Source organism: Pristiophorus japonicus, chromosome 21 (assembly GCF_044704955.1).
Source record: "Pristiophorus japonicus isolate sPriJap1 chromosome 21, sPriJap1.hap1, whole genome shotgun sequence".
Lineage (NCBI taxonomy): Eukaryota > Metazoa > Chordata > Chondrichthyes > Pristiophoridae > Pristiophorus > Pristiophorus japonicus.
Genome location: NC_091997.1, coordinates 91,553,602 through 91,677,756, shown reverse-complemented (window position 1 = coordinate 91,677,756; position 124,155 = coordinate 91,553,602). Strand labels below are relative to the sequence as shown.

Genomic DNA, 124,155 nt, shown 5'->3' with positions numbered 1-124,155 from the left:
GGAGGCGGGGGAATGAGGGGGGGGAGGAGGCGGGGGAATGAGGGGGGGGGAGGAGGCGGGGGAATGAGGGGGGGGAGGAGGCGGGGGAATGAGGGGGGGGAGGAGGCGGGGGAATGAGGGGGGGAGGAGGCGGGGGAATGAGGGGGGGGAGGAGGCGGGGGAATGAGGGGGGGGAGGCGGGGGAATGAGGGGGGAGGAGGCGGGGGAATGAGGGGGGGAGGAGGCGGGGGAATGAGGGGGGAGGAGGCGGGGGAATGAGGGGGGAGGAGGCGGGGGAATGAGGGGGGAGGAGGCGGGGGAATGAGGGGGGAGGAGGCGGGGGAATGAGGGGGGAGGAGGCGGGGGAATGAGGGGGGGAGGAGGCGGGGGAATGAGGGGGGGAGGAGGCGGGGGAATGAGGGGGGGAGGAGGCGGGGGAATGAGGGGGGAGGAGGCGGGGGAATGAGGGGGGAGGAGGCGGGGGAATGAGGGGGGAGGAGGCGGGGGAATGAGGGGGGAGGAGGCGGGGGAATGAGGGGGGAGGAGGCGGGGGAATGAGGGGGGAGGAGGCGGGGGAATGAGGGGGGAGGAGGCGGGGGAATGAGGGGGGAGGAGGCGGGGGAATGAGGGGGGAGGAGGCGGGGGAATGAGGGGGGAGGAGGCGGGGGAATGAGGGGGGAGGAGGCGGGGGAATGAGGGGGGAGGAGGCGGGGGAATGAGGGGGGAGGAGGCGGGGGAATGAGGGGGGAGGAGGCGGGGGAATGAGGGGGGAGGAGGCGGGGGAATGAGGGGGGAGGAGGCGGGGGAATGAGGGGGGAGGAGGCGGGGGAATGAGGGGGGAGGAGGCGGGGGAATGAGGGGGGAGGAGGCGGGGGAATGAGGGGGGAGGAGGCGGGGGAATGAGGGGGGAGGAGGCGGGGGAATGAGGGGGGAGGAGGCGGGGGAATGAGGGGGGAGGAGGCGGGGGAATGAGGGGGGAGGAGGCGGGGGAATGAGGGGGGAGGAGGCGGGGGAATGAGGGGGGAGGAGGCGGGGGAATGAGGGGGGAGGAGGCGGGGGAATGAGGGGGGAGGAGGCGGGGGAATGAGGGGGGAGGAGGCGGGGGAATGAGGGGGGAGGAGGCGGGGGAATGAGGGGGGAGGAGGCGGGGGAATGAGGGGGGAGGAGGCGGGGGAATGAGGGGGAGGAGGCGGGGGAATGAGGGGGGAGGAGGCGGGGGAATGAGGGGGGAGGAGGCGGGGGAATGAGGGGGGAGGAGGCGGGGGAATGAGGGGGGAGGAGGCGGGGGAATGAGGGGGGAGGAGGCGGGGGAATGAGGGGGGAGGAGGCGGGGGAATGAGGGGGGAGGAGGCGGGGGAATGAGGGGGGAGGAGGCGGGGGAATGAGGGGGGAGGAGGCGGGGGAATGAGGGGGGAGGAGGCGGGGGAATGAGGGGGGAGGAGGCGGGGGAATGAGGGGGGAGGAGGCGGGGGAATGAGGGGGGAGGAGGCGGGGGAATGAGGGGGGAGGAGGCGGGGGAATGAGGGGGGAGGAGGCGGGGGAATGAGGGGGGAGGAGGCGGGGGAATGAGGGGGGAGGAGGCGGGGGAATGAGGGGGGAGGAGGCGGGGGAATGAGGGGGGAGGAGGCGGGGGAATGAGGGGGGAGGAGGCGGGGGAATGAGGGGGGAGGAGGCGGGGGAATGAGGGGGGAGGAGGCGGGGGAATGAGGGGGGAGGAGGCGGGGGAATGAGGGGGGAGGAGGCGGGGGAATGAGGGGGGAGGAGGCGGGGGAATGAGGGGGAGGAGGCGGGGGAATGAGGGGGAGGAGGCGGGGGAATGAGGGGGAGGAGGCGGGGGAATGAGGGGGAGAGTGGGGCAGGAGGGAATGAGGGGGAGAGTGGGGCAGGAGGGAATGAGGGGGAGAGGTGGGCAGGAGGGAATGAGGGGGAGAGGGGGGCAGGAGGGAATGAGGGGGAGAGGGGGGCAGGAGGGAATTAGAGGGTGGAGGGAATGAGGGGGCGAAGGGGGGGGAGGGAATGAGGGGGAGAAAGGGGGGAGGGAATGAGGGGGAGAAAGGGGGGGAGGGAATGAGGGGGAGAAAGGGGGGGAGGGAATGAGGGGGAAAGGGGGGGAGGGAATGAGGGGGAGAAAGGGGGGGGAATGAGGGGGAGAGGGGGGAGGGAATGAGGGGGAGAAGGGGGAGGGAATGAGGGGGAGAAGGCGGGGGAATGAGGGGGGGAAAGGGGGATGGAGGGAATGAGGGGGAGAAAGGGGGATGGAGGGAATGAGGGGGAGAAAGGGGGATGGAGGGAATGAGGGGGAGAAAGGGGGATGGAGGGAATGAGGGGGAGAAAGGGGGGGAGGGAATGAGGGGGAGAAAGGGGGGGAGGGAATGAGGGGGAGAAAGGAGGGGAGAAGGAATGAGGGGGGCTTTACAACCAATGAAGTCGAGAAATGTGGAGACCCTGGTATGTGGGAGGACACAGCAGAGTTGGGCAGAGGGGTGAACACCACGAGGAGCGTGTACTGCAACGTTCTGGTGCAACCTTGCCAAGTCAGCACTATTTACAGGCACTCTGGACACTATTTACAGGCACTCTGGACACTATTTACAGGCACTCTGGACACTATTTACAGGTTTCTCAGCATTTCAAACTCATTCTAAAAAGACAAACTGGCAGTTTTTGAAATATTTACATACCATTTTCCTGTTGAGCTTTGTCATGATATCTCGTGCAAGTGTAATAAACGCCTGCAAAGTAAAGAATAATGACTATGGCACGAGTAACTGCTGTTCAATGCACCTGCAATTCAGGAAATGGAGTCATGTTGCTAAATGCTGCATTTAGCACCACAACCCCAAAAAAGATACGGTACAGTTTCCTGACAGTTTATCAAGTATTACGATGAGAGTTATATACTTTCCACCCAGTTAAAGTGAGTGAGAGGAGAGTCCGCAGTGTGCTTTTCCAATACAGGACACATCCATGAAAGCTGCATGCTACCTGCACGTACCACGAAACAAATGGGTAATTTCACACACACTATCATAATCTCTACCCCCATTTTTCCACATGGCATCTATTGATAATTCTGCCATTTCCATTTACACCTATTGTAGACCCATCTGTTGCTTCTTTACTTGTCCCATTCGCATCTCCTTTTGCTTTGTACTATTATCCCTTTTGTCATTTAATCTCTCCCAACTACCATTCTACGATAGACTTTCCTTCCCTCCCTCTGCACTTGCTTAAAATCTGTTACATCTTAAACATTTTCCAGTTCTGTTGAAAGGTTATCTCGGTTTCTCTCTCCACAGATGCTGCCTGACCAGCAGAGTATTTTCAGCATTTTCTGTTTTTAATTTCAGTCTTGTGTGTGATGTTATACAAGTGTTCCAATCGATGTGCATGGCATAACTCCACAGGCTTCCTGCTCCAAGCCGGGGTTAACACCTGCACAACAGCAGCATTTCCCTACAAGTTTAGTTTTCCCCTTGTAAAACATTTTAAAACTTTACCGGACAGGAAACATTTGCCTGAAATGTTTATAACAGTAAGGGAGTAAAGGGCTATTGGGAGCGGCTGAGCCCATGATCAGATCAGCCATGATCTTATTGAATGGCGGAGCAGGATCGAAGGGCCAAATGGCCTACTCCTGTTCCTATTATGTTCTTTATAACATGCAAACAATTTACAGGTACATTTGGAATATTTTCATACATAATTTGTGTTTCAAAGTTAAAAGTGGTAGTGGTTTTGGAAACAATACAGTCCCAGTCTTTCACCCTTGACTTTACCAATGGTTTACATTTGTTTCCGTCAAAGATTGCTAAACACTAGCAATTCGAGAGGGAAATTCGGTGAGTTCCATAGACAGAGTAGTTTGATCTTGGCAGGTCATTAGCCACACAGTTTAATATCTAATCTTGCTGAGACATTGTTGGTGGTATCTCTCCAGCGATTTGAGGGATCTACTGTATATGGTCCACGTGTCAGCCATACAGGAGGGCGGGTATCACTACAGCCCTGTAGACCAAAAGCTTGGTACCAGATTTGAGGGCCTGATCTTCGAACACTCTTTTCCTCAAGCAGTCAAAGGCTGCGCTGGTGCACTGGAAGCGGTGTTGAACCTAGTCGTTGATGTCTGCCCTTGCCTTTAATAGGCTCCCAAGCTATGGAAAGTGGTCCACATTGTCCAGGGCCGCACCGTGGATCTCGATGACTGGGGGGCAGTGCTGTGTGGCGGGCCACATTGTTCACATGCCTGACACAAGACTCCCAAAGCCAGCGCTCTACTTCGAACTCCTACATGGCAAGGCAAGCAAGCCCAAGGTGGGCAGAGGAAACGTTTGAAGGACACCCTCAAAGCCTCCCTGATAAAATGCAACATCCCCACTGATATCTGGGAGTCCCTGGCCAAAGACCGCTCTAAGTGGAAGAGGTGCATCCGGGAGGGCGCTGAGCACCTCGAGTCTCGTCGCCGAGAGCATGCAGAAATCAAGTGCAGGCAGCGGAAAGAGCGTGCGGCAAACCAGTCCCACGCACCCTTTCCTTCAACGACTATCTGTCCCACCTGTGACAGAGACTGGACCGTATTGGACTGTTCAGTCACCTAAGAACTCCCTTTTAGAGTGGAAGCAAGTCTTCCTCGATTTCGAGAGACTGCCTATGATGATTAATATCTAAATCTTCCAGTTGCAAATGAATGGTAACTTTAAAAAAAACTAAGACCAGCAACCGGAGGGTTGGAACAAATCTGCCCTCTAATCCTCTGCTAACATCAGTGTGACTGACTGCCTCCTCGTTAATGCACGGTGCTTATTCTGACCCAGAGTAGTGGTTAGCCTACTTGGTGGTGAGTGTCTCGATGAAACCAAATTGTAGAAAGGGATTTATCTTAAGCTTTGGTAAGACATTGTGCTTGATGTTCAAGGAGCTGAGTGGTACGTTTGAAGTTTATCATATGCGTAGACATGATCTCATCCCATTTCAGCCAATCAACAAACTGCACCGTTGACACCTAATTTAGAAATATTAATCTCGTCAACTTCAGTGGAATATAACAGGTAATGCATTTATTATGCAAAACAAGCTTCCTGGACAGGGCAGTGTGGATACTAAGCCAGTGGGGGCAGGGGGCAAAGGAGGGCGGTAGCGGGGCAAAATCTGACTATTATTATTATAGAAGATACTCAGCTGTCAGAGTAAAGGGGGGGGGGGGGGGGAAAAAGAAAGATTTATTTACAGGAGGCTCGTTAGAAACCATTCCATAAAACCACCAAATGTATCACTGCTAACAGAATTATCTATTTATAATATTAAAAATCTGTACGCAGTTAATTTTTCATTATAAATGTCCATATTTATAATGTAAAATGTCCATATTGTAAACTTGTCACGATGTAATTACACTTCAGAATTTGAGGAACTGCTTTATGTTCAATATAAACTAGCTGGTTAGTTCAGACTGTGCAACAAGCAAATGCATTGGTTAGTGTGCTAATCAGTACATCAATGCTTCCCCAGGTTTCTTACCTCTTCAACATTTATGCTGGATTTTGCACTGGTCTCCAAGAACTTTATCCCATAATCTATCGCTAACTGTGGAAAAGCAACAATAATGATTGTAGGCATCAAGTCAATAAGGCCAATTTATGCCCGAGCCACAATACTCCGCGTCAAATAAATGGTGCACAATTTCTGGCAGCCTCACCTTCTCTCCTCGTTCTTTTGACACCTGCCTTTTCTCATTCATATCACACTTGTTGCCCAGAATCATCCTTTCCACGTCTGAAGATGCATGCTAAGAAGGTATAAAGACAGTTTGCTCTTAATAGCAATTTATCTAGATCAATTTTAAATCTTCAATCTGTTGGAATTCAGACACCAAAGTGGATAACAAGGCTACATGTTGGCAACTCGCCTCACAATAAGCAGCATTCCATTACAGAAATCACGCAATTCAAAAGCACTGTTTTGTTTTTATATGAAGGTACCTCCTTCCTCTGCCTCCGCCCAGGCAGAGAGGAGTAGTACCTCAGCTGGTGCTGCTACCCTTGCATAAAACACAAAGCAGCTGAGGAAATGGCTCGTCCAACTACTGCAAATCAGAATCGCCACCAGAGAATAAGCTTGCATCGATACACAGGCTGTTGAAAAAAGTAGTGTTTTACATTTTTATATAAAGATATTTCATGGCATTGCCCTCTCAATGTCACTTCATTATGACTTGAGAAAAATTTGAGCTTTAAACCAGACAATTGCTCAGTAACAAACTCAACCAATGCATCACTATTCATGCTGCACTTTGTCATCATTCGAGCTCAAACATTGGTTCCTTAAAATAGAATCTCCCCTTCCACCAATCAAGACAAAAGAAAAAGGATGCTGATTTATGAAAGTGTCTGTTTTGTTGCTGGTAAGCAGCAGAAAGGTTAGCAACGTGAGGTATAAATACTTTTTACTGCCCTATTAAACTTCGAATTTCACAGGTTACACAAGTAACCAACACATGGTAAACCAGTTTGGGAGATCAATAATAATAATAATAAAAAACAACAACTTTTATTTATATAGCGCCTTCAACATAGTAAAACGTCCCAAGGCGCTTCACAGGAGAGTTACGAGACAAAACAGATAAATGTGACACCAAGCCACAAAAGAAGAAATTAAAGCAGATGATCAAAAATTTGTTTAAAGAGGTAGGTTTTAAAGGAGAGTCTTAAAGGAGGAAAGAAAGATAGAGAGGCGCAGAGGTTTAGGGAGGGTGTTTTAGAGCTTAGGACCCAGGCAGCTGAAAGCTCGTCCACCGATGGTTGAGCAGTTATAATGAGGGATGTTCAAAAGGGCAGAATTTGAGGAGCACAGGCATCTTGTGGGCTTGTGAGGCTGAAAAAGCTGAGAGATAGGGAGGGGCGAGGCCATGGAATGATTTGTAAACAAGGATGACAATTTTGAAATCAAGGCGTTTAACTGGGAGCCAATGTTGATCAGAAAGCACAAGGGGTGGTGATGGGTGATCGGGACTCGGTGCGAGTTAGGACACGTGCTGCTGAGTTTTGGATGACCTCAAGTTTTTGTAGTGTAGAATGTGGGAGGCCAGCCAGAAGTGAGTTGGAGTAGTCAAGTCTAGAGGGTTTCAGCAGAAGAGCTGAGGCAGGGGCGGAGGCGGGCGATGTTACGGAGGTAGAAAAAGGCAGTTTTAAGTTATGCTGCAGATATGTGGCCGGAAACTCATTTCGGGGTCAAATATGACATCTAGGTTGCGAACAGTCTTGTTCATTCTCAGATTGATGTTAGGGAGAGGGATGGAATCAGTGGTTAGGGAACGCAGTTTGTGGTAGGGACAAAAGATAATGGCTTCGGTCTTCCCAATATTTAATTGGAGAAAATTTTATTCTCATCCAATATTGGATGTCGGACAAGCAATCAGACAATTTAGATACCAAGCACGGGTCGATAGAAGTGATAGAGAGCTGGGTGTCGTCAGCGTACATGTGGAAACTGACTGTGTTTCTGGATGATAATCGCCAAGGGGCAACATATAGATGAGAAATAGGAGGGGGCCAAGGAGAGATCCTTGGGGAACACCAGAGGTAACGATGCAGGAGTGGGAAGAGAAGCCGTTGCAGGAGATTTTCTGGCTACGATTAGATAGATAAGAATGGAACCAGGCGAGTGCAGTCCCACCCAGCTGGATGGTGGTGGAGAGGCGTTGGAGGAGGATGGAGAGGTCACCTGTGTCAAAGGCTGCAGACAGGTCCAGAAGGACGAGGAGGGATAGTTTACCTTTGTCACTGTCACAAAGGATGTCATTTGTGACTTTGATGAGAGCCGTTTTGGTACTGTGGCAGGGGCGAAAACCAGATTGAAGGGATTAAAACACTGAATTCAGGGAAAGATGGCCACTGATTTGGGAGCCGACAACACAAACAAGTATTTTGGAGAGGAAAGGGAGGTTGGGAAATGGGGCGATAGCTAGCAAGCAAAGTGGGGTCAAGGGTTGTTTTTTTTTTGAGAAGAGGGGTGATGACAGCAGATTTGAAGGAGAGAGGAGGGAGAACAATGTCAGCTAACATGGGAGCCAAAAAAGGAAGTTGGGTGGTCAGCAGTTTAGTGGGAATAGGGTCAAGGGAGCAGGAAGTGGGTCTCATGGACAGGATGAGCTCGGAGAGATCAAGAGGGGAGATCAAAGAGAAACTAGAGAATGATGCGAGTTTAGGGCTAGAGCAGGTGGGAGCCTCAGATGAAGTTTGGCCTGGTGGGCAAGATGAAGGAAGGCAACTCAGGCAGCTGATTGGATGGTCTCAATCTGAGACACAAAAGTCCAGGAGCTCCTCATTGTTGTTGGAGTCGAGTGCGGTGGAGACGGTTAGCAGTAGAGAATTGTAGCCGGGGGTTATTTTCACATTCCAGAATGATCCTGGAATAGTGAGCAGTTTTTGTAGACAAGAGTAGGAACCGATAATGTTGTGTATTCGAGCCAGATCTGGCAGTGAATGGCTAAACCAATTGTCCGCCACATCCATTCAAGTCTGTGCCCTTTTGACTTGAGGGGGCAAAGATGAGGGCTATACCAGATGGAACGGCCAGCGTGGGAGAGAGTAATCTTTTTAATAGGGACATGGGCATCAAAGGTGGTGAGGAGGATATGGTCGAGCAGAGCGGTGGCTGCAGAAATGTCATTGTTAAAAGGGGGCCAAAGGCAGGACAGTTTTGAGTTGATAAGTGCAGTTGTAAGAGAGTTTGGAGAGAATTTTTTTCCGGGGCGGAAGTAGGTCTGGGTGGGGGATTGGGGGGGGGGGGGGGGGGGGGGAAGAAGGGGGATATGGGTCGAGAGCGATACGAGGAAATGGTCAGAGATGGCTTTATCTTTAATTGACACGATTAGAATAGCGAGGCCACGAGAGGTTGCAAGGTCAAGGGGGTGGCCGTGAATAAAGGTCGAGGAATTTACATGGAGGAGAGATTAAGGGAGGGCATGACAGTAGTGAAAGAGGAGAGAGAGCATGATGAATTGAGATGGAGGTTGAAGTCACCGAGGATGAGAAGTCGCTTGGTGCAGAAGTTGAGGGAGGATAGCAGTGAGGATATATCCGTGATAAAATTTTTAAATCATACTTGGATGTGCGGTAGAGAACAAGAATGTTGACAGAGAGGCGACAGGGGTAGAATAAAGCAAGATGTTCAAAGGAGGAGAAAGTGTCGGAGGAGTAGGGGGGGGACAGACCAAGGTATGATTTGTTGACGAGAGCCACCACGGCGGGGCAAGTGGTGGAAGGTATAACCAGGAGGGGAGGCTTCGATTAAAGGTAGTGTGTCATTATCCCTCAGCCAAGTTTCCGTTAGTGCCATAATGTCGATGCAGTCATCCACGATAAGGTCATGGATGGCAAGGGCCTTGTTTGCAAGTGAACAGACATTCTGCAAGGAAATTTAGAGAGGCTCCGTGATGGTGATCTACTGCCAGCATCCACATGGTCATACTTGGAGAGATGAGTTGGACATGGAGGAGATTTGCAAGATTAGCCCTTCCTGGGCAGCAAGTTCGGTGAGCGAGTAGAATGGGGCAGTTGGGGTAGGTTGAATGTAGGTTCGATTCATCTATTCACTTCAAAATTTTGAATACTGGACTTGATTACTCTAAAGAAAGGATATTGGAGCCATCAATCGCAAGCTTTTCAACGCTCCTCAGTTTGGGTGCCTTTTTCTGCACTACCTCCCATATCCTTGCTGTAATACGGTGACCAGAATTGCACACTATTCCAGGTGTGGCCTCCTGGGATTTGGGCTCCGGGCTCCATCCCTCTGGCAAAGGTCCCAAGATCTGGTTATCTGTTATACACTGCGCTGTTGAGTTTCAGTGAGCTATCACCCCCAGATCCCTCTCCTATAGCCCATGGCCATTTGGTTCATATTCCTACTATATGTTTCAGGACTACAAATACAGGAAAGATGGGAATACAAGATGGTTGATACAAAACAGATTTAAGCCTATAACTAAAGAAAAGAGAGATTGAGGAGCAGGTTCGAGGGGCTGAATGGTCTACTCCTGTTCTTATGTTTCTACGAGTGCAGCAAGCAGGGAAGACTGAGCATTGCTGCCATCAATATTTACAAAACCTATGTGGATGCACAGGATATATGAAGCATTGAAAAGAATAATTTTTGCAAATCGTTGTGTCTTGTAAATACATTTAGTAAAAAGGAGTCTAAGTGATATCGCAAGGATCCTAATGTGATGTTAAATGTTAAGTTTGCTCAGGATTAGGTATTTTTGGGCAGTCAGCCCAGTGCAATAGGTCTGTGCCAAGCTAGACTTAGAAACACAAAATAATAACCAACTGCAACACAATGTGCTAAAACTTCTGGATATATACATCAGACAAACGAATAATCATTGAGGCAAGAGAAAAGTGGTCAAAATAGTGCTGGCTTTCATTTAAAAAGGTAGTGTAAAATTTGCAAGAGGAGCAGAAGTCCTGGACCACTGATTCTGCTACATGTGGAGTTTACGCTGTGCTGCACAACAACAACCTGCATTTATATAGCACCTTTAACGTAGTAAAACGGCCCAAGGCACATCACAGGAGTGTTATGAAACAAAATTTGACACCGAGCCGCATAAGGAGAAACTACGGCAGATGACCAAAAGCTTGGTCAAAGGCGCACGTTTTAAGGAGCATCTTAAAGGAAGAAAGAAAGAGGCGGAGAGGTTTGGGGAGGGAATTCCAGAGCTTGGGGCCCAGGCAGATGAAGGCAGGGCCACCGATGGTGGAGCGATTATAAGCAAGGATGCTCAAGAGGGCAGAATTAGAGGAGCGCAGATACCTTGGGGGGGGGGGGAGAACTGGAGGAGATTAGAGATAGGGTGGGACGGGGCCATAGAACATTTCAATTTTTTTTTAAATAAAAGAGTCACTCAAGTTTCCTGAAACTTGAAGACAGCAAAGTTAGACAATAAAATAAAAGCTCGAAACAAACCATCACAATCTCCACAGGGTAAATGCTCAGAATGTCCAAAGTCAGTTACTAAACTGGGGCAGTGGGGCAGGGAGGGGAAGAAATTATTATATATATGAAATGTGATCTTTATTTCTCTCCCCGTTTCTATCTATATATATATATGGTTTATGGTGACTGAATAAATCAAATTCCATTTTTATTACATGGAATTCTTATTGGCATTTGGGGATAGCATTGTACAATTCTCTATAATTAGAGCCATGGCTTATAGTAATAGAATGAAATGCAACTTTTTGTTAATCCCAATCGGATAATGCCAACCCCACTGGACTGCAGGATGCAGAGCTGCGCCTGTATTCCCCGCACACTCGGGATTGGCAGAGTGCTGTGATGTAGGTACAAGCTTGCAGCCTGCCGACCCAATGCACTGACAGTCAGTCTGGCATCAGCAAAAACTGGTACGACAAACTCACACAGTGGCTCTGAAGTACTCTGACCAGTATATACATGGAATTTGGCCTTTTTTTTTTAAACCAGTGTTTTGGAGATCACATTCTGCAATTCTATCCATTTTTCCATCAAAATCAGAGAGCAGAAGCATGGTGAAGCTCCTTCTACTCTGCCCCTCAGCCCCAAACCAGCACTGGGAACGTTTCATGCCAGCTGCCCTTGCAGTGAATGAGAATGGCAATTTGTGAGCCCATTTTATGCCATGGATTCTCAAACACAAGCAAATGATTTTCATCAAAGACCTGATGCATCATCCAGTCAGTCAGTATGGGCTCGGTTCAAACCCAAGACTCAAAGCTGTGCGTGATAACATGCTCCTCACGGTGCCCATCGGTCCATTGCAACTTGAAAATAATGCTCACTCCATGCATAAAACCATTTCTCTATGCATTGACAATGATCATTTCTGCAGCATTACAAATGATTCAACAGTTAAAAGCAAAATGCGTAGCAACTAACTACAAGCCATTATTGCAGCACTAAGTGGCCTGGAAACTTAAGAGTGCATTTACGGCCTGGTTACTGCTGACAGCTAGCAGCCTTTAGCAAAGCACGTCACTCACCTCTTCAATATTCCTTATCCAGTTCCTGATGTTGTCAAAAGACTTCTCATTTGTGATGTCATAAACCAACATTATCCCCTAGAAACACGACAAATCAAGTGGAACAGATTATATTTCTGCACTGCTTTTTCCATCAAAATCAGATGGCAAGACAACAACTTGCATTTATATAACACCTGTGAGGTAGTGAACCGTTTCCAAGGCACTTCACAATACCGAGCCACAGGAAGAAATTAGGACAGGTGACCTAGGTTTTAAGGAGCGTCTTAAAGGGAGGAAAGAGAGAGACAGAGAGGTGGAGAGGTGGAGAGGTTTATATAGCTGTGTACCTAGCAACATCACCTTGCTTTGCCTTGAAACATTGGTGGCTACAGTCTGTAGATTACCAGTATACAGTCTATGAAGTAAATTCATGGGAAATGTTTGTTTGGAAAGATTGCAGTTTACATTCAGCCCCTCTGAAGTACAGTCATTTCAGTAACAAAGGTTTCTGAACATGCTGTGAAAAAACACAATCAAAAATGTGATTATGCACAATTTTTACTGAAACGAAAGTCTGCCAGTTGAAAAACCTGGCAGACAGCCCATTTCTAGGCTTTTGCAAATTCCATTCAATAACTAGCTGCGACTGAAGGCCACAAGAGAGTGCTCTCCTTACTGGTTAATGGGCCTCCATTAGACGGCCAGCAGTGACTGGCTGAGTGCAACGTGACGGTACCCAGCCAGTCCAATACACTGCCCAACTAGGCTGGCCTAAGGCTGCACCCAGCCAATCCAATGCACTGCCCACTGATTAGGCACAGAAACATAGAAAATAGGTGCAGGAGTAGGCCATTCGGCCCGTCGAGCCTGCACCACCATTCAATAAGATCATGGCTGATCATTCCCTCAGTACCCCTTTCCTGCTTTCTCTCCATACCCCTTGATCCCTTTAGCCGTAAGGGCCACATCTAACTCCCTTTTGAATATATCCAACGACCTGGCATCAAAAACTCTCTGCGGTAGAGAATTCCACAGGTTAACAACTCTGAGTGAAGAAGTTTTTCCTCATCTCAGTCCTAAATGGCTTACCCGTTATCCTTAGACTATGTCCCCCGGTTCTGGACTTCCCCAACATCGGGAACATTATTGCTGCATCTAACCTGTCCAGTCCAGTCAGAATTTTATCCCCTCTCATCCTTCTAAACTCCAATGAATACAGGCCCAGTCAATCCAGTCTCTCCTCATATGTCAGTCCTGCCATCCCGGAAATCAGTTTGGTTAACTTTCGCTGCACTCCCTCAATAGCAAGAGCGTCCTTCCTCAGAATAAGAGACCAAAACTGAACACAATATTCCAGGTGAGGCCCTGAACAACTGCATTAAGACCTCCCTGCCCCTATACTCAAATCCCCTAGCTATGAAGGCCAACATACCATTTGCCTTCTTCACAGCCTGCTGTACCTGCATGCCAACTTTCAATGACTGATGCACCATTACACCCCAGGTCTCGTTGCACCTCCCATTTTCCTAATCTGCCACCATTCAGATAATATTCTGCCTTCGTTTTTTTGCCAACAAAGTGGATAACCTCACATTTATCCACATTATACTGCATCTGCCATTCGTTTGCCCACTCACCTAACCTGTCCAAGTCACCCTGCAGCCTCTTAGCGTCCTCCTCACAGTTCACACCGCCACCCAGCTTAGTGTCATCTGCAAACTTGGAGATATTACACAATTCCTTCATCTAAATCACTGATGTATATTGTAAATAGCTGGGGTCCCAGCATTGAGCCCTGCAGCACCCCACTAGTCGCTGCCTGCCATTCTGAAAAGGACCTGTTTATCCCGACTCAGTTTCCTGTCTGCTAACCAGTTCTCTATCCACATCAGTACATTACCACCAGGTGCCTTAATTTTGCACGACAATCTCGTGTGGGACCTTGTCAAAAGCCTTTTGAAACCAAATACACCACATCCACTGGTTCTCCCTTGTCCACTCTACTAGTTACATCCTCAAAAAATTCCAGAAGACTTGTCAAGCATGATTTCTCCTTCATAAATCCATGCTAACTTGGACCGATCCTGTCACTGCTTTCCAAATGCGCTGCTATTTCATCTTTAATAAATTGATTCCAACATTTGCCCCACTACTGATGTCGGGCTAACCGGTCTATAATTACCCGTTTTCTCTCTCCCTCCTTTCTTAAAAAGTGGTGTTACATTAGCTACCCTGCCAGCCCAATCCATTCCCCATTAGACAGGCATCAACTGAATTTTTTCCACAGATGTGTCCATTCTGAATTGGGCCTGCCCTCCTCCTCTCCCCCAGGCACAGCCTGCATTAGGAGAGGGTAAATACGTGAGGCCCAAATTTAAAATGGACACATTTAAGAACATAATAGGAGCCGGTTTAGGCTATTTGGCCCCTCGAGCCTGCACCATTTAGTCTGATCATGGCTGATCTGATCATGGACTCAGCTCCACTTCCCTGCCCGCTCCCCATAACCATTTATTCCCTTATCATTCGAAAATCTGGGTATCTCCGCCTTAAATATATTCAATGTTCCAGCCTCCACAGCTCTCTGAGGCAGAGAATTCCATAGATTTACAACTCTGAAGAAATTTCTCCTCATCTCAGTTTTAAATGGGCAGCCCCTTATTCTGAGACTATGTCACCTAGTTTTAGTTTCCCCTATGAGTGGAAATATCCTCTCTGCATCCACCTTGTCGAGCCCCTTCATTATCTTATAAGTTTCAATAAGATCACCTCTCATTCTTCTGAACTCCAATGAGTATAGCTCCAAACTACTCAACCTATCTTCATAAGTCAACCCCCTCATCTCCGGAATCAACCTAGTGAACCTTCCCTGAACAGCCTCCAATGCAAGTATATCCTTCCTTAAAGAGAGACCAAAACTGTATACAGTACTCTAGGTGTGGCCTCACCAATACCCTGTTGCAGCAGGACTTCTCTGCTTTTATACTCTATCCCCCTTGCAATAAAGGCCAACATTCCATTTGCCTTCCTGATTACTTGCTGTACCTGCAGACTAACTTTTTGTGTTTCATGCACAAGGACCCCCAGATCCCTCTGTACTGTAGCACTTGGCAATTTTTCTCCATTTAAGTTATAATTTGCTTTTCTATTTTTCCTGCCAAAGTGGATAACCTCACATTTTCCCATATTATACGCCATCTGCCAAATTTTTGCCCACTCACTTAGCCTGTCTATATATCCCTTTGCAGATTTTTTGTGTCCTCCTCACAATTTGCTTTCCCACCCATCTTTGTATCATCAGCAAACTTGGCTACATTACACTTGGTCCCTTCATCCAAGTCATTAATATAGATTGTAAATAGTTGAGGCCCCTGCACCAATCCTTGCGGCATCCCACTAGTTGCTGTTTGCCAACCAGAAAATGACCCATTTATCCCGACTCTGTTTTCTGTTAGTTAGCCAATCCTCTATCCATGCTAATATATTACCCCCAACCCAGTGAGCTTTTATCTTGTGCAGTAGCCTTTTATGTGGCACCTTATCAAGTACCTTCTGGAAATCCAAATATACCACATCCGCAGGTTCCCCCTTATCCACCGGTTCCCCCTTATCCACCCTGCTCATTACATCCTCAAAGAACTCCAGCAAATTTGTCAAACATGATTTCCCTTTCATAAAACCTTGCTGACTCTGCTTGATTGAATTATGCTTTTCCAAATGTCCTGCTACTGCTTCCTTAATAATGGACTCCAGCATTTTCCCAATGACAGATGTTCAGCTAACTGGTCTATAATTTCCTGCTTTTTGTCTGCCTCTTTTTAAAAAAAAAAGAGGCATTACATTTGCGGTTTTCCAATCCGCTGGGAATGCCCCAGAATCCAGGGAATTTTGGTAGATTACAACCAATGCATCCACTATCTCTGCATCTCTAGGATGTAAGCAATCAGGTCCAGGAGACTTGTGCGCCTTTAGTCCCATTATTTTACCGAGTACTACTATTTTAGTGATAGTATTAAGTTCCTCTCTCCCTATAGGCCATTGATTTCCACTATTGGGATGTCTTTAGTGTCTTTTACAGTGAAGACCAATACAAAATATTTGTTCAACATCTGTCATTTCCCTGTTCTGCATTATTAATTCCCCAGTCTCATCCTCTAGGGGGACCAACATTTACTTTACCCACTCTTTTCTTTATGTACCTGTAGAAACTCTTACTGTTTTTATATTTCGTGCTAGTTTAATTTCATAATCTATCTTCCCTATCATTTTTTTTAAGTCGTTCTTTGCTGGCTTTTAAAAAGTTTCCCAATCCTCTGGCCTCCCACGAATCTTGGCCACATTGTATGCCCTTCATTTCAATTTGATACCATCCCTTATTTCCTTAGTTAGCCACAGATGGTTATCCCTTCTCGGAGTCTTCTCATTGAGATAATTTTTGTTGAGTGTTATAAAATATCTCCTTAAATGTCTGCCAATGCTCATCAACCGTCCCATACTTTAATCTATTTTCAGTCCACTTTAGCCAACTTTGCCTTCATACGTTTGTAGTCTCCTTTATTTAAGCTTAGGTCACTGGTTTGAGATCCAACTGAATTTGAAATTCAACCATGTTATGGTCACTCATTCCTAGAGGATCCTTTACTAGGAGATCATTTATTAATCCTGTCTCATCACACATCATTGGCGGTCCCTCGAACGAGGATGACTTGCTTCCACGAGTTCACAGGTGTTTCGATGAAGGACCCGATGTTCCAGTCCTGATCTCCAATTGAGGGTAGCCTGTGTGCAATTTTTTTAAATTATTTTTTTTTTTTTTTTTAACGTGTGGTGACCATTGCACACGGGATGGACAGAGTTAGGTCTTGGTCCAGTGGCAAGGATTAACCAAGACGATTGGAGACCAGCTCTGCTGCATGGACCTAGCACGCACACATATCGCAGTGTGGGCTGGCCTGTGCTGCCCCCTGGGCCCTCTATTCTTCTGGGCCCCGTATCTGTCACACCTCCGCCACGATCTCACTGCTCCTCCACCATAAACAAACATTCACCGGATCTCGCCACAAACACTCGCCGCTCATCCGCCCCGACCTTCTCACTCCTCTGTACCGGATCGAAGATAGCCTGCTCCCTGATTGGTTCCGCAACATACTGTTCAAGGAAACTATCCCGGATACACTATGAACTCTTCCTCAAGGCTACTCTGGCCAATTTGCTTTGTCCAATCAATATGAAGGTTAAAATTGTCCATAATTATTGCCGTTCTTTTTTTACAAGCCTCCATTATTTCTTGATTTATACTCCATCCAACAGTGTAGCTACTGTTAGGGGGCCTATAGACTACACCCACCAGTGACTTTTTCCCCTTATTATTCCTTACTCAAACTGATTCAACATCTTGATCTTGAGTCAATATCGTTTCTCACTAATGCACTGATCCCATCCTTTATTAACAGTGCTAACCCACCTCCTTTTCCTTTTTGTCTGTCCTTCCGAATTGTCAAATACCCCTGAATATTTAGTTCCACACCTCTGTAATGGCTATCAGATCATACCCATTTGTATCTATTTGTGCAGTCAACTCATCTATTTTGTTACGAATGCTGCGTGCATTCAGATAAAGAGCTTTTAAATTTGTGTTTTTACTATTTTTTCCTGCTTTAACCCCACTTTCTGATTCATCTTTATGTTTATACATTGTCTCTTCCTGACATGCTCTGCTTTTCATTTCCCCCAGGGCTAGCCTGCTCTGTTACCTTCTCATTCTTTGACTTTTTAAAATTTTAACTCACCTGAATCCTACCAAGCCCTTGCAACAGGCACTAGGACTGGGTTTTCTTTCCTTGCATTAAGCCTCCTGCCCAGGAGTCTTGCCAGAAAGAGATGAGTTTCATCACATGCAAAACAACTCCCTGCATCAGGCAGAGAAACTGGAGTTTTCCTCAGGGATGTTGCGGACTATCTTAATCGCTGCTCAAGCTGGACTGGACACTCCAAATGGGATAGGTAACATTTCTAAAAATAACTGGGCTGTGGAAAGTAGTTTAATGTTGGCTATTAGTCTAAAAATCAAAATTAATTGCAAATATGAACATGTAGTTGTGTGGGGAGAAGGTAACTTAGAATAGGCAGGCTGCATATGCTTACCATAGCTCCTCTGTAGTACGCTGTTGTGATGGTACGGAATCTTTCTTGACCTGCTGTGTCCCTGAAATGAGAAAGTGGATAAAACACAAGAGTTATCAACCATTACAGAAAGAATGGAACCTCAATTTCCTGTGCTCTCACCATCCATGCTTGATTATCCAGGAGAATGTTGCTGCTAATACAAGCACAGTGGAACTCAGCGGTCCCAGTGAGCAGCTCTCACAACTCACCTTCCAGCCTGGAACATCCTTATCTACCCATCCGTGACCCCAGCCGCTGGGTCCTGCGCTCAACACCGTCCACATTATTGTGCCTGTGCTGTACTCAACACGTGCCCCTCTCACTGTCCTGGCAGAACAGACAGCCTCAGAAGCTGATTACAGCTAGAGTCTGCCAGCAGGTTTGGCAGAGACAATTGCAAACTGCCTCTCCTCACTTCTGTAACCAGCGAGGTGGGAAAGACCCTTTGGTAATATCAGGGGGAATGTTAAGCTAGCATGTTGCGTCTATGGTAGGTCTAGTGGCTGGAGACATGAAAGGCAGCAATGAATCAATGGATCTGGGCCTCACCCCTCCCCATCTCTGTAACTTCCTCCAGCCCCACCACCCTCAAATCTCTGCGTTCCTCCAATTCTGCCTCTTACGCATCCCCAATTTTAATCACTCCACCACTGACGGCTGTGCCTTCAGTTGCCTTGGCCCTAAGCTCTGGAATTCCCTCTCTACCTAGATCTGTTCCTTTAAGACACTCCTTAAAACCTCTCTCTTTGATCAAGCCTTTGGTCATTTGCCTAATATCTCACGTGGCTCGGTGTCAAATTTTGTTTGCTAACGCCCCTGTGAAGCACCTTGGGCCATTTTACTACATTAAAGGTACTATATAAATGCAAGTTGTTGTTGATCTAACACACAGGAAGAGAGCAGAGAACTGCCATGGGGAAAAAAAGAGCCGTGTAATCTGGAGCTCAATGATCCACCAATCTGCCCCATCTGCCACTGGATCTCCTCTATATAAGCAAAGATCAAGGCTCTGCTATATAACTCTCGACTTGTACTTTTCCTTTACTGTTCTGGCTCAATGTGGTCACTCGCCAAATTGGCACTAATGTGCCTCATATGCTAATCCTCCGTGATACTGTTGTTTCGTCATCTCAAATTGCTCTTCCAACCTGTGACTAGGACTGTAACCAATGGTCAAGAGAGTTATATAGAAACATAGAAAATAAGTGCAGGAGTAGGCCATTCGGCCCTTCGAGCCTGCACCACCATTCAATAAGATCATGGCTGATCATTCACCTCAGTACCCCTTGATCCCTTTAACAGTAAGGTCCATATCTAACTCCCTCTTGAATATATCTAACGAACCGGCATCAACAACTCTCTGCGGTAGAGAATTCCACAGGTTAACAACTCAGTGAAGAAGTTTCTTCTCATCTCGGTCTTAAATGGCTTACCCCTTATCCTTAGACTGTGATCCCTGGTTCTGGACCTCCCCAACATCGGAACATTCTTCCTAACCTGTCCAGTCCCATCAGAATTTTATGTTTCTATGAGATCCCCTCTCATCCTTCTAAACTCCAGTGAATACAGGCCCAGTTGATCCAGTCGCTCCTCATGTCAGTCCTACCATCCTGGGAATCAGTCTGGTGAACCTTCGCTGCACTCCCTAAATAGCAAGAATGTCCTTCCTCAGATTAGACCACCAAAACTGAACACAATATTCCAGGTGAAGCCTCACCAAGGCCCTGTACAACTGCAGAAAGACCTCCCTGCTCCTATACTCAAAAGTCCCTAGCTGAAAACACTTGTGACCAGTTTGGATAGACATAAACTGTTGGGCAAAATGCAGTTAGTGAACATGCCTCCATGCCCATCTTTTAATAAAATCCCAGTGACAACACTGTAGGCACTATACGCCTAACCCAAGTAGATCAAAATTGCACCAGTTAGATCTTCAGATTATCAAAATGCAGCAAGTGTAATTGGGGAACTTCACAGATAGAAAAAAAATGGATTCCAATCATTAGTTCATAACAGCAATGTGCAACTGAACCACAGACAGAAGGTCCCAAGGTCCCACATACAGTTACTGGGTCTGTGCTGTGCCAGATCACCATGCAGATGACGAGAGAGAGTGCCACAACCGGCCTCCGCACCCAGGGATTTGAAGGGGTGGAGTGGGGAGGTGGGGGTAGCAAATCAGTCAGGGCTCCCATTCCTGACATCTGCTAAAATGTGCACGGGTTGACAGGATTGGGCTACGATGCTGCCTATAGTTCAATAGCCTCACACATGAAAAAGATAGCATCCAACAGCCGAGGAAATGCACGTAGGCGGCGGCGGAGGAGGAAGAGATGGAGAACAGGCTGACACTCTATTCCAAGGACGCTGCAGCAGTGTGTTCTCTGGATTGGATGTTAAACTCAGACCCCTAAGTTGCCCATTTCAGTGCTTTCACTATTCGAGAAGCAGGGAAGTCTCCCAGTATCCTGGCCAACATTCCTTCCTCACCCAACACCAAAACTAGATTAACTGGCCATGCACCCAGTTTGCGCGATCGTGCTGTGTGCAAAATGATTGGCTATGCAACAGAAGCTGTATTTCAAAGTCATTTCTTGTTTCTCAGATGTGATGAGGCGCTATATAAGTCAACGTGGCCAAGCTTTTAGACTCAGGACACAGCAGAGGAGCCAGATATTGTCTTCAGCCAAAATCCACAAGGCTCGCTGGGAAACTGGATGGCTCGATTGGAGGCTGAGTACTCATCCTTAATCCTGGCACGCTGAGGCCCACAGCAGCCAGATCCCAGAGATCAGCTGATTGAGCACATTCCACACCCTGGGTCCTCTTGATCTGTAACCACTGATTGCTCCAGGCGGAAGTGTGGCTCTCCATAGTTGCTTCTTAGACATATATGCCTGACACATGGGCCAGCTCACAGTGCAGTCTATTGCACAAGGAAAATTTTGCCAGATGAAGAAGCTTAAGTGAAAATGTAGGTTAGTCATCTGCAAGAGGTGCAACCCTCAACCACAACCTGTGGCTGAATCAGCCGGTAAGGTAAATCCCATCAGTGATGGTCAACCTCCGTTTGGAACTAGAGAAATGATGAACAATCTGGGCTCCATTTTTGGGAGCTGGCTCCATACAAATCCTAAATCTATAGCTGGCTATAAAATGCTCAGGCCCGTGTCAGGAAAAACTCAAAAGAAACCATATGATCTGACACTCAATGACTCGTGATAGACAATGTTGGGGAACAGCAATACTAGAGACCATCAATACAAGATAGTCACCAAGAAATTAAATAGGGAATTCAGAAGAAACTTCTTTACCCAGAGAGTGGCGAGAATGTGGAACTCTCTGCCACAGGGAGCAGTTGAGGGGAATAATATAGATTCATTTAAGGGGAGGGTAGACAAGCATATGAGGGAGAAGGGAATAGAGGGTTATGCGGATAGATTTCGATGAGGAAAGACAGGAGAAGGCTGGAGTGGAGCATGGACTGGTTGGGCTGAAAGAGCATACAGCACAGAAACAGGCCAATGTAATTCTATACACACAGTGTTGCGATCTGCTTGCCAAAGAGGAGCGACACTATTGAATTTGGCCCAAGATAAGTTTCTCAACACCACAAGCTTCATTTTCTAGTGGCACATATACAAAGGAGAGCTTCTTTAAATGTGAAATGGCCCAAGTTACAGATTTGTGTTAAACAATCCGCCACAGTTTAATTATCAGTAATTCAACGATGGTGCTGGCATTCTCACACAATGCTACATCAGCATAGCAAATGGATAGGACTAGAGGGATAAAGACATTTGAAATACAGCCAAATCTGTGGAACATATTTTCATGTGAATTAGACGCATTCATACCACTGCCCTCCAGAAGTAATTCACTGCAAGGTATTTCAATAAATGGGTGAAACACAGTTGCTGGAAGCAGCAAAGTGTACAGATTCATGCAAAAGTCGCCCTTTGAAAGGAAGTGGCTTTATTTTTCCCATTTCAATTCTGCACAATTTTGACAATTACTGCCTATACTCATTGGTGTTGTGTTTAGAAGAGCAAGAGGTGATCTTATTGAAACTTAAGATTCTGAGGGGGCTTGACAGGGTAGATGCAAAGAGGATGTTTCCCCTCGTGGGGGAATCTAGAACTAGGGGACATAGTTTCAGAATAAGGGGTCGCCCATTTAAAACGAAGATGAGGAGGAATTTCTTCTCAGAGGGCCATGAATCTTTGGAATTCCCCACCCCAGAGCTGTGGCAGATGGGTCATTGAATATATTCAAGGTGGAGAGAGACAGATTTTTGAACGATAAGGGAGTCAAGGGTTATGGGGAGTGGGCAGGGAAATGAAGTTGAGGCCAAGATCAGATCAGCCATGATCTTATTAAATGGCAGAGCAGGCTAGAGGGGCCAAATGGCCTACTCCTGCTCCTATTTCTTATGTTATGAAAGATATGGTGGGTGGTGTTACATAGGAGTCTATGTTGGGGCCCTTCTTACTAACCAAACACCGAGATTGAGATGAGAGGGTGGTGAATCTTTGGAATTCTCTGCCCCAAAGGGCTGTGGATGCTGAATCGCTGAGTATATTCAAGGCTGAGATCAATAGATTTTTGTACTGGAGGGGAATCAAGAAATATGGGGATCAAGCAAAAAAAAGTGTTGAGGTTGAAAATCAGCCATGACCATATGGCCTATTCCTGCTCGATCAATGTTTATGCTATGTCATAAGAACATAACATAAGAAATAGGAGCAGGAGTAGGCCATACGGCCCCTCGAGCCTGCTCCGCCATTTTATACGATCTTGGCTGATCCGATCATGGATTGGGTCCTCTTCCCTGCACGCTCTCCATAACCCCTTATCGGTTAAGAAACTGTCTGTCTCGGTCTTAAATCTATTCAATATCCCAGCTTCCACAGTTCTAAGGCAGCAAATTCCACAGATTTACAACGCTCAGAAAAGAAATTTCTCCTCGTCTCAGTTTTAAATGGGCGGCCCCTTATTCTAAGACTATGCCCCCTAGTTCTAGTCTCCCCCATCAGTGGAAACATTTTCTCTGCATCCACCTCGTCAAGCTCCCTCATAATCTTATATGTTTCGATAAGATCACCTCTCATTCTTCAATGAGTAGAGGCCCAACCTACTCAACCTTTCCTCATAGGTCAAACCCCTTATCTCTGGAATCAACCTAGTGAACCTTCTTTGAACTGCCTCAAAATTATATCCTTTCATAAATATGGAAACCAAAACTGTACACAGTATTCTAGGTGTGGTCTCACCAATATCCTATATAACTGTAGCAAGACTTTCCTGCTTTTATACCCCATCCCCTTTGCAATAAAGGCCAAGATTCAATTGGCCTTTCTGATCACTTGCTGTACCTGCATACTAACCTTTTGTGTTTCATGCACAAGGACCCCCCCCGCCCCCCCAGGTCCCGCTGTATTGCAGCACTTTGCAATATTACTCAATTTAAATGATAACATGCGCTGTGTCAAATACATACATGTTCTTAACTTGGAGCTTGAGGGGAATGGAAGATTGTTAAAGACTGCAGGAGAAAGAGATTGGAGAGAAAGCACGGGCCGATATGTGGCAGCTGCAGTCCAATGTGTAATTTGGTGAAGTAATGTATATGTGAAGGAAAACATACTTGAAATGGAAGGTCTTAAATCGCTTGAAGGAGCAGAGGTAATTGGGTGTACAGATACATAGATCATTAAAAGGGAGCAGTACAAGTAGATCAGGCCATATAAAAGGCAACTGGAAGCTTTGGTTTTGTATCTAGAAGCACTGAATACAAAAGCAAAGTAACATTGAACTTGTACATAATCTTAGCTTGAATTTTATGAGTATTGTGATAAGCTTTGCTGTTATCGAAAGGATATTAAAGCAATAGAAAAGGTGGAGTGTAGATACTTCGTGATATCGCTCGGGATGAGGGATAATCGTTAGAGATTCCTACCCCAGCACCAAATAAAACTGAGAAAAAGAATAAATAAGACTTGCATTTATATAGCGTCTTTCACGACCTCAGGATATCCCAAAGTGTTTTACAGCCAATGAAATAGATTTTGAAGTGTAGTCACTGATGTAATGTAAGAAACACGGCAACCAATTTGTGCACAGCAAGCTCCCACAAACAGCAATGTGATAATGACCAGAAAGTCTGTTTTAGTGATGTTGATTAAGGGATAAATATTGTCCAGGACACTGGGGATAACTCCCCTGCTCTTCAAAATAGTGCCATGGGATCTCTTCCATCCACCTGAGCGAGCAGATTTGGTTTAACTTCAAAGAAGGTTAAGAGGGATTCTGATCGAAGTCATCTGTATTATGAAAGGCTATGATAAAGTAGTGACAGCTCACTAACAGTGGTCACCAACACAGCAGACTTTTAAGATAACCGCAACAAGAATTATAAAGAGGTTAACATTGAAAAAAAAATAAACACAGGGTGGTTAAAATGTGGAATTCCCCCACCATAATATGGTGATATAGCAGAGCCCATTAAATATTTTAAAAGGGAATTATAGTTGGTTGAAAAAGTGCATTAAAAATAAATTGGATTAGACTAACTGGCGCATGTGTGGGGGACAGGAGAAAAATAAAGACATGACGGGCTGAACGGTCTGTTTCTGTGCTGTAACATTCGGTGATCCTGTCCGGAGGACTCAATTTGACAACAGTGCTTCTGTAATACAAGAGCTAAACATGCTCAAAAATCCTGTGCGAGATTAATCGGGCTCTTAGGAAACCTGGGTAGCTACTTCTTTTGAACAAAACTACAAGGGTGTACAAGATCGAGAGGAGTCTTACGGTGGCACCAGTACAAGAGTTGTATATTGTGCACGCAATGTGGAACTATACTGCCTACCAAAACCAGTCCAACCTGAGAAAACAAGGCTCTGGGCAGGTGTTCACGCATTCCCCACAAGCCCACACATGAAGGAAAATTCCCAGGCTGAGAAAACATAGAAAATAGGTGTAGGAGTAGGCCATTTGACCCTTCGAGCCTGCACCACCATTCAATAAGATCATGGCTGATCATTCACCCCAGTACCCCTTTCCTGCTTTCTCTCCATACCCCTTGATCCCTTTAGCCATAAGTTTCACATCTAACTCCCTTTTGAATACATCTAACGAACTGGCCTCAACATTCTGTGGTAGAGAATTCCACAGGTCCACAATTCTCTGAGTGAAGAAGTTTCTCCTCATCTCGGTCCTAAATGGCTTACCCCTTATCCTTGGACTTTGACCCCTGGTTCTGGACTTCAACATCGGGAACATTCTTCCTACATCTAACCTGTCCAATCCCATCAGAATTTTATGCTTCTGAGATCCCCTCTCATTCTTCTAAATTCCAGTGAATATAAGCCTAGTCGATCCAGTCTTTCTTCATATGTCAGTCCTGCCAGCCCAGGAATCAGTCTGATGAACCTTTGCTGCACTCCCTCAATAGCAAGAATGTCCCTCCTCCGATTAGGAGACCAAAACTGCACACAATATTCAAGGTGTGGCCTCACCAAGGACCTGTACAACTGCAGTAAGACCTCCCTGCTCCTATACTCAAATCCTCTTGCTATAAAGGCCAACATGCCATTTGCCTTCTTCACCACCTGTTGTACCTGCATGCCAACTTTCAATGACTGACATACCATGACCCCCAGGTCTCATTGCACCTCCCTTTTTACTAATCTGTCACCATTCAGATAATATTCTACCTCTGTTTTTGCCACCAAAGTGGATAACCTCACATTTATCTACATTATACTGCATCTGCCATGCATTTGCCCACTCACCTAACCTGTCCAAGTCACCCTGCAGCCTCTCTGCATCCTCCTCATAGCTCACACTGCCACCCAGCTTAGTGTCATCTGCAAACTTGGAGATATTACATTCAATTCCTTCGTCTAAATCATTAATGTATATTGTAAATAGCTGGGTTCCCAGCACTGAATCTTGCGGTACCCTACTAATCACTGCCTGCCATTCTGAAAAGGACCAGTTTATTCCTACTCTTTGCTTCCTGTCTGGCAACCAGTTCTCTATCCACGTCAATACATTACCCCCAATACCATATGCTTTAATTTTGCACACTAATCTCTTGTGTGGGACCTTGTCAAAAGCCTTTTGAAAGTTCAAATACACCACATCCACTGGTTCTCCCTTGTCCACTCTACTAGTTACATCTTCAAAAAATTCTAGAAGATTTGTCAAGCATGATTTCCCTTTCATAAATCCATGCTGACTTGGACCGATCCTGTCACTGCTTTCCAAATGCGCTGCTATTACATCTTCAATAACTGATTCCAACATTTTCCCCACTACCGATGTCAGGCTAATTCCCTGTTTTCTCTCTCCTTTTTTAAAAAGTGGGGTTACATTAGCTACCCTCCAATCCATAGGAACTGATCCAGAGGCTATAAAATGTCGGAAAATGACCACCAATGCATCCACTATTCCTTAAGTACTCTGGGATGCAGACTATCAGTCCCTGGGGATTTATTGGCCTTCAATCCCATCAATTTCCCCAACACAATTTCCTGACTGATAAGGATTTCCTTCAGTTCCTCGGTCCCTATTATTTTCGGGTGGTTATTCGTGTCTTCCTTTGGTGAGGACAGAACCAAAGTATTTGTTCGATTGGTCTGCCATTTCTTTGCTCCCGATTATGAATTCACCTGATTCTGACTGCAAGGAACCTACATTGGTCTTCACTAATCTTTTTCTCTTCACATATCTATGGAAACTTCTGTGGTCAGTTTTTATGTTCCCTGCAAGCTTACTCTCGTACTCTATTTTCCCCCTTCTAATAAAACCCTTAGTCCTCCTCTGCTGGATTCTAAATTTCTCCTCAGGTTCGATGTGTTTTCTGGCCAATTTATATGTCTCTTCCTTGGTTTTAACACTATCCCTAATTTCCCTTGTTAGCCACGGTTGAGCCATCTTCCCTTTTTAATTTTGACAGAGAATTCAAGCTCTGCAGCCTGGCTGCAGTTTTGAAAAAACACAGACCACATTGCATTAAGTCATCAATCAACTTGACATTTTAGGACCTTGGGTAGCGAGCCAATTAAAGGTTAACAGACTATCAAATGAGCCAATAAAGGTCAAAGAAGGCAAGTTCTTTTCTGTAAATTGAACCAGGTATAAGTAGCCATTTTGGCCATGTGGTCTCAGAAGGACAAAGGCCTGGCTTAAAGGCCTGGCTTAAAGCCAGAAGCTTGTTGCTGCTGCCAGAATAAAGTTACATTAAAACTACAACCGGAGTTCGTATTTCATTGGAAATTAAGAGATCTAACTATTTTGGCATCACGAACACGATCGCTGAGGGAAAAAACTGAATTTTGGATATCGGACCTACATACTGAGGTAAGGACTCCTCTTTATAAAAGTCCTCGGTCAAAAGTCTAAATTCCCCTCTCCTTCTACGCGATTCTGAAAGCCTCCGGTTTGCGAACCCTCCGGTTGGTAGTCAGCTCGAGGTCCCATAGTCGTCTAACTTCGGCGGTGTGTTAGTTAATTAATCACCGACCCAGTGATCGGCTGGAAAGCCTACGACTCGAGACCCCAGCAAAGAAATCAGTATTATGGCAGCAGGAGATAAGAGCAAAGAATTGCCTACAACTGTAAAAGGTGGGCATGCACCACCTGAGGTTTCGATAGATGAAATCCTCGAACAGTTGAAAGAATACATAAAGCAACAATTCAACTTATCTAAAACCTGTATTAAGATCGAACAAAAATACGGTACCTCCAAAGGACAATGGTCCTTGGACGAGATTAAAAGGGTCTGGGGAAAAACAATCCGTATGAAAATTAAAGAGCGAACTAGATGGTCCCTAGCCATTATGGGACAGATCCGAAAGCGGAATGAAATTATAATGCGTTCCCAACATGATCGAGAACTGACCAGTACACAGTTTGTGCACAGCTGCGACAGAAAAGACTTGAACTTGAAAAGTCGGAAGCGGAAGTTAAAGATCTTAAAGGTGAAATTCAAGAATGGAAAAAAATCATTTGGTAAAAAGACAGTAATCGGAAAAGGAAAGTGTATCGGTCAATTCCTAGGGTACCCATGTTTGGATAAATTAAAAGCGCAAACCCGAAGACACGACCGAGGAATAGATACGGATTCTGAATCCTCAGACGATACACTTTGCCCAGTTTAAAAAGACGAGTTGTAGTCAAATCAGAAGAGACTGCGGATGAGGGCGGAACCAAAAAAACGAGGAAAAGGGTGTATGCAGAATACTTATTTCATGATCTGGCAGACCCAGAGAAAATTGATAAATGGTCCAAGGAATTGCCCAATCCAAAGAAAGGGGGAGTGAAAACATGGGACCAATTGGACTGCTGAAGAAATATATATCAACTTCATCCCTGGGACGGAGTGCAAATTTTTTCCATAATGGTGCCAAAAACACAGAAGAAAATTGCACGACAAGGTAGAAGCAGCTTTGGGGCAGGATGAACAAGAATTAAACGCAGGGTGGGAGGCGATTAAACACTGGCTGCAAGCCTTCAGTCCAGCTAAGACAGACTGGGGAAAAATTGCAGCCTGCCAACAGAAAGGAAGAGAGGAGGTCCTGGAGTATGACGAGCGGTTTAGATGCACGTGGCTAGAACATTCGGGTATGAATAATACGGATGAGGAAATGGATGAACAAGTGTTTGGACCCCTGAAAGCAGCTTTCGTGGCAGGTCTAAAGCCAGAACTGTCCAAAATGCTTAAGGTAGTGTTACCGGACTGGGATGGTAGAGGAACTATCTTTGCAGCAGTGGTGGATCGATGTAACCAATTAGATCGGGATATGGGAGCTAAAGTTCGAGCCCGAAGGCTGTGGGATGAAAATCCCAGCATTCCGATAAACAGTCATTAGGAAAATTACCCGGAAAATGTCATTATTGTGGGAAAGAAGGTCATTATGCTAAGACGTGCAGGGCAAAACAGCAAGGTCGTGGCCAGGGAAGAGCACGCAGCCAGGGATACAATTCAGCCAACAAACCAGACTTGTCACAAGATAACGACCTCATAGAAGCATTTAAGCGACTGACAATACAACAGAAGGAGTTACTTGGGATAGCAAAAAACGATTAGAGCCCACCCTGGCCCCATTCCGCGCACTAATACAACAGAGGGCAGATGGGATATATATAACTGAGGGTGGGCGATAAGGATGTGAACTGTCTTTTAGACACAGGGGCGGAATTTACATGCTTACCCCAACAATATGGAGACTTTTTGTCATTGGATGGTAGGGCACTTACAGCCTATGGAGTCGGGGGCCATAAAATGGAAATTAAAAGGACAACACCGGTACTTATAGGGCTGGGTCCACATGAACTAACCACGCCGGTCTGGATAGGCCCAGTAGATCAACCCCTTTTGGGAATGGACGTTCTAATCCAAGTAGATTCATCGTTGCATTTCGAGGATGGTCGGGTGACATGGTCAATTCGAACTTTGAAGAAAGAAGAATTGAAGGAACACCTGATATGGGCTAAAAATAAGAATTATTTTTATTTTTACTTTTATGGCCTACTCCAGATGGAGCCTGCGTCATTTATCGGGACCAAGCCTCCATGCACTAAACAGTATCCCATCAGTCCAACTGCCATCGCGGGAATCTTACCGGTTATTCAGCAATTGGGTGCTTATTAAAACACATAGCTCCTCCAATAGCCCCGTGTGGCCGATACAGAAATCTAATGAGACTTTGCGTTTGACTGTCGATTATAGGAAAGCTAACCAGTGTATTGATCAAAAAGCTCCTTTGGTTGCAGATCCCTTCACCATTTTTAATGCCCTCAAACCGGAACATAAATATTTCTCGGTTATAGATATGGCCAACGGATTTTGGTCGGTGCCTCTGATACCGGAGATTCGACAGTGGTTTGCTTTCACAGTCCAGGGACAACAGTATACTTGGACCCGGTTACCGCAGGGTTTCCACAACAGCCCTACGGTATTCCACATGGCTTTACAAAGCCATTTGCGAGAATTACCACCCGTCATCCAAAATGTAGACTATATCCTGCTAGCTTCAAACACGGAAGAACAGTATGAACAAGATTTATGAGCTTTGCTGGACCACCTTTGGCTGAAAGGACAAAGCCAGCATTGACAAAGCACAAATATCCCAAGAAGAGGTTGTATACCTGGGACAAAAGATTTCACAAGGAAAGAGAGAACTTACCCAGAATAGAACTGCAGCCATTCGGGCTGCTAAAAAACCCACCACTATTCAGGAACTAAGGTCTTTTTTGGGATTGTGTAACTTTAACAGAAATTGGATTGACTCCTTCTCACAGCTTGCTCAGCCACTGAATGATATCTTAAAGGGGAAACGTGCCTCTAAAGAAGCCATCACCCTCACTAAGGAACAGCAAGAGGCCTTCCTGAGTTTGAAAAAGGCTTTGTGTTCGGCACCGGCTCTGGAAATCCCTGACAGTGGTAAGCCATTTACCCTGTTTGTCCATGAGAAAGAAGGATACATGACAGCTATACTGACACAAGAACATGGGGATCGGCAAAGACCTATTGGCTATTATTCGGCAAAGCTGGATGTGGTAGCCCTCGGACGGGGAAGTTGCCTAAGGGCCATGGAAGCTACATGTCGAGCGGTAATGATCACTGCGGGTCTAGTCCTCGACCAAAAGCTGATTGTCAAGTGTCCCCACACCGTATACGCTTTGCTGTCTATGAATAGAATGTCTCAGATGACAGCAGCTAGATGGACCCACTGGACAGCAGTTTTGGAAGCTCCTAATCTCCATATTGTCCGGGTCGGCCTGGTTAATCCCGCAACTATGCTCCCAATGTCAGAATCGAGGGAGTAAGAGGGGGGGAGAATGTGAAGAGCATGACTGCATGGAGATTTTAAAAGAAAAAGCAGCCTTAGCAGCAGAGGAGCCTCTGCACAACCCAAACCTCATTCTGTTTACAGATGGTTCCTCCTTTGTTGACAATGGCACCAGAAAAACAGGATGGGCAGTTACAACCTTATATGAGGTAGTAGCAAAAGGATGTTTACCCTCAGGAACGTCAGCACAACAGGCCGAGTTACGGGCCCTGTCAGAAGCATGTCGAATAGCAGAAGGACAGACAACTAATGTCTACACAGATTCGCGTTATGCTTTTGGAGTCGCTCACGACTTTGGTCTGTTATGGTGGAAAAGGGGATTCCTCACTGCTGCTGGTACACCTATCCGAAATGGAAAAGAAGTCCGAGACTTACTAGAGTCCATACAATTACCTCAGGAAGTGTCCATCCTGAAGTGTAAGGCCCATACCAAGGAAAATACCACAGAAGCACAGGGAAATGCCCTAACCGACCAGGCAGCTAAAGATGCCGCCTCACAGGGCGTTCCCCCAGAAGAACCAACACAGATGTGCAGATTGAAAGCACTCAGGACTCTGACACGAGACCTTCAAACAATGCAAGGTGAGTGCTCCAGAGAGGAAAAATGGACATAGATTGAGGCAGGAATTAAGCTATGCGAAGATGGTGTCTGGAGACAAAGAGTTACCGACAAGCCAGTCGCGCCACAAGCGCTTATGCCTTTTTTAGCCCAACAGATCCACTCGTGGGGACATTTGGCCTCACAACAGAGGGCGACACGGTTTCAGAAAAGCTGGTGGGGTCGGGGATTTAAAAAATATGCCCAGCTGGTAGCAGACCGCTGTGTAGTCTGCCAGAAAAATAATTCTGGACCCGTCACGGTAATGCCCTCTGCCCCTGTCGGACCATTCCAACATCTGCAGGTTGATTATATATCTCTTCCTTCATGCCAAGGATACACTAACATTCTTGTCATGGTCGACAGATTCTCTAGATGGGTAGAAGCTGTCCCAACTAAAAGAGCCACAGCCAATCACACTACAAAGGTCTTGTGTAAGGATTACATTCCCCGATGGGGAGTCCCGAGTAGTATTGACTCCGATCAGGGAACACACTTCACAGGTGCTGTCTGCCAAGAAGTCTGTAGGTTACTGAACATTACATGGGATTTACACTGCCCTTATCATCCACAATCATTAGGACAAGTAGAGCGAATGAATCGAACTCTGAAACAACAGCTTGCCAAATATTACCAAGAAGGAACACCATGGCCCCAGGCACTACCAATAGCGCTATGTAGCATTAGGGCAACCCCGAACAGAACTACAGGTCTAAGCCCATTTGAAATTATAACAGAAAGACCCATGTCGTTGCCAGGAACTATTGATTTAAGGAAAGCTGATGTTCACTTAATGAGCGACACTTTGTTATCATACTGTCAGAACCTAACCAATGCTATTAGTTCTGTTTCCCGACAGGTATCGGCAGCTTGGGGTAATTCACCCGAAGTAGGACACGACATCATCCCGGGAGTCTGGGTGTATGTGAAAAAGTTGCATAAAGAACCTTTGGGTGCCAAGTGGGAGGGACCTTATCAAGTGTTATTGACCACCCAGGCAGCTGTTAAAGTCCAACGAAAGAAAGCCTAGATCCACGCTTCACACGTTAAACGAGCATCCGTAACTGAAGCTGAAATCTAATAAGGACAATTACTTTTTGCCAAAATGTATAAATTTACTTTATTACTGACACTAGGTATTCTAGGCATAGACCTACTTCTTAATAGCTGACCCGCTGCACCAAAGGGAAATAGTAGAGTACCAAGGGAATTACATGTAAATACCTTTTTATATACGTCATACATTTATGCCAAACAAGGTAACATTTCTAGTTGTTGGGTGTGTGCGCATATTCCTATTCACTCAAAGGGAGGGATTCCCTTGAGGCCAGTTCCCTTGAATATCTCGGAAATAGCTGAGTGGATAATTAATCAAAACAAAACAGGAAAGGCGATACGGAAAACTGGGCACGTAAATGGAAGTCAGCAGGTTACAATCTGACTACCTTTGAAGGGGGATACCAACCATGCTGCAATAATTCCAAACGGCTCCCATTTTTTATCACCACTAATACAACGGGAATAGGAAGACCGGGGGGAAATCGGTCTGTCTGATTAGAAACATCAAAGGAGGCCAAAATATGGGGTATAGTAACTGCTCCCGGAATTATAATATAATCAAGCCACAGAACCGTCCAAACTGGGCCGATGTGGGAATTTTTAACTTAACGGGGATTCTGAATAAAACAGATGGAAAAGCCTGGACAGGCCCCGGAGTGTTGCTGACAAACAGCTAACATTCATTGCCTATAATGGCACCTATTGGGTGTGTGGCCACAAGGCCTACCCTTTACTGCCCCAGAATTTGATGGGATCCTGCTACTTAGCCTACATTGTGCCTTATATGTATCATATAAAGTCACTGTCGGAACATTTACACCGTCCTAAGAGAGCTATCACAGAAACAGAGAGGTTCTTTGCCATTCTGATTCCCAGGTATGGGACCGCCAGACTGGCAAGGGAGTCCATTAACATGGCATCCGTTGTGGAACAGGTAGCCAATGATACCTCAGAGGCTCTAGTTAAAATCAATGCAGAAATGGTAGCAATTGCACAGTAGCCATACAGAATAGACTGGCCCTTGATTACATCCTGGCTGAAAAGGGAGGTACTTGTGCCCTACTCAGAACTGAGTGTTGCACATATATCCCAGATAGCGCCGAAGAAATTACCCACTTAGCGGAGCATATCAAAAAGGAGGTAGAAAAACTTAAGCAACCCCCAACATTCAGTTTGTGGAGCGGAGCCACTGAATGGCTAGGTTCAATAGGAACTTCAATGGTGGAAGGTTTAATTCTAGTCGTTGTAATTATTTTACTTTTATATTATTTGTTTATGTTGATTAAATGTTGTTGCAACCAGGCAGCTGTAGCTGCTGTCCCGCAGGTGAGACACCTTGCAGGTCCCAGCAGACCGTCTGTACGTGGCACAGGGGTATGTTATGCTTAAGGGAAGATTGTTTACTGGTTGAATTAAGATATTGATTTGGATTAAATTGGAATAAGGTTAATTAACCTACTAAAACCAGACTTCTATTGTGGCCACGATGGAACTCGGGTTGGTATAAATTTGTGTGGAAGCTACTCGTCCGGGCATGTGGCGAAACACATCAACAAATTTTAGAAGAAAACTATTAACATGTATGAAATTATTTTTCAGAATGTTTAACCAGTGATACCTGATGTTTTATGATTCAGTTTGTGAAAGAATCAAAGGGGAGATTGATAGAGAATTCAAGCTCTGCAGCCTGTCTGCAGTTTTGAAAAAAACAAATAGACCACATTGCATTAAGTCATCAACTTGACGTTTTAGGACCTTGGGTAGCGAACCAATTAAAGGTTAACAGACTATCAAATGAGCCAATAAGGTCAAAGGCGGCAAGTTCTTTCCTGTAAATTGAACCAGGTATAAGTACAGTCATTTTGGCCATGTGGTCTCAGAAGGACAAAGGCCTGGCTTAAAGCCAGAAGCTTGTTGCTGCTGCCAGAATAAAGTTACATTAAAACTACAACCGGAGTTCGTATTTCATTGGAAAATAAGAGATCTAACAACACCAGACAGGGATGTACAATTGTTGTAGTTCATCCATGTGATCTTTAAAATGTCTGCCATTGCCTATCCACCGTCAACCCTTCAAGTATCATTCGCCAGTCTATCCAATCCAATTCACGTCTCATACCATCGAAGTTACCTTTCTTTAAGTTCAGGACCCTAGTCTCTGAATTAACTGTGTCACTCTCCATCTTAAACGAAGAATTCTACCATATTATGGTCACTCTTTCATACTTGCTCAAATAAAAGCACAGATCATCAGTGGTGATGCTTACCCAGCCTGTGTCAATAAAAAGGAACATGGCAGAAACAAGCAAAACAGAGATGGACAGGACAGGAAAACACACATGGTCCTAAAACAATAAAACCTTTACACACAAATATTACAGCCAATCAGATTAGTTACTCTGGCTAAACATATGTAGTGTTAAAATTGTCATGACTTTGTAGTCAGTTAACATGTGATGACTTTGTTACATACAGCCAGATTATAACAATTCAACATCATTCTCGTCAGAATCCTAGGATAACTGAAAAATCCCAGTTCAGATATAATCTCACTGTTACTTTTAACTAGCAACAGCGAATCTCAATGATGAATGGTCATCATCCTGAAACGATAACTCTGCTTCTCTCTTCACAGATGTTGCCTGACCTGCTGAGCAGTCTCTGTTTTTACATCGAAGATTGTACAGCCTAGTTACATACGCATGTTTAGATCAGTAAATCCTGCAGTTGTGGTTCCAGGCAAATGTGGCCAATTGAAAATTATGCGCATTGTGAACTATTGCTTACCATATCTGCAGCTTGATTTTCTTCCCATCTAGTTCTACTGTTCGTATTTTGAAATCAATTCCTGTAAAAGAAAAGAATTGTCATGAGTATGTAAAATATTTTATGTTGGAAAAACCTTTATATATTTCTTAAAACATTAACAATACGCTTTCCTGTTGCTCAAACAGAATCTCTCCACATGTCGTCTTGTAAATGAACAGATCCCCAGAGTGATCTGGCAATATGACCCATTTCACAGCACATAAATCTCAGTGCTATTTCTGTAGTTATTGAGCGAGTGAAACCCCCCACTGGTCTACTTTTAATAACCAGTAATAAGTCAGCATTCAGAGTTCACATCACAAAATCATTGGTTCATAAAAGAGCGGCTGCGTAAAGCACGGTGGAATTACTGAGAAATTATGAAATGGTTGCTTTTAATTTGAGATGGCTCAAATGTGATAACAGCAACAAGGCAATGCCTAACACAGCTCACAGGCAGCTGGTACATTACTGGTAGACCACTTTCCCTCCACAGTCAGCACCCACAGCACAGCTGCTGCACCCAACCAGGAGTATTTAAGGGCAGGACTCCCTTTTCCTTTCTTCTCATTTCTTGGTCTCACTACACCAAGTAGTATTCCTGGGAAAAGGGAGGCAGCAACTTGCACCATGACTGTTGTCAAGAGATACAAACGTGAGAGTTTGACTCAGAACTTCCCTTCTTGGCTCTCCCCTGTGCCCTGGCCAATATTGATCCCTCAACCAACATCACGAAAACACACTGCCGTTTGTGGGAGCTTGTTGTGTGCTAATTGGCTGCCTCGTCTCCTATATCACAACAGCAACTACACTTCAAGAAGTACTTCATTGGCTGTAAAGCCCTTTGAGACATCTGGTGATTGTGAAAGGAAAGTCTTTCTTTCTTGTGATTTCTGTCCGTTACTTGACACTTTCTCATAAAAGCTTTGCTTTGATCAGCAATGTTGTGCGAAGCGTTGCGCGCACAATCTCAGTGGACTCACAAAGCTGTGAAAATATACTGCACTGTGGAATTGTGTTTCCCAGACTAGGAAAAGTCCCAGCGTTATCCCTCGTCTGTGCAGAGTAAACTGATCTTAACTAGAGCAACACTGCAGTTTGGTTTTGGGGGGGTGGGGGGGGGGGGGGGCAGAGTTGGGAGATCATATTCAAGTAATGGACAGAAGCACTGAGGCTTTATAGAGGCAAAAGGTGTGAAAATGGCCAAGAAAGGGACAGCTTGAGTTCAGACGAAAGGTGGTCATCCTGAAACATTCCTCGCTCCATAGATGTTGCCTGACCTGCTGAGTATACCCAGCATTTTCTGTTTTTATTTTCGAGGGAGCCTGGTGAAATGAGAACATAGGATAGATGAAAACTTTGGAACACCCTAGAGTGAGGTAATAAAGAGGTGGACAGGCATGATGTCAGGTATGCAATTAAAACAGGTTTGAAGATGAGGATAGAGCTGAAGTTATTGGGAGTCAAGGGAAGAGAAGTGGAGTTGAGCCCAAGATCAGATCAGCCGTGAATGGGAGAGCAGGCTCGAGGTGCCAAATGGCCTACTCCCGCTCCTATTTCCTATGTTCTTATGTACTGAAGTCAATGCTCACACCGGGGGGAGTGGTGTTACAGGGCACGTACCAGAAAGGCGAGATAGGGTTCTTGCAGTTTACATTGAACTTTGCTATAATAGGATACAAGACCAATGATAAAGACATCAGAGTGAGACTGAAATGGGAGGTTAAAGTGTGAGCCATAGGTAGCACGGGTCACACTCCTCAGACAGAACAGAGGCATTTGACCGATCTGGATAGGTGATCAGTTACATTATCACTCATGACTGCTCTCTGGATATGTCTATTTTTTAAAAAATATATGTATATTATTTATCTTCCCGTTTTGCTGATTGTGTTAATATGTCTGCCCTTCAGCTTTCAAGGACCCAGGCGTGAAACACTGACACGTCTACTCTCTCCACAGATGTTGCCTGACCTGCTCGGTTTCTCCAGCATTTGATTTGTGTTGCAGGATTGCAGTATCTGCAGTATTTTGCTTTTCAAATCATGCTGCAAAATCTCTCCACTTATCACACCGAGCTTTCTCCTCCCCTTAAGGCATTGACTTCTTGGGGGATAATTCCATCAGCACCTCGTGCCCTCCACTGGATGGGTCAAGCCCAGGACATTAACAGCTGAGCTGCATCATTACCAGGCGCCCAAACATGTACACTTCTGACAGGCCGCTGGATAGTGCTGCAGGACAGGAACCATAGATGGTTCCACTCCCCTTCAACCTCATGAGGACCGAGACCAATTGTAACATCCTGACAATTACAATCAGCCAACGTTGCACAAACTGGGGATCTTCTTCATCTCTGCATCAGCTACTCACAGCATTAACCCAATCACTGCAGCAGACGGCTCTTTAACTTTTCCATTTTATTAATTCCCTCAATTCAGTTTACTTAAAAGAAAAATAGGGAAATATGAATACTATGCCTGGATGTGTATCCCATGGGTACTCTCAAATTTTAATGAAGCTTGTTGCATTAAATTGTGATGGGCTTTGGGTTTACAAGGCCCCAACACTGCAAAGTGGTTCTAAAATAACCTTTCATCGATTGCATTTAAAATTAATACAGGTTGAACCTCTATCAGGCACCCTCAGGACCTGGCCTGTGTTGGATAAGGGATTTTTCTGGACGAGGGGAGGTCACGTTAAATTGGATAGTACATGTACTGAGCAAGGGGATATCAGGGCTGGCTGGCTTGGGGCTGGGATTGCGGCAGCGAGATCGTGGGGGGGGGGGGGGGGGGCAGGGACGGTGGATCACGGAGTCAGGCCAGCGAGTGCAGGAGTCGGCTGCGAAGGAGGACTTCAATTTGTCCGTCAGAGCGGCCGGGAATGGTGTCAGATGAGGGGTGGTGCCGGATAAAGGAGTCCCGGATAAGGGAGGTGCAACCTGTAACATGAAGTGGCTGTGGACATATTCCCTTTTACATTACTGAGCTGCTTCCAATGAGGGGGCTCAGTAATAAGTGCTAATTTCTGTTTCTGCCTCATTTACTGAGTGCAGCTGATTCAGCAGCAACACCACTTGCACAAGGCTCACACAAGTGCTGTTTCTGCAACATCGTGCATATGACTGCCGATCCCCAAAAGCATGCAGAAATCAAAAGCAGGCAGCGGAAAGAGCGTACGGCAAACCAGTCCCACCCATCCCTTCCCTCAAAGACTATCTGTCCCACCTGTGACAGAGACTGTGGTTCTCGTACTGGACTGTTCAGCCACTTAAGAACTCGTTAAGAGTGGAAGCAAGTCTTCTTCGGTTCCAAGGGACTGCCTACAGAGTCTGGTCAGGAGCTATCCCAGTGGAAACAACAACGAATTGCATTTATATACTGCCTATAAAATAGTAAAAATATCCCAAGGCGCTTCATGGAGATTTATCAAACAAAATTTGACACCGAGCCACAGAGATATTAGGACAGGTGGCCAAAACCTTGGTCAAAGGGTTAGGCTTTAAGGAGCATCATAAAAAGAGGCACGCGAAGAGGTTTGCGAGATAATTCCAGAGCTTAGGGCCCAGGCTGTTGAAGGCAAAGCCGCCAATGGTGGAACGATTAAAATGTCAGGGCAAGATCTGTGCAATTCCAAAAATGTACTGTTGACCTGCATGTATGATGCCCTGTAGTATAATGGGGCGATGGTTTATAACAAGAATTAGCAGGCTTTGACTGTACAGTCCCTTGAGCCTGCTCCACCATTCAATAAGATCATGGTTGATCTTTGACCTCAAATCCACTTTCCTGCCCGATCCCCATATCCCGCGATTCCCTTAGTCCATAAATGTATCTATCTTGGCCTTCAAAATAAACGGCTGAGCATCCACAGCCCTTTGTAGTGGAGAATTCCAAAAATTTACAATCCTCTGAAGAAATTCCTCCTCGTCTCAGTCTTAGATAGCTGACCCGTTATCCTGAGACTGTGCCCCCTAGTTCTAGATTCTCCAGCAGGGGAAACAATCTCCCAGCATCTACCCTGTCAATCCCATGCTTATTTTAGCTTAAGTGGATTATACCATTTTATTGTGCATCTACACTGCATGGCACGAGCATGGCTCGACCTTCAACCCTCCTGTGTCAGTGTGGCATTTCCCACAGTGAGCTGATTAGAATTGGCAATTGCAGCTGACTTCTGGGTAGCTGTGTGCTGGAGTTGCAGAGAGAAACATAGAAATTTACAGCACAGAAGGAGGCCATTTCAGCCCATCATGTCCACGCCGGGTAGAGGAGCCTTTTACCTCACCAGTCTGGGCTGGTTTCAAACAGAGGTACTGGAGGTGAAAGGGCAGTGCGCATTCATGTATTGTGGACCCTAATCTTCCCTTCCACCTCACTTTTTTCATGTACAGACTGCAAAACAAAGACAGTTGAAATTAGTAGCTGCTTAGGCTGAACGAGTGAAATAATGAAATCGTAAAGAGATTTGAATATTGCACCGCACATTAAATTAAAAAGATACTCTTTGACGTTGCTTTTCATAGCAGCAATTCAGTGAGGTCACCCACATTTTAAATTAGTTATGATAAAGGTTGTTCTATTGCTGTTAATATAATTCAATAGAATGGCTCTTTTTTTCTTGAAACGCATATGCTCTTTATATAGTGAATTGTTGACAAGCTATTTCGCAGCATTCCCACACTGCTGACGACCAAAACCAATGCAAGTCACAAAGGTCGAGCACAATGATTTACAGATCTGATGGCCGCTGCACAAAGGACAAGATGCAGAGCTATTCCTGTAACAAATGCTTACAAAGAGCCTGTTAGAACAAAGTCTCCAGTAATCTTGTGACTGTCAGCTGTTCTGGAATGAGAAGCCACTCTGTGCTCTTGAGTCTTTCACAACCCAAACTGATCAGCTGCAGCATGTCATAGCGACTGCCACATCATTTCCCCGCAAGGAAAGGTCACGGTCCAGCGCGTCTTGCTGCTTCAGCGGCCGGTTTCTCCTTCACCATGAAGCGACACTTCCGCATGCACAACTCAAACCACAGCTCATTTATAGGTTTCATTCTTTTTTGTAAATAAAGCGTGGAAAAAATGGATTGCATTCTCTTGCGATGTTATTTCGGTAATGGGAACGCACCCAGTCACGTGATGCAAGTTATTGTACAACGTAGAACAGAATGAGGTTTAGAATGATAGGCCTTCAGAAATAAGGAAACTCCAACTACTCAACAGTTTTCAATGTGTTACAAACACTGGGTGACATTAATCTGGTGCTGCCACGTATTTATATCATGCCTTTCCCATCTTCAGGATGTTCCAAAGTGCTTTACAGGCAATAAATTACTTTTGAGGTGCAGTAACTGGGCCAAACCAACCATTACTGGCAGGCAACTGAACGTAAAAGAAAGAAAAAAAAAGACTTGGATTTATATCGCACCTTTTACGACTAACAGACATCTCAAAGCGTTTTACAGTCAATGAAGAACTTTTGAAGTGTAGCCACTGTTGTAATGTGGGAAACGCGGCAACCAATTTGCGCACAGCAAGCTCTCACAAACAGCAATGTGATAAACTGTTTTGGTTATGTTGATTGAGGGATAAATATTGGCCAGGACGACAGGGATAACTCCCCTGCTCTTCTTCGATGGGATCTTTCACGTCCACCTGAGGGGGCAATTGGGCCCTCGGTTTAACAGCTCATCCGAAAGACAGTGCAGTGCACTCCCTCAGCACTGCATTGGAGTGTCAGCCTAGATTTGTGTGTTCAAGTCCCTGGAGTGGACTTGAACACACTGGAGTGCTGTATGATTCAATGAAATTAGATCAATTGTGATTACTAACTGTGATTATCAGAAATGGCATGTTTCACATTAAAGATTACCCACATATTTAATTATTTTTATTACACGGTCAGCATGTAACATCTCCTTCCATTAATTTCGGACAATTGGTCAAAGCTGCTGAGACACAGCAACTCCAAGGTCTCAATAATAAACTGCAGCCAAACACAACGCTGCTTATATGCAGTCTATTTCACGGGCACGTCACCTACAGATTTAGAGCATTAATGAATCGGAAACACATTAATTTAACATTTTGTGCTCAAGGTAAAAACGAGCGTTGGGGAAAGGAAACGTTCCCATTTCAGGCACACACCACCAGCAACGCTAAGCGCTCCCCGATCAGGTTAAAAGGTGAAAAATAAAACTCCCTCAACTACCCTGACACTGTTACCTCGCCCCAAATTCAGAAGTGCCTGTTGCGTCGGTGCGATACTTTTCCATTGCCTACACCAGTCATTCTTCGGCCTTTGAGTAAGACTGGCAATTTAGTACCAATTCTGAACTGGGACTTGAACTGCAAATATGTACATCTTTAAGTATTCCAAACAGGAAACAATTTCAGAAAGACACTTCGAAATGTGGTGCTTGCAGAGTAAACAAAGAATGCAATATTAAAATCAACAAGTGAATGAGCTTTATAAACTAAATTCGCAATATGAAATACTGGATAAATAAAATACTCCTTTAAAAAAAGCTTTTAGAAAACAACGGAACAGCAAAACTGTCAAGTGGTGGCTGAATGCAGCCAGACTGCTGGATTGAAGGACAAAGCAGCTAATCTTCCTATTACCATCACAATGTTCCCAACCAATTTAATGTATGTAAACCCAAAGGACATTCATGAGCCGAACTGAAGTAGCTCCATCCTCCTCCACACCCGCGCCCCCCCCACCCCCCACATACCGACACACTCGAGCTGTTCATGATGAATCACGCAGTCCACTGCCCTTAGACACTGCTGAAATTCCATTTTAAATCTCGACAATTGTATGTGTCAATGTTTTGTGATCAGGATACTGAGGTCAACGACATACGTATTGCAATAAAAAGGGAGACTCCACCCCTATTTGATAATAGGGAGAGACAAGGAATATCAGAATGCAAAGCATTTTTAGATCCGTTTGCTTCAGAACACCATTTGAATGCTAAGAAACCCTAGGTTCCATTGCAACCCTTATTTTATTCAATAGCATGCTGAACAATGCAACACAAATGCAAAATTCTGCAGTTGCTGGAATCTGAAAGATAAACAGAAAATGCTGGAAATCTCAGGTCAGGCAGCATCCTTAACGTTTCAGGTCTGTGACCCTTCGTCAGAACAGTATATTCTGCTTTTGCTGTTCTGATATACATTACTACTTGGTTACATTAAAAGGTATGTCAATGGATAAGCAATTGACAGCATTTAAAGAATGAATACACAGGAAAAGTGGTCCAACGGTGGCTAATGAGAAGTTTAAAAATAATTAGATCAAATTATAATATTGCCAATGTTGTAGGCTGTAACTAGTGGGGAGCCGCAAGTATCAGTGCTTGGGCCCCAGCTATTCACAATCTGTAATCAATGATTTGGATGAGGGGACCAAGTGCAACATATCCAAGTTTGCTGATGATACAAAGCTAGGTGGGAATGTAAGTTGTGAGGTGTTTACAAAGAGGCTTCAAGGGGATATAGACAGGCTAAGTGAGTGGGCAAGAACATGGCAAATGGAATATAGGCCCCAAGTTTCAACATGATTTGCTCCTGAGTTTTAGGGGGGGAGGAGAAGGCCATTGGGGGGGAGGAGAAGGCCATTGGGGGGGAGGAGAAGGCCATTGGGGGGGAGGAGAAGGCCATTGGGGGGGAGGGAGGAGAAGGCCATTGGGGGGGAGGAGGAGAAGGCCATTGGGGGGGAGGAGGAGAAGGCCATTGGGGGGGAGGAGGAGAAGGCCATTGGGGGGGAGGAGGAGAAGGCCATTGGGGGGGAGGAGGAGAAGGCCATTGGGGGGGAGGAGGAGAAGGCCATTGGGGGGGAGGAGGAGAAGGCCATTGGGGGGAAGGGAGGAGAAGGCCATTGGGGGGGAGGAGGAGAAGGCCATTGGGGGGGAGGAGGAGAAGGCCATTGGGGGGGAGGAGGAGAAGGCCATTGGGGGGGAGGAGGAGAAGGCCATTGGGGGGGAGGAGGAGAAGGAGATTGGGGGGGGGGAAAGGAGATTGGGGGGGGGGGGGAAAGGAGATTGGGGGGGGGAGAAGGAGATTGGGGGGGGGGAGAAAGGGAGATTGGGGGGGGGAAAGGAGATTGGGAAAGGAGATTGGGGGGGGAGAAAGGAGATTGGGGGGGGGAGAAAGGAGATTGGGGGGGGGAGAAAGGAGATTGGGAAAGGAGATTGGGGGGGGAGAAAGGAGATTGGGGGGGGAGAAAGGAGATTGGGGGGGGGAGAAAGGAGATTGGGGGGGGGAGAAAGGAGATTGGGGGGGGAGAAAGGAGATTGGGGGGGGGGGAAAGGAGATTGGGAAAGGAGATTGGGAAAGGAGATTGGGGGGGAGAAAGGAGATTGGGGGGGGGGAGAAAGGAGATTGGGGGGGGAGAAAGGAGATTGGGGGGGGGGGGGGGGAGAAAGGTGATTGGGGGGGGGAGAAAGGTGATTGGGGGGGGGAGGAGAGAAAAGGAGATTGGGGGGGGGAGAAAGGAGATTGGGGGGGGAGAAAGGAGATTGGGGGGGGGAGAAAGGAGATTGGGGGGGGGAGAAAGGAGATTGGGGGGGGGAGAAAGGAGATTGGGGGGGGAGAAAGGAGATTGGGGGGGAGAAAGGAGATTGGGGGGGGAGAAAGGGATTGGGGGGGGAGAAAGGAGATTGGGGGGGGGGAGAAAGGAGATTGGGGGGGGAGAAAGGAGATTGGGGGGGGGGGAGAAAGGAGATTGGGGGGGGGAGAAAGGAGATTGGGGGGGGGGGAGAAGGGATTGGGGGGGGAGAAAGGAGATTGGGGGGGGAGAAAGGAGATTGGGGGGGAGAAAGGAGATTGGGGGGGAGAAAGGAGATTGGGGGGGGAGAAAGGAGATTGGGGGGGAGAAAGGGATTGGGGGGGAGAAAGGAGATTGGGGGGGGAGAAGGAGATTGGGGGGGGAGAAAGGAGATTGGGGGGGGAGAAAGGAGATTGGGGGGGAGAAAGGAGATTGGGGGGGAGAAAGGAGATTGGGGGGGGAGAAAGGAGAATGGGGGGGGGGAGAAAGGAGATTGGGGGGGGAGAAAGGAGATTGGGGGGGGAGAAAGGAGATTGGGGGGGGAGAAAGGAGATTGGGGGGGAGAAGAAAGGAGATAGGGGGGGGGAAGGAGATTGGGGGGGGAGGAGAAAGGAGATTGGGGGGGGAGAAAGGAGATTGGGGGGGGAGAAAGGAGATTGGGGGGAGGGAGGAGGATTGGGGGGGAGAAGGGTTTGGGGGGAAAGGAGATTGGGGGGGGAGAAGGAGAATGGGGGGGGAGAAAGGAGAATGGGGGGGGAGAAAGGAGATGGGGGGGGAGAAGGAGATTGGGGGGGAGAAAGGAGATTGGGGGGGAGAAAGGAGCTTGGGGGGGGAGAAAGGAGATTGGGGGGGAGAGAAAGGAGATTGGGGGGGGAGAAAGAGGAGATTGGGGGGGAGAAAGGAGATTGGGGGAGAGAAAGGAGTGGGGGGGGAAAGGAGATTGGGGGGGGAGAAAGAAAAGGAGATGGGGGGGAGAAAGGAGATTGGGGGGGGAGGAAGGAGATTGGGGGGGGAGAAAGGAGATTGGGGGGGGGAAAAGGAGATTGGGGGGGAGAGAAAGGAGATTGGGGGAGAAAGGAGATTGGGGGGGGAGAAAGGAGATTGGGGGGGAGAAAGGAGATGGGGGAGAAAGATTGGGGGGGAGAAAGGAGATTGGGGGGGGAGAAAGGAGATTGGGGGGGAGAGCAGGAGATTGGGGGGGAGAAAGGAGATTGGGGGGGGAGAAAGGAGATTGGGGGGGGAGAAAGGAGATTGGGGGGGGAGAAAGGAGATTGGGGAGGAGAAAGGAGATTGGGGGGGAGAAAGGAGATTGGGGGGGGAGAAAGGAGATTGGGGGGGGAGAAAGGAGATTGGGGGGGGAGAAAGGAGATTGGGGGGGAGAAAGGAGATTGGGGGGGGAGAAAGGAGATTGGGGGGGGGGGAAGAAAGGAGATTGGGGGGGGGAGAAAGGAGATTGGGGGGGGGGAGAAAGGAGATTGGGGGGGGGAGAAAGGAGATTGGGGGGGGGGGGAGAAAGGAGATTGCGGGGGGAGAAAGGAGATTGGGGGGGGGGGGAGAAAGGAGATTGGGGGGGGGGAGAAAGGAGATTGGGGGGGGAAGAAAGGAGATTGGGGGGGGAGTAGGAGATTGGGGGGGGGAGTAGGAGATTGGGGGGGGGGGGGAGTAGGAGATTGGGGGGGGGGGGAGTAGGAGATTGGGGGGGAGTAGGAGATTGGGGGGGAGTAGGAGCTGGGGGGGAGTAGGAGATTGGGGGGGAGTAGGAGATTGGGGGGGAGTAGGAGATTGGGGGGGAGTAGGAGATTGGGGGGGAGTAGGAGATTGGGGGGGAGTAGGAGATTGGGGGGGAGTAGGAGATTGGGGGGGAGTAGGAGATTGGGGGGGAGTAGGAGATTGGGGGGGAGTAGGAGATTGGGGGGGAGTAGGAGATTGGGGGGGAGTAGGAGATTGGGGGGGAGTAGGAGATTGGGGGGGAGTAGGAGATTGGGGGGGGGGAGTAGGAGATTGGGGGGGGGAGTAGGAGATTGGGGGGGGAGTAGGAGATTGGGGGGGGGGGAGTAGGAGATTGGGGGGGGGGGATTAGGAGATTGGGGGGGGGGTTAGGAGATTGGGGGGAGGGATTAGGAGATTGGGGGGGGGGATTAGGAGATTGGGGGGGGGATTAGGAGATTGGGGGGGGATTAGGAGATTGGGGGGGGATTAGGAGATTGGGGGGGGATTAGGAGATTGGGGGGGGGATTAGGAGATTGGGGGGGGGATTAGGAGATTGGGGGGGGGGATTAGGAGATTGGGGGGGGGGATTAGGAGATTGGGGGGGGGGATTAGGAGATTGGGGGGGGGGAGGAGGAGATTGGGGGGGGGGGAGGAGGAGATTGGGGGGGGAGGAGGAGATTGGGGGGGGGGGGGGAGATTGAGGGGGCGGGGGGGGGGGGAGAAGGAGATTGGGGGGGGGGGAGAAGAAGATTGGGGAGGGAGGCTGAATGGGCCGGGCCCGAGACTTCGGGCAGGGCCCGTCCCCAGCACCAGATTTACAGGTAGGTGGCGTTGGGTCAGGTCGGGGGGAGTGGTGGGAGGGAGGTCGGTTCGGTGCGGGTCGGGGGGGAGGGAGGGAGAGCGAGGTCAGGTCGGGGGGAGGTCGAGCGGGAGTCGGGTCAGGTCCGGAGGCGGGGCGGAAGTCGGGTCGGGTCCAGGGGCGGGGGCGGGGGGGAGGGGGGTGGGAGCCGGTCGGTGTCGGGTCCGGTCCGGAGGCGGGGAGCGGGAGTCATGTCGGTGTCGGGTCCGGTCCGGAGGCGGGGGCGGAAAGCGGGAGTCGAGTTGGGTCGGGTCCGGTCGGGAGGAAGCAGGAGCTGGCCGTGGGACGAGCCTCATTCACGCAGCCCCAGTGAGGCCATTCGGCCGGGGCTAGGGGCTGCGTGCTTCGGCCCCTCCCACAGTTTTGGGCGCCTGGAGCTACTGCACATGCGCGCCCACTGTAGCGTGCATGTGCAGAGGTCCTGGCACTGTTTTCAGCGCAGGGACCTGGCTCCGCCCCCTACAGCTCCTGCTGCGCTGCGCCGAGCTGCAGACGACGTGCAGGGAGCTGGAGAATCTGGAAGTTTTTTTTAGGTGCACTTTGTGGCGCGAAAAACGGGCATCCAGATCGGGACTGCGCCATTCTAGGCGCGGCTCGAAACTTGGGCCCATAATGTGGAGAAATGTGAAGTTATCCACTTAGGTAGGAAAAATAGAAAAGCAGGATATTTTTTAAATGATGAGAGATTGGGAAATGTTGGTGTTCAGAGGGACCTGGGTGTCCTTGTACACCAATCACAAAGTTAACCGGCAGGTACAGAAAGATAAAGTAAATGGTATGTTGGCACTTATTACAAAAGTATGTGAGTATAAGAGTAAAGACGTCTTACTGCAATTATATAGGACCCTGGTGCCTGGTGAGACCGCACCTGGAGTATTGTGCACAGTTTGGGTCTCCTTACCTAAGTAAGGATATACTTGCCATAGTGGGAGTGCAACGAAGGTTCACCAGACTGATTCCTGGGCTGGGGGGAATGGCCCAAGAGGAGAGATTGAGTAGACTAGACCTATATTCTCTCGAGTTTAGAAGAATGAGAAGTGATCTCATTGAAACATACAAAATTCTTACAGGGCTTGACAGGGTAGGTGCAGGGAGGATGTTTCCCCTCGCTGGGGTGTCTAGAACCAGGGGTCACAGTCTCAGAATAAGGGGTCGGCCATTTAGGACTGAGATGAGGAGAAATTTCTTCACTCAGGTGATTGTGAAACTTTACAATTTTCTATTCGAGAGACCTGTGGATGCTCAATTGTTGAGTATATCAAGACAGAGAGCGACAGATTTTTAGATATTAAGGGAATCAAGGGATATGGGGGCAGTGCAGGCACGTGAAGTTGAGGTAGATCAGCCATGATCTTATTGAATGGGGGAGCAGGCTCGAGGGTCCACATGGCCTACTTCTATTTCTTATGTTCTTATGATTGGGTTCAGTCACAGAAACAGCTCGTCTAGTTACTGCCACTTTAAAAAGATGGCGACAATGCGGGACAGGAAAGCTCACCTTTTGGGACTTTTCAAATCACAGCCGAGACAGAAATAGGAAAGCCCATTTGTGCAGACCGCAGGAAAGTGACTAGTGACAACATAACCATTTTAATTACAGCTGCCAATTTTAACCACATTTTTAAATCCTGGCAAGTGGTGATGGCATTACAATAGTATTTTAAAATGTTTAAGGGCTATTAACCCAACCACTGCGATTTGATGCAGTCATTCATTAATCTGTGTGAGCACACCAAGAAATTGGGCGAGGAACTTGTGTGAATCGAGGTTGTGCTGCTCCAAACAGAACCTTCACATTGGGCCCAAGTTCCCACATAATTTGCGCCTGATTTTTAGGAGCAACTGGTGGAGAACGGACTATCTTAGAAATCGCAATTCTCCACATTTTTTTTTCTGCAGTTCTAGTCAGGTAGAACAGTTCCACTTTGGAACAGAATTTTTTCTTCAAAAGGGGGCGTGTCCGGCCACTGACGCCTAATTTCAAAGTTTCCAGTGAAAACGTACTCCAAACTAACTTAGAATGGAGCAAGTGAAGATTTTTGTAGAACTGAAAAAACCTGTTCGACACATTAAAAAAATCAGGCGCAGGTTACAAATTAGGCGTCCAGAACGGGGAGGGGGGGGGGGGGAGGGGGAAGGGAAGTCATTAAATTCTATAATAAATCCTTATTTATACTTATACAAATATTATACAAATAAATCCAACCTGAATAAACATTTATAACCAAAGAAATTAAATAAACCATCTTCCTACCTGTGTGAAAGTGCTTCAGGCAGGCCTTTCGGGACCGAAGGCTGAACGGGCCGGATGGAGACTTCGGGCAGGGCCCGTCCCCAGCACCAGATTTACAGGTAGATGGCGTTGGGTCGGGTCGGGAAGGCTCGGTTCAGGTCGGGGGGAGGGAGGGAGAGAGGGGGAGGGAAGGGGAGGGGGGGAAGGGAGGGAGAGAGAGGGAGGGAGGGGGAGGGGGGGAAGGGAGGGAGAGAGAGGGAGGGAGGGGGAGGGGGGAAAAGAGCGGGAGCAGGAGTCGGGTCCAGTCGGAGGGGAAAAGAGAGCGGGAGCCGGGTCGGGAGGCGGGTGTCGGGTCTGGTCGGGGGGGGGGGGAAAGAAAGCAGGAGCTGGGCATGGGAGGAGCCTTATTCACGTAACCCCCGTGAGGCCATTCGGCCAAGGCTAGGGGCTGCGTGCTTCGGGCCCCTCCCACACAGTTCGCCACCTGGAGCTACTGCACTTGCGTGCCCACTGTAGCGCGCATGTGCAGAGGTCCCGGCACTGTTTGCAGCGCAGGGACCTGGCTCTGCCCCCACAGCTCCTGCTGCGCTGTGCCGAGGGCCAGAGGACCTGCAGAGAGGTGGAGAATACGGAGGATTTTTTTAGGCGCACTTTGTGGCGCGAAAAACGGGCGTCCAGGTCGGGACTGCGCCGTTCTAGGCGCGTGTGGAAACTTGGGCCCATTAATTCTCTACAGCTGTGCCCCCAATTAGAACTTCACATGTAAATCATCAATTTTGATGCAGCATTTTATATTAATTTCAATGGAAATGTGTTAGGAGATGGGGCATACATATTGAACAACAAAATACCCATGAGGGAGTCAACGGTTATGGGGAGCGGGCAGGGAAGTGGAATTGAGGCCAAGATCAGATCAGCGATGAACTCATTGAATGGCGGAGCAGGCTCGAGGGGCCAAATGGCCTTCTCCTATTTCTTATCTTCTTATGTATTAACACCTGTCGGTTAAGCAAAATTTTGGTGCTGTTCAATGTTTAATCCCCTGAACAGGAATTTATAGTGACATTTCCCGTAGCCGAATTTGATTGCAGTTCAACTTTCTGCAGATAGCTGCATCTGTCAGAATGAAAACTTGGTGAATATGCAACATGGTTACAGCATTAATTTAAAAAGAGCACAGAGCTGGGTTAGTTGACAGGATATAGTATGGTGGTAGGGGTGCAGATAACGGTAAATTGTCAAACTTTACTCTGGACACAAGTGCAACTCACCACTTCCTGTAGATGCAGCTTATGGCACTTTTACATTTCCAACTCCTTACCTCTGCAAATCTAAAAGCACATCTTGCACGAGGGCAATGAATGCACAGTGTATTGCTACACAAAAGAATGCTTAAAAACGTGCTGCAGTTAAATTGTAAAAACTATACATCAGCAATTCTTAAAGTGCGAGGTTTGTTCCCCGTGCAGGCAGGGGCTGGAAAAACCAAAACCTGATCTGTATAAGTTTAAACTTGAATGATGCTAATGCCTGAATGTTGCTGCAGTTGTTCTTCCCGATTGGCTGATGTCCTTGACAATCAAACCAATCTCTTCCCCTCGGCACATATCAATTATTTCTTTGCGTTCCACTGCTGATTTCTGGAATTCTTACAGCCACTCCTGGTACCACCCAACCTCCCTCCCTCGCTGGGCTTCCCCCACCCGCACCCTCTCCCAGCAACCGGCCCATGCAGGAGTGGAGGTGCACTGGAACTTTGCAGAGATGAGCAGGAAACAAAAAGTGGAACAGAAAGACAAGGGGAGAAGTAAAAGCAAAACTGAGAATTAGCCAGAAACAGAAGTGAAGGAGAGTCTCGTTCTTGGCTTTTTGGTACTAATTTCATTCGGTAAAGAAGCACAGCATGGAAAAACTTCTGGTGGGCCCAGTCAAAAACAGACTAAAATTTAAAGACCGTTCTTTGCACACTTCACTGTTAACTCCATACTATGTAGTGCATCAAAACAGTCATCACACTGCAATCTAACAACCTTAAATCCAAGAACAATTATTTGAAAAGCCATGAATTTACACTGAGCTCACACTATCCCAAGGCTTGTCCAGGGTTTGGAGAGATGCAGCTGCATTACAGTTTCTTCACCACTTCAGTCAGTCAATCCTTGCAATAAAACATAGAATGTACATTCGCCCCAAATAGCCTATGCCGGTGTTTATGCTGCACATGGACCTCCTGCCTCCCTTCTTCATCTAATCTCATTACCACAACCTTCTATTCCTTTCTCACTCGTGTTTATCTTGCTTCCTGGCATCTATACTAGTCGCCTCAAATACTCCACGTGGTAGTGCGTTCCATATTCCAACCACTCTCTGGGTACAGATGTTTCTCCTGAATTCCTTATGGATTTATTTTAGATGAATCACATGACATTGCAATAATCGAGTAAATGCAATTCATTCCCAAATTCAAAAAAAAGTTCAGAATTCTAGCCTTTCCATAAAAAAGGAGCACACTGGTCAGAGAAACAGGATTAGTTAACAACCCATTGCAGACCAGGTCCCACCACAGACACGAGGGCCCCTCCCTGTGCTTTCATTTTTAAACAATTCCATCCTTGCGTATTTTTCCCATTAAAATAGATGCTTGGACCCTTGATATCAATGTTAGAGAGAGACTGCAGTTTCAAGTATAGGTACTTAACATAAGAAATTGGAGCAGGAGTAGGCCATCCGACCCCTCAAGCCTGATCATGATCAATCAGATCATGGCTGATCATCGACCTCAACTCCACTTTCCCGCCCGATCTCCATATACCTAGAAACCAAAAATCTATTGAGCTCAGCCTTGAATATACTCAGATTCCATCCACAGCCCTCTGGGGCAGAGAATTCCAAAGATTCGCAACCCTCAGTTCTTTTTAAAAACAAACTTAATATAATTTTATTACCTTTTCTAATGTAGCATTTACATGAGCACAGATACATGATTGTGCCACCTACAAAACTGAAAATCAATGTAGTAATCAGAGGACAAGATTTTGCTGAAAGTAGCGCACAGCGTGTGAATGACGCACGGCGTTATTAATGCACAGATCATCCAACAACTTGTGGCGAGGAAGCGACAGCCCGTGAATTGCGAATAGTCGCAAGGTGCTGGACGTTGCCCTTAACCTCATGATTTTCATGAAATAGCTACATTCGCACATTAATTACCGATTAAACTCGCCTCAGAAAGTTACATCTAGTAACCAACAGCGCAAGTACCCGATTAATGATATGATAATTGTTAATGATTGCCAATCAACCTTGCTTGCCCAGAAAGTGAACAATTTTAAGTATGGAATCTCAAACCTTCAGGTTGTGAATTGTTGTTGGAGATTTAAAAATGTCAAATTTTAACATTTTAATTTATAGCTTAGTTTACCTTTGGCTCTTTCTTTCTCTCTCAAGCCAATCTTTCTTTCCCTCCCTTTATTTCTCTTTCTGTACGTGATTTGACATCAAATTCACCCTCCTTCTCAGTCCTTCCTGTTTATTTCTCAATCGAATTAATTTGATTGGTTAAGGAGATGCACTGTTTGTCGTGTTGTTCACCGAGGTCCCAGATGCCCTCGCTGTGCCGCTAACAGCTCACACTGCCAGCAACTTTGTGGGCAAACATTTTTAAAGCCTACATGTGCAGGAACAGATCTAACTAACAAAACACATTGCGCAATGTCCCGCTCCAGCAAAATCTGGGTCAATATTATTTCATGCAGTTAAACAGGAACTGTTTCTTCTCTGCAAAACAGGTTGCCATGCTGCACTAGTTGCTCGGCACCTCTAAGGGCTTCATCGGCAGAATTGAAATGTAAGGTTCAAAATTGCCCAGGAGTTGCTCAGTTTCTTTTGGAGCAACTTGATTTTTCTGGAGTATCTTAAAAATCCCCGTTTTGCACATTCAATTTGCGCCAGTGTAACTAAGTTAGTTAGGATTTCTTTAGTTTAATTGTTTTTTTCAAAAGGGAGCATTACCAGCCACCTACGCTCTTTTTGGCCATTTAGGCCACTTTGGACAGTTAATAGTTACTCCAAACTAACTTAGGCCAGCGTATGTGGCCACTTGTGGCCGCACAGAAAACCCGCGGAGAGTTAAGAAATCAGCGCAGGTAGATACATCGGAGGCCAGCAGAACTTAATGACTGGACGAAATGTGAATAGGATCAAACAGGACATCATATGACAAACTTAGCAAAGTTAAATTAATATACAACAGAAGCATTCATGGAAGTTTAAACTACAGAAATAATAGTAAAGGGACAAAACATATTTACATAATTTTTTCAAAATATCCAAATAAAAAAATAGAAGTACCTCCTGCTTGTAATTCTTATGTAGAAAAGTATTTTCATCAGCAGGGTTAAGTAAAGTCTTAAGCTCATAAAAATTACTGACTACACAGTTATCCACCCTCACCCCCATCCCCAGGATCAAACCAACCCACCCCCCCCCCCGCCGGATCAAAACTCTCCCCGCACCAACCTGTTTGTTGTAGCCTTAGCCCAGGAAGGTAGCGGGCCGGCCTGTGCGGCAGACCAATTGGTTTGGGATAGGGGTGGGACGCATCGGGTCCCACGCTGCAGCACGCACACAGAGGCTAGGGGCAGGAGCTACTGCGCATGCGTGCACATTCCAACACGCATGTGCAGAGCTGCTGGCACTGTTTCTGGCGCAGGGCCCTAGCTCCGCCCCCCCCCCCATTCGACTGACCACGCCGCACCAACCCCGGGAGAAGCAACACAGCGGCCAGAATCGGGGAAGACTTTTTAGGCGCCGTTTTCAGCCCACAAAGTCGGTGCATCTCTGGTGAGTGCGCCAAAAAAAGGGGTGAGCCAAATTTGAGCCTGTAGAGTGCGACACTTTCGCCTCTGGAAAAGAAGAGCAGCACCACCTCGAGTGCAGCAAACATAAACTCTGCTGTCAATGACTTGGATTGTGAGAGACAATGCAAATCGGTTAAATTTGCAGATGATACCAAACTGGGAGGGGCAGTGGCATCGAAGGAGGTGGCCCAGAAACTACAGCACAAGCTGAACAATGGCAAATGAAATTCAATGCAGACAAGCATCCCACATAGCAAGGAAAAATAGGCAACGGCTAAGGGTTAAGTTCAAAGAGTTAGTAGACGATGCTCAACATGTCCAAGCATTTTGTCACACGAAGGGTACTGGAAATCTGGAACTCTCTCCTCCAAAAAACAGTTGGGGCTAGGTCAATTGAAAATTTTAAAACGGAGATAGATTTTTGTTAGGCAAAGGTATTAAAGGATATGGCGAGGTAAATGGAGTTAAGATACAGATCAGCCATGGTCCAACTGAATGGCGGAATAGGCTCGAGGGGCTCGATGTTCTTAAAGCCAATAGAATGTGAACTGCAGAGCCAAAATAACAGACGAAAGTCAGACGAAGGAGTGATCAAACTGTCAGACTGCAGCTTGAGTTCTGGTCACCAACACACAGGAGAGCGACAAGAATACATAAGAACATAAGAAATAGGAGCAGGAATAGGCCATACGGCCCCTCGTGCCTGCTCCGCCATTAAATATCATGGACTCTTCATTTCCCTGCCCGCTCCCCATAACCTCTTATTCCTTTATTGGTTAAGAAACTGTGTATCTCTGTCTTAAATTTATTCAATGTCCCAGCTTCCACAGCTCAGAGACAGTAAATTCCACAGATCCACAACCCTCAAAGAAATTCCTCCTCATCTCAGTTTTAAATGGGCGGCCCCTTATTCCAAAATTATGCCCCCTAGTTCTAGTCTCCCCCATCAGTGGAAACATCCTCTCTACATCCACCTTGTCAAGTCCCCTCAATCTTATACGTTTCGATAAGATCACCTCTCATTCTTCTGAATTCCAATGAGTAGAGGTTCAACCTACTTAACCTTTCCTCATAAGTCAACTCCCTCACCTCTGGATGAACCCTCGTGTCAGTATTTTGCACAATGAGGAAATACTGGAGAGAGTAGGGCTTCTCAGCCTGGAAAGAGATGATCTTAAAGGTATACAAGATAGTAATTGATATGGTAAAGGTTAATCTGGAATACTACTTTAAAATGTAAGTAGAACAAGGGGACTCACGTTCAAACTTGTAAAAACTGATGGATTTTTTTTAAAAATACAGAGCACAATCAATACTTGGAATTAACTCCAGGCAGAATAGTGGAGACAAAACCCCTGAAACCATTTAAGCAACAATTAGATGCAGCAAGAGTGGGGGAGTGCAGGATTGTTCCAAATGGATGAATTGAGATGGGCCTAATAGCCTTCCTCCTTAATATGACGACACTTTTGAAGACCAACCACAGGCAGAGCGCTCAGCCTGTTTGCAGAGACACCAATGCAGCTTTCTGCTTGTTGAAAGGTACGGGCCATCCTCAAATGAATAAAATTCAAAACTTTCCGATCGGAACTGGGCAGGACTGGACACATGGTTGTTTCTGTTGACACTGGTGCTATAGAATCCGCCCTGCACAGTAAATATGACGGATTCCACAACACTGAAAGGCTTCTTCTAGAAATCACTAATACAGATGGAGTATGAATTATTTAATGATCAAATAAATGCTCTTTTTAAAAACGGTTTTGTAAGTGTCTGTATACGATACATAATTTATACCCATTGCACTGTGCGAGATGTCAATAGCTGGAAGTCTGCGGACAACCCGGTTAATATGTTGGGCCTAATTAGCAAGTGACCTTTGGTTTCTTTCAACTTCCTTGAATATCCTACATCTAGACTTGACGTTCCCATGTTCTATCATCCGTAAACTTGAGGTCATCCTAAACTCGGCTGCCCGTGTCCTAACTCGCACCAAGTTCCACTCACCCATCACCCCTATGCTCGCTGATCTACACTGGCTCGCGGTTAAGCCACGCCACAATTTTAAAATTCTCATCCTTGTTTTCAAATCCCTCCATGGCCTCGCCCCTCCCCATTTCTGTAATCTCCTCCAGTCCTACGAGATCTCTGTGCTCCTCCAATTATGGTCTCTTGAGCATCTCTGATTTTAATCGCTCCATCAGTGAAAGCCGTGCCTTCAGCTGCCAAGGCTCCAAGCTCCAAAATTCCCTCCCTGAACCTCTCCACCTCTCGTTCCTCCTTAAAATTTACCTCTAAACAAGCTTTTGGTCATTTGCCCCCAATATCTCGTGGCTCAGTGTCAAATTTTGTTTGATGACGCACCTGTGAAGCACCTTGGGACTTTTTACTGCGTTAAAGGTGCTATATAAATGCAAGTTGTTGCTGTTCAAAGGGCTGTGTGTCACTCTCTCTGGGGGAGGGGAAGCGAGCATCAAATGTGATTGGTTAGGATTAGGAGTCAGATCGTGCACTGGAAGTTGCTCAGAGTGAACCAGAAGTGGTTCCACAGCTTTCATTTAGAACAGTGTACGACTGTCCCCCAGCAAGTGAAAATGTCAAATATTTTAAAATATAATTGGCTCCCTGTATCACAGGGCTGGGCAAAATACAAAGGTGATTGGCAGGTAACCCATTAAAAAATCTTTGTCGACATGCACTGACTGCCAACTTTCCATTATAAATTCCTTTGTCCACATTTATAATGGAAGTGGCCTGAGAGATCTGGTCAGGCTATAATTATCAAGGGCCATACTGTCCATTATAAATGTGGACATAAAAATTTATAATAGAAATACAAGGAAAAACTGTATGACTTTAGAAATGAGGACTGAATTAGATCTGCATGCCCTCTACCCCCATCCCGCTTCACCTGAAGTCTACACTTGATCTCAACTCAATCAACAATGAGGAAATAGTTAATACTGCAATCCCAACTGCATCATAACACCAGGGTAAAGTAAAACACAGGGATAACAAACTGGACTCACTGCTTTAGTACCACTTGCAATATTGTACTTTATGCAAGCAACTCACCGACGAACACGGGAATACTAGACAGTTACCTAGCTGCTTCTGCCCAAGGTGACACTCTCCTTGTATTAATCGGAGTTATACTGTACACTGTATCTGAATTTTCTCAACATGTGAGCTCACCCAAGAGAATCTTCAGTGCTAACTGACAGCTAAATAGATAGCAACCAGAGCTCAGTTCAGCCCAGCACCTTTTCATAGAATGATAGAAATTTACAGCACGGAAGGCCGTCCGACCAAGAGCTATCCAGCCTAATCCCACTTTCCAGCTCTTGATCCATAGCCCTGTAGGTTACAGCACTTCAAGTGCACATCCAAGTATTTTTTTTTTTAAAAAGGTGGTGAGGGTTCTGCCTCTACCACCCTTTCAGGCAGTGAGTTCCAGACTCCCACCACCCTCTGGGTGAAGAAATCGCCCCTATCTCCTCTAAACCTCCCCCCAATTCAACTGGCACTTCCCAATTTAATCAGTGTTAAACATGGGTACTCCAACCAGCTCAGTACACCTTTGCGATTCTGTCATGCACTAATGGAAGGTGCTCGGTGCTCAAATACAACGTTAAGCCAACAGTCATGTTTGAATGTTCAGTAAACCTTTGTTAGTATATGCTGAGCATTGAAAGCAGAACTTTCATTCCACTGCAAAAACTGATTAGAACAAAATAGATAACCAGGCCATGGAGGGAGAGCCAAGACAATAGTTTATAACTCTTGCTACGGTTTTTATATTTAACAGATCAGTGCCATATTTGTATTTCACATATGGCACTTGAGTCTTTGGAGATGGAGGACGTGTGTAGAAAAATAGAATTCACCCCCCCCCCCCCCCCACTATGAAGAAATTCTAAAATACTCCTCAAACAGTTTCTCTTTACAATTGGTATACATTGGCACTGGTATATCTAAGTAAATAAGCAAGTGAGTGGCAATTGTCAGGTCTTAATATTAAGTGCTTCAATGAGAACAAAAGTCTGTGACAGAGCTCATGGTCAAAGTTTCCAAAATGGTCGCCATGAGTCACACCTCCTGCAACAAATCCTTGTTAATTTGTTTTCTGGACAGACTACAAGTGTACTACTAATGGTGCCATTTCAGAACTTTAAACAGCCACGCAAAAGTCCAAACAACAAGCATATTGCGAAAAGTGTGCAGCAATACTACAAACGTAAAGATACCTGTGCAAGTGTGGAAGAAGAATTCGGTTTCATATCTGCATGGAATTTGAACTACTCTGATTTATCAGTTGAGCTCTTAGTCAGAGAGTAAAGTGCAAATGAGTTTACAAAAGTTAAGCAAAAGGGCTCAAGTGTTGCATACAACAGCTGTTACATTAATACGCAGTGTATTTGGTGGACAAACACTTACCCCTGTACTTCCCCAGCCAAAAATCCCTCACGTTTAGGTCACTGAATATGCAAACTAGTTGGCAGTTGAGTCAACCAATGAGTCTTTACCACAAAGAGAAATAACCTTTCTGCCTCCAAGGGATTAACACATTTTCTGTGGAAGTATGATTTGTATTTATGGGAAGATTTCACATGACAATGTAAAGACGTGCCTGGCCAGGTTTCTGACCTGTCCTTTGACCTCGCAAACAAATAAAAGGAACTTCAAGAACACATTCGAGTTTCCAGTTGCATTGTGCAGCACGGGAGGACGCTCAGAATGTTAATACTTACAAATGTAGGTCGAAACTAATTTGGACAAGTCTATAGGGCCCAAGGTACTAAGTATTGATTGGATTAAATGGATAACTGTGGATGTAATTGTTAAATCCAAAGGATAATCTTTATATCTGCTCCTTTTCAGAGTACCTTTGTGAACCAACTAAATACCTAGATTCTTATATAGCTGGTGCAGGAAGTCAGTTTACAAAAACAATAGGATAAAGGGCATTTGCAGTTACTTCTGAATAAGACCATTTAAATCACGGTTACATACAGTGAATAATATTTTTTGTTGCTGCTGGAGTATTTCATTGGATGGTTCATTGAGAAGCCATTTGCTTGTCAAACCACGTCACCAAGGGGAGGGGGAAAGAGAGTGGGCACAATCAAGAGCAAAATACTGAGCACTACACAGAAACTCCTGCTGGAGAGGTGAGCCAGAAGAGGACAGGCACAGGCTAGTGGGGATGTCCACACTATGGGCCCAAATTTCCCCAACCCCTTTTTTCAGTGCATCTCGCTGGAAACGGCGCCGAAAAACTTACTCACGATTCTGGCCGCTCTGTTGTGCGTCCCGGGTCCTGGCGCGGCGCTCCTCGTGGAATGGGGGGGCGGAGCTACAGCCCTAAGCAGAAAACAGTGCCGGCAGCTGCACGTGTGTGCAATAGAGCGGTCGCGCATGCGCAGTAGCTCCGTCCCATGATTGCGATGATGCCTGCAGAACGTGTCCAGCCCCTACCCCAGCCAAATGGCCTGCCACACAGGCTGGCCGCTGAGGGCTGCAAGAAACAGGTTGGTTTGATTCGGGCAAGAGAGAGGAGGGAGGTTAGTCGTCTTTGGCTGCAGTCTAGTGGACCGAGGATAGCTTGTCGTGTAGTGACGTCGCTTGCTATGCTGGGCTGGCTTTGCGTTCGTTTGGTTGGATGGCGGCCTTGTCATGTTAAAGAAGCACATATACAGTGACAGCCATGTGCTTAACCTATATCCCATCCTGTGCATCAATAAATAACCAGCAACATGCAGTTAGGTTGTATTATAAATAATGTGTGTGTGAAGCTCTTTGAAGATGTCAGTGTGCAAAGATGCTTAGAATCAGTGCCGTGTGTTGCACTGGGCCTCGGTGTCCTTCCATACGTGGCCCGCCTGGCCTTAGCACACTTGCCAACTGTTGAGCGTGCGCCCAAGTCAGTCCCCGTACGTCACACCGCCGTCGCTGCTGCCTGCTTTTATCCTCCGACACTCCACGCTGCCCAGCCACATAGTCTGTCTCTGTCTCGCCCGCAATGGTCTTGAGGACAGCGAATTGTTGTGTTGGAGATGCCAGCTGGCGCCAGCATAATATCTTTCTGCCTACGACCCTAGGGCTAAATTCGGGCGTGTTGGCCAATCTCCGAACTCCTTTCGCGGCTAAATGGAGTAGTCTGCAGTCCCTCATGCGAGGGAGCCGAAGCCCCATGCCTCTGCCAGGTTTCAGGCTGCCGTTTTTAAAGCCTGACCAAAAACCCGAAAAATGGGCAAAAAAGGAAAAAATTCCCGCCCGAAAAGGGTTGAAAGTCATTGGGGCAGCAGCCACGTTCTCCCTCCCCTATCCCAGGTCGAAGGGACTCCTGCACGGCCAGCGTTGCAGAGTTTAATTGAAGGTAGGATTTACTTCAGCTCTTTGTTAATTTAATTATTTACTTCAGTTCTTTGGCTTTTAGTGAATGGTTATTACTGCTTGTGCTGTGTTTGGTGCTTGGTGGCGCTTGAAATGTTGTTAGTTGCGCTGATTCCTTAACTGTAAGTAAGGTCTTTCTGTGCGGACAAAAGTGGACACATATGTTGCCCTAAGTTAGTTTAGTACAACTTTTTTCTGGCCAAATTGGCATAAATGGTGTAAGTGGCTTGGAACGCCCTCTTTTGGAAAAAAAAACTGACCTAACAAAAAACCTAACTAACTCACTTACACTGGCGCAAATTAAATGGCCATATTTGCAACTAAAAAGATACAACTGAAAAATCAAGTTACACCAAAAAAAAGTGCAAATCATGGGGAAATGTGGGCCCTATATATAGCCTGGCAAGGACCCTCCATAAATCATATCCACTTGGATCATCATCATCATTATCATAGGCAGTCCCTCAGAATGGAGGAAGACTTGCTTCCACTCTTAAAATGAGTCCTTAGGTGGCTGAACAGTCCAATACGAGAACCACAGCCCCCGTCACAGGTGGGACAGATAGCCATTGAGGGAAGAGGTGGGTGGGACTGGTTTGCCACATGCTCTTTCCACTGCCTGCACTTGATTTCAGCATGCTCTCGCCGATGAGACTCGAGGTGCTCAGCGCCTCCCGGATGCACTTCCTCCACTACGGCATTCTTTGGCCAGGGATTCCCAGGTATCAGTGGGGATGTTGCACTTTTTCAGGGAGGCATTGAGGGTGTCCTTGCAACGTTTCCTCTGCCCACCTTTGGCTCGTTTGCCGTGAAGGAGTTCCAAGTAGAACGCTTGCTTTGGGAGTCTCGTGTCTAGCATGCGGACAATGTGGCCAGCCCAGCAGAGCTGATCAAGTGTGGTCATTGCTTCAATGCTGGGGATGTTGGCCTGGTCGAGGACGCTAATGTTGGTGCGTCTGTCCTCCCAGGGGATTTGTAGGATCTTGTGGAGACATCATTGATGGTATTTCTTCAGTGACTTGGTGTCTACTGTACATGGTCCATGACATGCAAACGATGTGGCCTGCCCAGCGGAGCTGGACAACATGGACCATTTCCCAAGAGCAGACATTGACAACAAGATTCAACACCGCCTCCAGTGCGCCAGTGCAGCCTTCGGCCGCCTGATGAAAAGTGTGTTTGCAGACAGGGCCCTTAAAACTGCCACCAAGCTCATGGTCGACAGGGCTGTAGCAATACTCACCCTCCTTATGGCTCAGAGACATGAACCATGTACAATAGACCTCAAGTCGCTGGAGAAATACCAACGATGCCTCCGAAAGATTTTACAAATCCCCTGGGAGGACAGACGCACCAACATTAGCGCCCTCGACTAGGCCAGCATCCCCAGCATGGAAGCACTGACCACACTCGATCAGTTCTAATTGGATACAGTGTTGGACGGTGACCAGTGCCTGTGAAACCATACCCCAATAAAAGAACGGGGAAAACTGGGAGGAAGAATGTTTCCAAACTAGGGACATTTAGCTAGTAGAAAGCACATCCCGGCTGCAGCAATGTTACACACTGATGCTCACCACTACTGCGTGAGCACTATTACCACCAAGAACTGCAGCGGTGCAAGGAGATCCATCACCTTGTGCTCAGGGCAATGGATAAGCAATAAATGCAGCCTAGCCATGTTACCACACCTCAAACAAATACAACACAATTTCCGAACTTAGCTTTGTTTTCTCCCTATGTTTTTTTTCCTCCTGGTCTCAGTTTCACATCTCATTACTTTGACCATGCTCATTCTCAGTCACTGGCTTTGCTACAAACTACCTGTAGCACTTTGTGGGCTGGTTCAGCTAGACTTCTGAAATAATTTGCAAGTGAAAACTATGTACACAAATGACCGCTAGGTTGGCATGCAGATTTCTTTCAAATGACCTGCAAGAAAGATAATCAAACTTTTCAAAAAGTTCTAATCAGAATACAATGCAGAGGAACATTACAGAACATAGGGACGGGTGTTTTCCTTTTCAGAGGCAGAAAAAAGGAAATGAAACATTTCGTCTGTCACAGTTAAATCTACGTAAACTGGGATTCCCTCAAAATTCTTTTTTAATTCCTCTACAGGATGACAAATTCTCATAACCACCCTTCATGACAACTCTTCAAAACTCAAATATGACAAGTAAACCGCTACAGTAATCCCCTAAACAATATCACTAAAATAAAGTAACCAATACTATTTAACAGTTACCAAGAGTTCCTTAAAACTGGGAGGTTTCAGTCTCTCTCTCATTTCCTACATAGAACATTTCATGACGATACCCAGCTCTAGCTCACCACCACCCACCACCTCGCAAACCCTCCACTGTCTCTAATGTCAGACTGCTTGTCCGATAGCCAGTACTGGATAAGTAGAAATTTCCTCCAACTAAATTTTGGGAAGACTGTAGCCATTATCTCCAGCCCGCACTCCATTGTCATTCAGTCCCCGCCAAAAACTCAGTTCCCTAGCCACCAACTCCAAGCCTCTCTCTGGCAACTGTCTAAAGCTGAACCAGACCATTCGCAACCTTGGTGTCATATTTGACCCAGAGATGAGCTTCCAGCCACCTATCCACACCATCACAAAGACCACCGACTTATACCTCCGTAACATCGCCCAACTCTACCCCTGCCTCAGCTCATCTACTGCTGAAACTCTCATTATTCCTTTATTACCTCAAGACTTGATTATTCCAATGCTCTCCTGACGAGCCTCCCATCTTCCACCCTCCTGAGGGGGGGGGGGGGGGGGGGCGGCGAAAATGCCGTCCGCCCCAAACGGGGCACACTTACCATTTGTTGGGGTCACTTAATGCCCCAATAGTTGGGATGACATCGAGTGATTTTGCCCTCTTTTGGAGTTTGTGTGTGTCGGGGTGGTAAAGTCGGGCTGTGGCGGGGCGGAAGTCAGTGGGGAGCAGGGCAGAAGGCGGGCGGATTCATGAGCACGACGCAGACAAGTCGCATCGCACTGACGCATCACAACATTCCTCCCCTTCAGTTAAAGGGGAGGGCCGCTGCAAGCTCTGCAGAAACTTTAGTGGAGCCCACTGTTTCGGCCGGGCCACGAACCAGTACCAAAGAGGGGGTGCCTGTAAAGTCCTGTCCCCTCAGTACAGATTCACACGAAGCATGTAGTGAAGTCAAGGTCACTCTGGACCTGCACCTTTTATTTCACAGCTCTGGAATGTTGCACTTGCCTGAGACCTGTGCTTATATACCTGCCTCTTGCAAGTGCACCCCCGGTGGCAAGGTATGCTGGTGGTTACAGGTCATATCTTATTACAGTCATGTATAGCATGTTAGGATACAGTTATATATAATAATGTAAGATACATGACATCACCCTCCCCCAAGGTCTTATTGTCTTTATAGGTTCAGTCTCTCAGGTGGTCTACGCTCTCGCGTGGAGCGTCTGAGTTGTGGTTCAGTTGTTTGCCTTGGTGTCTGTTTTTCTTTGTGTGTGGTTGCTGGTATCTCGCCTGGGCTGTCTGTTTCGATTGGTGTGATTGTTGTTGACTCGCCTGGGCTGTCTGTTGGGATTGCCCTTTCCTCAGGTTGTTCCCTTTGTCTGTCCACCAGGTGTGGTGCGAGGTCCACATTGTAGTCTGCCTCTGGTTCCGCAGTGCTGTTGGTAAATCTGATTTTGACTTGGTCGACATGCCTCCGGCAGGTTTTGCCATTGTCCATTTGTATTACCAGTAGCCTGCTTCCTTCCTTGCCAGTTACTGTCCCTGCAAGCCATTTGGGACCCCTGCCATAGTTTAGTACAAACACTTTGTCCCCTATTTCATTCCATCTCCCCCTCGAATTTCTGTCATGGTACTCAATCAGCTTATGGAGCTTTGCCTCAACGATTTCGTGCATGTCTGGGAGGATTAATGAGAGCCTTGTTTTTAAAGTTCTTTTCATCAACAGTTGCGCGGGGGGGGATCCCAGTCAGTGAGTGCGGACGAGATCTGTATGCCAACAGCAGTCGCGACAGGCGACCCTGCAGCGTGGGACCTTGGATTTTAAGCATGCCTTGTTTAATGATTTGCACTGCTCTCTTCGCCTGGCCGTTGGAGGCCGGCTTGAACGGTGCCGTCTTGACGTGATTTATGCCGTGGTCAATTATAAAGTCTTGGAATTCTGCGCTGGTGAAGCACGGACCATTGTCACTGACTAATATGTCAGGGATTCCGTGCGTTGCAAACATGGTTGCGAGGCTCTCCACAGTGGTGGAGGTTGTGCTCGAGTTTAAAATGGTGCATTCGATCCACTTTGAAAATGCATCTACAACTATGAGGAACATTTTGCCCATGAATGGGCCCGCATAGTCTACGTGCACCCGCGACCACGGTTTGGTAGGCCAGGGCCAGGGGCTCAGTGGAGCCTCCCTGGGGCACTGCTGAGTTGGGCACAAATGGTACACCTTCGGACGCAGAGCTCCAGGTCCGCGTCAATATCAGGCCACCAGACGTGGGATCTGGCCATGGCCTTCATGAGAACGATCCCCGGGTGCTCGCGGTGGAGCTCCCAGACAAATGCCTCTCTGCCTTGCAGAGGCATGACTACTCGGCTGCCCCATCAGGCAGTCTGCTTGTAGTGATAGCTCATGCATGCGCCTGTGAAAGGGTTTTAATTCCTCGGGGCAGGCATCGCGAGCCTCTGCCCAGTCACCGGTTAGGACACATCTTTTTACTAAGGATGTGGGGTCGCTGGCCGTCCAGGCTCTGATTTGGCGAGCCGTCATGGGCGAACCTGTGGACTCAAAGGCATTGATTGCCATGACTATCTCAGTCCTGTTCGCCAGACCATTCTGTGGTCGCCAGGAGTAGCCTGCTGAGCACATCGGCACAGTTGTCTGTGCCTTATGGTATAGTCGCAGGACACCAGCATGAGTGCCCACCGTTGAATTCGCGCCGAGGCATTGGCGTTTATTGCCTTGCTCTCGGATAGGAGGGACATGAGGGGCTTGTGGTCGGTTTCTAACGCGAACTTAGCCCCGAAAAGGTATTGGTGCATCTTTTTGACACCGTACACGCACGCGAGCGCCTCCTTCTCTACCATTCCGTACCCGCGCTCCGCCCGCGAAAGTGACCTGGAGGCATAAGCTATGGGTTGTAATTTACCCGCACTATTGACATGTTGCAAAACGCACCCGACCCCATACGCTGACGCATCGCATGTGAGTTCTAGCTTTTTACCTGGGTCAAAGTCAAAACACTGTTGGAACACAGAAGGTTGCATGCCTTATTGAAGGCGCGTTCCTGGGCGTCCCCCAAAACCAATCGCACCCCTTCCTGAGTAGCACGTGGAGAGGCTCCAGCAGCGTGCTTAAGTTCTGCATAAAGTTCCCAAAGTAATTGAGTAGCCCGAGAAAGGCGCGCAGTTCTGAGACATTCCAGGGCCTGGGTGCCAGGCGAATTGCTTCTGTTTTGGACTCTGTTGGGCGGATTCCATCAGCGGCAATCCTTCTGCCCAAAAATTCAACCTCGGGTACGAGAAACAGGCACTTGGATTTCTTGACTCGTAGGCCTACCCGATCCAACCGCTTTAGTACTTCCTCCAAATTACGGAGATGGGAGTCGGTGTCCCTGCCCGTGATAAGTATGCCGTCTTGAAATACAACCGTCCCTGGGATGGACTTGAGCAGACTCTCCATGTTGCGCTGGAATATGGCAGCTGCCTACCTGATGCCGAATGGGCATTGATTGTACATGAAACGGCCTTGATGTGTGTTGATGGTGGTGAGTAGCTTGGATTCCTCGGTCAATTCTTGCGTCATATACGCAGATGTGAGGTCTAATTTTGAGAAAAGTTTACCTCCAGCCAATGTGGCAAATAAGTCCTCCGCTCTGGGCAGCGGGTACTGGTCCTGTAGGGAGACTCTGTTTATGGTAGATTTGTAGTCCCCACAAATTCGTACGGATCCATCAGGTTTCATGACTGGGACGATGGGACTTGCCCAGTCACTGAATTCCACAGGTGATATAATGCCTTCCCGCAGAAGCCTGTCTAGTTCGTGTTCAATCTTTTCCCTCATCACATAGGGTACAGCTCTGGCCTTGTGATGGACCGGTCGAGCATCCTGTGTGATGTAGATTTTGACTTTGGCCCCTTTGAAAGTGCCCACACCTGGCTAAAAGAGATGTTCAAATCGCTTTATAACTGTTGAGCAGGAGATCCGTTCCTCTAATGACATGGCATGGACACCATCCCATTTCCAGTTTAGTTTTGCCAGCCAGCTTCTCCCCAGCAGTTCTGGGGGTCTCCGGGGACAATCCACAGGGGAAGTCGGTTCACTGTCCCTTTGTGTGTGACAGAGAGCATGGCGCTGCCGAGGACTGGTACAATTTCTTTGGTATAGGTCCTTAGTTTGGTGTCGACCCTTGAGTTTTGGTCTGTCTCTTTTATGCGGCCACAGTTGTTCAAATTGTTGAGCGCCCATGAGAGATTGACTCGTTCCTGTATCCAGCTCCATGTTGACAGATATCCCGTTGAGTAGGACCCTCATCATTATAGGAGGCGTCCTGTCGTAGGAGCAGCGGCCATTGATTGTGTTGACCCGCTGTACATCGGCGTCCCGGATACTGTCCCCACCGTCTTCTGGTCCGCTTTCCGACCCATCCGATTCATATACCAGCCGAGTTGCCCTTTTTTTGCACATGCGGGCCAAATGCCCTGTATATTCACAGTTCCTGCAAACAGCCTGCTGAAATCGACATTCCCTTGACGAGTGCCCACCCTCACACCTCCAGCACAGACTGCTTGCAAAGAATGAGCTGCGTCTGGCTGATCTCTTTTGAGCTTCTCTCAGTTTGTAGTTGATTGCTCTCATTGTGGGTTGATGAGGTGTGAACGGCCGTTTCTGTGGCCCTTGATGGCTTCTGTTGCCACTGCTTGCTGTCGAAAGCCTGTTCTGCCGGTTTTGTCTGTGTGTGGGGGTAGCAGCTTTTCTAATGCTGTGAACTCCTTGTTCCATTATTTCGTTAGTTGTCGTACCTGCATTGTAAATCAACCTCGTTTCTTCTTCCCCTACCAAGAATGTCTGTGCAACCAGTGCTGCTGCCTCTAAGGTCAGGTTCTTGGTCTCTGAGCTTTCGGAATATGCCTGCGTGGCCTATTCCTTCAATGAAAAAGTCTCTCAGCATTTCTCTCTTCAGTTCATCGGAGGGAGAACTCACATAAACTAGCCAAGCTCCGAAGTTCCGCCACGAAGTCGGGTATGCTCTGGCCCACACAGCGTCTGTAGTTGTAGAACCTGTGTCTGGCCATGTGTAGGCTGCTCGCTGGCTTCAGGTGGTCTCTTACCAATGTGCTCAATTCTTCAAACAACTTGCTTGCTGGTTTCTCAGGTGCCAACAGATCCTTCATTAAAGCGTATGTTTTCGAGCCACAGCTGGTCAAGAGATGGGCTCTTCTCTTGTCTGCCGTATCATCGCCTAACCAGTCTTTGGTTACATAGCTTTGCTGGAGCCTTTCTATAAAGTCCTCCCAATTGTCTCCCGCATTGTACTTTTCATCTGATCCGTTGTTCGCCATTCTGTGGATTCTGTAATCCCGTAACCCGTCGTCACTGTAAAGTCCTGTCCCCTCAGTACAGATTCACACGAGGCATGTAGTGAAGTCAAGGTCACTCTGGACCTGCACCTTTTATTTCACAGCTCTGGAATGCTGCACTTGCCTGAGACCTGTGCTTATATACCTGTCTCTTGCAAGTGCACCCCCGGTGGTAAGGTATGCTGGTGGTTACAGGTCATATCTTATTACAGTCATGTATAGCATGTTGGGATACAGTTATATATAATAATGTAAGATACATGACAGTGCCAGGCTGCCTGTTGGCAAACCGGCCAACCTAGTGGCCGCCAATGTCGAATAGACTTCGGAGTTGGCCGATAATTAAAAGCAAATGGTGGCCGCAGTGGTGCACCCTCTCCTTTAAGGGTGGACACATTGCCCAGTCACTAGCAGCTTCCCGGGAAAAGCTGTCGGGGGCACCGACCGGCGGCCACTCCACTCCCGCTGAGCAATTTCCCATGCGGAGTGGAAAGGGGTCGCCGCCGGTCGTTAAGGGGTCGGCGCATGGCCGACGGGACGGGAACACAGGTGGGGCGGTAACATACACCGCCACAAAAATGGAGGACGACAATTTCAAAAATGTCGTACCTCCACCCCAACTGAGCGGTAGTTACTTATCGACCCATTACTGCTTCTTTGAAGCGGCAATGGCTCTTAAAAAAAAAAAGGGGCCATTTCAGCCCCTTGAGCTCATCCAAACCTCTGCTGTCTGTAACATAACTCGCACCAAGTCCCGTTCACACATCACCCTGTGCGCGCTGACCTACATTGGCAACTGGTCCAGCAAGGCCTCAATTTTAAAATGCTCATCCTTGTTTTTAGATCCCTCCATGGCCTCGCTCCTTCCTAGCTCTAATCTCTTCCAGCCCTACAACCCTCAGATCTCTGCGCTTCTGAAATTCTGGCCTCTTGTACATCCCCTATTTTAATCGCTTCACCATTGGCAACTATGCTTCCAGCTGCATAGGCCCTAAGCTCTGGAATTCCCTCCCTAAACCACTCTCACTCTCCTTTTAAAGATGCTATTAAAACCCACTTTCATCTGTCCTAATCTCTCATGTGGCTCAGTGTCAGATTTTATTTGTAGTCACTCCTGTGGAGCGCCTTGGGATATTTTACTACGTTAAAGGCACTATATAAAGGCACTATATAAATGCAAGTTGGTGTTATTGATCAGATCGATTGGAAACACACAAAAGATATACCAAAAGCAGTCAATATCATAAATCCAAAAATATTAGTGGGAAAGCGGTTTGTGTAGAGGACACAGAAAGGCTGCAAAGAGATTTAGATAGGTTAAGCGAATGGGCTAAGGTTTGGCAGATGGAATACAATGTCGGAAAGTGAGGGGTCATCCACCTTGGGGGGGGGGGAAAAAAAAAAAACAGTAAAAGGGAATATTATTTGAATGGGGAGAAATTACAACATGCTGTGGTGCAGAGGGACCTGGGGGTCTTTGTGCATGAAACTCTTTTAGGAGTTAACAGAAAAACATTAAACCGTGCCCCCCGATGTGCATGAAACTCTTTTCCAAAAAGTTAGTTTGCAGGTGCAGCAGGTAATCAGGAAGGCGAATGGAATGTTGGCTTTCATTGCGAGAGGGATGGAGTACAAAAGCAGGGAGGTCCTTCACCAACTATTGGTGAGGCCGCACCTGGAATACTGCGTGCAGTTTTGGTCACCTTACTTAAGGAAGGATATACTAGCTTTGGAGGGGGTACAGAGACGATTCACGAGGCTGATTCCGGAGATGAGGGGGTTGCCTTATGATGATAGATTGAGTAGACTGGGTCTTTACTCTTTGGAGTTCAGAAGGATGAGGGGTGATCTTATTGAAACATTCAAAATAATGAAAGGGATAGACAAGATAGAGGCAGAGAGGTTGTTTCCACTGGTCGGGGAGACTAGAACTAGGGGGCACAGCCTCAAAATACGGAGGAGCCAATTTAAAACCGAGTTGAGAAGGAATTTCTTCTCCCAGAGGGTTGTGAATCTGTGGAATTCTCTCCCCAAGGAAGCAGTTGAGGCTAGCTCATTGAATGTATTCAAGTCACAGATAGATAGATTTTTAACCAATAAAGGAATTAAGGGTTACGGGGAGCGGGCGGGTAAGTGGAGCCGAGTCCACGGCCAGATCAACCATGATCTTGTTGAATGGCGAAGCAGGCTCGAGGGGCTAGATGGCCTACTCCTGTTCCTAAATCTTATGTTCTTATGTTATCAATAATTCATGCATATTTCAGCTGCAAGTGAAAGGTAATTTATTTTCACACAATTGGTTAATATTTAGCACATTTGTAGTTTTATTGGAAACCATTTCTAGCTACTCTGGCTGAGTCAGTGAGGATTTCATTTTGTTAGATCTCGTGATCCAGTCCTATCACATCACTCAGTAGGCCCAGCTCGCACATCGACATCATGGTATTTCTCATTTGGGTGCAACATCAGCACTCAGGCCTGAAATTACATCATTCACCACAACATATTCAGTTACAGATACCAGAATTACTTTCCTACTCTACTGCACGCCCGATAAACATCAATAGAGTGCAACATTAAAACCTGCACCACAGAAAGAGTTTAAATTTAACATCAAATTCAACTTAGGAAACTGACTGAGTGGGGAAAAGGTCTCAATTCAATTCCCTTCCATATTCATGAGCTCCTGATCTCCAACATTGCTCTGCACAGCTGATGAGTGGAAGTTAGAAATATGGGAGGGGGAAAACATAAAAATCCACATACATTTAGGTAGAGAGTGTAGAGAGATATGATCGGGACCCGGGAGAGGCGTGAGTTTGGGGCCAGAAGATCCAAGGGGCAGCACGGGCCAGCCCACACTGCAATATATGTGCGCACTAGGTCCGTGCAGCAGAGCAGGTCTCCAGTCGTCTTGGGTTATCCTTGCCACTGGACCAAGACCTAGCTCTATCAAGCCAGTGTGGTGGCTAGTGTGCAACGGTCACCACACGTTAAAAAAAATACACGCACAGGTATCTTCCATCCTTCAAGATGTAGTTCGGGATCTCGAATATTAGGTCCTTCATTGAAACACCTGTGAACGCATCCTTTTGTGGAAGCAAGTCATCCTCGTTTCGAGGGACTGCCTATGATGAGGACAGACATGCCCCTCATTTCAGTTACACATTTGAGAAATGGATGTGAAATTCAATCCGAAATACATGTTTCTCTCCTATCTCCCCCTTGCCCTTTCAAAGCCCATCTTCTCAATGAGACCGACCTGATCCTCTCTCGACCCTATTCCTAAATTGCTGACCACTCAACTTCCCTTCCACGCTCCCATGTTAATGGATTTTGTTACCAGTCCTGTCTCCTCAGAAATTGTTCTCCCTCTCCTTCAAATTTGCTGTCATCATCCCTCCTCAAAAAAACAAACCTTGACCCCTCCGTCCTTGCACACTATTGCCCCATCTCCAACCTCCCTTTCCTCTCCAAAATTCTTGAATGTGTTGTCGCCTCCCAAATCCGTACCCATCTTTCCCAGAACTCCTTGTTTGAATCCCTCCAAATCAGGCTTCCACCCCCCACCCCCCCCCCCAATAATACCAAATCAACTCTTACCAAGGTCACAAATGACATCCAAATTGACTGCGACAAAGGTGGAAAGATCCTTTCTCGACCTGTCTGCTGCCTTTGACACGATTGACCACAAAATCCTGCTCCAATTGCTCTCCACTGCCATCCAGCTGGGTGGGACTGTACTCACCTGGTTCTATTCCTATCTCTCCAGCCGTAGATATAGAATCACCTGCAATGGCTTCTCTTCCTACTCCATCACCTCTGGTGTCCCAAGGGTCTATCCTTGGCTCCCTCCAATTTTTCATCTACATGCTGCCCCTCGGTGACATCATCCGGCAATACAATGTGAGTTTACACAAGTACGCTGATGATACCGAGCTCTACCTCTCCTCCACCTCTCTCGAACCCTCCAGCATCTCTATACTATCAGGCTGCTTATCCAATATCCAGCACTGGATGAATAGAAAATTCCTCCAATTAATTATCGGGAAGAGCGAAGTCGGTGTCTTTGGTTCCCACCTCAGACTCCATTCCCTTTCCACTGATTCAATCCCTCTCCCTGGTAACTGGCTATGGCTGACCAAGTCAGTTCGTAACCTTGGTGTCATATTTGATGAAAAAGTGAGCTTCCTACCTTATTCATTCCATCACAAAGACCATTCTTTTCCACCTTTGTAATATCGCCCATCTTCGCCCCTGCCTCAACTTATCTGCCACTAAAACCCTCACCCATGCCTTTAACACCTCTAAGCTTGACTATTGCAACACACTCCTGGCCAGCCTCCCTAGTTCTACCCTCCATAAACTTGAGGTAATCTAAAACTCTGCCGCCACGTGTTGACTTGCACCAAGTCCTGCTAACCCCATCTCCCTTATGCTCGTGGACCTACAGTAGATCCCAGTTATGTAACACTTCAATTTTAAAATTCTCATCCTCGTTTTCAAACCCCTCCTTGGCCTCGCTCACCCCTCCCCATCTCCCTAATCTCCTCCAGCCCTCCCCCATTTTAATTTTTCCACCATTGACAGTCATGCCTTCAGCTACCTCGGTCCTAAACTCTGAAATTGCCTCCCTAAATCTTTCCGGTTCTCCACTTCTCTTTCCTCCTTTAAGACACTCTTTAAAACCTACCTCTGTCCCAACATCTCCTTATATGGCTCGGTGACAAATTTGGCAATGCTCCTGTGAAGCGCTATGGGGCATTTTATTAAGTTACAGGCGCTGAACAACATTGTTGTTGTTCCCAATGAGGTTCAAAGCTAGAAATGTGAACTCAGACCACAACAAAGTTACTGTGTGTTTTAGGTATTCTGCCACCTCTAATTTATCTCCTTTAATCTCTCTGCAGATGTTATAATTATCATAGGCAGTCCCTCGAATTGAGGATGACTTGCTTCCACATCAAAAAGTTCACAGGTGTTTCAATGAAGGACATAATATTCCAGATCCCGAACTACATGTTGAAGGGTGGAAGATGCCTGTGCATGGATTTTTTTTTTTTTTTTTTTTAAGCATGGGGTGGCCGTTGCACACCAGCCACCACACGGGCTTGACAGAGCTAGGTCTTGGTCCAGTGGCAAGGATTAACCAGAACGACTGGAGACCAGCTCTGCTGCACGGGCCTAGTGCACACACATATTGCAGTGTGGGCTGGCCCGTGCTGCCCCTGGGCCCTCGCCTCTTCTGGGCCCCGAACTCATGCCTCTCTTGGGCCCCGATCACCGCCCTCTACAATCTCTCGCCACTCCTTTGCCCTGACAGATGACTTATATGGCAGCAAAAACTCTGGAGTGAGGTCAAGCTGCATCTTAGTCACCTGCATTAAAATCAAGCATCCTGTTTGTTTAAATATACACGTCATACCACACCTGTAGTATAAATCGTTCAGCACTAACTAGTGATATTAATCTCACGAGGGAGACAAACTAAACATTTGAGCCAGCTCCTCGCCCTTCACTTGTGGATTCACAAATTCTTTAAAAATGTTTTGGGAGAATTTTCAGCGGACAACAATGCAAAGCAACATCCACTTGCATATTTATGGCGGACATCTAAATGTTTTACAGTCAAACAAAACAAATTGCGGTCAACTTTTATTACACCCTGAAGAGAAGCAATTCAGCTACATTTACCTTTTTCATTACCCATCAAATTAAATTATAGAGCACAACGCCCATCAGCTTTCTGAACGCTACATTATGCAGCACATTCCCTCTCCAGGGAGAGGGTAGGAAAGGGCTTTTACTTCCAAGCATTCCATCAGACAGCTTGCCGAAGAACTCATAAGTTAATCAAAGTGACAGGAACTCTGGGGTTGTACTTGCTCTACTACACGAGCTAATCATATTCTGCAAATCACTGCTTTTGTAAATGATGTTTTATAGATCAGAAAATCTCACTGTACCAAACGAGAATTTTCATCTTCCTCCGATCACAAATAAAGCTACAATATTCCTGGGAAGATTGCCCCAAGGCCTGATTTGATAAGAGCAGCCTGCATCGGAGCCTTAGATCGGAAGGATCCCAGTATGATTCCCAGAGATAGCTGATTGCAGGTAGAGTGGCAATGGTTGGGGTTGTCAACTCCAGATCATTACCTTGTTAACTTTTGCAAAAAGGGATCAGACTCAGCTTTGAGATCCCCCACAGTTGAATAGCCTGCAGCCAATCACAGTCTAGGTTCTAATTATGCAAACACGCCTCACAAAACTCGATGCCTTCGTGAGGGGAGAAAAGTAGAAAATTAGTAAGTTGAAGAAAATCTTTTGAATATAAAGTTTGCTTATTTCTGGGTCATTCGCAAGTCAAAGTGGTTCATCACCATCCAGAGCTAAGAGCTAATTCAGCCACATTTATCACCTTGGGGTTTAAAAAAACCCCACAAGCTTATGAATAAATAATTATGAGTAATTTTAAATCAAGCTCTCCGAGGGCTGCATGACCTCAGTCTGTATTTACTGGGGATCAAACCTTGGGCCCTTCTGCTCTGCATGGCTTAGGACCACATTGGTGATTCTACAGTTGGCTCCATGCCTTGGGCAAGGACAGAAAACATTGTTGACAGATCCCACTCCGGATTGCCGTCCAACGAGCGTGGCTGGAAAATGTGTGCGCACACATCGAGCGAGGACAGGATTGGGCTGGGTCGTAATGCTTCCTGTGGTTAAATGGCCTGGTGGCACACATTCTAGGTTGATAAAACGACCACTGGCATGCTGCTACCTGTGGAGCCCCATCCACTGAAAGTCAGTGCTTTCAGGTGAGGTGGGGAGAAAGCTGAAAGGGCAAGAAAGCCTTTCTTTAATATACCTAAAACACACATTAGCTGCATATTAATACTTAACACCTCTACTTATCTTCAGAAAACACTAATTTATGAATGGTTTATTTATGGAAGCATGCACAGTCCACAATGTAATATTGATTTTGATCAAGTGTAAAATATAATCACAACTTTCAAACATTTCAAATCTAAAACATTACATGAGGGTCAAGATCACATACAGCAGTAATTCTAGTAACACCAGTAAACATAGAAATATAGAAAAATAGGTGCAGATGCAGGCCATTCGGGCCTGCACTGCCATTCAATATGATCATGGCTGATCATGCAACTTCAGTACCCCATTCCTGCCTTCTCTCCATACCCCGATCCTTTTAGCCGTAAAGGCCACATCTAACTCCCTTTTGAATATATCTAACGAACTGGCCTCAACAATTTTCTGTGGTAGAGAATTCCACAGGTTTACAATTCTCTGGGTGAAAAAGTTTCCCCTCATCTTGGTCCTATATGGCTTACACCTTATCCTTAGACTGTGACCACTGGTTCTGGACTTCCACAACATCGGGAACATTCTTCCTGTATCTAACCTGTCCAGTCAGAATTGTGTGTGTTTCTATGAGATCCCCTCTCATTCTTCTAAATTCCAGTGAGTATAAGCCTAGCCGATCTAGTTTTTCCTCATATGTCAGTCCTGCTATGTTGGGAATTAGTCTGGTGAACCTTCGCTGCACTCCCTCAATAGCAAGCACATCCTTCCTCAGATTAGGAGACCAAAACTGCACACAATACTCAAGGTGTGGTCTCACCAAGATCCTGTACAACTGTAGTAAGACCTCCCGCTCCTATACTCAAATCCTCTCGTTATGAAGACCAGCATGTCATTTGCTTTCTTTACTGCCTGCTGTACCTACATACCTACCTTCAGTGACTGATGTACCAGGACACCCAGGTCTCACTGCACCTCCCCTTTTACTAATCTGTCACCATTCAGATAATAATCTGCCTTCCTGTTTTTGCCACCAAAGTGGATAACCTCACATTTATCCACATTATACTGCATCTGCCATGCATTTGCCCATTCACCTAACTTGTCCAAGTCACCCTGCAGCCTCTTAGTATCCTCCTCACAGCTCACACTGCCACCCAGCTCAGTGTCATCTGCAAACTTGGAGATATTACATTCAACTCCTTTGTCTAAATCATTAATGTATATTGTAAATAGCTGGGGTACTGAACATCCTGTACATTAAGATATAACGACATTGCACAGCTACTGCCACATAGAAAAGTACATCAGAAAAAGTGCGGCCCGGTGTTTTGGGGGATTTACACTAACCCCATACATTAGACTTCCTTAAATCAACTGTTTTTTTTCCCATAAAAGGCCTTATTATTCTAAAATCTTTCACAATTTGCCAGGTTTTATCTGTCATTTAACTTGTTTATACAGAAACCGTTGTAGATAGAGTCAAATGTACTTGTTAAAATAAGATCACAGACAAAACACCATTGTCAAAACCAAGCTATTCTAAAATATATTGTATAAACTTTCCTGGACGGCGTGGAAATAGATGCATCCTCTTGTTACTGAACACATTTCCTTCTATAAACATTGAACTCAAGCCAATGCTACGGACAGAACTCAATATTTGGCCACTTTACATAAATATTACAACAAACAGTGTGAACAGATGTGCTGATAAAACTACCCAAAGGTTTTACTTCCCAACAAAACTCCTAGGTTTTGGTAATGCCTTCTGCCACCATGTCATACAGCATAAGCAATAAAGCTCAACACCTCAGGCTCGAACACATGCAGCTTTGTTACAATCCTAAAATAAGCTTGTGTCCTTATTGTAGTAAACATGCCAAGGTGCTGCCGAGGACAGTGCTGAAAGGTGAAAGAAGTGAAGGAAGTAAAGAAAACTGAAGACTCAGAGGGATAGGGAAGGTAACTGAAGGCATGGTCAAAGATACAGGTTTTCAGGTGGATTGTGAAAGTGGGAAGAAATATAGCAAGACAGAGGGATTCAGGAAGAGAATGCCACAATACAGGTTCATAACTCATCCCATCAACAGGAACGTGATCAAACAGAATTCACAAGATATTAGGACAGGTGACCAAACGCTTGGTCAAAGAGGTAAGTTTTAAGCAGCGTCTTAAAAGGAGGAGAGATGTAGAGAGGCAGAGAGGCTTATGGAGGGAATTCCAGAGTTTGGGGCCTAGCCAGCTAAAAGGACAGCCACCAATGATGGAGTGAAGAAAATCCTGGATGCACAGGAGGCCAGAATCTGAAGAGTGCAGAGATCAGAGGGTTGTAGGACTGGAGGAGGTTACATAGATAGGGAGAGACGAGGTCATGGAGGGATTTGAAATCAGAAATGAGAATTTTTCGAGGCATTGCCAGACCAGGAGCCAATGTACAGAGGTGACTATGAACAGGACTTGGTGCGAGTTAGGATACAGGTAGCAGAGTTTAGGATGAGTTCAAATTTACGCAGGATGCAAGGTGGGAGGCTGGCCAGGAGTGCGTTGAACAGTCACTAATGATAGCAACAGAAGGAAGGGGTGGAACATACAATAAGCTGCAGGTGGAGCACAGGAGGGACTGAGCTGGTGAAGGTTGCCGAAATAGGGAGACAAGGAACGGAAGATGAGGATTTTGCAATTGATGCACTGGGAGAAGAACAACTGGTAAGGAAGGGAACAATAGGCAAGTGGTTCTAGGATGGGATAGAATGTTGCCTTTGTGTGTATATTGTTGTTGTGGTGGTGGTGGTTAGAATCCCAGTGAGAGAACTAGAGAAGTTGAGCTAAGTGAAAGTGGCATTGGTGAGTTTCAATGGTGGCAGGGCAAGAAAATGACAGTGATGTATGTGAAAATAGACTGCTGTGATAATGCAGCAATGAGATGGTGCGGCTGTGGCTTCAGACTCAGAACAGGGCAGGGCAGGGGGGGGGGTTTGGGGGGAAATGGAACCAGGCGCAAGGGTGCAGAGCTTCCAGCAGGAATTGGACAGGAGGACCTCAGTCTTCAGCTGGGGGAAAGGCCCGACTATTCCACAACTCTGTCAGACACTAACAACCACTGGGGGCCATGGGGAGAGGGGGCTGGGTGCAACCAGCATACCTAATGGAAGCTGACCACATTTTCAGGGCTATTAGTAAAATATTTCTCCGATAGGAGTGGAATTTGGTACAGAGCACATGCAACGCCTTTTTCCCTGCAAAACAGTAACTTTTAACATGCAATGGCTCAGTGGCAGTACTCTCCCATTGGGAGTCAAAATAAGACGGGGTCAAGCCGTACTCCAGAACTTGGTTTACTATCAGGCGCAGTAAAAGGCACTGCCAGAAGCACTGCATTTTGGACGGGTTGTTAAACCGAAGTTCTGTCTGATTGTTTGAGTGGAGGAGAGACAGTTTTTCCAAAGAAGACAGGGTGCACTGGAGGTTGAAAATGGGGCAAGAGCTGAAGCAGAGAGGGGTTTGAGGATGGTTTGGTCAATAATTGAAACCCAAGCAGTGGCGAGGTTGTGCGTGATGGTTGTGGGTATTTTATGAGGAGCTGTTGTAGAGAGACCGAGGTCAGAAAAGTGCAGAAGTTAAAAGAACTTTAGGTGTAGCTTGAAGTCACTTAGGACGAGGAGTCACTTGGTTGAGATGAGAATAGGGAAGGTAGGGAACATAGAATGACCATTATAATTTTGAACAGCAGAATTTGAGTGTCAATTTAAATCCAACAAAGTCAGAACTTCGAAAAATTCTACTAAATTTAGAATTTCCTGCTGTAATCTTGACAGAAAAATAGTGCCAATCAAACCATACAAAATTACATTTCTACATTACGCAGAAGGAAAATAACCCTGTGGAATTAAGTGGTTGTGTTCACCAGGGTGTGGCAACTCATCTGCGATTCCCGGTCTAGTTCAAGTTAACCAATCTCGGCTCTTAGCAACTCCACATTCACATGGACAAAATCCGACATGGCCCACTGATCACCATTGTTCATGATCATGTGAACAATAGTCCCTTGGGCAAGGTTCTCTGAGAACTCTGACGCCTATGCAATCATAAGCTGTAACTTTCAAGATGATAGATGATAGAAATCCCAAGTATATTAAATATAATACTCTCAGTAACTCCTATATTAGATATCTTTGAATAAAATAAACCCAAGTCACAAGAATCACAATTGCCTTTCTTCCAACCTTCTCACTTAAAAAGTACACATCATATTACAAATCAACTCCGTCTACAGACAGAGCACCCCAGCGAGGAGCAGATTCTCCTGCAAGACACAACAATAACTGTGTTTCAAGTCAGTGAAGAACATCATCTTTGTATTGACTACGGATAACGAGATTGGAGGAAAGCATCACGTTCTGGCAATTAGCAAAATGTCACTACAATCAGTTCATTCAATCTCAAATATGTGGGATTAAAATGAATGTCAAAAAATGCACGAATCAGAAAGGGAGTCACGGTGCAGTTATACTGCACATGGTGATGAGCAGATTGACTGTGTGCAAGTCATAGAGACCAGAGTTACACAGCTACTCGGCTGGGATGTGCTTTTGAAGCTAGTTGCAAGCCCCAGTGGTCTACATCTCAACTCAAAAAATGATGGAAAATTTTTGCATCAAAAGCAAATGTGAAACATCAAGAGTATATTGAAGGGTTGACGTGTGGATGTACAAGGAGAAAACAACTGTCTGTAACCATATGTTGCGGTGGCCGCTACTTCTATTGATCTGCATTTAGTCGTGACAATGGTCAATAGATGCCCTCTGCACAATCATACTCTGAATTTGGAGACATGCAACTGCCTGGATTTTGAGTTTGAAACCGTAGTTTTACTGCTTCCTCTCCAATGTGCCACTCTCCCTGGAGTTACACTCAGGAATGTTTGGTGCGGAGGTAGATCGTGGCAGAGGTGCGGTGAATGTTTGTGGCGGAGAAGCGGCGAGAGATCGGGGTGGAGATGCGGCAAATAAGGGTACGGGGCCCAGAAGAGCTGAGGACCCGGGGCAGCACAGGCCAGCCCACACTGCGATATGTGCGCGCACTAGGTCCGTGCCGCAGAGCAGGTCTCCAGTCATCCTGGTTAACCCTTGCCACTGGATAATGACCTAGCTCTGTCAAGCCCGTGTGGTGGCTAGTGTGCAACAGCCACCATACATTAAAAAAATCCATGCACATGCATCTTCCACCCCCTCAATTGGAGTTCAGGACTGGAACATCGGATCCTTCATTGAAACATCCGTGAACTCATGTGGAAGCAAGTCATCCTCGTTCGAGGGACCACCTATGATGATGCCACTCAGTCTATACAGGCAACATCCTAGTTACTGATGTTGCTGCCAAGGAGAAAAAGTGTCAGCATAACTGCAGCCTCATTCTATTATCTTTGGCATCAAAATCAAAGACTGAGATTTCAAATGAGAATTTGACCCACTGAACAGCTAAAATAAGCACCCAGTTAAATCCCTCCTCGTGCAATGCTTATAAAGGTTTACAAGCAGAGACAACACACCCATATTGACCTTAAAGTGAAGCTGTAACCCTATTTCACTATGGTTAATACTGTACATGAAGGTACCTCTTTACACAGACAGATAGTGGAAACATTACAAACACAGGATCAACAAGACTTTTACTCCAGCTCTAAAGAGGAAAAACAGAGCTATCATACTGCAGTATGGTGGAAGGATTTAATTGTTGTACTTGAGATAACTACAGGATCAGATTATGGGCTCTTCAGTCAACTTCGGTCTCCCCTCTCCACCCACTGGCTGAGCCATGGGTAGTCTTGGAGCACAGTTGTGGTTTTAACTACGAAGATGGACTGGTGTTTTACCTGGCCTGGCCCTTTAACACCACCGCTCAGATGCTCCCTGTGGGGAAGCGGTTTAAATAGGTCACTTACAGGCTAATTGGTATTGTTGAGGAAAGTTTCTCCAGATTGGAAGCTATTTGTAAATCCCTTGATTCACCTTGTGGGAAGAGGTCAGGTTATAAAGGTCAGAGTGACAGTATTGGTCTCTAAAAAAGATTGTTCAATTGTGATTTAAGAATATGAAGGCAGTTCCAAGTGCGACACAAATGTTGCACCCATGACACACGGACACTGGGGGTACAACAGGTGCAGACTAGATTTTCATATATACAAATCATATAGAAAGAACTATGAGAAATCTACATACACGGTTATGGAGCCCTTTGTGTTTGGGCCACAGCAATCCAAAACTTATCCCACTGCCCTGCTCACTCCCCATAGCCCTGCATCTTCCTCTGCCTCAAGTATATAGATCAAATCCCAACAAACCTTCAGAAATCCCCTGAACAGCTCAACAGAAACTAACCAAGATCTCTAAACCTTATTCGAAAAGTGTTACAAGTGTAGAAGTTGAATTCCCGCATTGACAAATTCAACCTGGCCAATGTTAAAAATGCTATTGCAAAAGCACTATGCTGTTTCGGAGAATGGATCTACATCCAACAGAGCATTGAAGCAAACAATGGAAGCCAGGCAAGGTGTAAAATGCAACGCACAACATTTTTCCCTTCTTCCTAAAATTTGATGGCAAGTTTTAAGATTACAAGAATTGAACTGAACCATTAAACTTATTGAATCTTTGGCCTACACTACAAGTATGAAGGGACCAACCTCCATTGTAGTAGAATGTATGACTCAATTATTTAATTTACACTCACTATACCCCAACACTCGAATGGTTTCCCCACATTGGTCTAATTTAGTTTGAGGGATGCCCATGACATTTGGATTTAATTTTCCTAAAACAATTATTTTTCAAAAGTCTCTATAACGAAGTTAAAAATGTGTTTTAATGCAGTGGACTTTATTTTTGGGGGGTTTTATTCATATTTCTGTCATGCTCAGCATCACGGACCACTCCTGTAAGCGAGCTTTCAATCCTTACTATCACATACAACGTCTGGTAATGCTGAACAAAATACTGTATTTAGCTTTCTGGAATTGCCATGAGCACTCAACATTCTAGATTATAATAGAAAAAAAACCAGACAATGGCATTGTCTATAAACTGACAGGTTTATTAAAAGTGACAAGTAAGCAGTAGCAAAAGACAATACAACAGCTTGCACCACTTTTACACTAACTTACCCTTCCTCAAACATAACATACATACTGATAGAAAACCTGAACTTGTGTCCATAACACAACTTATACCAGAGGGTCTTGTCAACAACAACTTGCTTTTATTAAATGCCTTTAACATAGTAAAACATCCCAAGACCAAGATTCTTCACAGGAGCACTGTCACACAAGTTTTGACACTAAGCCTCAAGATGTTAGGGCAGATGACCAAAAGCTTGGTCAGATAGATAGGTTTTAAGAAGCGTCGTAAAAGGAGGAGAGAGAGATAGAGAGGCAGAGAGTATTAAGGAGGGAATTGCAGAGCTTAAGGCCTCGGCAGCTGAAGGATTAAAATCAGGGATGCTCAAGAGGCCAGATATCTTGGAGGGTTCTAGGGCTGGAGGAGATTAGAGATAGGGAGGGGCAAGGCTTTGGAGGGATTTGAAAGCAAGGATGAGAATTGTAAATGTCGGACCAAGAAAATGCCTAACCCCGAGAAAAATGCAAGATATATACTTTGTAACATCTACAGTTCAACCAGGTTCAAAATAAATTAAATATATCGGGTCTCATCCTTGCACCAGCCTGTTAAACATCAGCAAAATTTAAAACATGGGGGATGTTTACTTGGTGGGGTATCCTTGAGATTTAAAACCTGGGATATAGAAAAATCAAAGATAACATCTCAATTATCTGCCTGAACAAATACAGATAATTTTGCGATACCACTGGCATCAGATTTCCAAAATTGCCAAATCAAAATACAAAACTGACCACAGCCCGCCTACTAACTGATAATCAAATCCAGTCCGCTAGTCGGAAAATCTATTTACTCTATTGGCACTCCACAGAACAAAGGAAACAGGTACACTGGGTTTCAATTAAAGCAAAGCATGAGCATGTTAAATGTCTTTCCGATTCATTTAACAGGATTTGAGTGGCTGCAGTGCTGTTTTTTTTCAGTAGACAACAACTTGTATTTATATAGCACCTTTAACGTAGTAAAAGGTCCCAAGGCGCTTCACAGGAGCATTATCAAACATAAGGAGATATTAGGGCAGGTAACCAAAGACTTAGTCAAAGGAGCGTCTTAAAGGAGGAAAGAGAGGTAGAGAGGCAGAGAGGCTTAGGGAGGGAATTCTAGAGATTAGGGCCTCAGCAATAAAAAGCTCGGCCACCAATGGTGGAGCGATTAAAATCACAACGTTTGCAAGCAACAATTCACAGAGATGAATGGATGCGCAGCATATCTGTAGGGAAAAGCCAGGTGAACATTGTTATTAATAAGTATTACTCAAAATATTTGCCTGCCCTTTATTTGAGAACAGATTGGCTGTCTATGTTTAGCATTTGCTGCTTCTGCTATTTTTTTTTAAACTTTGAGACATCCTTATGAACTGCAATATGGCAAAATACCCATACTTATTTTGCAAAAAACACTGACAATAATGAATATTTTGCACTTAAATCTTTATTATTAAATGTTGGGTTTTGTACAGACCACTCGTGACTTTTGCCTGCATATATTTTCACTTCCTATTTTGTAAGCATCACTGCCATTTGTGTAGTGAAACAGATTATGAAACTATGGTATAATTAAATTAACAGTCTGTGGAGAAGCAATGGAAATATTCTGCATGTTAACAGTGGAAGTCATTAACTTTTTTTTTTAAAGTTGGTTCAAAGCAGTGGGAATATTACAATGCTCTTCTGTGGAATTCAATTTTCCCATTGCTGCCTCCCACCTTCATTCTTCCTCTTTCAACCAGGAGGACAAGACTTCTCCAGCATCATCAATCCTCTGGAACAAGCCAAGCAGAGAGGCTGATAGGCCTCAGTTTTTTCACTCATTCATCAAAATGCTGGTCTGACTGTTTATTTTTAAGTTGGGAGAGGATACCCGAACTAAGAGGCAAGTCCAAATGTTATTTGAGGTCAGCATAATAAAAAGACTTGGATTTATATAACGCCTTTCACAACCACCGGATGTCTCAAAGCGCTTCACAGCCAATTAAGTACTTTTGCAGTGTAGTCACGGTTGTGATATAGAAAATGCGGTAGCCAATTTGTGCACAGCAAGCTCCCACAAACAGCAATGTGATAATGAACAGATAATCTGTGGTTTTTTTTATGTTGATTGAGGGATAAATATTGACCAGGACATTGGGGATAACTCCCCTGCTCTCCTTCAAAATAGTGCCATGGGATCTTTTACTTCCACCTGAGAGAGCAGACGGGGCCTCGGTTTAATGTCTCATCCGGCAGGCGAGGCGGGCCTCGGTTTAATGTCTCATCCGAAAGACGGCACCTCCGATGGAGTGCTGCACTCCATCAGCACTGCACTGGAGTGGAGTGTCAGCCTAGATGTTTTTGTGCTCAAGCTCCTGGAGTAGGACTTGAACCCACAACCTTCTGACTCACAGGCGAGAGTGATGCCCACTGAGCCACAACTGACAAAAAACAGTGGTAGAATATGGGTGCTTGCCCACAGATTTCTATGAAACAAGTTTCTGATCTTGTCCAAAATACCTGGAGGGAAGCAATGAGTGCAAAATAAGTTGATCTGTCCCATACCGTTCTTAGTGGCCAGCTACAAAGCACCATTGGTAGATATCGAGACTCGGTCACCTAAGCCCTCAAAAAGCAGTGCGGAGGAGGAAAGAAATAAAGAACTGAAATAAACTTTGACTGATAATACTCAGCAGACCAATCCACAGCTGAAGAATATTTGAAGGAATGAGATGAGCAAAATAAACAGAAAGCACAGCTGTACACTAGAATGATGTAAAGAACTGGAACTCGAGTTTTAATATGTCATGGTAATTTCTTTATAAAACCAATTAACAGACATTTTAGCCTGGGCAATAATCCTTTTAGTAGTGTTTGCTTAATACAAAACAAATGGATTTTTTTTTTTTTTTTTTTAAGTGCGCACTCCATTACTTAACTCCATTTGCATATGACTGGATTAAATTATTTTCCCTTATTAGTGGCCAAGAGAGCCCAAGGAGAATAACTGGTGTAAACAACTGACCTAACAAACTTGGCACTTCAAAACAGTTTGAGGAGACAACTCCCAAAAAGAAAGTTGCAATGAACTCCCAAAGTTGTCCAACACAAAGCTGTTTGCCTGATTTAAGCTGAACAGATCAAAACAAGGCCCAACGACCTGATCCTTGAATAGTCCTGGAGCAAAGACAACCTACATGTAATTGAAGTTGCTGAGTGGCGTGGCTGGGTAGCGGCACTGATACAGGGCACGGATTGCCTTGACATCAATATGTGTCAGCAATCGCACAGACTTGGAGTAAACAATCTCAGCCCAGACTGCTGGGCGGAGGTCAGATGGTTTTAACTGGGTGGGTGGGGGGAACAGAGAGTGGGACCCCAAGTCACTTGCACACAATGTCTACCAGCTGAGAAAAATCTCAAAATGGGTAGCCTCTCACGCGGGGCATCCCCTTCCAACTTTAAAACAAACTCTCTAATACCGGACAACTCCGGTTGGCCATGATTGAAAGAGGGATACTTTAATCCTGAGAGGAGGAAAGAAAGACAATTTTACAGTTTGGCTAGCTCACCCTACTTAAATTACAATTTCTGACAACATTTGCAAGGAACCTCAATTATTGCTTAGCCAGCTACAGTATATCAAATAACAATTCACAGGCGAGAGAGAGGAGAGATCTTAAAGAATATAATTTCCAGGTCTAAAACGGAGTATTTAGAACAGACATAATCTAAATCTTTCACAATCAGGAGTGACAGTTAACATCACCAGAAGTCCCGCCTGAGCCCTCGATAGCTCAGCCAGTTTAACGAGTGAATAACTGATCCACGTGGCCCCATTGCCTTCAGAGGGGGAACACCAGGGCTTCCCCACCTGATCACTAATCTAATAACCCCTGCTGAAAAATACATGTCAACATCAAGTGAGAACTGGATCAGGATCAGCTATGATGCCCCCGTGTTCAGAATAACCTGCCTGTGCCATCAAGGTGAACGTGAAGAATGCCCCCTTACATCAAGTACCAGAGGAGGCTCGGTACCTGTAGAAACCCATCACAGTAAGGGGCCGTGTTCTGCAAGAGAGCAGAGAAATTTAGCTGGGGGGGGGGGGGGGGGGGAGCCACTCCTTTAAAAATTGCAGCTGCACTGAGGTGACAAACTGTTGCTGAGGTAAACATAGAAAATAGGTGCGGGAGTAGGCCATTCGGCCCTTCGAGCCTGCACCGCCATTCAATAAGATCATGGCTGATCATGCAATTTCAGTACCCCATTCCTGCTTTCTCTCCATACCCCTTAATCCCTTCAGCCATAAGGGCCACATCTAACTCCCTTTTGAATATATCTAACGAACTGGCCTCAACAACTTTCTGTGGTAGGGAATTCAACAGGGTTTACAATTCTGAGTGAAGAAGTTTCTCCTCATCTCTGTGCTAAATGGCTTACCCCTTATCCTTAAACTGTGACCCCTGGTTCTGGACTTCCCCAACAGAGAACATTCTTCCTGCATCTAACCTGTCCAATCCTGTCAAAATTTTATATGTTTCTATGAGATTCCCCCCTCATTCTTCTAAATTCCAGTGAATATAAGCCTAGTCAATCCAGTCTTTCTTCATTTGTCAGTTCTGCCATCCCAGGAATCAGTCTGATGAACCTTTGCTGCACTCCCTCAATAGCAAGAATGTCCTTCCTCAGATTAGATGACCAAAACTGCACACAATATTCAAGGTGTGGCCTCACCAAGGACCTGTACAACTGCAGTAAGACCTCCCTGCTCCTATACTCAATTCCTCTCGCTATAAAGGCCAACATGCCATTTGCCTTCTTCACCGCCTGTTGTACCTGCATGCCAACTTTTAAATGACTGATGTACAATGACACCCAGGTCTCGTTGCACTTCCCTTTTCCTAAGCTGTCACCATTCAGATAATATTCTGCCTTCTTGTTTTTGCCACCAAAGTGGATAACCTCACATTTATCTACATTATACTGTATCTGCCATGCATTTGCCCACTCACTTAACCTGTCCAAGTCACCTTGCAGCCTCTTAGCATCCTCCTCACAGCTCACACTGCCACCCAGCTTAGTGTCATCTGCAAACTTGGAGATATTACATTCAATTCCATCGTCTAAATCATGAATGTATATTGTAAATAGCTAGGGTCCCAGCAGTGACCTTTGCGGTACCCCATTAGTCATTGCCTGCCATTCTGAAAAGGACCCGTTTATTCCTACTCTTTGCTTCCTGTCTGCCAACTAAATCTCTATCCATGTCAATACATTACCCCCAATTCCATGTGCTTTAAATTTGCACACTAAAGCCTTTTGAAAATCCAAATACACTGCTTCCATTGGTTCTCCCTTGTCCACTCTACTAGTTACATCCTCAAAAAATGAGAGAAGATTTGTCAAGCATGATTTCCCTTTCATAAATCCATGCTGACTTGGACCGATCCTGTCACTGTTTTCCAAATGCACCGCTATTACATCTTTAATAATTGATTCAAACATTTTCCCCACTACCGATGTCAGGCTAACCGGTCTATAATTCCCTGTTTTCTCTCTCCCTCCTTTTTTTAAACAGTGGTGTTACATTAGCTACCCTCCAATCCATAGGAACTGATCCAGAGTCTATAGAATGTTGGAAAATGATCACCAATGCATCCACTATTTCTAGGGCCACTTCCTTAAGTACTCTGGGATGCAGACTATCAGACCTTGGGGATTTATCGGCCTTCAATCCCATCAATTTCCCTAACACAATTTCTTGACTAATAAGGATTTCCTTCAGTTCCTCCTTCTCACTAGACCCTCGGTCCCCTAGTATTTCCGGAAGGTTATTTGTGTCTTCCTTAGTGAAGAGAGAATCAAAGTACTTGTTCAATTGGTCTGCCATTTCTTTGTTCCCCATTATAAAGTCACCTGATTCTGACTGCAAGGGACCTACATTGGTCTTTACTAAACTTTTTCTCTTCACATATCTATAGAAGCTTTTGCAGTCAGTATTTATGTTCCCTGCAAGCTTACTCTCAAACTCTATTTTCCCCCTCCTAATTAAACCCTTTGTTCTCCTCTGCTGAATTCTAAATTTCTCCCAGTCCTCAGGTTTGCTGCTTTTTCTGGCCAATTTACATGCCTTGTCCTTGGATTTAACACTGTTCAGCCACGGTTGAGCTCCCTTCCCCGTTTTATTTTTACACCAGACAGGGATGTACAATTGTTGAAGTTCATCCGTGTGATCTTTAAATGTCTGCCATTGCCTATCCACCATCAACCCTTTAAGTATCATTCGCCAGTCTATCCTAGTCAATTCACGTCTCATACCATCGAAGTTACCTTTCTTTAAGTTCAGGACCCTAGTCTCTGAATTAACTGTCACTCTCCATCTTAATGAAGAATTCTACCATATTATGGTCACTCTTCCCCAAGGGGTCTTGCACAACAAGATTGCTAATTAATCCTCTCTCATTACACAACACGCAGACTAGGATGGCCAGCTCTCTAGTTGGTTCCTCGACATATTGGTCTAGAAAACCATTCCTTATACACTCAAGGAAATCCTCCTCCATCGCATTGCTACCAGTTTGGTTAGCCCAATCTGTATGTAGATTAAAGTCACCTATGATAACTGCTGTACCTTTATTGCACGCATCCCTAATTTCCTGTTTGATGCCATCCCCAACCTCACTACTACTGTTTGGTGATCTATACACAACTCCCACTAGCGTTTTCTGCCCTTTGGTGTTCCGCAGCTCTACCTATACAGATTCCACATCATCCAAACTAATGTCCTTCCTTACTATTGCGTTAATCTCCTCTTTAACCAGCAACGCTACCCCACCTCATTTTCCTTTCTGTCTATCCTTCCTGAATATTGAATACACCTGGAGGTAGAGTCCATTCAAAAGCTAATTCGGTAGTTGCTTGCAAGAGAGGAATATTAGAGGGTGTGGGGAAGAATCAGGGGAGCGTGATTAGGTTAGGCAGCTCGCAGAGAAAACACTGACACATTTGATCTGTTGAATTGCTGTAACTGTGCTGGAACATTCAATGGTTCAATCCAAAAATTTTTCCTACTTATGTGTTAGTTGTGGTTCAGTGGGTAGTTCTCTCACCTCTGAGTCAGAAGGTTGTGGGGGTTCAAGTCCCACTCCAGAGACTTGAGCACAAAAATCTAGACTGACACTCCAGTGCAGTGCTGAGGGAGTGTTGCACTGTCGGGGGTGCTGTCTTTCGGATGAGACTTTAAAGCGAGGCTCCGTCTATCCTCTCAGGTGGACATAAAAGATCCCATGAAGAAGAGCAGGGTTGTTCCCCCCGATGTCCTGGCCAATATTTATCCCTCAAGCAACATTAGTAAACTGGATTATCTGGTCATTATCACATTGCTGTTTGCGGGAGCTTGCTGTGCGCAAATTGGCTGCCACGTTTCCTACATTACAACAGTGACTACACTCCAAAAGGACTTCATTGGCTGTAAAGCGCTTTGGCACATCCAGTGGTCATGGAAGGCGCTATAAGAACATAATAGAAGCAGGAGGCGGCCATTTGGCCCCTCGAGCCTGCTCCGTCATTCAATAAGATCATGGCTGATCTGATCATGGAATCAGCTCCACTTCCCCGCCCGCTCCCCATAACCCTCTACTCCCTTATCGCTCAAAAATCTGTCCATCTCCGCCTTAAATATATTCAATATTTCCTTAGTTAGCCACGGATGGTTATCCCTTCTCAGAGATATATTTTTGTTGCAAGTTATGAAATATCTTCTTAAATGTCTGCCACTGCTCATCAACCATTCCATTCTTTAATCTATTTTCCACTTTAGCCAACTCTGCCCTCATACCTTTGTAGTCTCCTTTATTTAAGCTTAGGACCCTGGTTTGAGAACCAACTTTTTCACCCTCCAACTGAATTTGAAATTCAACCATATTATGGTCACTCATTCCTTTTACTACAAGATCATTTATTAATCCTGTCTCATTGCACAGTATTAGATCCAAGATAGCCTGCTCCCTGGTTGGTTCCGCTATAGAAATGCAAGTCTTTCTTTCTTTATCTTTTTAGAGCTTTAAAGGAAATGTCCATATACTGGGATAAGCAAAATCACTCAAATTACACAGCTCAAAAAAAAATTTTTTTTTTTTTTATAAATACATTGATTTAATTACTCCCACATGCTCAGAGAGCCTAAAAACATAATAGAAACAAATGTATTTTGTTGGATCATATCTGGAAATCTATTTAATAGGTATAACTGTAAATATACCAAAAGGTACAAGTCTGCATGCAAGAAACCGACTAGGAAGCAGTAATTTAGGTTGAGGAAGCAGCGTGGCAAAACCTGCCTTTCTAAAAATCTGCATTGCTAAAAAGATTTATCCCCTCGTGGTTGCAGAAGAACCTATCGACATGTTTATGTTCAAACAGCGAAGTGAATGGGTTTAAATCCTTGTACTGCGCCACATACTTTAACAAGATCACAATCTCACTTTCAGTCTCCAAAAAATTCCAAAATACTAAAATGTTCACGCCCCCCCCCACCCCCCCACCCCCATAAAACAGAACCATGTATATTGAAATGCAACAACCCAATGGACGACAGAAATCCCCCATATTCCCCACTGATCATTAATAGTGCACGTCATCGTATTCTGCAACTGACAGTGCTGGTAATCACAACCTCAGATTAGTTTAGCTCCAGTATTAATCAAGGTTTCAGAATGTTTTTACAACCAGCTGTACTAGTCAAGTATGTGCCTTTTTAGTCATTTCCCCTTATTGCTAATTCTTCTTTACAAATTGGGTGAAAGATTTTATTCCAGGACACTGTTCTCATTTTATTATGTTACTATATTGAAGGAACAAATCGGAAAGGATTGTTTCCTCATTATAATTGCAGTACAGCTTGCAATGACATCAGTAAAACCTCAGTAACATGCAATGAGGAATCTGAAATTTCTACTTGAACTCTGGAAAAACACTGCCTACCCAAACATGAATGGTGATTGAAAAAAATAATTTTGAAATGTGCAACACTAGCGTGAAGGACTGGAGAAATCTATTAAAATCAATGTGAACAAGACTGTTCGTAACCTAGGTGTCAGATTTGACCCTGAAACGAGTTTCCAACCACATATCCGCAACATAATTACCACCACCTTTTTCCACCTCCGTAACATTGCCCGCCTCCGCCCCTGCCTCAGCTCTTCTGCTGCCGAAACTCTCATCTATGCCTTTGTTGCCTCTAGACTTGACTACTCCAACTCTCTCCTGACTGGACTCCCACATTATACACTAGGTAAACTTGGTCATCCAAAACTCAGCAGCCCGTGTCCTAACTCGCACCAAGTTACGATCACCCTTGTGCTTTTTGACCTACATTGGCTATGGGTTAAAAGACGCCTCGATTTCAAAATTCTAATCCATGTTTATAAATCACACCATGGCCTCGCCTCTCCCTATCTCTATAATCTTTTTCAGCCTCACAAGCCCACAAGATATCTGCGCTCCTCAAATTCTGCCTTCTTGAACATTCCTCATTATAAATGCTCAACCATCGGTGGCCGTACCTTCAGCTGTTTGGGCCCTAAGCTCTCGAACTCCCTCCCTAAACCTCTCCGCCTTGCTGCCTTCTTTAAGACGCTCCTTAAAACCTACCTCTTTAACCAAGCTTTTGGTCATCTGTCTTAATTTCTCCTTTTCTGGCTCGGTGTCAAATTTATCAGTTACATAGAAACATAGAAAATAGGTGCAGGAGTAGGCCATCCAGCACCACCATTCAATAAGATCATGGCTGATCATTCCCTCAGTACCCCTTTCCTGCTTTCTCTCCATACCCCTTGATCCCTTTAGCCGTAAGGGCCATATCTAACTCCCTCTTGAATATATCCAATGAACTGGCATCAACAAAACTCTGCGACAGGGAATTCCACCAGTTAACAACTCTGAGTGAAGAAGTTTCTCCTCATCTCAGTCCTAAATGGCCTGCCCCTTATCCTAAGACTGTGTCCCCTGGTTCTGGACTTCCCCAGCATCGGAAACATTCTTCCCACATCTAACCTGTCCAGTCCAGTAAGAATCTTGTGTTTCTATGAGATCCCCTCTCATCCTTCTAAACGCCAGTGTACAAGGGCCCAGTTGATCCAATCTCTCCTCATATGTCAGTCCAGCCATCCCTGGAATCAGTCTGGTGAACCTTCGCTGCACTCCCTTTTTCGCAAGAACGTCCTTTCTCAGATTAGGAGACCAAAACTGAACACAATATTCCAGGTGAGGCCTCACTAAGGCCCTGTACAACTGCAGTAAGACCTCCCTGCTCCTATACTCAAATCCCCTTGCTATGAAAGCCAACATACCATTTGCCTTCTTCACCGCCTGCTGTACCTGCATGCCAACCTTCAATGACTGATGAACCATTACACCCAGGTCTCGCTGCACCTCCCCTTTTCCTAATCTGCTGCCATTCAGATAATACTCTGCCTTCGTGTTTTTGCCCCCAAAGTGGATAACCTCACATTTATCCACATTATACTGCATCTGCCATCTCGCCTAACCTGTCCAAATCACCCTGCAAACTTGGAGATATTACACTCAATTCCATCATCTAAATCATTAATATATACTGTAAAGAGCTGGGGTCCCACACTGAGCCCTGCGGCACTCTACTAGTCACTGCCTGCCATTCTGAAAAGGACCCGTTAATCCCTGCTTCCTGTCTGTCAACCAGTTCTCTACCCACGTCAGTATATTACCCCCAATATCATGTGCTTTGATTTTGCACACCAATCTCTTGTGTGGGACCTTGCCAAAAGCCTTTTGAAAGTCCAAATATACATCCACTGGTTCTCCCTTGTCCACTAATAGTTACATCCTCAAAAAAGTCCAGAAGATTTGTCAAGCATTATTTCCCCTTCATAAATCCATGCTGACTTGGACCAATCCTATCACTGCATTCCAAATGCGCTGCTATTTCATCCTTAATAATTGATTCCAACATTTTCCCCACTACGGATGTCAGGCTAACCGGTCTATAATTACCAGTTTTCTTTCTCCCTCCTTTTTTAAAAAAAAAGTGGTGTTACATTAGCAACCCTCCAGTCCATAGGAACTGATTCAGAGTCGATAGACTTTTGGAGAATGATCACCAATGCATCCACTATTTCTCGGGTCACTTCCTTAAGTACTCTGGGATGCAGACTATCAGGCCCTGGGGATTTATCGGCCTTCAATCCCATCAATTTCCCTAACACAATTTCCCGCCTAATAAGGATATCCTTCAGTTCCTCCTCCTCACTAGACCCCTAGTTCATCCGGAAGGTTATTTGTGTCTTCCTTTGTGAGGACAGAACCAAAGTACTTGTTCAATTGGTCTGCCATTTCTTTGTTCCTCATTATAAATTCACCCGAATCCGACTGCAAGGGCCCTATGTTTGTCTTTACTAATCTTTTTCTCTTTACTAATCTTTTTCTCTTTACATATCTATAAAAGCTTTTGCAGTCAGTATTTAAGTTCCCTGCAAGCTTACTCTCATACTCTATTTTCCCCCTCCTAATTAAACCCTTTGTCCTCCTCTGATGTATTCTAAATTTCTCCCAGTGCTCGGTTGGCTGCTTTTTCTGGCTAATTTGTATGCCTTTTCCTTGGATTTAACACTATCCTTAATTTCCCTTGTTAGCCACAGTTGAGGCTCCTTCCCCGTTTTATTTTTGCTCCAGACAGGGATGTACAATTGTTAAAGTTCATCCATATGATCTTTAAAGGTTTGCCATTGCCTATCCACCGTCAAGCCTTTACATATCATTTGCCAGTCTAATCTAGCCAATTCACACCTCATACCATCAAAGTTACCTTAAGTTCAGGACCCTAGTTTCTGAATTAACTTTGTCACTCTCCATCTTAATAAAGAATTCTACCATATTATGGTCACTCTTCCCCAAGGGGCCTCGCACAACAAGATTGCTAATTAGTCCCTTCTCATTACACATCACCCAGTCTAGGATGGCCAGCTCTCTGGGTTGGTTCCTCGACATATTGGTCTAGAAAACCATCCCTAATACACTCCAGGAAATCCTCCTCCACCGCATTTCTACCAGTTGGGTTAGCACAATCAATATGTAGATTAAAGTCGCCCATGATTACTGCTGTACCTTTATTGCACACATCCCTTATTTCTTGTTTGATGCTGTCCCCAACCTCACTACTACTATTTGGTGGCTTGTACACAACTCCCACTAGCGTTTTCTGCCCTTTGGTATTCCATAGCTCAACCCAAACCGATTCCACATCATCCAAGCTAATGTCCTTCCATACAATTGCATTAATTTCCTCTTTAACCAGCAACGCCACTCCACTCCACCTCCTTTTCCTTTGTCTATCCTTCCTAAATGCTGAATACCCTTGGACGTTGAGTTCCCAGCCTTGGTCACCCTGGAGCCATGTCTCCGCGATGCCAATCACATTGCATCCGTTAACTGCTATCTGCGCAGTTAATTCGTCCACCTTATTCTGAATACTCCTCGCATTGAGGCACAGGCTTGTCTTTTTAACACACCTGGACCCTTTAGAATTCTGCTGTAAATTGGCCCTTTTTGTTTTTAGGTTCCCATCCCCCTGCCATATTAGTTTAACTCCTCCCAAATAGCACTAGCAAACACTCCCCCTAGGACATTGGTTCCGGTCCTGCCGTTCGGTTTGTACTGGTCCCACCTCCCCCAGAATCAGTTCCAATGTCCCAGGAACAATAAATATACAAACTAACTGTTTTGTCTTGTAACATTGTTGTGAAGTGCCTTGGGACGTTTTACTACAGTAAAGGCACTATATAAATAAAATGTATTATTATTAAATCAATGGTGTTGTTAATGGTGGGAACAAGTTGCGCTGGTGAATTAAGAGCATCAACCAAAAAATATATTGTGCAGTGGCGCTTATTGGCATAACTGTGAGTTTACCTGCAGCATATTAGTACCAAAGTGAAACAATAAATATACAAACTAACTGCACTGATAGCATCAAGAAAATATATACCCATTGGAAAAAGTGGGTCTAAATTTCAGTAGCATCTACACAGTCAAAATAAAATGGTATCTAAATCTGGTGTCATAACAAGAATAGGTTGGACAGTTTTACTAGATATTCTATTTAAAATTTCACATCAGCGTGCATTTCCTATGTTGACATTTGTAATGGAAACAGTCCCTAAACTGGTCAGGTTGTACTTAGTGGTGGTGTAGTAACATGTCCTTGCACCTCAGCTCCGACTGCAGAGAAACCCCCATACTACAATCAACTCCATTTCTCTGCTTTCCAAAATTGCCACAAGTTTTGATGTTTAACTATAAATATAAAATAAAATAATATATACAAAATAAAGATAGGTGCTATTAATTTTAAATGGGGACTGAATTACCTCTGCTCGTTATAAGTGATTTGTAGACTTCCCTCCTGCCCCACTTCACCTGAAGGCTACACTTGCTCCTCAATCTACAAGATATCAATTAGCATTGTCACAAGATACCAATTCATTTTTCTCAGAAATACACAGAACAGGTACAGAATTCCACTTCCGTTGCATTTACACAGAATTACTGTTCTTCATGTCAGTTGCAGGCCATTTGCATTTGCATGGCCTGCAACTCATTCTTCTCCTCGTGTAGAAGCTGTGCAAGTGCGTTTAGAACAATGTCCGATTTCCCAGAGCATTATAAATTAACCGCAGGTAGATTCAAAGGCTTTTAAAAAAAATTAGCTTGATACAGCACTAGAGTTACACTACTTCCAATCTAGAGTCAGGTCAAACCCAATCTGTACAATACCAAAACTTTGCATAAGCATGCTAGAGTGGAGTGTAAATGTACCCTAACACAGATCTGTAGTGTGCAGCCAGTGTGCATCACAGCTAGCTATAGAATTCATGGCTCTATGTTGCAGTTTATTCAGTACTCCCAACAAATATTAAATGGTGTTACAATAAACTACAGCTGAAACATCAGTCAAGCTAATTCACTTTAATGCATGTCGATCTTGTATTAACATCCTAAATTCAGCACTTCAAAATGCTCTCACCACAATTGCCACGAGGACCTCATCTCTCGACAAACTGATGGGCATTTTTCACAACTTAAGTGGAGATAGATTTGCAAAATTTTCATACTATTTCACTGTAATCGCATTCTGGTTTTAAGCAAGTGTTGTGTCTGTCTACAGGAAGTGTGTGTATTTCACATGAGACAACCGGAAACCACAGTCTAATCCTGATAATCAGTCATTTTTTTGTGTTAAAAATTTAAACAAATAATTTTAATTCAGAATTGTAAATAGCAGCAAAGTGGTAAATGAGTGTTAAAAATGTATTATCAAACCAATTAAATTAAACTTGGAACTAATGTAAGTTTCTCCATAATTTGGTTTGGAGACAAACATTGTGATGAGTTCTCACAGGTGCCTGAAACCAAATCGACCAAAAATATACCACATGTGGAACTTCTAAATAATCTGATGAAATTTATATACAAAATATGCTACACTGCAATAAGCTTTTCTGAAAATATTTAGCACTGACCAAGACAGTAAAACATCCCTAAATTTGTAAAACGTTATCAAAATCTAAACTAAGTTAGCAACTACATCCTTAAACTAGGCAGAAAATAATTCATAAACTCGAGCTTTGGTCTCAACAACTCTAGACTCAATTAAATTAGTTATAAAAAACAGAAAATGCTGGAAATACTCAGGTCAAGGCAGCATCTGTGGAGAGAGAAACAGAGTTAACGTTTTAGGTTAATATCAAGCTGAAACGTTAACTCTGTTTCTCTCTCCGCAGATGCTGCCTGACCTAAGTATTTCTGTTTTTATTTCAGATTTCTGGCATCCACAGAATTTTGCTTTTGTAAATTAGCGTTATTGCTCATTGCAAGGCATTTCAAAATGTATTCAATTCTGGCCAACTTCTAAATGTGTGCTCAAGTGTCAGGCTTGTCTCAGCTCAAGTCTCAAGGTTGTGGGTTTACACCCCACTCCAGAGACTTGACCACATAGTCGAGGCTGACCGGTCAGGGGTGTTGTGTCTTGGATGAGTCGTTAAACCAAGTCCCTGCTTTCCCTCAAAGGTGGAAGTAAAAGATCCCAAGGCACCATTGGAAGAGCAGCAGGGAAGTTTTCCGCTGTCCTTACCTACATTTACATCTCGACCAACATCATTAATCTCTGCTGCTTATGGGGCTTTGCAGCGTGCAAATGGGCTGCCGGCCATTTTACAACAGACTGCCCCTCAAAATCTGGACTTGAGGTACAAATCAGCCACGATCTGACTGAATGACAGAATAGGGTCGAGGAGCTAAATTATCTACTTCTGTGCCTATTTTGGCCGTACATGGGGCCATGAAAGGCACTTTATAAATGCAAGTTCACTTTAGTGTGACCATCAGATGTAAAGGGGAGGGGATGGTCCCAATGCCACTGTCAAACTGGCAGCGGCTGGTAAAACCAACTCTCTTCAATGGGCACTCGCCTACTCTTCACACTCAGACCAGGAGGGGCCGTTTACAACAGCAGGCCAGGGGGGTGGGGGAGCAGGGGGCGAGAGAGAACTCTTGACCACAGCAGGCCCTGTGGGGCGGGGGGCATTGACCACAGCAGGCCCTGTGGGGGGGGGGGGGAAGGAGAAGGAAAGAGATAGTGACTACAGCAGGCCCTGGGGGGGGGGGGGGGAAAAGAGAGACATTGACCACAGCAGGCCCCGGGGGGGGGGGGGGAAAGGGCGAGAGAACTCTTGACAACAGCAAACCCCGGTGGGGGGGGGGGGGGGGGAAGAGAGAACTCTTGACAACAGCAGGGCGGGGGGCATTGACCACAGCAGGCCCTGTGGGGCGGGGGGCATTGACCACAGCAGGCCCTGTGGGGCGGGGGGCATTGACCACAGCAGGCCCTGTGGGGCGGGGGGCATTGACCACAGCAGGCCCTGTGGGGCGTGGGGCATTGACCACAGCAGGCCCTGTGGGGCGGGGGGGGGGGGCATTAACCACAGCAGGCCCTGTGGGGCGGGGGGGGGCATTGACCACAGCAGGCCCTGTGGGGCGGGGGGCATTGACACAGCAGGCCCTGTGGGGCGGGGGGGAAAGAGACATTGACCACAGCAGGCCCCGCTGCCCCCTCACACCCCCTCCCCGCTCCCTCACTCCCTCACTCACTCCCCCCCTCACTCAATACCCCTCTCACGCACCTATGGTGGAGATGAAGGTGGTGTTGAAGGCATCCTCCGAGAAGCGGAACAGCAGGCAGGTTTTGCCGACGCCGCTGTCGCCGATCAGCAGCAGCTTGAAGAGGTAATCGTAGGTCTTGGCCATGGCGGGGCGGGAGCCGGGCGGACTGTCGCTGCGCGCGCGGCGGCCCAACGGAAAGCCCGATCACCCTGCGCGCGCACCCAGGGGCGGGGCCGTCGGCTGCGTCATCCCAGCCCCGCCTCCTCATTGGCCGTGATGGCCCGCAGCGCCTGCTGGGAGTTATAGTTCCCACTCCCTCGTTCTTTCTGCTGTCCCTTAGGGACCATCTTGTAGGCCAATGGCTGCTTCCATTCTCTGCTTTGTTCCCCTCTGACTGCATTCAGCCCCCCCTTTAGTCCCTCTTCCCACGTTACAACAGTGGCTACACTCCTAAAGTACTTCATTGGCTGTAAAGCTATTTGAGACGTCTGGTGATCATGAAAGGCGCGATATAAATCCCAGTCTTTTTTTCTTAATTGCATCCATTGAATATGTAACATTTGGTTATGAAGCATCGTTTTCTTTGGAACAGTGGAGGCTGAGAGATGATTTAATTGAAAGAAAGAGATGCATTTTTATAGCGCCTTTGACGACCACCGGACATCCCAAAGCGCTTTACGGCCAATTAAGTACTTTTTGAAGTGTCACTGTTGTAATGAAGGAAATGTGGCAGCCAGTTTGTGCAAAGCAAGCCCCCACAAACAGCAATCTGATTATGACCAGATAATCTGTTATTATGATGTTGCTAGAGGGATAAATATTGGCCAGAACGCCGGAGAGAACTCCCCCTGCTCTTCTTCGAAATAGTGTCATGAGATCTTTTATGTCCACTTGTGAGAGCAGACTGGGCCTCGGTTTAACATCTCATCTGAAGGAGGTGTATAAAATTATGAGGAGCCTAGATAGAGTGGCTAGGAAGCACCCATTTTCCCTAGCAGAGAGGTCAATAACCAAGGGGCATAGATTTTAAGTAGTTGGTAGAAGGAGGGGAAATGAGAAAAAAAATTCACCCAGAGGGTGGTGGGGGTCTGGAACTCACTGCCTGAAAGGGTAGTAGAGGCAGAAACCCTCATAGCATTTAAAAAGTACTTGGATATGCACTTGAAGTGCCGTAACCTACAGGGCTACGGACCAAGAGTTGGAAGGTGGGATTAGGCTGGATAGCTCTTTGTCGGCCGGGTCAGACACGATGGGCCGAATGGCCTCCTTCTGTTCTGTAAATCTCTATGATTGATCAGTAACCGAGTGTATCCATCCGCTCTGATCTTTGTTCATGTTTTGCTCAGATAAAAATCAGTAAAGGCCCAGTTTCCACTTCATATTATCCCGCAATAAGCTTTCAAACCAGATAAAATATTTGTTTGGGTAAGATATCTAAATATATATATGTAGATATACATTTGTCAAAGCAACAGTTGTTAGCTGTTAGTTGTTAGCTAACTGTTTAAATAACAGATCTGAACAACAATAGTGTTTCTATGAGAGAAACCAAGGTAAAATGGGCAGAGTGCAAGTTTAAACAGAGTAAAAGTGATTAGGTGATGTTAAACTTGCTTTATAAAAGCTTGGAGTCTGTAGGAGGAAGGAAAGTCAGAGGGAGGCGAGGAGCTGCATTGTTATCAGCTCTTAGGAAAGAATGAGTTGACGTAGGATTCTTGACTCATGGCCAATTAAATGACATGAGATGGTGAAATCAAAGGTCAGCAAGTTATGAATATTACAAAAATAAGTTGCGCGTGATTCAGTTTTGCTGCCTGGAAACTGGATTGCAGCATGAAATCATGGCGTTGCACACTTACCTGGACATCCGGGCGCTAGGCAGCATTTGAAGCTGCATCACTGATATAGTGGCGCCACCTGAATTCCATTGCGGCGTTGATTGGCCTCCTCAACGGCGCGTGGTTATATTCGCTTCCTCCACACTCACTCAGATCGTGGCATGGCAGATCCAGCAGCAGCTCGTCAGCGTGTCCATCGGTTCACGCCCTGGATGCTCTCCTTGATGCCCTGGAGAGGTAGCGGCAGTTGCTCAGGACAGAGGCTGGGAGGAGACCACAATGACACACTTACAGACAGCTATGGAGGGAAATCTCAGAACATGTATCTGCGAGTAACATGGTGGCCAAGACAGCCACTCAATGCCTACAAAAGTGGAACGAGATGATGCGGCTGGTGAGGGTGAGTATCTTAAATTTGAACCGTCAACATGCTAAGCCCTGATCTCACTGTGCACTCTCTGCTCAATGTAGTGTTTCAGCATCTAAGCTCTATGCGTGTGAGGCCAGATGCATAGTTCCCATTTGAAGCCTCACCCACTGCATGGGCCTGCATGTGCTGTTAAACTTGCTACTCGGTTCTGCAGACCCACTCCTCATGTTGTTGACTCCTCAGTCTTCATACGCATCTTGAAGATGGTAGCCTCCCCGTTACTATTAGGTCCTGGCCCCTAATTCAAGCATTGCCACAGCAAGTCCACAGTGCGAATGGAAGTTACATCGAGCTGTGAAGACTCTCATACAGTTACAGCGACTGAACTATGTAAGGCACTTAGGACACACTGATAGAAGAGCTCCAACTCAGACGTTCTCTTTAATCTCACAGGTCAAGCTCGCCCACAACCGCAGGAGTGTCAATGCACGCTTGAGTGATGCTCAGCAGAACTCTGATGATGAGGCCGACTTAGAGGATCTCGCAAGATAGTCATTTCAGATGCACAGTGATCTGCTGGGTGTTTTGTCAAGGGTGCCTGAGAGTGTCGATGCAATTGCTTTGAGTATAGTGGAGGCCGTCTCAACGATTGAATTTGTGTCTCAGCAGCCCATCCTTGGGATACCAACGGATGTTGGATGCTTCAAGTGTCCATGGGGCCCCAGGCATGGTGGCACGGGCTATAGTTGACGTGACAGTAGCCATTGAGCGCCAGGCCGATGCTATGGTAGGCCTGAAGACTGTCATGTCGTCAGTGCGTGGTGGCATCAATTAGCTCTGTGGTGCGCTGCAGTCCCAGTCTGCCCTGATGCAGAGCCAACTTGAATCCACGCAGGCACTGACAGCTGCCATGGTGTCTGGGGCCCCATCAGTTGCATGGGGACCTGATGTTGGAGAAGCATGGCAGCAATCTGTGCTCACCCAGATTGCTCCAGATGTTGAGGCTCTGCCCCAGGGGAGTAGCAGTGTATCGGGCCTGTTGGAACGTGATATCCTCTCTCAGGACGACATCATTCCGCCCTTGCCCCTGCCGCTCTCTGCAACCCATCCACCACAGAGTGCTGCCGCCCATTGTGAACTGACGCAGTTCGCAGCTGGGCCTTCCAGGGCCCGAGGTGGTGCGGAAAGTCCTGCTAGGCTATCAGCTGTGGCAGTGGCGCCAACAAAGCAATCTTCTACCAACCTTGCTGCAGGCACTGAGACCCAATTGAGGAGGAGCAGTAGGCCAGGGAGAGGGGAGAAGGGAAACATAGAAACATAGAAACAAAGAAAATAGATGCAGGAGTAGGCCATTCGGTCCTTCGAGCCTGCACCACCATTCAATAAGATCATGGCTGATCATTCCCTCAGTACCCCTTTCCTGCTTTATCTCCATACACCTTGATCCCCTTAGCCGTAAGGGCCATATATAACTCCCTCTTGAATATATCCAATGAACTGGCATCAACAACTCTCTGCAGTAGGGAATTCCACAGGTTAACAACTCTCTGAGTGAACAAATTTCTCCTCATCTCAGTCCTAAATGGCCTACCCCTTATCCTAAGACTGTGTCTCCTGGATCTGGACTTCACCAACATCGGGAACATTCTTTCCACATCTAACCTGTCCAGTGCCATCAGAATCTTATATGTTTCTATGAGATCCCCTCTCATCCGTCTAAATTCAGTGTATAAAGGCCCAGTTGATCCAGTCTCTCCTCATATGTCAGTCCAGCCATCCCGGGAATCAATCTGGTGAACCTTCGCTGCACTCCCTCAATAGCAAGAACGTCCTTCCTCAGATTAGGAGACCAAAACTGAACACAATATTCCAGGTGAGGCCTCACCAAGGCCCTGTACAACTGCAGAAAGACCTCCCTAATCCTATACTCAAATCCCCTAGCTATGAAGGCTAACATGCCATTTGCCGCTTTCACTGCCTGCTGTACCTGCATGCCAACTTTCAATGACTGATGAACCATGACACCCAGATCTCATTGCACCTCCCCTTTTCCTAATCTGCCGCCATTCAGATAATATTCTGCCTTCTTGTTTTTGCCCCCAAAGTGGATAACCTCACATTTATCCACATTATACTGCATCTGCCATGCATTTGCCCACTCAACTAACCTGTCCAAGTCACCCTGCAGCCTCTTAGCATCCTCCTCACAGCTCACACCGCCACCCAGCTTAGTGTCATCTGCAAACTTGGAGATATTACAATCAATTCCTTCATCTAAATCATTGTAAAGAGCTGGGGTCCCAGCACTGAGCCCCACTAGTCACTGCCTGCCATTCTGAAAAGGACCTGTTTATCCCAACTCTCTGCTTCCTGTCTGCCAACCAGTTCTTTATCCACGTCAGTACATTATCCCCAATACCATGTGCTTTGATTTTGCACACCAATCTCATGTGTGGGACCTTGTCAAAAGCCTTTTGAAAGTCCAAATACACATCCACTGGTTCTCCCTTGTCCACTCTGCTAGTTACATCCTCAAAAAATTCCAGAAGATTCGTCAAGCATGATTTCCCTTTCATAAATCCATGCTGACTTGGACCGATCCTGTCACTGCTTTCCAAATACACTGTTATTTCATCTTAAGAGTGGGAAAGCACTGAGAAAGAGCCGGTAAATATGTGTATGCTAGTGGCCAGAAATGGTGACCTTGCTCGAATGTGAACTAATGTAAATAGTTGCAGTTGGTTGAGCCAATACATAATGGTGTGATGCTGGCCAGAGATGCTGTCCTTGTTCCATGATGAAGTAATGTGAATAGTTGCACGTGGATGTGGGAGATAATGTTTCAAGGGGACTGGTTTCAGTTATTGTTTGCTGTGGATGATGGCGTCTTTCAGAGCTTCTTTACAGCACACTATGGTATTTTCTCTAAATAAAAATGTGTTTCATTTGTCACAATCTTGTGTTGCAATTTGTATGCAATGAGGCTTGGAGGGTGAGGCACGATGACTTCGGCTGATAGCCAGGTGAAGAGGCTGGCCAGGTGAGGCGGGGCCTGCAATGCCACATGCGTACAATCAATGGCTCCCTGAACCATGGGGAAGCCCGCTATCCTGGCATAATAACGGGTGTGCTCATCCAGGTCTTCTCTGGACATACTGAACTTGATGTAGTGCATTCGTTTGGTGTAGAGAGCATTGGTCATCTGGCAAATGCAGCAACGTACTGGAAACTGCGAGATGTTGCATATATCGCCTACAGGAAACTGGGAGGAGTCGGTAACATAGAAGTTGAGGGCTGCTGTCACTTTCACTGCCATTGACAGCAAGGTCTTGGTGCCGATGTCAACTGCCTGGTATGTCTGCAGGAGGTGGCGCAGCTCCGTCACCAAGTACTTGCGGAACCTCAGCCTTCTTAGGCACTGCTCCTCGGACATCTCACGGTAACAATAATGCGCATGGTAAACCCTGTGTGAGTACGGCCTCCTGCCCTTCCATCTGGGGGTCTCTCCTCTGGTCAGCATCCACATTTGCCATTAGCCGTCTCTGCAGCCGGCGCCTTTGAAATCGGCACCGTGCCTGATCACTGCCCCCATAACTTTGCAGATGTAAAAGTGCTGTGCTAGTTCCAAATGTATCCGACAGTGAAGCCAACAATGTCTCCGAGATGCTCATACCGAAGCTCAGGAGTCAGTAGCCACAGGACACCAGCATCTTCGAGCTGTGCGAGCAGCCAGCGCAGCACGGACCACGAGCTCTCTGGGCCGGCTCTAACTCCCTGTAAATAACGCCCCGAATGAGTTTCCCCTCCCTGTGCACGCCAACTTTTTCAGGCGCCATCACCACCAGGCGGTAAGTGAGGCGGCCCAATTGAATTTGGCGAGACCGGCACCAAGGAGCCGTTGCAAGCGCACTGACGTCAGGATTTCCATGGCGGTAGTCGGCGGGGCGGCTAAATCTTTCTGCCTTTGAAAATGGACAGCTGAATTTCCCAGCAGGCGGCACCCACGGCGCTAGCCGTCGCCCAGCCGTTCATGCACCGCTGCCGCCTCACATGGGCGGTATCAGCTGGCGGGAACTGAATTTCAACCGCTGAATCTCTGCGTTTATCCAACTTTGCCTCTTGTCCATTCCTAACTTTCTTCAACCCACCATTGGTGGCCGTGCCTTCAGCTGCCTAGGCCCTAAGCTCTGGAATTCCCTCCCTCAACCTCTTTGCCTCTCTCTCCACCTTTAAGACCCTCCTTAAACGCTACCTCACCTGCCCAAATATCTTCTTAGACTTTCTATTAATTTCGGTCTGATTAATAACATAAGAACATAAGAAATAGGAGCAAGAGTAGGCCTCGAGCCTGCTCCGACAATCATTAAGATCATGGCTAATCTTCTACCTCACTCCACTTTCCTGCAATGTCCCCATATCCCTTGTTTCCTTTAATAACCAAAAATCTATTGATCTCAGTCTTGAATATGCTCAACAACTGAGCCTCCACAGCATTCCAAAGATTCACCATCCTCTGAGTGAAGAAGTTTCTCTTCATCTCAGTCCAAAATGGTTGACCCCTCATTCTGAGACTGTGACCCCTGGTTCTAGACTCCCCAGCCAGGGAATCATCTCCCTGCATCTACTCTGTCAAGCCCTGTAAGAATTTTGTATGTTTCAATGAGATCACGTTTCACTCTTCTAAAATCTAGAGAATATAGGCCTTGTCTACTCAGTCTCTCCTCAGAGGACAATCCTCCCTATCCCAGGAATCAAGTCTGGTGAACCTTCATTGCACTCCCTCAATGGTAAGTATGGTAAGTATTTCCTTCCTTAGGTAAGGAGACCAAAACTGTACACAATACTCCAGGTGTGGTCTCACCTGCGCCCTATATAGTTGCTGGATCTTGCGGAGGCAGCGTTGGTGGTACTTCTCCAGTGCTTTGAGATATCTGCTGTATATGGTCCACGTCTCTGAGCCATATAGGAGGGCGGGTATCACTATTGCCATGTAGACCATAAGCTTGGTGCCAGATTTGAGGTCCTGGTCTTCAAACAGCCTTCCTCAGCTCTTCCTCAGCCGACCAAAGACTGTGCTGGCACACTGAAGGCGATGTTGGACTTCGTCATCGATGTCTGCACTTGCTGATAGTAGGCTCCCGAGGTATGGAAAATGGTCCACATTGTCCAAGGCCGCACCGTGGATTTTGATGACCGGTGGGCAGTGCTGTGCGGCGGGGTCAGGTTGGTGGAGGATCTTTGTCTTACGGATGTTTAGCGTAAGGTCCATGCAAGATCCTGCCAATCCACTGGGAGGACAGACGCACCAACGTCAGTGTTCTCACTCAGGCCAACATCCCCAGCATCGAAACACTGACCACGCTCGACCAGCTCCATTGGGTGGGCCACATCGTCTGCATGCCAGACACGAGACTCCCAAAGCAAGCATTCTACTCGGAACTCCTACACGGCAAGCGAGCCCCAGGTGGGCAGAGGAAATGTTTCAAGGACACCCTCAAAGCCTCCCTGATAAAGTGCAACATCCCCACCGACACCTGGGAGACCCTGGCCAAAGACCGCCCAAAATGGAGGAAGAGCATCCGGGAGGGCACTGAGCACCTCGAGTCTCGTCGTCGAGAGCATGCAGAAACCAAGCGCAGGCAGCGGAAGGAGCATGCGGCAAACCTGTCCCACCCACCCTTTCCTTCAACCACTGTCTGCCCCACCTGTGACAGAGACTGTAATTCACGTATTGGACTGTTCAGTCACCTGAGAACTCACTTTTAGAGTGGAAGCAAGTCTTCCTCAATTCTGAGGGACTGTCTATGATGATGATGATGATGATGCTGATGATATAATTGCAGTAAGACATCTTTACTCATACTCAAATCCTCTTGAAATAAAGATCAACATATCGTGTATCAGTCTTCACGGTAGAAGACTATAAAAACATCCCAATAATGGGTAATCAAGGGGCTATAGGGAGGGAGGAACTTAAAACTATCACTATCACTAAAGAAAAAATACTCGGTAAAATAATGGGACTAAAGGTGGACAAGTACCCTGGACCTGATGACTTGCATCCTAGGGTCTTAAAAGAAGTGGCTGCAGAGATAGTGGATGTATTGGTTGTAATCTACCAAAATTCCCTGGATTCTGGGGAGGACCCAGCGGATTGTAAAACCGCAAATATAACGCCTGTATTTAAAAAAGGAGGCAGACAGAAAGCAGGAATCTATAGACCAGTTAGCTTAACATCTGTCGTTGGGAAAATGCTGGAATTCATTATTAAGGAAGCAGTAGCAGGCCATTTGGAAAAGCATAATTCAATCAAGCAGAGTCAGCATGGTTTTATGAAAGGGAAATCATGTTTGACAAATTTACTGGAGTTCTTTGAGGATGTAACGAGCAGGGTGGGCAAGGGGGAACCAGTGGATGTGGTGTATTTGAGTTTCAAGAAGGCATTTGATAAGGTGCCACATAAAAGGTTGCTGCACAAGATAAAAGTTCATGAGGTTGGGGGTAATATATTAGCATGGATAGAGGATTGGCTAACTAACAGGAAACAGAGAGTCGGGATAAATGGGTCATTTTCCGGTTGGAAAACTGTAACTAGTGGGGTGCCGCAGGGATCGGTGCTGGGGCCTCAACTATTTACAATCTATATTAATGGATGAAGGGACCGTGTGTAATGTAGCCAAGTTTGCTGATGATACAAAGATGGGTGGGAAAGCAAATTGTGAGGAGGACACAAAAAATCTGCAAAGGGATATAGACAGGCTAAGTGAGTGGGCAAACATTTGGCAGATGGAATATAATGTGGGAAAATGTGAGGTTATCCTCTTTGGCAGGAAAAATAAAAAAGCTCATTATTATTTAAATGGAGATAAATTACAAAATGTTGTAGTACAGAGGGACCTGGGGGTCCTTGTACATGAAACAAAAAGTTAGTATGTAGGTACAGCAAGTAATCAGGAAGGCAAATGGAATGTTGGCCTTTATTACAAAGGGCAAGGAGTATAAAAGCAGGGAAGTCCTGCTACAACTATACAGGGTATTGGTGAGGCCACACCTAGAGTACTGCGTACAGTTTTGGTCTCCTCATTTATGGAGGGATATACTTGCATTGGAGGCAGTTCGGAGAAGGTTCATTGGGTTGATTCCTGAGATGAAGGGGTTGACTTATGAAGAAAGGTTGAGCAGTATACTCATTGGAGTTTAGAAGAATGAGATTTTATTGAAACATATAAGATACTGAGGGGGCTCAACAAGGTAGATACAGTCATCAAGATCCATGGCGCGGCCCTGGACAACGTGGACCACTTTCCATGTCTTGGAAGCCTATTATCAGCAAGGGCAGACATCAACGACGAGGCTCAACACCGCCTCCAGTGCACCAGTGCAGCCTTCGGCTGCCTGAGGAAAAGAGTGTTTCAAGATCAGGCCCTCAAATCTGCCACCAAGCTCATGGTCTACAGGATACCCGCCCTCCTGTATGGCTCACAGAAGTGGACCATATAGAGTAGAGACCTCAAATCGCTCGAGAAATACCACCAAAGATGTCTCTGCAAGATCCTGCAAATCCCCTGGGAGGACAGATGCACCAACGTCAGGCCAACATCACCAGCATCGAAGCACTGACCACACTCGACCAGCTCCATTGGGCGGGCCACATTGTTCGCATGCTTGACACAAGACTCCCAAAGCAGGCTACTCGGAAATCCTACACAGCAAGCGAGCCCAAGGTGGGCAGAGGAAACATTTCAAATTCACCCTCAAAACCTCCTTGATAAATGCAACATCCCCACCAACACCTGGGAGTCCCTGGCCAAAGACCACCCTAAGTGGAAGATGAGCATCCGGGAGGGTGCTGAGCACCTCGCGTCTCATCGCCGAGAGCATGCAGAAAGCAAGCACAGGCAGTGGAAGGAGCGTGTGGCAAACCTGTCCCACCCACCCTTTCATAGGAACATAGAAACATAGAAAATAGGTGCTGGAGTAGGTCATTTGGCCCTTCGAGCCTGCACCACCATTCAATAAGATCATGGCTGATCATTCCCTCAGTACCCCTTTCCTGCTTTCTCTCCATACCCCTTGATCCTCTTAGCCATAAGGGCCATATCTAACTCCCTCTTGAATATATCCAATGAACTGGCATCAACAACTCTCTGCGGCAGGGAATTCCACAGGTTAACAACTCTCTGAGTGAAGAAGTTTCTCCTCATCTCAGTCTTAAATGGTCCACCCATTATCCTAAGACTATGTCTTCTGGTTCTGGACTTCCCCAACATCGAGAACATTCTTCCCGCATCTAACCTGTCCAGTTCCGTCAGAATCTTATACGTTTCTATGAGATCCCCTCTAATCCTTCTAAACTCCAGTGAATAAAGGTCCAGTTGATCCAGTATCTCCTCATATGTCAGTCCAGCCATCCCTGGAACTAGTCTGGTGAACCTTCATTGCACTCCCTCAATAACCTCACATTTATCCACATTATACTGCATCTGCCATGCATTTGCCCACTCACCTAACCTATCCAAGTCATCCTGCAGTCTCTTAGCGTCCCCCTCACAGCTCACACCGCCACCCAGTTTAGTGTCATCTGCAAACTTGAAGATATTACACTCAATTCCTTCATCCAAATCGTTAATGTATATTGTAAAGAGCTGAGGTCCCAGCACTGAGCCCTGCGGCACTCCATTAGTCACTGCCTGCCATTCTGAAAAGGACCCGTTTATCCCGACTCTCTGCTTCCTGTCTGCCAACCAGTTCTCTATCCACGTCAGTACATTACCCCAATACCACGTGCTTTGATTTTGCACACCAATCTCTTGTGCGGGACCTTGTCAAAAGCCTTGCCAAATACACCATATCTACTGGTTCTCCCTTGTCCACTCTACTAGTTACATCCTTAAAAAATCCAGAAGATTCGTCAAGCATGATTTCCCTTTCATAAATCCATGCTGACTTGTACCGATCCTATCACTGCTTTCCAAAAGCACTGCTATTTCATCCTTAATGATTGATTCCAATATTTTCCCCACTACTGATGTCAGGCTAACCGGTCTATAATTACCCATTTACTCTCACCTTTTTTAAAAAGTGGTGTTACATTAGCCATCCTCCAGTCTATAGGAACTGATCCAGAGTCGATAGACTATTGGAAAATGATCACCAATGCATCCACTATTTCTAGGGCCACTTCCTTAAGTACTCTGGGATACAGACTATGTGGCCCCGGCTGTCAACGACTGTCTGTCCCATCTGTGACAGAGACTGTAATTCCCGTATTGGACTGTTCAGTCACCTGAGAACTCACTTTTAGAGTTGAAGCAAGTCTTCTTCGATTTCAAGGGACTGCCTATGATGATGATGATGATACAAAGCTAGGTAGGAACGTAAGTGGAGAGGAGGATGCAAAGAGTCTTCAAGGGGTTATAGACTGGCTAAATGAATGGGCAAGAATATGGCAAATGGATTATAATGTGGAGAAATGTGAAGTTATCCACTTTGGTAAGAAAAATAGAAAAGCAGAGTCCTTTTCAAATGGTGAAAGATTGGGAAATGTTGGTGTTCAGAGGGACCTGGGTGACCTTGTCATGAATCACTGAAAGTTAACATGAAGGTCCAGCAAGAAATTAGGAAAGCAAATGGTATAAGAACATAAGAAATAGAAGCAGGAGTCGGCCATTTGGCCCCTCGAGCCTGCTCTGCCATTTAATAAGATCATGGCTGATCTGATCATGGACTCAGCTCCACTTCCCTGCCCGCTCCCCATAACCCTTCACTCCATTATTGCTCACAAATCTGTCTATCTCCACCTTAAATATATTCAAAGACCCAGCCTCCACAACTCTCTGGGCCAGAATTCCAAAGATTTACGACCCTCTGAGAGAAGAAATTTCTTCTCATCTCAGTTCAAATGGGCGACCCCTTATTCTGAAACTATGCTCCTTAGTTCTAGATTCTCCCATAAGGGGAAACATCCTCTCTGCATCTCATCATCATCATAGGCAGTCCCTCGGAGTCGAGGAAGACTTGCTTCAACTCTAAAAGTGAGTTCTCAGGTGATTGAACAGTCCAATATGGGAATTACAGTCTCTGTCACAGGTGGGACAGACAGTGGTTGAAGGAAAGGGTGGGTGGGGAGTCTGGTTTGTCGTACACTCCTTCCGCTGCCTGCGCTTGGTTTCTGCATGCTCTCGGCGATGAGACTTGAGGTGCTCAGCACCCTCCCGGATGCTCTTCCTCCACGAAGGGCGGTCTTTGGCCAGGGACTCCCAGGTGTCGGTAGGAATGTTGCATTTTATCAAGGAGGCTTTGAGGGTGTCCTTGAAACGTTTCCTCTGCCCACCTGGGGCTGGCTTGCTGTGTAGGAGTTCCGAGTAGAGCACTTGCTTTGGGAGTTTTGTGTCAGGCATGCGAACAATGTGGCCCACCCAACGGAGCTGGTCAAGTGTGGTCAGTGCTTCGATCCTGGGAATGTTGGCCTGGTCGAGGACGCTAACATTGGTGCTCCCAGGGGATTAGCAGGATCTTGTGGAGACATCGTTGGTGGTATTTCTACAGCGATTTGAGGTGTCTACTGTATATGGTCCATGTCTCTGAGCCATAAGGGAGGGTGGGTATCACTACAGCCCTGTAGACCATGAGCTTAGTGGCAGATTTGAGGGCTTGATCTTCGAACACTCTTTTCCTCAGGTGGCCGAAGACTGTGCTGGCGCACTGGCGACAATGTTGAACCTTGTCGTCAATGTCTGCCCTTGCTGATAATAGGATCCCGAGGTATGGAAAGTGGTCCACGTTGTCCAGGGTCACGCCGTGGATCTTGATTACTGGGGGACAGTGTTGTGGAGTCAGGTCAGGTTTGTGGAGGACCTTTGTCTGACGGATGTTTAGTGTAAGGCTCATGCTTTCGTATGCCTCAGTGAAGATGTTGGCTATGACTTGGCGTTCAGCAAACTTCGTAAAAGATTTCTAAAGTTCTGGCATAAAATTGACAGCAAGACCGATTCTTTTAAAACAATTTGGAATAGTTTATTAAACACACGCACATCTATCAGAGGAACAGCAGTGCTCAGCTATCCTACGGATCTAGTTAGTTACAACAGATACAGTGAAGTTACAATAAAAAAGGTATACGTTACTTCCCTCTGGCAAAGCACACGGCCTGCTTCTTTGCCTGTAGAGGGAGGTCCTACTTTTGCCGTGTGCTAAGGAGAAGAGAAGAAGAAGAAGAGACCTGACAATCTTTGGCTTGATTTATTATACCCCTTAAGGCCATTGTTTCTCAGAGAGCCTCAGGATTGGGTCTTGGTTCCAGGGCCATTCTTGATTGGCTTCTCCTCACACATGTGCCTGTCTGGAGGGCCGGTGCCATTCCTTGATTAGGTTAATGGCTTTCCAATTAACATCTTTTCTAGTTTGGTGAGTTTCAAAGCCATGCTTCCTTTGTAACTTGTGCTCTGCCCGGCCAAGAGACATGAACTTGGGGAAGGTATCTATTTAGTTTCTTTCAGCAATGCAGTCTTTCCATATAATCTACACTTTTAACATTTATATATATATACAGAATCAATTTTATCATTACTAAACACTTTTATTCTTACAGACTCCCCATCTTGAGGGGGAAATATCCTTATTGACACCTCATTTTTTTTTATTTCAAAATATACTTTATTCATATAAAAATTTGTACAGTACATTCAAAAGCAGTTTAGTACATTTAGCTGCGGTCAGCAATCCCATACACTACATTTGGATGCTGACGGCAGTTCCGTTCGATACATTTCCTTGCTTTTCGGTTCAAGTACAATTCGGTACAATACGGGATACATTGTAGTACGTTCAACAAATTACATTACACGGAATGGGTGACGGTACATTTACACTTTTCCTTTCCAACGTGCATCACGAAACAGACCTTGCATTGTACATGGCACTATATAGGTGTTTACAGGTCATGGTGCTCCATGTACACAAAAAAGAAGTTACAAGTACGGCCCGAGGGGAGTTTTGTACTGATTCCAGCCCCTGGGTTTACCGTGACGGAAGGGCTTTAAACTGTGGCCCTTCCCCACCCTGCCTTTGCGGCGACTGCACCAATTTTTAGTGCGTCCCTCAGCACGTAATCCTGGATCTTGGATTGCGCCAGTCTGCAACACGCAGATGTGGACATCTCCTTGCTCTGGAAGACCAGCAAGTTTCGGCAAGACCAAAGAGCGTCTTTCACCGAGTTGATGGCCCTCCAGCAGCAGGTGATGTCTGTCTCGGTGTGTGTCCCTGGGAACAGCCCGTAGAGCACAGAGTCCTGTGTTACGGAGCTGCTCGGGATGAACCTCGACAGCAACCACTGCATCTCTTTCCAAACCTGCGTTGTAAAGGCGCAATCCTGAAGGAGATGGGTGACAGTCTCGTCCGCCCCGCAGCCGACTCGGGGGCACCGTGCCGTGCTGCTGAGACGCCGGCTGTGCATGAACGCTCTGACGGGTAGGGCCCTCCTCACCGCCAACCAAGCTACATCTTGGTGCTTGTGTGAAAGCTCTGGCGATGAGACGTTCTGCCAAACAAGTTCGACAGTCTGCTCAGGGAACCACCCGACAGGGTCCACCCTCTCCTTCTTTCGTAGGGCGTCCAGGACGTTACGTGCTGACCACTGTTTTATGGCCTTATGGTCAAAGGGGTTTTTATGAAAAACTTTTCCATGAAGGACAGGTGTACAGGCATGGTCCAGCTGGTGGGGGCGTTTTGCGGCAGCATGGCCAGGCCCATCCTTCGCGACAAAGGGGACAGGTAGAACCTCAGCACGTAGTGACACTTGGTGTTTGCGTTCCAGGGGTCTGTGCACAGCTTGATGCAGCCGCACACAAAGGTGGCCCTCAGGATGAGGGCCACGTTCCTCCACTGACCAGAGATTTGTACATTGTGTCTCTGCGGACACATAGAAACATAGAAACATAGAAAATAGGTGCAGGAGCAGGCCATTCAGCCCTTCTAGCCTGCACCGCCATTCAATGAGTTCATGGCTGAACATGAAACTTCAGTACCCCTTCCTGCTTTCTCGCCATAACCCTTGATCCCCCGAGTAGTAAGGACTTCATCTAACTCCCTTTTGAATATATTTAGTGAATTGGCCTCAACTACTTTCTGTGGTAGAGAATTCCACAGGTTCACCACTCTCTGGGTGAAGAAGTTTCTCCTCATCTCGGTCCTAAATGGCTTACCCCTTATCCTCAGACTGTGACCCCTGGTTCTGGACTTCCCCAACATTGGGAACATTCTTCCTGCATCTAACCTGTCTAAACCCGTCAGAATTTTAAACGTTTCTATGAGGTCCCCTCTCATTCTTCTGAACTCCAGTGAATACAAGCCCAGTTGATCCAGTCTTTCTTGATAGGTCAGTCCCGCCATCCCGGGAATCAGTCTGGTGAATCTTCGCTGCACTCCCTCAATAGCAAGAATGTCCTTCCTCAAGTTAGGAGACCAAAACTGTACACAATATTCCAGGTGTGGCCTCACCAAGGCCCTGTACAACTGTAGCAACACCTCCCTGCCCCTGTATTCAAATCCCCTCACTATGAAGGCCAACATGCCATTTGCTTTCTTAACCGCCTGCTGTACCTGCATGCTAACCTTCAATGACTGATGTACCATGACACCCAGGTCTCGTTGCACCTTCCCTTTTCCTAATCTGTCACCATTCAGATAATAGTCTGTCTCTCTGCTTTTACCACCAAAGTGGATAACCTCACATTTATCCACATTATACTTCATCTGCCATGCATTTGCCCACTCACCTAACCTATCCAAGTCACTCTGCAGCCTAATAGCATCCTTCTCGCAGCTCACACTGCCACCCAACTTAGTGTCATCCGCAAATTTGGAGATACTGCATTTAATCCCCTCGTCTAAATCATTAATGTACAATGTAAACAGCTGGGGCCCCAGCACAGAACCTTGCGGCACCCCACTAGTCACTGCCTGCCATTCTGAAAAGTACCCATTTACTCCTACTCTTTGCTTCCTGTCTGACAACCAGTTCTCAATCCATGTCAGCACACTACCCCCAATCCCATGTGCTTTAACTTTGCACATTAATCTCTTGTGTGGGACCTTGTCGAAAGCCTTCTGAAAGTCCAAATATACCACATCAACTGGTTCTCCTTTGTCCACTTTACTGGAAACATCCTCAAAAAATTCCAGAAGATTTGTCAAGCATGATTTCCCTTTCACAAATCCATGCTGACTTGGACCTATCATGTCACCATTTTCCAGATGCACTGCTATGACATCCTTAATAATTGATTCCATCATTTTACCCACTACTGAGGTCAGACTGACCGGTCTATAATTCCCTGTTTTCTCTCTCCCTCCTTTTTTAAAAAGTGGGGTTACATTGGCTACCCTCCACTCCATAGGAACTGATCCAGAGTCAATGGAATGTTGGAAAATGACTGTCAATGCATCCGCTATTTCCAAGGCCACCTCCTTAAGTACTCTGGGATGCAGTCCATCAGGCCCTGGGGATTTATCGGCCTTCAATCCCATCAATTTCCCCAACACAATTTTCCGACTAATAAAGATTTCCCTCAGTTCCCCCTCCTTACTACACCCTCTGACCCCTTTTATATCCGGAAGGTTGTTTGTATCCTCCTTAGTGAATACCGAACCAAAGTAATTGTTCAATTGGTCTGCCATTTCTTTGTTCCCCGTTATGACTTCCCCTGATTCTGACTGCAGGGGACCTACGTTTGTCTTTACTAACCTTTTTCTCTTTACATACCTATAGAAACTTTTGCAATCCACCTTAATGTTCCCTGCAAGCTTCTTCTCATACTCCATTTTCCCTGCCCTAATCAAACCCTTTGTCCTCTTCTGCTGAGTTCTAAATTTCTCCCAGTCCCCAGGTTCGCTGCTATTTCTGGCCAATTTGTATGCCACTTCCTTGGCTTTAATCCTATCCCTGATTTCCCTAGATAGCCCCGGTTGAGCCACCTTCCCTTTTTTATTTTTACGCCAGACAGGAATGTACAATTGTTGTAATTCATCTATGCGGTCTCTAAATGTCTGCCATTGCCCATCCACAGTCAACCCCCTAAGTATTATTCGCCAATCTATCCTAGCCAATTCACGCCTCATACCTTCAAAGTTACCCTTCTTTAAGTTCTGGACCATGGTCTCTGAATTTACTGTTTCATTCTCCATCCTAATGCAGAAATCCACCATATTATGGTCACTCTTCCCCAAGGGGCCTCGCACAATGAGATTGCTAATTAATCCTCTCTCATTACACAACACCCAGTCTAAGATGGCCTCCCCCCTAGTTGGTTCCTCAACATATTGGTCTAGAAAACCATCCCTTATGCACTCCAGGAAATCCTCCTCCACCGTATTGCTTCCAGTTTGGCTAGCCCAATCTATGTGCATATTAAAGTCACCCATTATAACTGCTACACCTTTATTGCATGCACCCCTAATTTCCTGTTTGATGCCCTCCCCAACATCCCTATTACTGTTTGGAGGTCTGTACACAACTCCTACTAACGTTTTTTGCCCTTTGGTGTTCTGCAGCTCTACCCATATAGATTCCACATCATCCAAGCTAATGTCTTTCCTAACTATTGCATTAATCTCCTCTTTAACCAACAATGCTACCCCACCTCCTTTTCCTTTTATTCTATCCTTCCTGAATGTTGAATACCCCTGAATGTTGAGTTCCCAGCCCTGATCATCCTGGAGCCACGTCTCCGTAATCCCAATCACATCATATTTATTAACATCTATTTGCACAATTAATTCATCCATCTTATTGCGGATACTCCTTGCATTAAGACACAAAGCCTTCAGGCTTGTTTTTTTAACACCCTTTGTCCTTTTAGAATTTTGCTGTACAGTGGCCCTTTTTGTTCTTTGCCTTGGGTTTCTCCGCCCTCCACTTTTCCTCATCTCCTTTCTGTCTTTTGCTTTTGCCTCCTTTTTGTTTCCCTCTGTCTCCCTGCATTGGTTCCCATCCCCCTGCCATATTAGTTTAACTCCTCCCCAACAGCACTAGCAAACACTCCCCCTAGGACATTGGTTCCGGTCCTGCCCAGGTGCAGACCGTCCGGATTGTACTGGTCCCACCTCCCCCAGAACCGGTCCCAATGCCCCAGGAATTTGAATCCCTCCCTGCTACACCACTGCTCAAGCCACGTATTCATCTGCGCTATCCTGCAATTCCTACTCTGACTATCACGTGGCACTGGTAGCAATCCCGAGATTACTACTTTTGAGGTCCTACTTTTTAATTTAGCTCCTAGCTCCTTAAATTCGTTTCGTAGGACCTCATCCCTTTTTTTACCTATGTCGTTGGTACCAATGTGCACCATGACAACTGGCTGTTCTCCCTCCCATTTCAGAATGTCCTGCACCCGCTCCGAGACATCCTTCACCCTTGCACCAGGGAGGCAACATACCATCCTGGAGTCTCGGTCGCGGCCGCAGAAACGCCTATCTATTCCCCTCACCATTGAATCCCCTATCACTATTGCTGTCCCACTCTTTTTCTTGCCCTCCTGTGCAGCAGAGCCAGCCACGGTGCCATGAACTTGGCTGCTGCTGCCCTCCCCTGATGAGTCATCCCCCTCAACAGTACTCAAAGCAGTGTATCTGTTTTGCAGGGGGATGACCACAGGGGACCCCTGCACTACCTTCCTTGCACTACTCTTCCTGCTGGTCTTCCATTCCCTATCTGGCTGTGGACCCTTTCCCTGCGGTAAGACCAACTCACTACACGTGATACTCACGTCATTCTCAGCATCGTGGATGCTCCAGAGTGAATCCACCCTCAGCTCCAACTCCGCAACGCGGACAGTCAGGAGCTGGAGGCGGATACACTTCCCGCACACGTAGTCGTCAGGGACACCGGAAGTGTCCCTGAGTTCCCACATGGTACAGGAGGAGCATAACACCCGACCGAGCTCTCCTGTCATGACTGAACCCTTAGATACACTTAAATTGGCAACAGCAATGTTAAAAGTTACTGACTAATATAAGAAGAAAAAGAAAAACTACTCACCAATCACCAGCCAATCACTTACCCCCTAGGCTGTGACGTCACCTTTGTATCTTTGCCTTCTCCCTGTAGCTGCACCGGTACGCCTCTCGCCGACCCCGGACTCGCGCTGCTCTAAGCTCCCGCCTCCTCGACTGACTGCTCGAACTGCTCGACTCCCGCTGGCCTTTATAGGCCTCTCGCCGACCCCGGACACGTTCCATTTTGGACCTCCAGACAAAGTGGAAGATGGCCCGGGTGACTGCCGCGGCACAGGAGCGAGAGATGGGCCAGACATGTGCCACGTGTAGCAACCCCGAGAGCACCTCACTCCTGATGACCAGGTTCTTTCCTGCCATGGAGAGGAAGCGCAGCTTCCGCCATCCCAGTTTTTGCTTCACTTTGGCGATACGCTCTTCCCAGCTTTTGGCGCACGCCCCGTCCGCTCCGAACCATATTCCCAACACCTTCAGGTAATCTGGTTTAATGGTGAAGGGAATAAAGGATCGGTCGGTCCAGTTGCCAAAGAACATGGCCTCGCTTTTGCTGCGATTGACCTTCGCTCCCGAGGCCAGTTCAAACTGGTCGCAGATTGTGAGCAATCTGTGGACCGACTGCGGATCCGAGCAAAAGATGGCCACGTCGTCCATGTACAGGGAGGTCTTGACCTGAGCGCCTCTGCTGCCTGGGATCGTCACCCCTCTAATGCCTGTATCCTTCCTCGGCAAAGGGCTCGATACAACACACAAACAAGACAGACGAGAGAGGACAGCCTTGCCTGACTCCAGATCTGATCGGAAAGCTTTCAGTTTCCCACCCGTTGATTAGAACTGCACTACTGATGTCTGTGTAGAGCAGTTGGACCCAATTGCGGATACCTTCCCCAAACCCCATTTTGGAGAGCACGTCCATCAGGTACATGTGCGATATCCTGTCAAAGGCCTTCTCCTGGTCTAAGCTGATTAAGCAGGTGTCCACCCTCCTGTCCCGCACGTAGGCGATCGTATCCCTGAGTAGCGCCAGTCTATCAGAGATCTTTCTGCCGGGGACAGCGCAGGTCTGGTCTGGGTGAATCACCAGCTCAAGAGCAGGCTTGACCCTGTTGGCGATGACCTTTGACAGGATCTTGTAGTCCACATTGAGCAGTGAAATGGGTCGCCAGTTTTTGATTTCCTCCCTCTCCCCCTTCTGCTTGTAGATGAGGGTGATGATGCCTTTCCTCATTGATTCTGACATACTGCCAGCCAGAAGCATACCCTCGTACACTTCCAGCAGGTCTGGGCGCATCCAGTCCCACCGAGCCAAATATAACTCGATTGGTAAGCCGTCGTTTCCGGGAGTTTTATTCATCTCGAAGGACCGGACGGCCTTTGTCAGCTCATCCAGACTCTCCCGCTCGCTGTCGTTTAGGCCTCCGAAATAGACGACAGAAACGACTGGGAGGCCGCGCGGTCTGTGGGCTTGACTTCGTACAGCCTGGCATAGAAGGATTTGCTGATCCTCTGCATGTCAGGCTGCGAAGACGTCACAGAACCGTCTTCTGCCTTTAGGCTGGTGATCACAGAGCTCCCCCTGTGTACCTTTTGGAAGAAGAAGCGCGAACACGTCTCATCCTGCTCGACGGAGCGGACTCTGGAGCGGAACATGATCTTGGAGGACTCTGAGGCAAAGAGCGAGGCTTGCTGGTCCTTCACCTCTTCAAGTTCCTCCACGACATCGACCCCCATCGACTGCAACAGGAGCAGGTTTTGCATATTCGGCAGGAGTTGGGACAATTCCCTCTGTTTCCCTCTCGCCTCCTGAACACCTTTGACGATGAAGAACCTCTTGATGTTTGTCTTGATTGTTTCCCACCAGTGCATTGGGGAATCGCAGAGGGGGTTTTACGGTTCTCCAACCTTTGTAATCCCTCTTGAGTTCCTCAACGTTTTCCAGAGTCAACAGTTTCATGTTCAGCTTCCATATCCCTCTGCCAACTTTCTGGTTTTCCTGTGGGCGACAGTCGGCCAGTAGGAGGCAGTGGTCAGAGAAGAACACCGGCGTGACGTTGGTGGATCTGACCTTGAGCGTGTGGGACACAAACAGGAAGTCTATTCTGGAATGGACGGTCCCGTCTGGTCTCGACCAGGTGTATCTGCGCGGTGCTCCGTCTGCAGGGTTGCTGAAGATGTCGCACAGCTTGGCGTCTTTTACCGCGTCCATCAGGAGTCTGGACATGGTGTCCAGCTTGCTGTCGGCTCTGCTGGATCGTCCAGCCACATCGATGATGCAGTTGAAGTCACCGCCCAGAATGACCGGCCTGGACGTCGCCAGCAGCAGTGGAAGCTGCTGAAAGAGGGCCAGCCGCTCGCTTCTGAGAGGCGAGGCATACACGTTAATTAGCCTGAGAGGGGAATTTTTGTACATTACGTCTGCTACGAGGAGGCGGCCGCCCACCACCTCCTTAACTTCGGTGATGGTGAAGTGGCCTCCCCGCAGCAGAATGCCCAGGCCGGAAGACCGGCAGTCGTTGTCTCCTGACCATATGGATGGTCCATGGGCCCACCATCGTGACCACTGCCGGTAACTGCTGGAGTGCGGCAGACCGCACTCCTGCAAGAACAGCAGGTCCGCTTTGACCTTGGCGAGGTACCCCAAGGTGGAAACACATCGCGTAGTGGATTTTACGCTATGCGCGTTAATAGTAGCAATTTTTAAAATCCATTTTAACGTTACTGTTTACAGTTACAAACATTACACTTCAAATAAATCGTCCTTTAAGTCCGAGGTCTGCCCAGTGGCCAGTTCCGGCATGCATAGGTTATTACAATAAAAGTCTACTGCACCTGGGCTGGCGTGGTTGTCATCCTCTGCCGTGGGAGTGTTTCGACCAGGGGACTGCTACAGTGCTGCGATAAAGTCCGATATGTCCTCTGCACTGTCCTCGCCTGGTGTTGGTGGTTCCCTCTTTTCATCAGTCGCAGCGATCTCGAGCTGGTGTGCTTCGATCGCTGTGTCGCTCCCGGTATTCCAGAGGTGGGATGTGCTGGGCACTTCGCTGCTCCCGGTGTTCCGGAGCTGGTGTGCTTCGATCGCTGTGTCGCTCCTGGTATTCCAGAGCTGGTCTGCGTTGGGCGCTTCGCTGCTCCCGGTGTTCCGGAGCTCGTGTGCGTTGGTCACTTCACTGCTCCCGGTGTTCCGGAGCTCGTGTGCGTTGGGCGCTTCGCTGCTCCCGGTGTTCCGGAGCTCGTGTGCGTTGGGCGCTTCGCTGCTCGCGGTGTTCCGGAGCTGGTGTGCTTCGATCGCTGTGTCGCTCCCGGTATTCCAGAGCTGGTCTGCGTTGGTCACTTCGCTGCTCCCGGTGTTCCGGAGCTCGTGTGCGTTGGGCGCTTCGCTGCTCCCGGTGTTCCGGAGCTCGTGTGCGTTGGGCGCTTCGCTGCTCCCGGTGTTCCGGAGCTCGTGTGCGTTGGGCGCTTCGCTGCTCCCGGTGTTCCGGAGCTCGTGTGCGTTGGGCGCTTCGCTGCTCCCGGTGTTCCGGAGCTCGTGTGCGTTGGGCGCTTCGCTGCTCCCGGTGTTCCGGAGCTCGTGTGCGTTGGGCGCTTCACTGCTCGCGGGTTCCTGGAGCGGGGCTGTGCTGGTCACTTCACTGCTCCCGGTCGCCTGTGGCTGTGGGTTGGCGTATTGCCTCTTGTTTTGGTGGCGGTAGTAAGGGGCTTTTTCTCGCTTTCCTCATCAGACGAGCTGCCGTTGCTGCTGTCTGTCGTGGTTGTTAGCTGCCTCTTCCCTGTCGTTTCCGCAGGGGCCCTTGCTCGCCTGTTCTCCTTACCCTTGCGGGCCTTTTTCTTGACTGTCTCTCATCCCGTTTCATTGTCTGCTGTCTCCTCGTTCCTGGACTCGGTGCGCTGGGGGAGAGCTTCACTGCTGGTTGCTGGTGTCTCGCAGCTCGCCGTAGTAGGCTTCTCTTCCTCACCGACTCGTACCGAGTCCACGGGGGCGGTTGCTTCTTTACCCGGGGCGTTGGTCGGGGGGAGGGTGTGGGTCTCCTCTGGAGCGTTGTGTTCCTCAGCTTCCTCCTCCTCTGGTGCAATGTTCTTTGCTGCCTGCGCAGAGCTGAAGTTGTGTTTGGGGCAGTTTTTGTAAAGGTGCCCAGCCAGACCACAGAGGTTGCAGCACTTGGTCTCCTTACAGTCCTTTGTCTGGTGGCCTTCATTCTTGCAGTTTCGGCAGATAGTTTTGCAGCTTGCCGCCACATGGCCTGCCTTCCCGCAGACCCGGCACACGTTGGGTTGGCCAGCGTACACCGACTTCCTCCGATGGCGAAGCTGGAGGGGGGTGCAGGATGGTTCCGCTGGCGTCCACCTTCATGGTGACCTGGATCTGGCGCTTGCTGGTCCAAATCCCGTGCAAGTCTTTCAAGTCGCTGCTGTTTCCTGCCCCATCGACATACCTGGCGAGGAAAGTCAGCACATCAATGACCGGGATGTGGGGGTTGTACATCTGCACTGTGATAGTGCGTCTTCTCTGCGATGGGATGGTGAACAGTGGCTCCCAAGTCAGCACTGAGCGCAGTGGTTCACTCGCCTCCTTCAAACCCTTCAGGAACTTCAGGCATAGGGTGACGTTCTGAAGGTCACATCAAAGTAACCTCTCTTCGGGAGGTCCTGCAAGGCGAAGATGTCGGCAACTTTCATGCCACATGTTCCCAGCAGCATTTTCTTCACGAACAGGTCCCGGTTGATGGTTGTCTGTCCATCCGCTTTCTTCACCGTCACTCGGATGGTGTTTCGGACGTCCTGGTTCTTGGCTGCCATCCGGGTGGCAGATTCCTCCTTTCGATGTGTGTTTTGGCCAAAACCTTCAATCTGTTGTGGTGCCAGTCCGGCACCTTGGGGGGTCTCCGGGCCTCCGGGCCCCACTGGTCGGTCGACCTGCAGATTTTCCTCTTCTCTCCAATTGCCGCTTGGCCCAAGCCAATAGGCCAGAGCCAGCAAAAGTGGAAAAACGAGTTTCTGCAATCAGTCAATTTGCATATGAATGCCCAATCAACAGATACTACACTTGATCTTAGCCAAAAGGCCGAGAGCCAACAGGGAGTGCCTTTGCATGAAAAGAGCCAGCACTCTTGTTGGAGAGTGAGATGGGCTCAGGGGACTCCTGCACTACCGTCGAGAACAGACCCAGCGAATTGACACCTCATATGGGTTTATCTCCTCTGGGCTCACATATCATAAACATTGAGAGGGTTCTGATAGCTCTGCTGTTTATGTTTCTGTGAGGTGGGTGACTGCTGTATAATGGGTTTTAAACTTAGAGCGAGAGGGAGAAAAATGGATGGCCTGACTCGATCACCACCTCATAAGGTGTATGCCACACATAAGGGATTTATTATAATACAATAACATCTCCAGCGGAGTCTCTCCCCTTCCCGTATCTTCAGCGCACTGTCGCTTCTCGAAGTACATTGATGAGCGATTCCCTCGGCTTCGGTCGTGGCCAGCGTCGTCCCGACAATCATAAGGATCCGTATCATGGTCTGTGGGAAACAGGGTCAGTGCAGTATTTACCCTTTGGCAGTTTTTAACTGAGTAATGTGAAATCACTTCTTGTACTTAACGTCCCTTTTTCCCGGTAACTGAATCAAATAAACCGGGGGTTCAATCGGTCTATAATCGTATGCGTCCCCACCACCTGGCTCAAAGGCATTCTTCCTTTTCCCATAATTTGGAATCATTACTGCGTCTCCCACCTGATATTCAAAGGGACGTACTTTTTTGTCAAAGTACCTTTTAATTTGTCTTTTTGACTTCCCCAATTTGGTGGCCACAAATCAATTGATCGGATCGGTGTGATCTACCACTTGTTCCAGCTACTTTGAACTACATGGTTTCATTATCACGGGACCTGTTAGTGTTAGCTGGTCTGGTGTTCTCAAGAGCCTCCCCGTCATGGCCTGATACGGGGTGACCCCTGTTGTTCTATGAGGTGTGGACCTCATTGCCATTAAGAACATAAGAATTAGGAACAGGAGTAAGCCATCTAGCCCCTCGAGCCTGCTCCGCCATTCAACAAGATCATGGCTGATCTGGCCGTGGACTTAGCTCCACTTACCCGCCCGCTCCCCGTAACCCTTAATTCCCTTATTGTTTAAAAATCTATCTATCTGTGATTTGAATACATTCAATGAGCTAGCCTCAACTGCTTCCTTGGGCAGAGAATTCCACAGATTCACAACCCTCTGGGAGAAGAAATGACTTCTCAACTCGGTTTTAAATTGGCTCCCCCGTATTTTGAGGTTGTGCCCCCTAGTTCTAGTCTCCCCGACCAGTGGAAACAACCTCTCTGTCTCTATCTTGTCTATCCCTTTCATTATTTTAAATGTTTCTATAAGATCACCCCTCATCCTTCTGAACTCCAACGAGTAAAGACCCAGTCTGCTCAATCTATCATCATAAGGTAACCCTCTCATCTCCGGAATCAGCCTAGTGAATCGTCTCTGTACCCCCTCCAAAGCTAGTATATCCTTCCTTAAGTAAGGTGACGAAAACTGCACGCAGTACTCCAGGTGCGGCCTCACTAATATCCTATACAGTTGCAGCAGGACCTCCCTGCTTTTGTACTCCATCCCTCTCGCAATGAAGGCCAACATTCCATTCGCCTTCCTGATTACCTGCTGCACCTTGGCACATTGGCAACATGTTGGCCCATTGAGTGGGGTGGTCCGCGCACACAGCTTGAGGGTCCCCCTTCCGACCCCTCTGGATGACTGGGGGTGGTGAGCATTATGTAATTGTGTTTTATCCCCAGCATTTCTTGCAGGTGGGTAAAAATGTTACCGGTAAAGTGTGAACCCTTGATTGTTGTCCACTTGTACTGGTACTCCCCACCTACAAAACACATGGGGCTAGAACCTCCACTTTTGTGCTTATCGCCCAAAAATGGGCATTATTTCCGACGTGGGTGGGCATTAAAAAAGGGTTTTCAGATTGCCAGTTTCTCGCCCATTCTCAAAGCACCTAGTCTCCATTTTTGAAAATGGGTGTTGCCGCGAGCGATATGAAATGGGCGGTAGCGTAAATATTTTTTGACCTTCTGCCGTAAAGTGTGGCCGT

At 46.6% G+C, this 124,155-nt stretch overlaps 1 protein-coding gene and 1 pseudogene across 1 annotated transcript; both read right to left on the bottom strand.

Moving 5' to 3' along the window:
• Positions 1-2,600: 2,600 nt before the first annotated feature.
• Positions 2,601-98,084, bottom strand: LOC139233751 (ras-related protein Rab-8). The gene is made up of 7 exons (XM_070864226.1): positions 97,869-98,084; positions 35,454-35,514; positions 18,126-18,186; positions 12,000-12,077; positions 5,675-5,764; positions 5,497-5,562; positions 2,601-2,711 (listed from the first exon to the last, which is right to left on the bottom strand). The coding sequence occupies exons 1-7, from the start codon at positions 97,990-97,992 to the stop codon at positions 2,616-2,618; spliced, it is 576 nt and encodes a 191-aa protein (XP_070720327.1). The 5' UTR covers positions 97,993-98,084; the 3' UTR covers positions 2,601-2,615.
• Positions 98,085-122,000: 23,916 nt separating this feature from the next.
• LOC139234266 (U2 spliceosomal RNA) lies at positions 122,001-122,134 on the bottom strand (annotated as a pseudogene).
• Between the last annotated feature and the right edge of the window lie 2,021 nt (positions 122,135-124,155).

What these genes read in the sequence shown, in the direction of transcription:
- LOC139233751 (XM_070864226.1), bottom strand. Translation starts at nt 97,992, where the DNA reads ATGGCCAAGACCTACGATTACCTCTTCAAGCTGCTGCTGATCGGCGAC. An exon ending in CACCTTCATCTCCACCATAG is followed by an intron (nt 35,515 to 97,868) that starts GTGCGTGAGAGG and finishes TTTCTTTTACAG; the next exon opens with GAATTGATTTCAAAATACGA. An exon ending in AAAATCAAGCTGCAGATATG is followed by an intron (nt 18,187 to 35,453) that starts GTAAGCAATAGT and finishes TTCTCATTTCAG; the next exon opens with GGACACAGCAGGTCAAGAAA.